Source organism: Lontra canadensis, unplaced genomic scaffold (assembly GCF_010015895.1).
Source record: "Lontra canadensis isolate GAN:19392208 unplaced genomic scaffold, GSC_riverotter_1.0 scaffold6, whole genome shotgun sequence".
NCBI classification, from domain to species: domain Eukaryota; kingdom Metazoa; phylum Chordata; class Mammalia; order Carnivora; family Mustelidae; genus Lontra; species Lontra canadensis.
Window position 1 is genome coordinate 3,018,466 of NW_022631000.1, and position 129,117 is coordinate 3,147,582.

The window sequence follows — 129,117 nt, forward strand, 5'->3', positions numbered from 1 at the left end:
AGCCAACTACTTCTACCTAGTTTCTGAACTGGGAATTAACATGAGAGATGCAATCCAATACATTTCTTAAAGCAGGATTTAATCTTTTACTGAATACTACTAAGTACCTACTCTACCAAGCAATATACAGTTTACATGAATTATTTAAACAACTATTATACTTTTATTATGATGTATTATACTAAACTATTATAGTACTTATAACTTAGTTGCCTAATAGTACCTTTTTTACATATAAGGAAAATTTACTCAAAACTCAACCTTTAAGTGTAGTCTCAGAATTCAAAAGATTTGTCTGACTTTAAAGTCCTGGCTTTCAATGTATAAATTATGCACTCTATAATAAGGCAAGTATGAAGTGCAATGGAAAAACAATGGATGCCTAACCTAAACTCATGGGTGCGATCAGGAAGGGCCTTCAAAAGTGATGTGTAAACTTAGAATTGGTAAGTATGATATGAATAAATTTCAACCTTTGACTGAACTAAGTGGCAAGGTGCTAATACTTGAGCCATTTGCAATACAATGAAGATAAAACAGCATAGTACTTAAGAACAGGGTTTAGAATTGCCTGGCAGGACTGGCACAGAGAGTGAGGAAAACAAGGCTTCTAGGGCACCTTACTGATCTCCCAAGTCCTAGCCCTACTCCCTGGGTTCCAGCTCCACCGTAGGCTCTGATACCTAAATTGCTTAATCGCTTGAAATTTCAGTTTTCCTCCTCTGTGAAAAGGAGATTAGAAATAGTTCTTGACTCATAGAAAACAATAGGGAGTCTGGCACATAAATGCTGAGTAAATATTAACTAGTTACCTAATTTGGACTATGTTCAAAATGTGTGGAATTTTTTTTTTTTTTTTAAGATTTTATTCTACAGAGATAGCAAGAGAAAGAGAGCTTAGGCAGGGGGAGCAGCAGGCAGAGGGAGAAGCAGGCTCTCTGCTGAGCGAGGACCTGATGAGGCGCTGGATCCCAGGAACCCGCGATCATGACCTAAGCTGAAGGCACATGTTTAACTGACTGAGCCACCCAAGCGTCCCTTCTTAAGACTAATTTCTGTTAACACTCAGCTTTTAATATAGGACAAACCCAGAAACTCCAGGCCCCTAGGCAAGGAATTGACCTCATATGGCAAGAGAGTAGTATAAATATAGGGAGAAAAGGAAGATGAGTCTAGAAAGTTAGGCTAAGGCCCAATATAACACTGGAACCTCATTCTGCAAACCTTAGGGATTCACTGAAGTTTCCTAAGGTGGAAATGCCTCTAATCTTAACTGAATGAAGTAACTTCTCTCTTAAAAAAAAAAAAAAAGACTTCATTTATTTGTCAGAGCGAGTGAGCACACAAGCAGGGGAAGTAGAAGGAGAAAGCTGAGCAAGAAGCTGGGCGTGCGATTTGCTTTAAGACTCTAGGATCATGACCTCAGCGACTGAGCCACCCAGTTTAACTTGATGGAACAATTACGACCTACATAAAAAATAGACTTACTATTTGGCTACGTGACTTTAGACAAATTACTCTGGCCTCAATTATCATAGCTAATTAAAAAGGATGATTCTGCATTGGACTGTTGCAGGGATTAAGCAAGAGGACATAAGAGGGCGCACCATAAACGTTGTGTTTTAAGGTTTTTTTTTTTTTTTTTTTTTTTTAAGTTTTATATATGTAAGTACTCTCTACACCCAACATGGGGCTGGCACTCAGGACCCCGAGATCAGCCCTACGCTCTTCTAAGCCAGCCAGGAGCCTTCACAGCCCTCCTTTTTTTTTTTTTTTTTTTAAAGAAAACACAGGAGATCCAGAAAGACCAGAATAAATAAGCCGGCTCGCTTTAGCTGTAGTCACACCCTGGTCTACAGAAACCTTACAAGATTCCTCCAACGTTTGCAGAGTGGTGCCCCCGTATCTCCCCCACTTCTCTGGACCATAAAATCCTAAGTAAGCTCTAGTCCTAACCAGTCCCCCATAAACACGCAGCCCAACACTCCCCTCCCTTCGTTCAAAGTCGACTCGCAGATGATGTCACATTCACTTCCGTTTCCAAAATGGCCTCTTTCCACTTTCCAGGGCCGCTCTACGCTGCTGCCTCGCTGGCTAGCTCCAAAACTCAATGGTTGTTGGGCGGGGCCGTGACGTCCTTGGCGTGGCTGCAGGGGAGGCCGCGGCGGGGAAAATGGCGGACGGGAAGGCGGGAGAGGAGAAGACTGAGAAACCGCAGCGAGCTGGAGCCGCCGGAGGTGAACACAACCCCAGCGTTACGGGCTGCGTGGGATACTCTGAGCCTTTCTTTGAGGTCCCCAGGGTGGGGGGTGTAGGAAGGAGGCGAGAATGGGCGGATCTGGCGCTCACCCGGCCAGGTGCTGGGCCCAGATGAGACCCGGGCACGCCCGGCGCGGCCCTCTGGGATCCGGGCCCACATCGCCTCCTTGCCGGGGGAGAGCCGGCCACTGTCCGTCACCTGCTGGCCCCACCGGAGGCCCTGCTTCCGAGGAGAAGGGATATGGGTACCAGAAAGGGGGACGGAACTCGGGGTGGGACCGGGAGCGAGCAGTGCAGGAGCCGCTACCGCCACACCGGAGACGCACAGCACACAAAACACACGCGCACACACACAGTGGGAGTCACCGAGCAGTGGCTGCAGGAACTGGCCGAAGGCCGAGTTTCCGACGGTGCTGGCTTCTAAGTTACACCTAGGAGTTACTTGGCTTCTCCCTTTTCGCCGAGGAGGTGGACCTCGGCCTTTTATTTTCAAGCTGAATACTGACCCTGTAACGGGATGGGTCGAGATGGAGGAAAAGAATGCCTTTGCCTGCCCCCTTGTTTAAACTGCGGGGTCTAGGGTTAGGGTTTGACTGCCTTTAAAGTGTCTGCTTTTTCTGAGTTAGGCTGTTGCTAGCTAACCTCATGACAGATATTTAGGTGGCTTAATAGGCTAGTGTGACTTTTCCTGTATTTTGTTACGATGCGAACTCAGGTTACAGCTATCTTCATTCTGTATCCTCCACCCCCGTAAATTTGGGCCTTGTGCATGAGGGGAATGAAGCTTCTATCCAGGCCCCCACCCCCCTTTGTCGCAACAAGGCAAGTAACTTAACACGTGCGACGTGATCATAATATCTTTTTAGAACGTTTTAAGTTTTACTCTCTATTCTGACTCCCTCAAATCTTATACCTGAAATTTAGTTTGAGAAAATATCGAAGATTAATAGCATATGAAGGCAGTTATCAGGACGTTACTAACATGACGTTTAATGTGAATTGCCTTGGGAACAAAAACTGAGAAAAACGTAGCGTTCAGTTACTTAATTAAACAGCAATTTAAACCGTATAGTACTATCTCATTAGTGTTGGGTTTTTCCCCCTCAAAAATCATCTGGGGTATTATTGAGTGAAAGGATAAAAAACTAATAGTTTGAGGAAAACCAAAGATCTGTAATCTAAAGAAAGAATCTTAACTGGCTTTCAGACTATCTTTTAACTTTGTAGAATAGCTTTTTAAGTGTCTTGAGGATATTGAAGATGTGTTTAATGTGTTACCAAGATGTACCTTAAGTGTCAGCATAACTGGACTGTGTAATTTATCCATCACCCTTTCAGTTAGGGGTAATTAACTCTAGTATGAGTGTTGATGTTTCTATTGTAGCATGTTTTTGTATGCAGGGTGGTAGTATAAAGTTAACTTGGATGATATAAAAAATTATGGTATCCTTGGTGGTGATTTAAAATAAGTAGTCCCTTCATAACTTTGTCGTAATATGCCTTCAATGTGCCTGCCTTAACAAGAAGATAGTGCTGTTGCATATAAAGCAATTTTGAATGTCAGATAAAAACAGGTAATACTACTGTGGATTTGCTGAATTGCTAGTTTTGTGACAAGTTGGCACTATTTTGAAACACTCTCAAGTTTTTCTCAGGGTCTTACTGAGCTGATTTTTAGCTCCTGTTGAACAGTCCAGTAAGTTGGGAGTGTAACTTTTTGTAAGTAGTTATGAATGAATTTATGTCAGTAAGAGAAGCTATGTACTTGAACTTGTTCTCACCTTAAAGAGGATAATGCTAAAGATAAGCCTTTGGGCAGATTTTTATTTTCTCTTCAGCTACATTTTTGTGGCTCATTGAAACAGAGATCTTAGAAAACTGTCCATATCAAAATCATGACCATCTTGTGCTATTTTAAGCTATCTGAGAAGGACTTTAATGAAAGTGACATTATCCCAGCCATTAGGAGGGTCTTGAGTATGTTCTCATTTAAGCCGAATACAAATGGATCATGAAGGATATATCCTTAGGGACTTAAACGTTCTTATTAGGTACTTTTTTTTAAAGTAAGGTAACTTTGTTCTCCAAGGGCCACCTTTCCTCTCCTGCTACTCAGTGGAAAAGAAAAAAAATGCTAGTACCATGTGTCATTTGATTTCACATTAACTATATACTTTGTTAGCTCAGAGTGAATGCAAACTAGATAAAAATCCCTTTTATTAAAATATTCCTTGATGAAGATCTAGTACAATTATATAATTTTATGCATATTTTGCTATAAATTGTGATTCTCTTATTTAGAAAACTGATCACATATTTACTCATTCTTTAAAATATAAGCCATGTTGCCAAGAATTTTCACATTGCTAATCTATGGTCATCTCAAAATTTTATTTTCCGTGGTCCAAAATACAAAGATCCCATTAAATAAGTTGAAAACAACAGTTCTTGATTAAAAGCTCCAAATGCTAAAGTGTAGTACATGTTGTATTTAAGGAAAAATACTTTGGGGGCACCTGGGTGGCTTAGTAGTTAAGCGTCTGCCTTCGGCCCAGGTCATGATCCCAGGGTTCTGGGATGGAGCCCCACATCAGGCTCCCTGCTTGGTGGGAAGCCTGCTTCTCCCTCTCCCACTCCCCCCCGCTTGTGTTCCCTCTCTTGCTGTCTCTCTCTCTGTCAAATAAATAAAGTCTTAAAAAAAAAATAAAAACACTCTAATGTACCTAGAAATTAAGGCTCATATTTAGTGATTTATTTCAAAGTTCACATTAGTTGAAATAACTTTCTGATGAACTCTATATAGACTTGTAGAATCTGTAATAACAGTCACATTGATGATAACATAGATTTGGGTGTCACACTTTTCCATTTTCATTGCTTACTCCATTTGCTTTATTTCCTAAGTATTTTGTGTATTTTATTACATAATTGTTAGAGGAGGATTACCTAAAGATAAAATAAAAGCTCCAATTCATCTGACACATTGAGCCATTTAAGGCTAAGTAATGAGTACTAATAGTACACCCACCTTCTTCCTTCACTCCTTTTCCCCTCATCTCTTCTCTGAAGTGTGGATATTTTCAAAGCTGGTGTCTATTTACAGTGGCTTAAAAAAAAAAAAAAAAAGGAAAACCCCCAACAAACTTCTTTAGAGTTGAACATAGCCGGTTATTTACTACGTCCAAAAATAATTTGCTGGATCTGGAATCAGTCATGTTTATTTATTTATTATTATTTTTTAAGATTTTATTCTTTTATCAGAGAGAGAGCACACAAGCAGGAGAAGGGGCAGGCAGACTCCCCACTGACAACGAGCCCCATGCAAGATTCAATTCCAGGACCTAGGATCATGATCTGAGCCGCAGGGAGACACTTAACTGACTGAGCCACCCAGGCATCCCTGGAATTAGTCATGTTTAGACATAAGCTGTTAGACATAGTATGTTCCATTTCCAGAACAGACCTGAGATGTGGGTGGTCTTAATAGATTGCCTCTTAAGGTGGCAAGAAAGCAGTGTGAATAAAATTGAATTGCTTCCAGTTGATTACTTAATTAGTGGTAGTTTTCCCAACTCCCCTGTTCATGCTGCCTTTTCTACAGCAGTGTCTATAGAAATTTTCTCTTTAGCATCGTGTGATTGGGCAGATAGTATTGTGTTCCATATATTATCACATACTAACTCAGCCAGTTGTCACTCTTAATGGTATTAATATATAATGAGATTAATGTTCTTCACTTTATTATTTATGCTTTAGTTTTTCTAGATTCTTTGTTCCAGAATTATTTTCTGGGTAAAAGGAGACCTAGAATTAAGAAAAGATAGTTTGTTTTTGTTTTTTTTTTTAAAGAACTGGAAATCTTGACTAATTATGTGTAGCTCTTAGGTCACAGTTCAGAGAACAGAGTATACTGCAGTCAAGACTGAATGTTCTTTATGCTATTTGTTTTGATGTTTTTCAGAGTTTGTGTTTGCACAAAACTTGTTCCTTAGTGTATAGATTGTTTCTTTATGTAAATGCAGTGCATTTTCTATATGTTTTTATGTGTTCCCATATATAGAGACTGCATTTTCAATTTTAGTCACAAAGAAATAGTTATCATTGTTTAGGTTCTACAGTAAAACTCATACTTGATTAAAGCTGTAAATATAATGCAGAATAAAATTTAAAATAATGCTTTCAGTTCTAAACTTGGGCTTTGAAAACACTAACGTTGGCATAAGACAGTCTTTTTTTTTTTTTTTAAGAAATTCTAAATTAACTTTTTTTTAAGATGTTATTTGTTTATTTGAGAGAGAGACCATGGGTGGGGGGTCAGAGGGAGAGGGAGAAGCAGACTCCCCACTGAGCAGGGAGCCCAGTGCCACTAGATCCTAGGACCCTGAGATCATGACCTGAGCTTAAGGCAAACACTTAACCTACTGAGCCTTCCCGGTGCCCCTAGAAATTCTAAATCGATTTCTGTATTTCAGCTATTAAATATTGATCTTACATCCTTCAAGTGCTTTTATAATTGCATATTTAAATAAGTAAATGGCACTTCCAACAACCATTCCAGTGCTGTCTTTGTCTCCTAAGGAAATCCCAAAACATCTAATCCTGCTTAATTCCTCACCTGCATTTTATTACAGCTTTCACCCCCTTCCAAAGGGAATAAAGAGTTCTGTTATCTTTCCTCTAAACAAAATCAGATGTTCTGTTCAAAGTGCTTATTAATCTAGAGACCTCATCGTTCAAGATTATATAGATTGAGAGCTTCCACTTCTGGATTTTTTAATCTGTTACTTGTCCAGCTATTTCTGTTTGATTTGCACTTTTCCCCCCATTCTAGTTGTTTGTCCCGTTAACTGTTGTCAGGGCTGTTGCTTAGAACCTCTTCTCTTTATAAATAAACTGTTTAGTGTAGCCGAAAACATTCTATAGGGTGAATTGGGGAAAGAAAATAAAATTTTTAGTCAACCATATTTGTCTTACCATTCAGTATGTTCTTAAATAGCTTTCTAGTGTAAAAGACCAAAGATACTCAAGATGCTAACTTATTTTGTCACTGATTAATACAAATACAAGCAAAATCACCGAAAGCCATCTTGTATTCCAAATTTACATATGTATATTTGAAATTTTAATGAGTTCATCTTTCTTGAAAAAAAGTAGTGTGTAAACCTAAATATGATTGTTAAAATAGGTGATAATTAAGGTTTCAGAGTAGAATTAAATCACATAAGAGGGAATGACTTGATGTCTTCCTTTAGTTTCCTTTTCAACTCTAAAAATTGTGTGAGAGGTACGTGAGGAGCACATCACTCAAGAAACTTACTCCAGGCTGTATTAACATTGTAGTTCTGGTAATAAGCCATTCATAACTAGGTATTTTGTATAACTAGTAGTAATAATTGAAGAATGTCAGAATTTATTAATCAAATGTATTATTCTGTGATGTGACCAGTTGCTCACAACCTAGTTTGTGTAGAAGAACTTACAGACCTTAATTTCTAAAAAGCAGAATCCCACAAATGATTAATTATATAACTTTTATAATAGTGTTTAGTTGAAGGGTCTTAGATTTTGTGAACTCTGTGTTTATAATTTTAAATTGCTCTGTATTTTATGCTAGTTAATTCATGGGAGCCTCTTCTACTGCCACACAATCTCAGTTCCTGCTGTATACTCTAACAAACAGTGGAAGAGACTGTTGGGTCAGTAGGTGACAACTGCAGAGGTATCTTCCTTATAACGATGATTTTTGAGGTTGCTGCTCCCATCAATCTGCTCAGTAAAAATAGCTCATCTTGGTAAGTTGTTTCGACTTCACCAGGACCTGAAGAAGAAGCAGAAAAACCTGTGAAAACTAAGACTGTTTCTTCCAGTAATGGAGGGGAAAGTTCCAGTCGCAGCGCTGAGAAGCGATCAGCTGAAGAAGAAGCTGCAGACCTCCCAACAAAACCTACAAAGATCTCCAAGTTTGGATTTGCCATAGGTAGTCAGACGACAAAGAAAGCCTCAGCCATATCCATCAAACTTGGATCAAGTGTGAGTTGTTATTTTACCTGTATGATGTTCAAAATGGGACTTAAAAATTTGTTTCAGGAACCTGCTTATAGGGGATTATGGTAAATTGAGTCTAAAAAGGTACATTAGTGCTTGAACTTACATGTAAGTATTTAAGAAGTTACTAGCTCTGCATTCAAGAATGGTGTGGATATATTATAACTCAAGAAAACTTTTAAGAAAAAAGGTTTGGAATAGGAGAAGGAGTAACTATATAAGCAATATATGATTTATAAAGTAAGAGCTTAGAATTTTTCCAAATTGAGCAAAAACTCTGAAAAATATTTTCAGAAAGAATTTATTTTTCTTCTCTTTCAATTCTGGTAATATTAAAAATAATATCTGTAGAAATCAGTACTAGTGAGGTATTACTTAATAACTTCCTATTACTTTGGAGCTACAAATGGACATTGAGCCATGTTGTCCTATGATAAATCAACTTTTGAGTCTTTGTTTTAAATATAAAACTTGAATTAATAATTTTTAACCGTGGAGTATCTGGAAAGTTTTGAAATACTAGATTGAAACATGAAGTTTCTAGATTTGACTATTTCTGACCTACAAAAGTGACAATTTCATATGTTCCAAGCACATAGATCTTTAAGGAAAAAATGCTTAGTGTATTATTGTTAGCTTTAGAAAATAGTTACATTCTTGTATAAGGAGAATAATCCTGAAATTATTAGGATTATTGCTTTTGAATTGTTTATTCATATCTGTTCTGTGAAAATTAATGTTCATTTGCCAGATGCATATAGCTTTATTTGTGTGTTTGATGTTTCACTCAGAGATCTTAAAGATATAATGTGGATCAGGTTTCCGCCAGAGTCAGTGTGTTTGAGTTACACTTCTTATTTTAAAAGAGCTACCATTTCTCAGAACTCCTACTCCCACCCTATGTTGTTTTGCCTTTATTTTCTTCCTTTCTTTAAAAAATTGATTCTGGACAAAAGATATACAGCTTTTAACTTCATTACTTCATGACTTTTCTTCCTATTTGAGTGATTCTTTGTTTAGTTTTTTTTTTTAATGAAGTTGCATAGACCAACTGCATAAATATTTGCAGGATTTTTTTGATAGTCATTAAACATGTATTCTCATATACACCTTCATATGGATGTTTCTTTTGATAACAGGTTTTTCTGTGGTCAGCACACCCCTAAATTAGATGTCCAAATCCCTACTTTTTCTAAATCATTAACATGATTTAGTAATTGCTGATCATTTTAGGTAGGAGGATTTTGTTGATAAAGCCTATTCAGTAAACCATCTAAATCTTTGGAAAACAAAAACCTGTTTTTATCAGGTAAACTTTATTATAAACAGGGTCATCTTGAGGAAGTGAGTTTTAAGATACAAAAAATAGTTGAAACTATTGCTTTTGATTATATGATATGAAAAGGCAGTTGATCAACAGGCACTTACTTGTGTCATCTGTTGAATGTGCATCAAACACCTGACGTATTTAAAAGTAAAGGATATTTCTAGAGTCTCTATGCATAATCTCCAAGTTAACATTTTTATTCCTTCAAAAGCAAACATTTATAAAAAAGCATTTGTGTTCTAGAAGAAAGAGTGCTTCATTTTGTTTCAGTAGATCAGAGAAGATTTCACTGATGAGGTGATGTTTGAGTTAGGGTTAACTGTAGACAGGAGGCAAAGGGCATCTCAGATAAAAAGAATTTTGTGCAAAAGCAGTTTAGATGTGAAGCCATTCAGGAAATTGTAGTTGGAAAGGGTATCCAAATGTAGGGGTAGAAAGCCCCCCCCCAAATAAGACCACAGAACGGAATCAGAAAGGACTTACATAATATAGTTTTGTTTTATTTAAGTTCTAGCAGAGCTATGGGAACAACACAGATTTTCATTTTAGAGATAAACATTCTGGTAGCATTATAGAGTATTAGAGGGAGGAAACACAGAAGGTGGGGAGATGGTATTTCTAACAGTAGTTGAGGCAAGTAATGCTAAGGGGCCTGAAGTGTCAGTAGTTGATGGGAATGCAGAGGGAGATGTAGGTCTTTCAGATAGAGATTTAAGCAACAAGACTTTACAATTGAATGCAAGTTGAAGAAAATGTTTTCTGGCTTGGGTACTTAGAACATTGTGAAACTAAAGTACCCATTGGGGCTCTAAGTGGAGCTATCCAGTAGGCGTGTTGCATCCTATTTGGGGCAGACATAGGATTTGGTAGTTAAAACTATGGGAGTGAATGGAGTTAACTAGCGAAGTACAGAGAAGGAAAGGAAAAATCCCTAAGGATGGAATCTGGGGTGTCTGTCATTTAAGGGGGGGAATCAGGAGGAAACAAAGAGGGAACAAAAGATCAGAGAATTAGAATAGCCTCTAAAAAGCATTGTCAGAGAAGTCAAGGTAGGAGTGTTTAAAAAAGTAGCTGGTGATTAGAGTCAAAAGTGGTGCACTGGTTATTGGTGACCCTATAGAACCAAGGTCACCCAATTCTAGGTGAGAAGCCATGGGGCAATGAGAGGAAACCAGACTGCAGTTGTTTGAAGACAAAATGGATGATGAGAGGATGAAGATAGTGTGGACAACTGAACTCAGAAACTTAGGTTAGATAGAAGAGAACCACGTTTATAGGCTATAGGGCAGAAAGCTAACCAGTAGAGAGATGAGTCTTGGTGTCTTTTATGTTCTCAAGGCACACTGCACTTCATTTTTTATTACTGTGGTAAAATACTACTAATCATTTTCTTTTACCTTTTCCAGGTACCCCTTAGCTAAATGATACTCTATATCCTGACTAGAAAATGTTTTACGGGATGAAAATAAATGGACATATAATTAATAGAGATAAAGCTATACCCATCGATAGCCAGATTTTTAAAAACAAAAAATGGATTTCTTTGAAGTTTTTTCTGAGTTCCTTACTATAGGTTTCTATGAAAACATAAAATCAAGTCTTTTAAAATGTTATTTGTATCATTAAGCATGCCTGTATAAACATTATATGATACTTTTTTTAACATTATGTGATACTTCTTAATGTGTTTTTTCTTCAGAAGCCTAAAGAAACTGTTCCAACACTTGCTCCAAAAACTCTTTCAGTAGCAGCAGCTTTTAATGAAGATGAAGATGTAAGTCAACAACTAGTTTTATTTTACTTTAACCAGTTCTTCAAGGAAGATGTTAGTGGCTGATTATAGGTTGTATTAATGGTACTAGTGAATTTTCTTCGTAATTCTGAATAGTTGTGTGTGTGTGTGTGATGCCTACAAAATCTGCATATTTCTATTGATTTTATTTTGTTGTAGGATTTTTTAAAATACTGCCTTTGGGAGCAGTCAAGTTAAGAATCAAATCAAGGGCTTCTGGGTGGCTCATTTGGTTAAGCGTCTGACTCTTGATCTTGGCTCAGGTCTTGATCTTACATTCATGAGTTTGAGCCCCACACTGGGCATGGAGCCTACTTCAAAAAAGGAAAAAAAAAAAAGAATCAAATAAACAAATGCTTATTATGAACAATAGTAGTACACATATGTGCTAGGAAATATGTAGGGTCCAAAACCAGAAATTTTTTTTTTCTTAAGATTTTATTTATTTATTTGACAGAGAGAGATCACAAGTAGGCAGAGAGGGAGGCAGAGAGGGAAGCAGGCTCCCCGCAGAGCAGAGAGCCTGACTCAGGGCTCGATCCCAGGACCCTGAGATCGTGACCTGAGCCGAAGGCAGAGGCTTTAACCCACTGAGCCACCCAGGCGCCCCCAAAAACAGAAATTTAATGCTGCTGTCTTTAATAATTCTGTAGTTGGAGTCTTCAGTGGTGACATCGTGCATGCATTCAGCTTTGAAAAGGCGGCTGTAACGCTTTCTTCTGGTATCCCCAAGAATAGCTAATAGTGCAGGTGATTCTGCTAGAAGCCTATTCAATAAGCAGGTGTTCCAGAGTGAGCATGAGTTGCTTATCTGCTGTTCCCTTAGGCAGTCCTAGTTTCCTTATGCCTCTCACAGTGTCCCTCTCTTATGCTTATCAATAACATATGTGGAATATAAAGCATCATTTTGACTGATTTTTTGGTTTCTGACTTTAGAAACTAACCCCCACTTAAAATGTGACCCCATTGTATAACAGTTAAGTATTAACAGAGTACATGAGCAATTGCTCCCAAAAGCAGTATGGTTAAGAATTAATACATTCTGAGGAGCATACTGTAGACTGAAGTGATTGGGAAGAATATATAGAGAAGAAATAGGAGTTGGATGCCAAAACATTAGGCAGCGTTGTGACAAACCTAGGACTACTTTTATAAGCTAAGAGTTTTAAGAGCAGTAAAGGCATAGCAGCTGCATTTGACTGGACTGGAGATTTCTGTGGAGAAGTTTGGGCAAGGATGACTGTGGAGTGATTGGAGCCCAAATCAGGTAAAGAATTACTGTGGTTATCAATGTGTTCTTTGGACTTAACTCATTTTACATATTGGAGTGATTTCTGTATGCTAGGCACAGTGAGATTATAAAGATAGATCAGACATGTTCCTCTAGGAATTCAGACTAGTAGGGCATAAAATAGTAGAAAATAAAAATCAAAAGTATCTGAAGACATAAAGCGGTATGGAAATTCGGGGAAGGAAGAGAGTCTGAGTAACTAGATGCAACAGCATGGAAAGACCATGACTACTAGACTGGCAATGGGAAGACGTGGATTCTTTTCCTGTCTTGTCTAATTACTAACAGGTAGAAAACCTGTGAATAAGTGTGAATAAGTCACTTCACCTTCGGGAGCCTTAGTTTTTCAGCTATAAAATGAAGACTCAGTTTAAATCCTGTATTTTTAAGCTACTACTCAGAGTTCTGGGGTTCTTTGGAAATGTCTCAGAGCTCCTGTGGTGTTAGGTGATCCCTAACAAGCATGACTCTAGTCTACTGCCCTCTTTTTCACTCGTAGCTATTCTTTAATCTGTTTGATACTTAAGGACCCAAATAAGTTTTTATTGAGGAAAAGAGTATTTCACCCCCTCAAAAAAAGTTTGAAAAATACAAATTTAATAGTATTTAATGTTTTCTGTCATCTCTAATATTCTTAAGAGACTAGGTAGCTTTTTGGTATGTATAGAATGTATGAGGGAAGGACATTATAGGAAGAAGGGAACAGCATATGCAAAAGAAGAGAGGCTGGAAAAGCTCCTGCATCATAGTACTGGCTTTGAACACCTAACAATTTGGACATCTTTTCCCGTAACTTTATCTTCCATATATTCCTGTGAATCATGTGATGTAGTTATTCCCATTCTGCAAATGGAGAAATTAACAAAATGATGGTGAAGGATATAAACAACTTGTCTCTTAGATAAAAGAATGTGTGCTTGGTTTTTTCCTTTTTCTGCAGAACATAGTTAAGTAACCTTGAATATATATCAGCCTAAAGTATGTTGGACAATGAGGGCATCCTTTTAATTAATTTTGAAATTTAAAAATATATTTTTAGTTGTGGTCTCCTTAGTCTCCTTTAGTTTGGACAATTCTTGGGTCTTTCTGTTTTATGGCATTAACGTTTTTGAAAAGTTCAGGGCAGTTATTTTGTAAAATGTCCCTTAGATGGAATTTGTATAATGTTTCCTCATGATTAGATTCATATTACTTACGTTGGCAGGTGATGCCAAGTTCTTACTGTATCATATCAGGGAGCACATGTCAATATGTCCCATTACTGACAGTGTTAACTTTGATCATTTGGTTAAAGTCATGTCTGGCAGGTTTCTGTACTTCTCAAATTACTATTTTACCTTTTGTTATTAAAATTTATCTTTGGGGATATGCTTAAAGAATACATGCGGGTGGGGTGCCTGGGTGGTTCAGTCCTTAGGCATCTGCCTTCGGCTAGGGTCGTGGTCCTGGGATCCAACCCTACATAGGGCTCCCTGCTCAGCAGAAGACCTGCTTCTCCCTCTTCCATTCCCGCTGTTTGTGTTCCCTCTCTTGCTGTGTGTCTCTCTCTCTGAGGAAAAAAAAAAAGAATATGTGGGTGTTGCCTGGCTGCCTCAGTCCATAGAACCCATGACTCTTGATCTCAGGATTGTGAATTCAAGCTCTGTGTTGGGTGTGGAGCCTACTTAAAATTAAAAAAAAATAAATAAATAAAAAATAAAAATTAAAATTTATGGGGCGCCTGGCTGGCTAAGTTAGTAGAACGTGCGACTCTTGATCTCGGTTTTGTTAAGTTTGAGCTCCAAGTTGGGTATAGAGATTACCTAGAAATAAATCTTTAATTAAAAGAAAGGATACATGGGGCGCCTGGGTGGCTCAGTGGGTTAAAGCCTCTGCCTTCAGCTCAGGTCCTGATCCCGGGGTCCTGGGATCGAGCCCCGCATTGGGCTCTCTGCTCAGCGGGGAGCCTGCTTCCTCCTCTCTCTCTGCCTGCCTCTCTGCCTACTTGTCTCTGTCTGTCAAATAAATAAATAAAATCTAAGGAAAAAAAAAAAAAAGGATACGTGAAAATATATAATTTTTTAAACACTCTCATGAGTGTTAGCATCCGTTGATGATTCCTACCAGACTCTGTTATTATGAATGTTTGCCAAATGATGATTTTTCTCATTGTTTTACCTCTTTCACATTTATTGTCTCTTCCTGTAAGGAAGAGCTTTCCCTTATTTATGTAAGTGTAGTGTAGGTTTGTGGGTTCTTGATTCAATAGGCAGTAATGCCCAAATTGTCTCAGACTTGACCAGGAGAAACTCCTTTAGTCTAGATCTTAAGGATACTCTTTTTAAAAAGAGTATTTAGGGGTTCCTGGCTGGCTCAGTTGGTAGAACATGCATGTAATTCTTGATCTCAGGGTCATGAGTTAAAGCACCATGTCAGTCGTGGTACGTACTTAAAAAGCTCACGAGTAAAATTCATACATAAAAATAGACCTATAATGAATTTAACTTATCATGTATCTTTTTAACATCTTTAGAAGTATGGAAAGAATGACCTTTAAAGATACCTTTTTAGTAAAAGACATTTTTAGAAGGAGCAATACCATAAAGTTGTTAAGAATCTTTGCTTGGAACACCTTTTTTTTTTTTTTTTTTTTTGACAGAGAGACAGGGATAGAGGGAACACAAGTAGGGGGGAGTGTGAGAGGAAGAAGCAGGCTTCCTGCTGATCTGGGAGCCCGATGGTGGGTGGGGGAAGGTGGTGGAAGGTGGCGGTTCCATCTCGGGACCCCGAGATCATGACTTGAGCCACCCTGGTGCCCCAAGAATCTTTGCTTTGGCATCCAGCTGTGTTGCTATTAGCTTTTTTTTTTAAGATTTTTTATTCATTTATTTGAGAGAGAGATCACAAGCAGGCAGAGAGGCAGGCAGAGAGAGAGGGGGAAAGCAGGCTCCCCGATGAGCAGAGAGCCCGATGTGGGGCTCGATCCCAGGACCCTGAGATCATGACCCTAGCCGAAGGCAGAGGCCCAACCCACTGAGCCACCCAGGGGCCCCGTGCTATTTATTAGCTTTTTAACTTTGGACGAATTACGCTTGTTTACCTCTCTTTAATTTTAAAAATGCAAATGATGATAATTATCCTTACCTAGTAGGATTATTAGGGGGTTTTTTGTTTTTCTTTTAAAGATTTATTAGAGAGAGAGTGCAAATGAGCTGGCACATGCACGAGTCAGGGGAGGGGCAGAGGAAGAGAATCCCCAAGCCAACTACAACCCCACCCCCCAGTGTGGAACCCAACTCAGGGCTTGATTCCACCACCCTGAGATCAAGACCCAGACTGAAGCCAAGAGTCAGACGGATGCTCAGTGAGCTGAGCCACCCAGTGCCCTGAGGATTGTTAAGGGTTTAAAAGAGTGCATATTAAAGCACTTAGCACAATGTATACTGCATAGTAAACAAATGGCTTGGGTTCTAGGAGGTCTATTTATGCAAAGTCAGCACACTTGAAGATCTGTGTTTCTTTTTAAAATGTAGTTAAGATAAATACTTTTCTCCTTTTACCAAAATTTATAGTATTGAAAATGCTAGAAGACTTCAATACAAAATTTAGTATTATTAGTAATCAAGTGAATTTAATAAACCTGTAATATATCATCTTTTTTTTTTCCTCCAGAGTGAGCCAGAGGAAATGCCTCCAGAAGCAAAGATGAGGATGAAGAATATTGGAAGGTATATATTTGTTTATAAAAATTGTAAAGAATGATCTTTTAAAATGAACTTTAGGCTTTTCTTGCATATTTGGACAGAACAGTTTTGTTTTGTGAGCTATCAGTGATCTTATTTTCTCTCCTGGAAAGGGAAATTGAATACCTTATGAAAAAATAATAATTCTAAGTATATTTCTTTTCAAATACATATAATCTGTATTTTCTTCAGATATATGTGAGAAATGTTTCTGATCTAAAATTTAAGTTTTTTCAGTATTAAAAAGAAGGCTTTCACTCATTCACCTGTCATATTATTCTCTACATTTAATCTTGATTGTACATGCCCTTTTTTCCTTTGTAATTAAGGTGCCAAATACCAAAATAAGACAAGTGTTTTAATTTTTAATTTTCCCCCATGGTTCTTTTGTCATGGAAATAACATTAATATCAAGTTAACATAATGCCCATTTTCTTGTCTTTGTATACATAAATAGGTAACTTAGAGGCTAGTAAGAAAGTTCGGATTTAAAGCAACCCATAGTTTGTCCCCATTTCTGCCAAATTATAAACTCCTAGAGAACCAAGTCCATATGCAAGCATCCATTTCAGACTTGGGGTCTAGGATTCAAATAGGAACAGTCCCAGTGACTGCCTATGTACTTTCCTTTCATACTGGAACCTGAAGAAAGAAATACATCTGACCATGTAACCCAGTTTAAACACCCAGTTTGTTTGTTTATATATTTGAAAATATATCAAAGAGGTAAAATTGAAACAAATCTATTACATAAATCCACAATGACAATGAACCTTTTTATGTGTTACTAATATGTCTTCATGTTTTTCTTTTTCATTTTTTATAAATGCTGATGGCAAGCCATCAGTTGATTTCATGACCCTTTTAAAGGGTTTCAAGCAGCAGTTTTAAAAACTGTTGTGGTTGCTACCCTTAGCTATATGTCAGAATCACCTTAAGTGTTAAACATGCTGGTCTTCTCAGACCTACTGAATCTGAAATTTTAGGACTGGGTCTTACAGAAAGTATATTTAAAAAAAAAAAATCTGTAGGGGCTTGTGATACTCAGCCTCTGTTCATAATAGGTACTAAACAAATATGTTTTGAATGAATTAAAAACATGACCCGAAAGGCTTATGTAACTTTTAAATAAATTTCCTATCTTTTAACACAGGGATACACCAACATCAGCAGGACCAAATTCCTTCAATAAAGGAAAGCATGGTTTTTCTGATAACCAGAAGCTCTGGGAACGAAATATAAAATCTCATCTTGGAAATGTCCATGACCAAGACAATTAAATGATGTGTTGAAATTGGGGTGTGGGGTGGGTGTAAAGTTAAAAGGAACAGTTTCCTTTTTTAAAGAATGGTATAAGACTATCTTTGGAGCCGCCTTTTTTTTTTCCTTTTTTTTTTTTTTTTTTTTTTTAAGATTGAGTGGTACACTAATAAATGAGAGTTTGAAATTAGAGGTAATTTATGTTTTATATACAGATTTCAAGACATTTGCTAATTTTGTAGTTTCATGTGATTAGTTTCCAAAGGTTACAGATAATAAAAAATCAGAAATGGTACCTTTCTAAGAATTGCATATTTTTTTAGACACAACTATTAGCACATTAAGAGGAACGCAAAAAGTTATCGTCTATTAACCTGCAAGCAATTACTCTTAACTCCCTTATTAACCTAAAGTGTCTGGCTCCCAGGAACAGCCTTATAGAGAGGGAGTATTGTATTGGGAAGAAAATGTTACTGGCCTATGACTGAAAAAAGTATGTTAGATAAAATTAAAATACCGCTTTTTTTTCCCCTATTGGGCATTTGTTTTGTTTCAAGTCATTGTAAACTAGATATTGCATTGCTATCAGTTGGTACAGATGCTTAGCTCTTCAAAAAAATTTTTTTAAATTTTATGTAAATTGTTGAGTATTGGAAATAGCCCACTTCACTTTAATGGGTCTTGTCTACCTTCATTAGTCTTCAAAGACCATTTGCTACCAAAGTAAATCAGTATTTTGAATGTGCTTCTCTTGGTTTTTGTTATTAGCTAGTTCCTGTAAGCATTTCCACCAGATCTTGAGGCAAATCGTAAGGAAGCTGTTTCTTTTAAAATACAAACCACCACCAAAAATTTAAATATACATAATACTTAAATATTTGGCTGTTTTTATTTTTAAAAGGTAGAAACACCAAAAAACAACATTGTATGAAGATGAAAATGAGAAAGATGCACTTTCTATAAATTCGTTTAAGCTTAATTTAAGTTACTAACTTGTGAAAGCAAATTTGATTTGAACTCAATGCAAGAATTCTTATTTTAATACAGTAATATGGTTTATTTGAAGTGTATACATATTAACCAGTGGCCTCTCAAAAGCACATTTTAGGTACCGAAGAAAGAAAGAAAATGCATCTTTAAACATATCTTATGGATTCTTTGACCACATATATGTTGTTAGACCTATGTATTGTAGGAGTTTTTTTTAAATTTTTGTATAAATTATTTTTTAATGTGACAGTTAAACACATCTTTAAAAGCTTAGTCACAGATGAAAGAAACAGTATAATGATTTCTTTGAATACTCCTGCAGTGCTTAATTTGGAGGCAGCTTCAGACTATTTTATTGGTGGTAACTACTTGCTGAGCTCTTTTAATAGGTAATAACTCCAGAGAAGCAGCCTGTATATATATATTCCTAACATTTTGTTCATTTGCATTTAAGTTTAGAGTAAGCCCCAAGTAAAACGATGGAAATGTATATAGAACTATTAGTTCTTACACGATTTAATTATATCAAGATACATGAATTTAACTTGCTTTAATGTAGGCAAACTTTCCACTTTTGTCCATTTTACTGCTTATGTTAAAATAACATCCCTCTCCTACTTATTCTTTTCTTGACTCAAGTGAAATATTAACCTAAGGTCAAGATGGGAGAGAAACGACTGAGATGAATGTCTTTACTAAAATACCAATAAATTTGTCAAACTCAATAGTGTTCTTATTTTCTATTCTATGTAATTGTTGCTGGTTTTTTTTGTTTTTGTTTTTTAATAAAAAAGAAGAGCCAGGTGTTACGATTGTTGCTCTTGCCCAGATTGTTGGCCAAAGTAATGAGAAATTTAAAATTAGTATTATTGGAGTCTACCTAACTTAGCACATAGTTCTATAGCATTATAGTATCTGGGGTTGGAAAAGACTTAATCCAAATCCTCCCTCTCCTTCACTGCCAAAGTGTTTCTGTCCTGTGCTGTAGAACATCCTGCCAAGGCATATCTTTGAAAATCCTTAAGTGTTAGAAGGTATACGTAGTGTCTACCATCCATTGGCTCCATGTCATGTGTTCAAAATGTTTATATGGCTGCTGCCCAGTAGGTCGGGTCCTAGTAAATAAAAAATTGAGCTACATTTTAGAATTAAGACTCATTCCAGTTTCAATAATTACAAATGAAGGCTGTGGGTTTTCAAATGTTTTTCTTGGCTCTTGTAATCAAGGTTAGCTTCACTTAGTGTGGAGGGAAGTTACTTTCCTGGTCATGTGAAGGTACTTCTTTGAATTTTAAACTTCATTCAGACTTAGAAAACATTGTGAAAGTATTACAAGGTATTTCCATGTTCTCCAAATGTTAACATCTTAAGTAACTACAGGACAATTGTCACAATCAGGGAATTAACATTATTATAATACTTTGCTGTATTACTTTGTACTGTTGTCCTGCAGACTTTTTTCACATTTCACCATTTGCTCCATTACTGTCTTTGTAGTCAAAGATCCACTTCATTGTCCCACGTGGTGTAGTTGTTATCTGTCTCTCTTTAGTCCTTTAATCTGGAACACTTCAGTGTTTATCTTTCATGACGTTAGACTTTTTTAAAACGATAAGGCAATTATTGTAAAAGATCCTCAGTTGGGGATTTGCCTGCTATTTCCTCATGATTAAATTCAGTTTATGAATTTTTGGCAAGAATAGCACAGAACTGATGTGTCCTCATTGTAGCAGCAAGTGCATGATTTAATTTGTTATATTGCTAGTAATAGTAATAATGATCACTTGCTTAAGGTGTTGTCTGCCAGATTTCTCCACTATCAAATTACTGTTTTCTTTGTAATTAGTAAGTATCTTGTGGGGAAATTCTTGGGACTGTGTAAGTACCCTGTTTCTCATACTATTGGCCACTAATAGGGCAGGCATTCATGGTTCTTTCCTGAAACAGTTGTTAGTATAGTATTTGCCAAGTGATGGTTTGCTATTCCCAACATCTCTTCTGCTTTTAGTAGTTGAAATTCTGCTATGAGAAAGCCCCCTCTTCATTATTTATTTATTTTACTGATAATAGTCCCGTGTATCCTTATATTATTCTTTAGGTTACAACCCATTATTTATTTTGTAGTTCAGAATGTCCCAGGCTTGCCCATACAAACCCCTTTCAGTTGACCCTCATGTCTTTTTGATCTCTCTGTCCTTTTAACACTTCCTTAATTTCTGGCACCAAAAGATACACTGCACCCATCTTGGATTTTCTCTTTTCCAGCCCTGGAATTAGTGATTTCTCTAAGCATCCATGGTTCCTTCTAGAAACAATGGTGTTTAGAAATCAAAATCAGTACTAGATGTGGTCATTGATACTGAGGTACCGTTGCTTCTAGCCTGCTTAACAGAGCTAGAAAGTGTCTGTAATGTACACATCTATATTTATTTCTAGATCAATATGTATGTGCGTATATGTATGTATATATTATATGTACGTGTATTTCCATTAATTCATATTGCTATTTCCCCTACCAGACCCAACTCCAGAATTCATTCTAATCTTCCTGTATTTGAAACTTATCCAATACCAAGAAATCCACTGTAATATGTTTACTTTTATTTGCCAATTTCTAGAATACACATAAAGTACTTTCATAATTACTAACCATATATTTACCAGTGAAAAAACAGCCTACCAACCTGTGCAGTATTTGTGTATAGTTCCTTTTCTTTAGTCTTAAAGTTCATAATCAAAATACTGTTTTACAAAGTAATGTAGCTTCTTTTCTGTTACCCTTTCGGTATGGTTATGCTACTCATTTGTAATGAAATTAGTTAACTGGTTTTTGTTTGTGTTTCATAATGAATGCTGCCCATTCTGTGCTAATTTTCATGGGGTTTTTTTGTATGTAAAATACTAAAATAGTTCTAGAAGTTGGAACTATACAATAAGTGTGTAGTTTCTTTCTTCCTATCTTTCCTAGCTCTTTCTCTTTCTCCTAGCCTTTCTATCCTGTTTGCACCTATCCCCTATAGGTAATCTATTTCTGGTTTCTGTTTTATCCTTCCTATGTCTCTTTTGAATAAATAGATGAGTGGTTATTTTTTCCCTTTTTTTTTTTCTTACATGATGCATAGCATGGCATGTTATAGTTAACTCTTTTTTACATTTTGGTGGTTTTTTCCTACTTTACAGTGACTATACCAGTTCATGGAGGTTTTACTCCAAAAACATTTTTAACAGCTATGTAGTGTGAATATACTATAGTTTATGCAATTACTCTTCTATGTATGGGCATTTAGGTCATTTCCAGTATTTTGCCATTACAATGCTATAATCGAATAACCTTGTACATGTGTATTTTCATACTGTTGTGAGGTATCTTCCTTCAGGTAAATTCCCAGAAATAGGATTTCTGAATCAAAATATAAGTGTATATGTACTTTTGTTAGATTTTGCCAAATTCTCCTCTGAAAGGGTTGTACCAAGTTTGTTTTCCCACCAGAAAAAGAGTGTGTGCCTCTTTTCACAGCTGTGCCAACAGGATGTTTAGGTCATCCTTTAAAATTTTTGCCAAATCAGATAGGTAAAACATGGTATTTCAGATTAGTTTTGATTTGCATCTCTAGCTATGAATGAGGTAGGGTATCCTCCATATTTAAGGGCCAAGGGCCATCTGAATATCTTTATGAATAGTCTGTTGATGTCCATTCCCATTTTATTATGGGTTTTTGGTCCTTTCTCAAATTTTAAGAATTCCTTATATACTAACTCTTTATCTTTGATGTGTTACAGTTTTCCCAATTAATTGTCTTTTGGCTTTGATTTCAGTGTGTTTTTTGGTTTTGTTTTTGTTTTTGTTTTTTTTTTTTTTTTGCAGTGCAGAAAGCTTTCATTTTTTATGTAGTAAACCCCTTAATTTTTTATTGCCTCTCAATTTTATGTTCATATTTAGAAAGCCTTTCTCTATACTGATATTACAGTTTTTCTTGTGTTTTTGTATTATTTCTTTTTTTTTTTTAATTTAAGTAAGTTGCTACTAATTTGGAGTATATTCTTGTGCATTTGTGAGATCAGGATCTAACTTTAGTTAACTGATATCTTTGTGATAATAAGCCATCATAATCAAGAGAATTTTGCTTTTGTGTCTTCCTGGGGTGTTTTAAGTTTTTTCTCATATACGTTTGACATACTGTAAGCTTAGTCCTCAATACTTTATTGTTATTGAAATGGAGTTTTCTCTGTCATTGTGTGCTGGTTGGTTTAGGATATGAAGGCAATTTCTGTATGTTAATTCTGTCTTGCTCTCTTACTGAATGCTTTTATTGAGTTTTATCATTGTTTCTCTAGGATTTCTCAGGTGTATCATCATACCACCTGCAAATAGAATTGGGTTTACTTCTTTACCAATTTTTGTGCCTCTAATTAGTTTTTCTTGCCTAACTGTATTCCTTAATACTGCTGGTACAGTATTGAATAAGAGAAATAACAGGCACCCTTGCCTTGTTCTTGTTCTCAGTAGAAATGTCTCCAGTGTTTTACCGTTAAATAAGATGCTGGCTTTAGGACTAAACATATTTTAGCATGTTAAAAATATCCATCAGTTCCTATTTTCTGAAGTGCTTTTTATCAGGGATGGTTGTTGAATTTTGTCAAAGGCTTTTTCAGGATTATATCAACAAGGGAAAACTAATACAGACTGTCCCCACCTTACCAATGGTTTGACTTTTTTTTCAGCTTCATGATGGTGCACAGTGATACATGTTTGGGGCACCTGTCTAGTGGCTCAGTCAGAAGAGCATGTGACTCATCACAGGGTCATGAGTCTGAGACCCATGTTGGGTGTAGAGATTAAACTAAAAAATGTGTATATTATATATATTACACACACACACACACACACATTCAATAGAAACATTACTTTGAACTTTGATTTTTTTATCTTTTCCTGGGCTGGCAGTATGTAGCAAGCTCCCTGTCAGCCATTAGTTAAAAAGAGTAAACAATACACTTAAAACTATTCTGTACACATACAACCATTCTGTTTTTTTTTTTTTTTTTAAGATTTTATTTATTTATTTGACAGAGATCACAAGTAGGCAGAGCAGCAGGCAGAGAGAGAGAGGGAGAAGCAGGCTCCCCACTGAGCAGAGAGCCTGATGTGGGGCTCGATCCCAGGACCCGAGGACCATGACCTGAGCCAAAGGCAGAGGCTCAACCCTCTGAGCCACCCAGGCGCCCAACCATTCTGTTTTTTGCTTTCAGTGTAGTATTCAATAAATTACATGAGATATTAGACACTTCATTATACAGTAGATTCTGTGTTAGATGGTTTTGCCCAACTGTGGGCTAATGTAGGTGTTGTGAGCACCTTTAAGTTAGGCCAAGCTAAGCTCTGGTATTTAGTAGGTTAGGTGTATTAAATGCAAGTTTGACTTAACATTATTTCCAACTCTAGTGGATTTATGGGAATGTAACACCATCCCCAGTCAACATAAAGATCAACATAAAGATTACTGTGAGAACTTTGAGGTGTAGCAGAAGTAGCAACTGCTGGGACCATCTCCCACCTTAGGGCATAGGGAGTAAGTGAACAAGGGAAAGATCTAACATTTTAGAGGAGGGACTCAGAGGCCAAATTTCAGATCTTTGAGGAGAAGGTGTGGCTGCTGCTGGGAGGAGCAGCATACCAAGGTGCCCACCATCAACAGTGAAGACAAATTTTGGGAATCCCTGATTCAACTGCATAACAAATACCTGGTAATATGTACCCTTCCGCCCCCACAGGAATCATTGTTGGCTAGCACGAATTGTTGCTTTTTGTTTTTATTTTCATTTTTTTTTACTTCTTTTCATTGTCCTATACTTTTCAAATTTCCTACATTGATCCTACATTACTTGAATCATTGGAGAAAGGGGTGGGAGTAGAGGCATCCCTAAATAAGGTGAATTAGGTTTGCTGTTATTCTAGCATGTCTGAATTAGATATGTGAGAACTTTTCTTTTTAAAAAAAGATTTGTCAGAGCACAAGCTTAGGGGAGTGGCAGGCAGAGGGAGAAGTAGGCTCCCCATTGAGCAAGGAGCCCAACATGGGACTTGATTCCGGGACCCTGGGATCACAACCTGAGCCAAAGGGAGATGCTTAACCCACTGAGCCGCCCAGGTGCCTCTATGTGAGAACTTGCTTAGACCAAAAGCTTTGACCCACATCACAGTAGATGACCATTTAATTATTGTACATGGACACAGAAATAATTCATAGCTGTGTACATTTTTTTATATAGTCCAAGAGTGGTGTTACCTCAAATCTTTTTTTTCCTGAAGGTAAATCTTCTCGGAGTACTTTATCTGCAGTATCCATTGAATTCACATTGCTTAATATTAAAAAAAAAATAAGAACTGTTGTGTACTATGTAAAATACAGAGGATAACCACTATAACTTTACTGCAGGAAAAGTTATCTGAACTATGCGCCTCTCACTGATCGGTATGTCATCCAAATGCACCACAAGTCGCATTTCACTAGGAGCCTAGTACTGTCCTGATTTCATGCTGGTCAAACACCTGGAGTTGGTTTATTTCTGCTTCTTGCTTTCAGAGTTCCATAACTAAATCATAGTTGATAGAAGTTTTGGATAGATCAATAGAACTGTGAATTTAGCCACATAACCATGCCTCAATAAAACAAACTTCCTATATATGTACCTTGACTATAAGAAAAAAGAATCAAAACAAGCAGAACACTTGAAATCCAGTAATGCAAACAAAGTAACATTGAAAGAATAATAAGTACTAATTAGATGTTGAAACATTACCAAATGATTAAAGCAAATCTAACTGAAGACGCTTTTCTTTCTTTTTTTGAGAGGTAGAGGTGGAGAAAGAGGTAGAGAGATAATTAAGCGACACAGGGCTCAATATCATGACCTGGGCCAAAATCAAGAGGCAGACACTTAACTGAGCCAGCCAGGCATCCCTGAAGATGCAATTTTTTTTTTTTTTTAATTTAAAGATGTTATTTTTAAGTAATCTGTAAACCCAGTGTAGGGCTCCAACTTTACAACCCCCCAGGTCAAGAGTTTTATGCTCTACTGATGGAGCCAGCCAGGTGCCCCAGGGAAGATGCATACTCAGAGTGAAAAGGTGTATCTGTGGGGACAGAATGTATGGGAACTCTACTTTTCTACTCAAATTTGCTATGAACCTAAAACTGCTCTTTTGAAAAAGTTTATTAAAAAAAAATCCCAAGGCGTGAGCAGTGGTTTAACTCAGTCACAAAGTGCCTCTCCACCATAAATATAATACTCAATTGGATATAAAACCCCCAGAATATTCTAACACTACTGTAGTGCTCTGTATGTATATTAACTGTGTATAAACATTCATACATATATACATATACATATATATATATCATACATATATAACAAGCAAATTTCTCAGGACAGGATTTCAGTGTAGTTATACTCTCAGAGGATCACTTGGAGGGAAAAAAAGTCACTTTTCCCAGCTTTTAAACATATTTTTTCTCAGGGTGCCTGGGTGACTTAGTCCGTTAAGCGTCTGCCTTTGGCCCAAGTCATCCTGGGGTCCTGGGATTGAGCCCCACATTAGGCTCCCTGCTCAGTGGGGAGTCTGCTTCTCTCTCTCCCTCTGCCCCTGCTTGTGCTCTCTCTGTCAAATAAATATTTAAGAAAGCACTATTAAAAAAAAATTCTCATTCTAGTCCATTTAATACTATGGCAGGCATTGGCTATGTGTTGCCCTAAGGAAGAAAATTAGAATCATCACTTTTACCAGAGACCTTACACTCTCTGATAGGAGTAATTTAAGACAAAGCAGCTGCTGAGCACTTGGTTGGCTCAGTTGGGCAACTGCCTTCATCTCAGGTCAAGATGCCAGAGTCCCAGGATCGAGCCCTACATCAGTCTCCTTGCTCAGTGGGGAGTCTGCTTCTCCCTCTCCCTCCACCCCCACCCTGCTCATTTTCTCCCCTTCTCAAATAAAGAAATAAAATCTTTTCTTTTTCTTTATCTTTTCTACTTTCGTTGTTGTCCCATCGGTTGTTTAGTAACATACTGTTTAGCCTTCATGTGTTTATGTTTTTTCTAGCTTTTCTCTTATAATTGATTTCTAGTTTCATACAGTTGTGGTCAAAAAATTACTTGATACTATTTCAGTCTTAAATTTATTGAGTCTTGTTTTATGGCCAAACATGTGATTTGTTCTGAAGAATATTCCATGTGCACCTGAAAAGAATACTGAAATACTGAAAATGATTGGGAAGAGGATCAACTTGTATAATAGATGAGTTGTGCAATGAAACCAGTGAAAATTGTAAAAACAAATATAAAAGCAACCATTTAAAGTATCTTGACATGGCCAAGCACCAAATGAAAGACATGTGTTCAAGAAAAATCATTTAAGAAAGGCAACCACCACCTCATGAACAGAGACAACAGTGGTCAGAGCCTCAGTATTCTCAGCTCACCTTGCCCCAGGTAGAACCTCTGTTCCACAAGTGGTGGCTGGATGGAAGAGGGGAAACACCACCTCTCAAACACACATAACCAGCCTTAGCTCAGAAACAGACAGCTGGGGGCAGAGTGAGGAATACTGATGTCCTGATCCTCCCAGATAAATAGCCCTCTGACTGGGAGCCAGTGAGAGATCAGAGTGGTGTCTCCACCTCACTGAGAGACGGTTGGGGAAGGAGAGGTTTTGTTTGAAACACCACAGACTTTTACATACAATTAATTTATGACAAGACCCAGAATTCGCACAGACCCCACAAGTGAAGAGCTCAGTCCCATAGGACTACTGCGGCTGCTTCAGATGCCAGCTGCAAGTCTTGGATTTCCCTGAACCACCCACTCTTCTGCCTGGCTGACTACAAATTTGGGGGCTTCTATGGAGCTTCTCCTTTGATAACTTAGAACAAATCACAGAACTCACTTAAAGTGTTATACTTAAAATTACAGTTTTATTATAAAGGATACAACCCAGGAAAAGCCACGTGGAAGAGATCTATAGGGCAAGGTCTGGAAGGCAGGAGCACAAGACCTTCTATCCGTGTGGTTGGGGTGTGACACCCACCTAGTACTGCTATATGTTCAGCAACAAGGAACTCTCCAAGTCTAGGTTTTGTGGAGGCTACATTACGTGAGCATGGTTAATTAATGAATTAGGTGCTGGAGACCCCCTCCCCTCTGGAGATTGTGGGGTGGAGCTAAAATTCTAACTCTCTAATCACATGGTTGGTTTTTCTGGCAATAAGCCTCCATTCTGAAGCTATCTGCCTCACCATGTTAATTTCAGATTTTCACTCTGAGATGGGAAAAAAGGATGCCAACTATCACACCAACTTAACATTGTATCGGAGGTCTTATAGAAAGCAATAAGGCAAGCTAGAATTGGAATAGGAGAAATAAAACTTATTTCCAAATAACATAATTGGGTATGGAGAAAGAAAAAACTAAATTAATAAGGGAATTTAGAAAGGTTGTTGGATAAAAGGTCTTACTTCCTATGTCAGAAAATTTTAAACATTTCACCTTTTAGAATGTTTTGCTCTAGCTTTTTGTGGACAGCTTTTGCCCATTGCATAAAAATGTATCTAAAAGGTTTACACAAACTAAAACATTATTTAGTCATATAGAAGTTATAAACATTATTAGTTATATAGAAGATGACTTACATAAGTGAAGAAATACGTTCATGGAATGAAAATTCAGTTATTGGAAAGATACCAATTCTCTCCAAATGGATCTAGAAGTTTGATGCAATTCCAGTCAAAATCCCAACAGGATTTTATTGTAGAAATTGGTAAATTCATTATAGAATTTATAGTTAAAGAATATGCAAGACAATCTGAAATAAGAACAAAGTGGGAGGGTTTACTCTATCAGATATTAAAATTACTATAAACCTACAGTATTAAGATAGTGTAGTCGCAAGTACTATAAGGATTTAGTATTGTTGCAATTTGGTATTGCAAGGAATTGGTGCAAGCGTACAGAAATAAAGCAAAGAAGCAGAAGAGATTCCAGAAAGAAATCTACGTATGTATGTACCTTTCATTTATAAAATGGCATGGCTGAACAATGGGAAAAAATCAGAGTATTCAGAAAATTGTGTGCACAGTTGGGAAATCTACACCATAAAAAAGCTTATAAACTGGACCGCATTAAAATTAAAGACTTAACATTCATCAACCGATACAATTAACAGAATGAAAAGACAAGCTCTAAAATAGAGGAGATGGCAATTGCAAAGCAGCTTGTTTTCAGAAAGAAGTAGAAAATAGGTAAGATATTCAATTGCCTCATAAAAAGGCTACTAAATGGCCAACAAATAAATGAAAAGGAGTTCAGCTTTACTAGTCATCTGGGAAGTGTAAATTAAAACTACATGGGATACTAAGCACACTCATCTCAGAATGGCTCAAGTAAGTACTAAGCACACAGAGCAGCCACAACTGGTGAGAGTACATTGGTATAACTTCTTTGGGAAATATTTTGGTTTACAAATCCAAGTAACTCAAATTCTACTCTTAAGTTATGTATCCAAAAGAAATGCATGCCCATGTATGTACCAAGAGGATAAAAATCTTTCATTCCTCAGGATAACACCAAACTGAACAGGACTCAAATATCCATCAATGGTGGAAGAGTCAAGTTGTGGTATATACACATACTTTCTTTTTTTTTTTTTTTGCAGAGCACACAGAATAGACACAGTAAGAGTTTAAAATGAACAGAACACACCCAAACAGCAAGATAAGATGAATGGAAAAGGGAAGCAGGAAAATGAAGAACTAATTGGAAATACTAAGATAAGAAATACAATTTTAAAATGAAGAAGAGATAATTGAGTAAGAATAGTTACAGATTAGGTTGAGGAACTCCAAGAAGGTTATCAGGAAGTGAGAAAAAGATGGGGAAAATGAAAGAGGTATTGAGGGTAGAAGTAAAACTTACAGAAATATGAAGTAACCAGAAGGGAAAATATTTAAAGAGATGATATTTGGTTCCAGACTTTGGAAGAGGTCAAAATACATGAAATTAACTCTCCACTTGATAAAATGTAACAAACTCCTTTGAAAGTCATAATACTAAGTTTGTAAGAAAGGAAATGTCCTAGAATCCCCAGATAAGAGGAAACAGAGTTGAACTTGAAGTAGTAGTCTTGTGGTAGACAGGATGGGCAGTCTCAGAGGGGGGCTTGTGATAGCTAGAAGGCAATGCCATCAGCATTTAGGTCTACAGAAATTGGAAAAAGAAATTAAACACAATACTGAGACCCATCAGAGCTCCTGGCTGGCTCAGCTGGTAGAGCACGTGACTCTTGATTTCAGGGTTGTGAGTTCAAGCCCCAAGTTGGGCAGGGAGCCTACTTAAAAAGGAAACAAAACAGAACAATGGGACTACTGAACAGCTACATCTTCAGTGAAAGAACAGTCAGGAAAAAAACTCAGTTCACCAGTCCAGGCAGATACGGGTATTTGTCCATCCCAGCTTGGCCTGTCGGTGGGCAAAAGCCTCCCTTGAAGATTTAGAATAGCCAGCTTGCTCTCAAACTGGCCTGAAGTTCAAATTTACAGGTGCTGGTCCAGGAAACCATAGTCAGAGAATTAATATAAAAATAGTTCCTAACCATGAACACTCTTGGAGCAACCTAGCGGAAGCGAATACAAAAATGATCTGGAAGGACACATCCTTCAACCTATGAGGGTGGCACAGGCTTCCCAAAGATGAGGCCCTATTGGAGGTAAGTTCATACTCCAAAATCCCCTAAGACTCTTGAGGAAAAATTCAGTAAGCAGTCGTATTTAAACTTCAAAATGTCAAGTAATACATTATAAGCATGGTATATTTAAACTGATTAAATAAGTTAGTTAGGGGTGCTTGGGTGGCTCAGTCGTTAAGCATCTGCCTTCAGCTCAGGTCATGATGCCAGGGGCCTGGGATCGAGCCCTGCATCGGGCTCCCTGCTTGGCGGGGAGTCTGCTTCTGCCTCTCCCTCTCCCTGCTGTTCTGCCTGCTTGTGCTCTCTCTGTCAAAAAAATTAGTAAATCTTTTAAAAAAATGTTACTTATGCATCTTTGCTCCATAAGCTTCTACAAACTCTAATTGATCAATATATAGGATCAAGAGGAAGCAAAGGCTTTTATTTACGTATGTTCCAAACATTAGATGTAAAACTGTTTAGGAATTTCCAAGAGATTACAGGTTTGACAAGAAGAATCATGAGCAGGAAATATCATGCATGCACAGAGTTTGCATCAATGCATCAAAAAAGACAAAACACTGAACGTTTGGATTAGTTTTAAAAAGTCCAGCAGTTTAGGCAACCTTGTGAAATTCTGTATATAGCCACTGTTAATAAAACAGATTAAAACCCATGTCAGAGAATTAATTCATTGTTATCAATTCATACCTTTCAGTGACTAACAGCTGTGACTCAATCTGCTTGGCAGCAGGAGTAGTAAGTACATTTAACCAGGGGTCCCCACACAATTAGGGGAGAGTCACCTGACAACAAAGCAATGCATGTTTCTAAGAAAGAACTGTAAATTAAATACAGAAGTTTCCCCCATGGCAACATAAAACTGAATTTTTGCAACCTTAACACTTTTTTCTACACGGACTTATGTAATTCTACACATTTTGTAAAAAGTCACGCCCAACATGGTGCTTGAACTCACTACCTCAAGACCAAGAGTCACATGCTCTACCAACTGAGCCTACCGGTAACCCTGTAACTCTACACATTTAGTAAATCACACTACTTCCAATTTTGTGGGAAAATTTTGTTTATGAGTAAGAAGTTTTAATATGTTTTCACCCAACAGTTATTTTTTAATGTATTCAATTCCCCTTGCCTTTAAAAATGGATTAACTTTACTAACATAACTGATTTATGACAGCAACTGAGTTATGAAGAGAAAAGTGACAAGGTCAACTCCAAAGCTTATGCTTTTAAACAAGATTCAACATCTTTTATTTACAATTTTGGACATACATTAATGGTCTTATACAATTAACTAAATCTAGTAACAATGGTGAAGATGGAACATAAAAGACACAATTCCAAATTTTAGTTAGGTTGAAATACATTTTCACTAACTGAAAGGTATGATAAACAAGCAGCCATTATAAAGTTATAGACTGTATGTCAATTCACTTAAAATTGAAAGTCAGCCACACAGCTATAGGAACAATGGGAAATTTGCAAATGCAAATATTACATATGCAGGTATAATGCATGCATGGCATCACATTTAGTCTTTATCTTTTCAGCCATTTTTTAAAGTAAACTGGAATAAGTATCTTAATAATATATGTACATCAAGGCACATTCTTTTCTTGTGCTTTAGGAATGATTTACATGTGATTTTGCTTAAATCTTCATTTTATACCTTATATTAGCTTCTAATACTTAAAAAGTTTAATTTTAACAATTATAGTTTGAGTGGTAGTTTCCTACAGGAGAGAAATGAGGCATCTCCCCCAGGTTATTTTGAAGGTCAGAAAACTGGATAGCTTCTAGAAGTGGGAATTTAAAAATCAAACACACAAATTAATAATTCTCACGTAACTTTTAAAAATAATTTACTTTCAACAATTTGGTGGACCATAATCAATTAACTTCGTTATATAGTATACTAAAATGAGGGCTGACTTGAAGACTTTTCAATATTCTGAAGTTACTTGACAATTATACAGTATCCACACAGGACCACTGTAGAGGTCCGTATTGCTATCCTATTTCTAAATTGCAGTTTTTCAACAAAATTGAACAATTAAACATGATACAAAAGCTGCAAACATACCAAATCTAGTTTTAAATTGTTCATTCTTCAGCAAAAGAATGAGATTTTTTTTTTCATTCATTGTCCCATGTTATCAAGGAGAAATTTCCCATCAACAGTGTTAATAACAGTGTTCTTTGCTCATGGTCAATTTACTTGCCTTGAAGAGATAGTATACAGTAAGGCTTTAATAGGCATTTCATGCATTTTAATGGCATTTTAAAAAATCAGCTATTTACTTAAGGGTTCCCCATCTAGGTTAAGTATACTGTGCAAACTTGATTACAACTTGTAACTCATTAAGTGCTTTAAAATAGAATACATCCCTGACTTATAAGGGGTTAAAATAAATAGTAAGTCAAGAATCACAGATTTGAAGCATTTTAAAAATGTAATATACTTACGCATCCTACTAAAATGCTTTATATTAGAATTTTTTTAAACCTATAAACAGGGCAAATGAAATCACAGAACCTCTCTATTTTGAGAATAAAAGAGAAGAAGATCTGACTAGTGCAGCCTTTTAAACTCAAAGTATATAATAATGTCAAAATGCAAATGAAACTATACAGTTTTTAATTTAGTCCAGTCCTTTATAAACATTAATTCATAAAAAGTACATCATGATAAACCAATGCCATCAAGTAGATTTGCTTTCAATTTCTTTACAGTATATGGACTTTCAATAGAACCCATTAGCCAGACAAACCGTTCAGAAATGCAAACATCACCAAGCAGCCCAGAGCCTTGACCTATAAACTCTGGGCAGACAGTCACACACTGCAGTGTGAACAGATGTTGTGTGAGTTCAGTACACATGGGATGTCACTTTTGATCTCCACCGCTACAGTCACTCTGCTTCCGAAATGTGCGCCACCTCTACTTCAACAGTTTGAATAGCTTCTGCCACTTCTGAGAGCTTCTGTCCTTGCTGTTGCGCCAACACATAATTAACCACTTGCATGATGCTTTGGTCAGAGAGCGTGGATACTGACGGACACTCTTCTGTCGCCGCAACAGCTTCCAGTGCTTCCATGGTCTCTCCTGTCACCACCACGGTCTCTAGTTCTTGAGGACCACTGCTTTCTTGTTCCTGCATGTCTGCTGTTAAGATACTAACAGCATGCTCCACTTGAGTTCCTTGGTTATGAAACTGAAGGGTATCTTTTTCCAGCATAATTTTGCAAGGCACATAATCTCTGTGGAATTTAGTCATATGTTTACGGAGTGTTCGAGCATCTATGTAGGCTTCACTACATACGGGGCAGACATAGGGCCGTTCACCAGTATGTGTTCTGACGTGGCGTTTTAGAGATCGGGCATCAGCCCAGGCTACTCCACATGTTAAGCATTCAAATGGCTTGACTCCTATTAAAAAAGAGTAAGGGAGACAGAGAGAAGTGTATGTGTGTGTGTGCGCGTAAGGTACAAGTAACAAAACATATTTAAGTTCCCTGATAAATAATGCTTTTAAGTCCAATAGCCCTTTTCTATCTGGATTATGGCAATCTTTACTTAGGACCTAATGGCGTACCTTAGAATGAACAAGATTCTGCAATATAATCTCTCCACAGGTGTTCCCAGAGAAAGAAGTTACTGAGAGACAACTTTGAGTTTCCATGCATAGACTCATTTAACCTTCCCTGCGATCCTGTAATATTAGGATAAGGTAACAGAAGCTTCCAATAGTCTAGTTCAGCATAAAAATGTTCACCTAGGGGCGCCTGGGTGGCTCAGTGGGTTAAAGCCTCTGCCTTCGGCTCAGGTCATGATCCCAGGGTCCTGGGATTGAGCCTCGTGTCGGGCTCTCTGTTCAGCGGGGAGCCTATTTCTGCTCCTCTCTCTCTGCCTGCCTCTCTTCCTACTTGTGATCTCTGTCAAGTAAATAAATAAAATCTTAAAAAAAAAATGTTGACCTAGAATATTAAGCTCACTAAAGAAGGAACCTACCTATGTACACAATAACTAGGCACCCAGGTTTAGGATCACCTCAATCACTTGAATAAGTATCACATAATATGGGATTCAACTCTTATCAAAGGAAGATGAGGTTAACAGGCAAGAAGGTTGGTATAGAGAGACTCACTATTGGATATGCTTTTCAATCTACTTACATATATACATAATATTAAGTACAGTTACCTTCGTGGTTGTTCATGTGTCTCCTATACTCTCTTAACTGAGTGAATTTTCTTCCACATTGTTCACACACCCGTTCTAGGTTCTGCTTTGCTCTTCCTTTTTTCCCATGCGTAGCTTTCTTTACATGCCTTCTGAATAATGCTTTCTCGTAAAATTCTTTGCCACATATATTACACCTATAATGGGGGTAAAACAAACAAACAAACAAACAAACGAATTTTTTTTCCCAAAGCACAAGCATCCAAAAGAATTAATCCAAGTACATATACCATCTCAAGTAAGTTCAGATCCTGCTCAAATTTATTTACCTGTAAGGCTCAGTGACAGAATGAGACTTCACATGAGAATACCAATCTTTCTTCCAACTATAGCACTTATCACAAAACTGGCACTGGAATGGCTTCACACCAAGATGTTTGTTCATGTGCTGACGAAGATCTCTAGCTTCAAAGAAACTTTTTTCACATCTGTAATAATAAAGTTCAACCAATCAAATCACTTTATTCTTTTTAAAACAAATTTCCAAGACTCAGTATACTCATGGGTTTCTAGAACTCTACAAAATATGCCAATTTAAAACACAAGAATTTGTTACTATTCCAATCTTGCAATAAGGCTTCAGGGCTTTAAGTGTTTTTAGCTCTGGAGTACTGGAAACATTTTAATTTTTTATTTTTTTTTAAAGATTTTATTTATTTGACAGACAGAGATCACAAGTAGGCAGAGAGGCAGACAGAGAGAGAGGAGGAAGCAGGCTCCCGGCTGAGCAGAGAGCCCGATGTGGGACTCGATCCCAGGACCCTGAGATCATGACCTGAGCTGAAGGCAGAGGCTTAACCCACTGAGCCACCCAGGTGCCCCCAACATTTTAATTTTTAAAAAATTTTTATTTAAATTCTAGTTAGTTAACATAGAGTGTAATATTAGTTTCAGGTGTACAATATAGTGATTCAACACTTCCATACAACACCCATGCTCTACAGAAGTGCACTCCTTCATCTCCATCACCTGTTTGATCCATTCCCCTACCCACTTCCCCTCTGATAACCATCAGTTTGTTCTCTACAGTTCAGAGTCTGTTTCCTGGTTTGTCTCCCTCTCTCTCTTTTTTCCCTTTGCTGGTTTATTTCTAGCACTAGAAACATTTTAGAAGAACCACGCAAAGCTCTCAAAGGCTATTAGACATTGATTTTCTTTCTCCACCTAAAATCTCTGCTTTTACCCTCTCCCTTTCTCTGTTCATGTGTTAGGAGTAGGCCACAGTGTTTACCACAGATAGGATGAAGCAACTGCCTCAGGCCTAAGTCAATCAGAGCACCATTCCCTTGGCTGTATTTACAGATTAGGGATAATCAAATGACTTAACCAGATCTGATGGGCATGGATCTCAGCACCTATACATAGGAATTACCAGAAAAACGGCTTGGTGATTTAGGAGTTGAGAGGATAGGAGGCTGAAACCATTGCCACCGCCTTGTCCAGAGAGCCTTGGAGACATCAAGTGCGGATAAGCGTGAATCTCATTTACCTTAAACCATTTTGACTCCTAGACTTTACCTTTCTTTCAAGCCAGTTTACATTGGGATTTCATTCACTTGCAACTAAAAATCTACTGATAATAAAATCTTTGCTTTATAATAAGACTGATCAAAGTGACATCAGCAAATATCCAGAATCAGCAGCCCCACAAGCCCACTATTCCACAAAAGCAGTAGACAAAACTGGCCTAAACTATGAGAATCAATTTTACTGGAACTCTGGAAACTGACTAAAACTGTAAAGCAACCAGGCAAACATATAATAGTAAAATAAATCGTTAGATGTTGGTAAGAGGGCTTTGTAGGGAAGGAGAAGTCTGCTGAAAACATTTAAGAGCAAATGTATTTGCCTCTGCCGCACAGGGAAAGTCTGGTTGGTTCAAACACTATACAAACCAAGGGCTCGGGAGCAAAGGCTGGGGAATGAAATGGTGGTGCATTAGGGGCTTCGAAAAACTCTTACATACTCCCAGAAACTGAGAAGTCCACGTACTTGCCCAGGGCAACACATATTTAGAGAAAACCTGAGAAGGCCCTAGGCTCTCATCTCTGGCTGACTCTGCACAAACAGGAAGAGAAGGCCAAGACAGAGTCGTTAACAGCCTGGCTGAATGGGAAGGCATTCTGGAGTAAGACAGTGGTAATGTCTAACTGCACAATGTACTAAAGGTACTAAAGGTCAGTGAACTGTACACTTTAAAATGATGAATTGTATGTTAAGTGAGTTTTATCTCGATTATAAAAGAGATTTCAGGAGACTTTGGAAAATAAAAAGAGGGAGAAAAGAGAATCTGAGAGGTATAACTGACAAAATTATAAGACATTTAAAATGTGTATCATAATGGTTTATGTATCCATTGTGAAAGGATTCCTCCTATTTAATTAATTCACGTTATCTATTACATCAGATATATACATATGTGTGTGTGTGTAAGTTCTACTCCTTTGGCAAATCTCAATTATAGAATAGTGTTATCAACTAGAGTGACCTCAAATATTTTTTTTTGGGAACTTTCAAATAAATCTACTAAGAACACAAGGAAATTGATCAGTTTACCTATTAAATACTTACTGAGTACAATGATAACCTCGAACTTCAGGCTTTGGCTGGTGTTTCTTTAGGTGCTTGCTGAGTCCAGAGCCCCTGTGAAAAGACTTTCCACAAACTGAGCAGAGGTACTTGGACTCACCTATAAAAAATAAAAAACACAACATAAATCAAACAATCAAGTGTTCTTCCAATAAAACAATTTACATCCTACTTTGGAAGTTATTTTATCAAGGGGACACAAAAGCTATTACATTTGGCAGTCATCTACTCAGAAGAACAACAAACAAGGTCAAAATCTCTATTTCCTCTCAACTACAGTACTAGCAAGGTTACTACTACACAAAGAATGTCATGCGCTTGCATAATCATCTGGACTATAGTAATATAGAGTTGAATGCAAGTTCTAGAGCCACTATACCCTTCAACAGCCATTTCCACATAACTACTTTAAGCACTGGAAAATAATTATGTATGGACTAAAAATTCTAATAAAATTATAAGCCTTACACCATGTTGACAGTCGCATCTGCCTATTACTTTACTTTTTTAAAAAGTTTATTTATTTGAGAGAGAATTAGAGAGAGAGAGAGAGAGAGAGGGAGAAGCAGAGGGAGAAGCAGACTCCCCACTGAGCAGGGAGCCCGAAGCAGGACTTGATCCCAGGACCCTGAGGATCATGACCAGAGCCAAAGGCAGATGCTTGAGCTACCCAGGTGCCCCATCAACTTTTTAAAAGCATGACCATTTCTTTAAGTGCCTGGATCTAAATTATGCACAAAATTTTAAAAAAGATTTTATTTATTTACTTGACAGAAAGAGAGAGAGATCACAAATAGAGAGGTAGATGGGGGTTGGGGGGAAGCAGGCTCCCCGCTAAGCAGAGAGCTGTATGCGGGGCTTGATCCTAGAACCCCGAGATCATGACCTGAGCTGAAGGCAGAGGCTTAACCCAGAGCCACCAGGCGCCCCTAAATTATGCATAATTTAATACTCAGTATACTTTTTTCTATACTGAGGAAAACAATGAATATTTTTATACCAGTGAGACAGCTCTAAAACTAGATTTAAGAAAACCTTTAGCCTTACTTTAATTAATAAAAAACTGCATACATAGAGCCATTAGTATACTGATATAATTTCTAAAATAATTACAGCATAATCAATGTAATAGTAACTTAAGAGTATATAATGTGTAACTGTCAATTATTTGTCAATACAAATTTCTTATTACCTGTGTGAATACTCATATGTTCTTGAAGACTCCGTTTGGTAACAAATGACTTAACACACAGTTCACATTGGAACTGCTTTTGTGATTGATGGAGACTCTGGTGTAATTTTAGACCATGCTTATAGATGAAAGTCTTTCCACAGACCTGAGACAGCACAGGTGTTTAAACCGGTAAAACAGAAAAGAGAAGTCAGGGCTGTTTCTGAAGAATGAGGACAGAGAAAGTGTATGCCATTTTAAAGAAAAAAACTTATGAACAAAATGACAAACTGAAAGTTGAAACAAATGTCAAGGATATTAGCAGACTGATCATCTTCTGACTCAGTACTTAACAAATATTGCTACTTTTCTTACATCCAGGTGATCCCTGGAGGAGCTCAAAGCAGTACAAAAGACCCTCACACTATCCTTGTGTCACTAGTAAACAGTATACCTTATCTATTAAAAGAGACATGAGAACTTAATCAAGAAAATATACTAATTTCTTGCTATACCAACTAGAACAGTGCTTCTCAAACTCTGTGATGAAGAACGAGGTTTTTTTTTTTTTCCTTTCTTCAATCCATTTTTTGTTAAATATGATAAAAATGTCACAATAATGTCAATTGCTATGATAATTTCTAGATGTCTACTCTCAATTTCTGTACTTATCTTCCATGGACCACACATTTTGAGTAGTTCTACACGAAAAGACCAGAAGCCCAGTTAATACTTACTTTCAAGTCTATGAATAACATGATGCTTAGGACATGGCTTCTAAAGAAATGAGGGGGCGGGGGAGTGTGACAGTGAGTGACAATATACATAAAACACAGCTGACTATGTGTTGATAACTACTAAAGCTGGATAAAGGGTACATGAGGGTCTATTCTATTCTCTTATAATAAAAAGCTAAAAAAAAGAGAGAGAGAGGATCATTAAAAATTTCACTGGGGAAAAAATGGATCATGCTTATATACAAGGCTATAGGGCCTACTAGAAATTTTTCACTGTTCCAAATAGCCCTAAACTGGCTAATCACAGGATTCTTTACTTAGAAGTTTTATTTTGGCATTTAATAGTCTCAGTCCTCAGCTCTAAAAAGCACACAGCTTAGGCAGGACTTTTGCTAAGGAGATTTGTTTAAACCATGGGTTCCTTTCCAATCCAGACTGGTCCTGTTGAAGGTTAAAGGGATGAATGGGATGATGAATTGGTTATTCTCACCCAGTACATCTCCTGAATCCTAGTGAGTTGCATGTATATCCTAGTAGATTAATTTCAAATTACAACAAATTAAATAGCAAATGAAAGAACACAATTGGGAAACACCCTTAAATCCAGGCAACTGAAAAAGTCCTAGAATTCTCTGTGACATTTTGCAGGAATAAGGATGACTCCAAAATAAGTATTATCATCGGTTAAGTGCAAATCTTCTTTATATAATAAATTAAACTTCATGGCCTTACCTGGCATGCATGTGGCTTTACACCTGTATGCTTTAACATGTGTATTCGAAGAGAATATAATTTAGGTAACGTCCTTCCACATATGGAACATATAAATTCTCGTTTGGTTCTCCCCTTCTCAGACGATGTTCCCGATGTCTCATTAGACATAGAATTGGAAGAGGATGAAGTGGGTGCATCTTTTCTGGTATGTCGAATAAGATGTGCTCGCAAGGAAGCACTGTACTGAAACTGTTTTTTACACAACTACAAAAAAAGTAAATTCCATCTAAATGTAATTCTGTAACAAATGTTAAACTTGACTATTTCAATTTCCATTTTGTTAAAATTATACAAATCAATAAACACATACCCTATATAAAAAACAATATGCTAAGTATCAGATACAAAGATGAAAGGGGTCAAGGTCTAGCCCCTACTCTGGAGAGGTTTATAATCTAACCACAGAGGGAGTCAAGGAAGCAATAAAGAAAGGCATCAACGAGGAGACCAGGTCTGTCTAGAAGGAATGGTAGGACAGAGAGAGAGAGAGTACTTAGTACTCATTTGAGTACTAAGTATTCATATGCAGGAAAACTAGGGGTTAGAGAAAGGAGAAAGATAAAACTGTAATGACCCTTAAAATTCTTCTTGGTCTATTACTTTTCTGCCACTTTTTTTTTTTTTTTTACTCTCTTATGATGCTTATTTTGGTAACTGTAAGTAACATGAATAATGGATGAGGACTCTCTCCCTTCACCCCTCCACTCTCTACACCTATGCAGATGCTTCTTGTTATCTTAATTTTTTTGACCAGTTTTCGTGTTCACATTTTTTCAATGATGTAGTTATTATTACAGCCAGGTCATATAGTACCCTATGATTCTCTTTCCTTTTTATTCTGTTTTGCTTATTTCTCTTTATATTTTCTGCTAATTTATCATCAAACCCTTCCCTCAGTTAATCTACTAAGAGCAGACTGAAAGACATCACCCTAAGAAAGAGATTTCTGTCAAGGCATTTTGTCCTGTTTCAACCTGGACTGGTTGTTTCCTATGCTTGGACTCTGTAGAATTGGACCCCATGTTTCCCGGTTTCCCAGGTCTTGCTCATTTTAATGGAACACCTCTGCCAATAAGCTTCTTGACAAAGGGAGTTTGGGAGGTAAAACTTTTGATACCTTGCATGTCTAAAAATGTTCTTATTCTACCATCACAAATAACTGATAATCTGGCTATTGATTTTAAGGCGGAAATCACTTCCCTTTAGAATTTTAAAGACATTATGCCTTTGTCTTGTAGTTTCCATTGTTGCTGCTGAAAAGCCTGAAGTCATTCTGACCTTTATCCTTTCTATGGGTCTTTTTCTGTATCGTTATTTATAAGATTTTTTTCTTCATCTCTTGATTTGAAGATTTTGTAATTTATCTTGACATACATTTACTTCCATCCATGGTTGTGGGAATTCAACATGCCCTTTTTCAAAAGGAAACTTAAGTTCTGATATTTTTCATTAATGCACCAATGATTTCCTTCTCCCCATCTTCTGTTCTTATTTGGATATTAGACATCCTATACCAATTGTCTAAATTTCTTTACTCTCATTTTCTAGCTTGTTTTTTGCATCATTTTCTGAGACATTTAGTCTATTTTCCAATTTTTCTGAGACTTTTCTATTTGTGGATCCCCCAAAGTTGCTCTTTTTTCTTGAAATATTTTTCTTTAAATATTTTTTTTAAAGATTTTGTTTATTTATTTGACAGAGATCACAAGTAGGCAGAGAGGCAGGCAGAAACAGAGGAGGAAGCAGCCTCCCTGCTGAGCAGAGAGCCTGATGCGGGGCTCGATCCCAGAACTCTGGGATCATGACCTGAGCTGAAGGCAGAGGCTTTAACCCACTGAGCCACCCAGGCACCCCTTTCTTGAAATATTTATTATAAGTCTGATGATGCCTGACATCTACTCACACTTCAAAATGTTAAAAAACTGACTGGAATTTCTGTGTAAGTTGGGTGGGTGCGGGGGAAGCTGTCAACCACAGGCTTTACTCAGCACTACCCTCCAGGTCCTTTGTTACTGGGCTTCAGATTTCTCATCTCTGAGAAACCTGTTTTTGGGTTAGGAATCTGGCTGCTAATATTCTGGGACTTTGGTAGGTTAAGAGAACTTGAAAAATTTCAACATTCATTAAGTTTGTTTTGGGTATAGTGCATACACCCTCAGAGCAGTCATGGTTTTCTCTCTTCCAGAAAGTAGAAGACTGATCTTTGGCTGAGGGAGCAATGGTGATTTAACTGCTTCTTAAAAACTTTCTAACAACCAGACTCACTTCTACTTTCAAAGTAGCTAGTAACACTAATTCCTGAGGCATTTGGTACTTCTATAATACAATTTGGACAGATTCTTAGCTTTCCCCACTGAAAGCCTGGGAATGAGACCTTTCAAATCTGCTATATCAATTATTCCATTTATCAGGGGCCAGCATGTAGTTGTTAAGGTTTTCTCTTCTGTTCTCTTTACCCTTCTATAAGCTTATATTTTTAAATATTTAAAGTTTATTTTTTAAGTAGTCTCTACCCTTAACGTGGGGCTCGAACCCATGACCCTCTGAGATCAAGAGTCACATGCTCTACTGAGACTGAGCTTATAATTTTTTATAATGATAATCTCAGTCCTGTCTTACTAGGGTAGTATCAGGAAGAAGCAAAGATACATCACTATTTTTTGTGGTTTTTTTTCTCACGGTGGGGGGGGGAAATCAAAGAAATGACATACAAATCAGAAGATGACTCTTACATAGCAATATAAAGGGGACAGTGTTCTGAGTGTCTCTCAGTGTTTACTGAGAGAATACAAGTAGTAGAATAACAATGAATCAGTGAACTGCATTTTGTTTATCATGAAGTTAGAGCCATCTTCAATTAGCTTTCCAGTTACTTACCGGACATTTGTAATCTCTAGCTCTTTCATGTTTCAGTGTGTGCATTATAAGGGCATATCGTCTCTGAAAAACCATTCCACATTCCCCACATTTATGGGATGCTGCTTCTTCAGTATTCTCTTTAGTATCCCTTTTTGGCTGTTTCATCTTTTTCCCTCTTTGAACTAATTTCTGGGCTACCTAATTAAGAGACAGAAAACACCATCTAAGTAAATATACTCATTTTTTTAAAGAAGACTTTATTTATTTACTTGAGAGAGAGAGCACACACACACACATGCAAGCAAGAGACAGGACGAGCAGGGGAGAGGGGCAGAGGGAGAAGCAGAGTCCCTGTGAGCAGGAAGCCTGACACAGGACTCAATCCCAGGATGCCGGGTGCCATGACCTGAGCCGAAGGCAGACGCTTAACCAACTGGCCACCCAGGCATCCCAATTCATTTTAATTTTTTAAGTCATGAATCATGTTATAATATTTCAAATTAATACTATCTTATTAACATTGGTATTTATTTGGTATTAATATTGGTATTGCTTTCCTACACCTACTGCCCTTCCTTCCAAAATAATTCTCATGACAGGTATTAAATTTATGAACAGAATGCATTTGACTTAAAGCTAAAACCACAAAGGTCACCTCTTCATTATACCTGCTGAACTGCTGACTTCGGAATAGCCTTCCGTTTTTGCAGCTTTTTCTCCATTCCTTTGTGTAGTCGGATATACCCCCCTTCATTAACAGAACGCTGCCGAAGCCTGCTTTTGTAAGTTTCATCATCAGGGCCCAGGTCTGTCTTTGTTGTCAGTGTGATTAGATTTTCCTGCTCTTTTAAAGACTGGCCAAGGTTCTGCATTGGTTCTGGAATGTCTTCAGCATAGATACCTTCAGTTGACATGTCATTTCCCATACCATTGTTTTCTGGAGAGCTATTGATTACATTCTCTTTTGAAAGTTTGGGATGAATATTAGAAAGTGTGCTATCTTTTCTGCTGTTTAAAGCTTCTTGTTCTGTGTCATCAATTTTTGTTGCTAAATCCACAGACTCCATTTCAGGATGGGAACCAGTTACACAGCCTGCCGGTGACAGAGTGGCTTGAGCCTCTGAAGAAACCTGGCGTTCAGGGTGTTGTCCTGGCTCTCCATTCTGCTCAGCTTCAGGCAATTCTCCATTCACCAACAGTACAATTTCACAATCCCCAAGTTCAGTAGATAATGTTGTGGTTCCCTCGCTGCTAGCCACAGGAGGTGCAGTATTTCCATTCTGTTCTGGTAAGTCCTGGGTAGATGCAACCGTTTGGACCTCACCCTTCTTATACACTGTTAGTTGCTTCTCTTCCATTAGTTTATGAACACTTTCACAGATTTCTAAAACTTCCGACATGAAAAGATGGCGTGCCAAGATGGCTACATCAGCCATGCTACAGAAGTCAAAACTTAGCACAGAAGTATAGGCAAATTCCAATAAAGGAAGGAAGCTTGCCTTACAAAAACCTACATGGAACAAAAAAAAAAAGGAGGGGGGTACAAAAAAGTTAAATAACTACTAAAACACTTTAGAAAAACAATTAATACATGATTATGACAATATAAAATAAAATACAAAGGCAAAAAGGCAAATATGACCATTTATTCTGCAATTAAACACTCTGGACTTGTTTTGTGTTCTGGTTGTTTAATAAGCCTTGACTAACTCACTTCTATGAGCCGAGTCTCTCAATACCTAAAATAGAAAATAATATCAGACTTACTACCTCAAAGAGTTGTTGTAAGGCAGTCATTTTCAAACTGTACTCCTTAGAACCCCGGGGGTTCCTCAAATTCCCCTCAAGAAACAGCTGCTGGAGAATGGAGGGTAAAAAAAGAGAGGGAGGCAGGTGAGTAGGCAGGGTTCAACCAACCTGTCCCCTAACCTCACTTCTGTAAGTATAACTGTATATTTTAATAATAGAAGTCCATATAAAAATATGATCGTGAACAAAGGGCTGTACTACTGAAAATTTAAGAACAAGATCTAACATAGGGGTCCGCACAATTCTCCTGTAAAGAATCAGATTAATAATTACTGCAGGCCATAAGGTGTCTATTTTAACTACTTAACTCTGCCACTGTAGCTGAAAAGAGTGGCCAAAGATATTACACACACATAAATGAGCATGGCTGTATTCCAATACAACTTTATTTACAAAAAGGGAGAGAAGGGAGCCTTTCCCCTTTGGGCTACAGTTTGCCTATTCCTGGTCTAAGGAAGGAAATAATTACCACACACAGGAGTTATGACATTCTTATTTTATGTGAGAAAATAAAAGCAGTTTATTTCTAAGTTCTCAATACTTCACTTTCAAAAGCTATTAATATTCATGATTCAAAAATTGGAAGATAAAATAGTGGTAAGTCCAACTCCATCTCCACAATCAGTATGATTAAGAATCTGTACAGCTTTCAGAGCTTCTTTATACAGTTAAGCAAATAATCTTATTCCCCCTTCTTACAGTTGGTAGCATATTACATACACTGTCCTATGCCTTGCTTTTCTGGTATCACAGAATATCTTAGAGTATCTTTGGTATCTTAGACATCTTTTACCAAAATAAAGAAGGAAACTTTTTAAAAACTCACATTTGCTCTATTTTTCAGTTTTGACTCAAGGTACATAAAATGTAGTCCATAAATGATGGACAAAGAAGGGAAGCCTTAAACTGTGAGGTATATTAATAGTCCCACTGCAAATTGAAGGCACTACACATGGACATCATCATTACGGCTAATTCAGTCATCCTAGGTAAGTTGGTAATTAAATAGGCTGAAGCCATGTTACTTTTGCTACAAATTATAAGACCAAGTTAAATAAGCTTGAGGTAAGTGTTTCTTTCAAAAAACAAACAAAAACCACAAACAGAATAACGTATTTTAGACTTCTACTTAGCACCTTTTTAATTTCTTTAAGTTTGAAGTCATAAGAAAAAATTTCCCACAAAAGAATTAACACTGTTCCAAGTAACACTTCAAATATCTAAAACAATTTTTTCAAAGACACAATCATGTTCACTGTACAACATAAAAACCCACAAAAGTATTAAAAAATCATTCATAATTCTGCTGAGAGAAATGGCAGATAATTTCAGTATTTTTTTGCTCCAGCCTTTTCATATACACATATATAGATTGCGTAAAACATTTTAATCAAAGTCGACAACTTTGCAAAAAAAAAAGAGAAAGTTCCAGAGATCCATTACACAACAAAGTGAACAGAGTTAATACCTGAAAGTCATTAAGAGGATAAACTTTATAATGTGTGTTTACCAAAATTAAAAACTAAAAAAAGAAAAAAATGGACAAAACAGTTGGTTATAGATAGTGTTAGAGAACATCATCAAAAAGATGTGATCTCCAGGGACGCCTGGGTGGCTCAGTTGGTTAAGCAGCTGCCTTCAGCTCAGGTCATGATCCCAGCGTCCTGGGATTGAGTCCCGCATCAGGCTCCTTGCTCGGCAGGGAGCCTACTTCTCCCTCTGCCTCTGCCTGCCATTCTGTCTGCCTGTGCTCGCTCTCTCTCCCTCTCTCTCTGATAAAATCTTAAAAAAAAATAAAACCTTTAAAAAAAAAAAAAAAAAGATGTGATCTCCAGCTGACCTGTGACCTGGACTCTAAGGCAAAGGCTCCTCACCCCCTCCCTGTCCTTGGAATGGGGGTGCCATTTGCCTTTCCTGCTCCCTGAGGCTGCTCTAAGGACATAACCATGAGACAGTGATGTGATACTGAAAACATCTATACTAATGTGATGCGACCCAGTTAAGGCATCTTTCTAATCTTTTAAGTTTGGTTTTGGGGAGGTTCAGAGATAAACTCATCTTGCTGCCACTTATATATGAGGCTTGTCTTGTTGTCACCCAAGACAAGCCTCATATATAAGTGCCCTTTGCTTATTAAAACTGCCACCTACCAGCTTGGAATGGTCTGCCTGTTTCTTTGGTACAGAGGCCAATTTCAGATTATACAAGGGAAGCTAATGGGAACCAAAAGAAAGAAAAATTATGACAGGGATGGACTTCCACATCCAGCAATATGGCCAACAAAGGTACCCTAATTTGACCTACTTACTTTAAAAAAAAGTGAGAGAGAGAGAAATATTTAAAGTATTTTAAATATACTTGGTACCCCAGCACTGAGTGAAGGATGTAAGAAATCCTTCCTGATTAGTCATGACCACAAACCAAGCTTAATTTGGTGGGATTTTTTGTTGAATATATAGCAGTTTCATAGTCAAAAAAATCCTCAGGCTCAGAATTTAAAGCAATCCCAGACTGGTAATGCCCTCAGCATTTTAAGAATCCAAAGTTTTCTCTGTGGAAAACACCTTCAACCCAGAACTCAAAACATTTCCCACAAAGTTTTAAAGAATATGAATTCATTGTGCACAGATTAAAAAAAAAAAAAAACCATAAGCAAGGCACCATGAACAAGAGCTAGTGGAAACAAACAGCATGAATCAAATCTGCAAATATTTTAAGTACTGCTATAATCAAATATTATAGCAGTGGCATATCACCAGTAAAGAGCAAAAGGTCATAAAAAGTAGCGCCCTAAGAGAGACATCTGAAAAAGAAGTACATGGAAAAGAGGCATGCCTGGCTGGCTCAGTCAGTAGAGCATATGTCTCTTCATCTCAGGTTTGTGAGTTCAAAGCCCCATGTTGGGTACAGAACTCACTTAAATAAAAATAAAAATTTAAAAAAAGAATGGAGAAGAGACTGGAATAAAAACTCAATAAATGAATTTAACAGCAAATGAAACACAGCTAAATAATGGGTCAATTAAAATTTTCCCGGATAATCTACACAGAGATAAATACAGAAGAGAAATTAAAGGTCACAGAATATAAAGTAAGAAATGTCTATCTAATTGGAATTCCAAAAGGTAGAAGAGAGAAAATGAGGCAGAAACAAGTTTTGAAGGCATACTGGCTGAGACTTATTCTCAACTGATTAAGTATAATCTCAATTTCTGGGTTCATGAAGTTCAACCATTTTTATGCAGGACAGTTGAAAGTCAAAGATCCTCATGCTAGATTAAGAACAAAATCCAGAAATAAGATGTTTAAAGAGAAATGTAAAACATAAAGATACAAAAAGGTTGAAGATAAAAGATGGAAGACATGCTAGGGAAATAGTAATGAAAATACTGTTCACGTATCTAAAAAATATTTACTAAAGCAGTCAAAATAGAAAAAAAAAATGTTTATAACAGCAGCCAACATTAGATTGTAGAGGTAAAAATCACCAACAAAGATAAAGAGGATCACTACCTAATAATAAAAGGGTATTTTATCCTAAATCAGTAACTCGAAATTTATATGCAACTTATATGCAAACAAACATGGCCTCAAGATACACAAAACAGGGGGCGCCTGGGTGGCTCAGTGGGTTAAAGCCTCTGCCTTAGGCTCAGGTTATGATCCCAGGGTCCTGGGATCAAGCCCCGCATACGCATACGGCTCTCTTCTCTGCAGGGAGCCTACTTCCCCTCCTCTCTCTGCCTGTCTCTCTGCCTACTTGTGATCTCTCTCTGTCAAATAAATAAAATCTTTAAAAGAAAAAAAAAGATACACAAAACAGAAACTGAAGAAACTCAGTAATATGCAAATGAATCACATTAATTAATATTCTAAAACACCTCTGTCAATAACTGATAGATCAAGCACACAAAATAATCAGTAAAGAATTAACAAGCCACAATAAATGGAATGTTGGTTCCAAATGAAAAGACTCACATTCTATTCAAGTAAAATGAAGCTTATAAAAATAGACCACATGTAGGGTTAAAAGCAACAAATCTGTAGTGTTAAAGGGAAACTTATAGACTCGATGCTTAAAACAGAAAGTCAGGAAGGCTGGGAGCTAATGGGTGAAAAGCATTATACTTAACAGTCAAAAAAAAGAGTAACGGGGCCCCTGTCTGGCTTAGTCAGCAGAGCATGTAACTCTTGATCTTATGGTTCTAAGTGTGAGCCCCATGCTGGGTGTACAGTTTACTTTAAAAAATAAAGACAGTAACACTCAAATACAGTAAAAGGCAGATTAATGAAGGGAAATCAGTTAAAAAAAAAAAAAGCTGTTCCTTTATTTTTTTAAACAATTTTTTGTTTTTTTAAGGATTTTATTTACTTATTTTAGGAGAAGCAGCACATGCAAGCAGAGAGGGACAAGCAAACTCTGAATTGAGCATGGAGCCCAACGTGGGGCTTGCTCTCATGTCCTTAAGATCATGACCTGAGCCAAAATCAAGAGGCCACTGCTTAACTTGACTGAGCCACCCAGGTGACCCAACAGCTGTTCTTTGAATGGTGTGTCAAGAAGAATTAGTCAAAACTTGGTAAGAGGTAAAAAAAGATTACCAGGTATTAAGAGCAGTGTTGAAGATGCACCACTGATTTAATGCTATTGACTAGACTATTTTACAACTCTGTAAAAAATAACTTACAGAAAAATGATAAAAATGCAAATGAGGGGATGGCTCAATAGGTTGATGTTCAGCTTTTGGTTCTGGTCAGGTCATTATCTCAGGGTTGTGAGACTGAGTCCTGCATTAGGCTCCAAGCTTAGCAGGGAGTCTGGTTGAGATTCTCCATCTCCCTCTGTCCTCCCTCCCCCAACTTATTCGCATGCTCGCTCTCTCTCAAAATAAATAAATCTTAAAGAAAGAAAGAAAGCTTGAATAACTCTCTAACCATTAAATATGCCAGATAAGTAGTTAAAAATCTTCCCTCCAACTCCAGTATAAGCCCAGGCAATTTTAGCCACCATTCTACCAAACATTCAAGAAAAAATAATGCTAATCCACAGTATATTTTAGTGTATCTAAAAATTGGAGGGAGCATACATTTTATAAGACTAGACCAACTCAGAGTGCCGGGGTGGCTCAGTCGTTGGGCATGTGCCTTCAGCTCCGGTCATGATCCCAGGGTCCTGGGATCGAGTTTCACATTGCATGGAAGGAAGTCTGCTTCTCCCTCTGACCCTCCCTGCTTTTATGCTCTCTTGTTCACTCTCTCTCAAATAAAATTATTAAAATCTTAAAAAAGAAAAAAAAGACTAGAGCAACTCAGATATCAAAACATGAAATTGTGAAAAAGAAAAATTACTTGTAAATATACGTGCAAATGTTCTAGACAACATTAGCAAACCAAACAGCAATTTATACAAAAGCTGGTAATAATATGACTAAACTGGATTTATTTCAAGAACAAAAAAACTGGCTTAACAGAAAATCCATGTAATTTCCTACATTAACAGAAGGGTAAGAATACAGGCAGTTTCAATAAATACAGAAAAAATACGTGTAAGTCAATACTGCTGGAGGAGGTCATCAAAAAGATTTGACTTCCAGCTGACCCTCAAGCTAGATGGACCCAGACAAGTGGAGGACTCCACCACTCCCCTGTTTCTGAAAGGTGTGTTTCACTTGCCTTCTCTGTTCCCAGAAGTTGCCCCCAAAATACATCTTTGAAATAGAAACTTAGTATTGAGGCCCTCTGGACTGGGTACCTGACTGAACCCACTTAAGGCCTCCTGAGTACCTGACTGAACACTGTTAAGGCCTCTATATAAACTTCTAAGATTCTGGCACAGAGATCTACTCATCCTGCAGCTGCCCCAAACAATCCTCATTAGTACTGGCTCCCTGTGCAGATTATACCTGGGAAGCTCCTCAGAGAATTACAAACCAGCACCCATTTTAGAGGGAATATCCTTAATGTTAAAACAGTAAAGGGTTATCTATTTAAAACATTTACCATGTCATATACTTCGTGGTAAAAAAGCACCTTCTTTAGAAATGGGAATGAGATAAGTAAACCCCCTATCATTTCTATTCAACTGGTTTTTTGAGGTCCTAGACAGCACTTTAAAGCAAGAAAAAAGTTTTCAAAATACAAAACCTGGAAAGGTAGAAACAAAACCAACACTATTGGCAGATAATTTATTTCATTATATGGAAAATTCCAAAGAATCTATAGGTAAATGACTGAATGACTAAGAGAATGTAGCAGTATTACTATATACAAAATATACACCCAAAATAAATCTGAAATTATATAATTTTAAGAAAAAAATATAATAGTTTCAAAACATATAAAGTATCTTGGAGTAATCCTACAAAAGGTGTTTCAGATTGTTAGGGATAACTCTAAAACTTTATTAATTCAATGTAATAAATGTGGGAGACTCCCCTTGCTATTATAAAGGTAAGGTAATTAAGACAAGTGAAAACAGTGTATGGAAAGACAACCAATAGACTAGAAGAAAGCCTAGAATCAGCATTGTGGGACTGTTTTGTTAAGAGAATCTGAATGGTGAACTGACAAAGAGGATGGGGTCTTCACTAGAGGGCTCTGAGAGAAGCGATGATTAAAATGGGAAAAAAATGAAATCAAACACCTATTTCACACCAACAAAAATAAACTGCAAACAGATTAAAACTTAAATATGAAAGAAAAACTATGAAAATTTAAAAAGAAAATCTATGAACATGTCTTTATGACAGTACAGAAAAATTTTTTACAAGCATAAACAAATAAAGGAAAACACAAATTAATTCAACTACATTAATTGAGTAATTTAAAAAGATGTACATTTTATCTTTTTATACTGTACATGTTTTATATTCCTTACCTAATATTAAAACAAAATAAAAACCATCTACTTTGCCTATTGAATTACATTATATTTGCTGCACAATATATAAAAATAAGCATATAGGATGAAAAATAAATGAGGTATTTCATTGGAATTTTAGGATGCTGTATTGCAGTTAATTGGGGCAAACACTTTATTCTCTAAGCTGCTGAGAAACTGAAAAGAACACTCACATACCTCTCTTCCTGCTTAAAATGCATAAAAGACGGAGAAGAAATCCCAAAGCTAACTTATATCAAAAGACTACATCTGTGATGAATTTTATTATTCAGATAGCCCAGTATAAGACATATTTTCTCCTAAGTCATCGAACCCAGAAAAAAGAAAATATCGCTCATCTAAAATGTAATGCAATCCTATGCTCCATGAAAATCTTTGCTCACCATTGTATCCCCAGAGCCTAGGCTGGTTCCTCACACATAGCAGATGCTTAATAAGTATTTTTTTTAATAATTAAACATAGTTACAGCAAAGAAAAAATACACGTTATTTGTCCTCCCAGAATAAGTGATTTTTAAAAGCATGAGGTAGGAGTGCCTGGGTGGCTCTGTGGATAGAGCATGCAACCCTTGATCTTGGGGTCATGAGTTTTAACTCCACATTGGGTGTGAAGTCTACTTTAAATAAAATATAATATATATATATATATATTTTATATATATATATGGTAGAAAAGGACCAGTGGTTAACTAAGTTAAGTATTTATACACCTGGATTAAGTCACTTTTTTGTTTCAGAAAAGGAAAATAATATTTTACACCGTGATATCAGTAATTCAGTAATCAGGAGTTACAGTAAGTTAATATTATGAAAAAAATGTATAAATAAGGTTACCTATTTTAATTCTTCCTAAATTTTCATTTGTTGACTCCTAAGCCAATATATAAGTTCTAGTGGGCCAAAAGAAAGTCAAATTATTCATTTACAATAACAATAAAAGCAAAGAAAAAAGCCACACCTAGAATTTTGATTAATGTATATTAACAGTTTTATTATTCAAACTAATGAATTCTAATAATCTTTAAAAATGAGAAACAACAGACCTTCAAAGGTGCTCTATTATTACATGTTCCACAACTAAGATACAGGAAGTATCTTTGACTTTTTAACAGTCAATTTTTAAATAACATATACACTTAGTGTAATGTAACACTGATGCAGTTATGGATTTCTCTCAAACTGTTTTTAGCTATGTTAATCTCAAAAATTTTTCTACTGCTACATTTGTCTCACCAAAGAGGTAGTGACAGAAAATGACAGGCTTTTCTATAATCCTACCTTGGAAACTTTGCTAAAAGGAAAGACTTTTTCAATTCAGCTTAGTGTACTACTACAGGTGGGCTTTTCCCACTGCAGCATAAATCCTGAGTTTCTAAGACAGACAGACACACACACACACACACACACACACACACCCCTTCTTCCAGTAGGTACTTACACACACATACACACCCCTTCTTCCAGTAGGTACTTACACACACACACACACACACACACACACACACACATCTTCTTCCAGTAGGTACTTATAAACAAAAGCAAGAGTATTAGAAAATTCTTACCAGAAAGATCCACCACTGCCTCATGACTGGAAACAGCTCCTTTCTCAATAAAAAGATCTCGAAAATATTCACTATTAGCTGACAAAACAGATTTATGAGCTTTGTACTCTTCTCCCTCAATTAACAAAGTAACATCACAGAACTGGTTGGAGAGTCTCTGTTCGTTGAGCTGTTTTAAGACAGCCTGACAATGTTTTGGAGAAGAACGTTTCACCACTCCTTTGGTGTCAACCTATCAAAATAAGTTTAAGACCAAGAGTTGTATTATATATCATTTGTATTTCTACCTTTAACAGAATTTAAAACATGACATGTTATTCACTTTTAAAGACACCATTAATTAATATGAAGAAAACAGTGAGATGTTACTATTTATATATTTAAACAAAAATTAAATATTTATTCTCTATATATTCAAGTATCTATATATTTTAAAAAACATTTATTATCTATATATTTAAATAGGTCATTCTCACTATTTTCTGCTGTGTTCATTCTACTTGACCCAGTGGAAACCTGCATCTCACTTCTTGCTGCCTCTTCTTACCAGTCAGAAACTTCATGATGTATAAAGTAATTGCAGGTAAAAAATAAAGGCCTAGCCAGTTTAATTTTACCTTGTTTCACGACCTAGAGACTGCTTCCAGAAATGTATTCTGTCTACCTGTACCAATATACCATTTAAAAAGATAGGAAGAATGATTAACAACAAACCAAGGAACTTCTGAAGAGAAGAAACAACAGGAATATTTATGATTAATGAAAAAGCAGTATTAGCATACTTTTAGTGTATGTAACAAGAGAGTGCATTACCTGAAACATTAAGTGCATTACTTAAATTTCCAACCTCAGTGCCAATAGTCAAGCCATTTCAGTACTTTAAGAAAAAAATTTACCAAGACTATAAATATTAATATATTAGTTACAGATGTTAAAGGTAGATGGAAATTTCCACTTACAAATACAAGTTCATGTTTTGATACTGGCTTCTTTTTTGCAGGCTTGGAGGCTGTAGTTGGAGGTGAAGTAAAATTGCTCAGATCATCTTCTGATTCATTACTTTCTTCTCCAGATTCAAGATCTAGTCCCAATTCTTCCAACATTTCTGAAGTATCTGATATTGGACGGGAGCGATCTAGTTTCTCCTGGCATTTGCTACACTGTTTAATGTAATCTTTCACTTGCTTTAATATGCCTATAATAAATATAAAAATAAAAAGTCAAATTTAATGCTGTTGTCATTTGAAAATTGAAATTATTTATTGTTGGTTAATTTATGTGTATTGATATATGTTTGAGTGCATACGTCCAGACACACACATGTCCCATAAAGTATGTAAAAATTAATTTTTTTAGGACATAAAGTACATTTTTTTCATAGATGGAAGGTTATAAATGATGGTTTGTATCCATGCTTATTTTTGTTTATTCCTAGTTATTCACTTCCCCACCATATAAGATGATTACATAACAGTGCCCCTTTCCATGTGCAACTCATTCATGCTAAAGGAACTACATGAAAATGCCAATATAACCTTCATGAACAGTAATATAATGTGGTTACCTCTCCAACCTACTATCAGGCCTGACCATGCAATATGCTTTGGTCAATGGAATATGAATAAATATAATGTGTGCCACATCTCAGAAGCTTTAAAAGGCACGGTTTCCCTCCAGGGCTCTGATCTTTGTCCCCTCTCTCAAATGACGGCATGTTCCAGATAAATGCCGTCCTTTAGAGCCCGAATTGACAGAGCCTGAAAAAGACAGGCGGAGTCAACTGCAACCTGAACTACAACCACAACTTGCAATGAAAGTATAAAATCAATCTCATTTTTGAAAGCTATGAGATTTTAGGGCTGTATGAAAAAACAGCATAAACAATCTAACAAAAGTTAGATTGTACACAAACCACTCACAAAACCCTATTCTGAATTTCAACTTCTAGCTCAGCATGTTGGGGTAGGGGTAAGGAGCAGTGAGGAACACCACTTGTAAAATAAGACCAATTAATTTCCATCCTACAAATGAGAAAATGAAGCTCTAGGAGGTTAAGAAACTTGTCCAAAGTCAATTGCTAAACTAAATTGCACAACTGGGCCTCCAAAATCCCTATGATTTTCAGTGTATTATGCTAACTTACACAGGAAGACAACTGTCCATCACTATGACAGAAAATTCTCTTCCCCACAATCCCCAAGTAAAACGTAAATGAAAGGCTCATTAATAAGCTAAAATGATATAGACAGTGAATTCCTAAAAAGAATTTCAAGATGTCAAATTATAACATGGTTCCTTGTACTTTCAACCTTCAGATAATATTCAAGCAATATTTCTCAAATTGTATTATGTCCCAGGGCACCTGGATGGCTCAGATGGTTAAGTGGCTGCCTTGGGTCAGGTCATGATCTCAGAGTCCTGGAATTGAGCCCCATATCAGGCTCCCTACTTGGCAGGAGTCTGCTTCTCCCTCTCGCTCTCCCTGCTTATGACAGCTTAATCTCTCTGTCAAATAAATAAATAAAATCTTAAAAAAAAAATGTCCTATACTTACTTAAAAATATACACTGGACTAATAAATTCAGAAAATTATACTCTCATTTAACATGCATATAATAGGTATTATTATATTCAAACCTCTGAGAGTTCTATAGTGAAGAAATATAATAAGAATTTGCCAAATTTATTCATTTAAAGACCCCCTTAAAAAAAAATAAAGACCCCCTTCCCCCCACCCCAAAACATAACTTAGGAAATAATGGGTTAGGGTTAAATAAAACTTCCATAAAAAGTGAATTTGCATGTGCACGTTTAGAGGACAACATATATTCTAACGTCTGAAAATGCTTAAGTCAATAAAAAGTCTATACCAGTATGAGGTATGTAGGAGCAGTTTAAAGAAAGTGATGAAAAGGCTGGAGGGATATATATATATTTTACATACAATTGAGAGTAAATGGAGGGGCGCCTGGGTGGCTCAGTGGGTTAAAGCCTCTGCCTTCGTCTCAGGTCATGACCCCAGGGTCCGAGGATTGAGCCCCGCATGGGGCTCTCTGCTCAGCAAGGAGCCTGCTTCCCCCTCTCTCTCTGCCGTCTGTTCTGCCTACTTATGATCTCTCTGTCAAATAAATAAATAAAATATTTTTAAAAAAGAATAGAAGACATGTAAGAGAATATATCTATTTTTTAAGATTTTATTTATTTGTGAGAGAGAGAAAGAGAGACCGCATGCACCCACGTACAGGCCATGGGGCTGAGGGGGAGGAAAAGGGACAAGCAGACTCAGCATTGAGCAAGAAGCCTGATGTAGGACTCGATCCCAAAACCCTGAGCTTGTGACATGAGCCAAAATCAAGAGTTGGAAACTTAACTGACTGAGCCACCTAAGCTTCCTGAGAATATGTATTTCGAAGTAAAAAACAAAAAACGTGGAAATTTCCATGTTCACAATAAACAAAGAAGAAGGCATTGTTTCCCCTAATTAATTTTGGCTATATTTCCAAACATTTTATGATTCTACACAGTTCAATATATTCTGCATACAGCATAAGTCTGATTACACTATAAACTGGTTAAGTTCAAATGGTATTGGAGAAAATACAAATGAAGCATTTGAAAAGGATGAAAATAATAAAAACTGCAGGAAAAAATTATTAATGTATGATAGTCTAACAATTGTCTCGAAAGGGACTGGGTATGTTTCAAATCCTTTCATCTGAGTGTTAATGTTTTGATGGGATCATCTTAAATTTAGCTTTATAGATTCAGAAACCTGACCTCTTTAGTTAATCCAGAATTGATTAAGCTGAAAGACTGATTCTGGTTAACCACTAAAAGGCATCAATGTATAAATGTAGTTAATTTACTACATTACTGCAAAGCGTTGAAACTACTTATGCAACAAAATCTGAATCCACTAACTAGCTCTGTGACCATGGCCAAGTTGCTAAACCTCTCTATGCCTTTGTGTTATCAGCTATAAAACTGGATAACAATAAGGTGCTGCTGTGATTGTTAATATTTATAAAACTCTTTGAACAATATATGACACATAGTTACTACATAAGTATTTGTTAAATACAGTAATAATCACTCATCAACTTCTACGGTACTAAAAAACAAAACAAAAAACAAAACAAAAACCAAAAACCCACATAAAACACCAAGTTACCATTAAAAGATTCTTCACTGAGCACAGAATAAAAAAAAAAAAACCACCAAAAAAATAAAGATGAAAGACCTTAGTGGGTAGTTGTCTAATAAAACAACTTGAGAAACAGTTTCTTTAGAGCAGGTTTCTCAACCTTCGTGGTGTTGACATTTTGGGCCAAGATCATTCTTGTTGGGAGTCGGGAGGGGTGCAAAGGTCTTTGCTGTCCATTCTTACTCTAGAAAGTTTAGGAGCATTCCTGACCTCTCCTCAACTACATGTCAACAGCAACACCTCAACCACCACCACCTTCACCCCCAGTTATGACAACCAAAATTGTCTGCAGACACAGCCAGACGTCCCCTGAGAGGCAAAATCGTCCCTGGGGTGGGAACCAATGCTTTAGAGATCTATTTGCCAAACTGAACAATCTGCTCCTGTCAGCTGTTCAAGAACCTCCTTCCCTGTCAGTTTTGGATACAATGACCACCCCCAGTTCGGGGGCTCCCACTTCTAGCTCCATAGATTTTAGTTCTTCCTTCTTTGTTTTCCTCAAAGAGGTTACAATGGCTAGTTATACCTAATATTTACAAAGACCCAGTTTTTGGTGGGTTTTCTAGAGATTACATCCTCCTCTTCTAGACCAAATAACAGTGGAATCCATTTATCCCATAGTATAAACAAAAATAATGCTTTTGGAAGCATTTCACTGTAAATTCCCCACCCATCAGCATCTGACTGAGGCAAGGGAGAGAATCATTTATTTTGAAACTGCACCACATAATTCAATACAGGATAAAATAAGAGGATGTGTGTGTGGCGGGGGGGGGGGGACGCAAGAATATTTATTAACATTTTACATCCCAAAATGTGCTATATGTAAATGTCAGGCACTCTCCTTCTCTTTCTCTCAAGTTTTTCAACTATGCTCAAAGGAGGGAAATTGCTACAAACCTGCCTGAGCACTAGAATATAACTTATGATGGCAGCATTCCAAAAAAGCAAAATATATAATGAATCTCAGTAAACTGTCCTTGATACAACTTCTGGTGGAATGACTCTGGAATAGTTCTTTTTTTGGCACCTACACTGATCAAATCTAAAGCTTTCAGATAAACAGATACAACTATGGCTCTGGAATATGTATATTTTGAGTAGAAACAAGTAAACAACCCAAGTGTTCATGTATTAAATATCAAAATGAAGAGCTATTAAAAAAAAAACGTTTTAAAATGAAAATCTAATAATGGGAGGCAAACTTCTCTGATGCTTATTATGAATTCTTATTATTTTTTCAAGTAAATTATGCCCAATGGGTGGTCTGAACTCATGATCCTGAGATCAAGAGTCACATGTTCTATGGACTGAACCAGGTAGGTCCTCCAAATTTTTATTTTAAAGGAAGAAGTACTAAAATAATAAGTAATGAGATCATCAAATAACAAAAACTCATTAATGTTAAAATAGCATTTTATGAAAAATCACTATTTTCCCAAACAAAACAAAATTAGTAAGAAAAGGGGTACTACTTTACATTTTTGAAAATCTTCTTAATGTGTGGCTCAACAGAAGACAGATCATCATATATGCTTCTGCATTCAATTTAATACCATATATCATATGTCACGGAGCTTCTGGAAAACTCCACTGTATACCTGGGAGACAATGAGTAAAAAAGGCAAATAATGCCTTAGAATTATCATTAAAATAATTGACTTTGTGGATCTTCTGAAAGGATCTCAGGGCCTCCCTTGCCAGGGGTTTAGTACCATAATTACTGTACTTCAAGAATAGCTATCTAGTTGCTTAAGGACTTTTAATTTTACAAATGTATACAAATAACAAATGTATCTCTTTCATTTTTCAATTAAACGTAAACATGGTCTCAGTTGTCTAAAACACTGCACACCAAAAAACAAACCCCCGCCGCCCCATCAAATTTCATTCACTATCATACAAAGATAATAAATTCAGGGAAGGGTATTTTTTTTTTTAAGATTTTATTTATTTAAGAAAGAGAGAGTGGGTGATAGAGAACAAGCACGGGGAGCTGCAGAAGAAGAGGGAGAAGCAGGGAGCCAGATGCTGGACTCCATCCTAGGACCCCAAGATCATGACCTGAGCGAAAGGCAGACGCTTAATCGACTGAGCCACCCAGGGGTCCTGGGAAGGAAAATTATTAACACTAAACCCTTACAGCACCATATTAGCAGTGGTTAAGAGTGTGAAATTACAAAGGTAACTGCGGGACCTCTGACATATAATCTCCTGGTACTTTTAGCTTTCTCACCTGTAAAATAGAGCTATAAATGTTTCCACCTTACAAGGTTTTATCAAGATTAAATGAGTGAAAAAAAAACTAAGAGCTCAGAGCTACACCTGATGTAAAAATCTGATCAAGCTTACTTTTAGCTGTAATTGTCATTTTTAATGTGTCATAAAGTATTTAAAATTTTTTTTTTCAAGTGATTTCTACAATCCAGGGTGGGGCTCGATTTTACCACCCGGAGATTAAGAATCAGATGCTTCTTGGACTGAACTAGTCAGGCACCCAAAGATGTCATAAAGTATCAAACCTGAAACATTTGCTCAAGAAAACCAGGTCTGACCAAACCAGCCCTAACAAAATGCAATTGCTCCGCATTCACCCCTCAAAATTTTTTCCCTTTAGAGGAATCTCATTCAAATATTAGTTTAAAATAGAAAATAAATTACGGGAAAACACTTAAGAAGACAAGAGCTGGACCGTTTTTGAAAACACGAAAGAACTCTAAGGAACAAAAGAAGGACTACCCCTTAGTTTGTCAATAGGCTTGATGACAAAGTTCATTAACAGAAAACAACTTCAGAAAGTATTGAGTAGTCTAGTTTCTTTACTCACAGATAAGTAACCAAGACTCCTAACTTCTCCAGAGCCATAAGGAGAGTGAGAGGCTGAATCCTTCCAGACATAACGGCTTATCAGGGCCTGCAAAACTTTCACTGATTCCAACTGAACAGTGTCCACGTAAATGAATGTAAATCAACTTTGTGGACAGTGAGAGAGGTAAAGACCCTTGTCCTCCTTCCCTTGCCTGGTTCCCAAGGAGTCAAGATAACTTGAGAACAGTTATTTCCTGACTATTACAAACACAGTAACCGTATCTTTTCTGGGTATACATAGTGCCTCAGAGTTTCCAAAGAGCTTTTCACGGTATCAGAGGGAAGGACATGAAAACATTCAGAATGAAGGGTATCTGTTATTCTTTACATAGAATCCTTGCCTCATAATCGAAGTTGGAGATGGCTGTTCCCAGACAGTCCCTTCAGATCACCTCTGCGCACAACTGCCTTACTGCTTATTTACGCCACAGTAGCACAATTTGAGGAATACGCGCAGGCAGGTCCAGAGAACCTCAAAACCGCAGGCCAAAACCCAGCGGAAACGGCTGGAGCAAACAGCCCTGGCTTCGTCCCTCCCCCAGACCATCAGCACAACAGGGTTTTAGCAGACGCGACTGCCGCTCCGCACCGCCATCGACCCCGCCTTCCAGAAGCGTCCCGAGAGGGCGGGAGCCACCGCCTCCTGCGCAGCAAGGAGGCGGGCTCGCCGCCGCCCGCGCCGCCCGGCCCCTCCCGGAGGCTGGCCCGGCCCCCGGGGAAGCCCCCTTCGCCCCACCCCGGGCCAGGGCCCGCCCCCAGCTTCCCAGGCCTCCTTCCTGTGGGAAGTGCGGCTCTTTTCGCGTCCCCCACCCTCTCGGCTCCGCCTGGCAGCCGCTCCGCCGGCGAGCGCAGGTTGGCCCGACGAGGGGCGTCTGGGACCCCCAAACTCGCTCGTGCACGAACAGGCCCGCCTCTGCCAGCGGGCCTTGCCTGGGCAACAAGCCGCCGCCCGCCCCCTCGCCACGGGCGAGGTCCTACCTCGCCACCAGTAAGTCTTGGACAAGTCGTGCCAGGTCTGATGCCGGGTGTGGTGAGTGCCGCCGGGGCCCAGGTGCGCCGCCTCGATGAGCCCCCGGCGCCTCTCCGGCTGCAGCACCACCTCCAGCTCCGCGAAGGTCTTGCGGTGCCGCTGCCGCCGCTGGTAGTACAAAGTCCCACCGCGCACCACATAGCAGGCAGCTGCCTTGCGGATTTTACGCTTGACATTGCCCTCGGTGCCCGGCGCATACGGCTCACGCTCGTTTGTCAGGTAGCGAAGAATGGCCCGGTAGCTTTCCTCGCTTGACATCGCTGACGGCGGCTCCCTGAGGGCGCCTGTCAGTGGTGGGGGAGGAAGACAGCGCACTAGCTCCGAGCGGATGCAACAGCGGCGGTGGCACTGTAGGGAGGAACGGCTGTATCAGTGGTGAGTGCTCTTCGACGGCGCCCGCAGCGCGAAGGGAGAACGGACGAATTGGTAACCAGGGGGAACTGCACTTCTCCAGCGCGCGGGATCCGCTGGCGACTGACAAAATGGCTGCTGCACCACCGGAAGTGACGTGATCAAGGGCATTGGGTGAGGGGACTGAGTCCTGATTGGAGCGCACTGGCTTTCTGGCTTGAAGAAGCCGACCGAGTGACGTGAGGACTGCGGGCGGACATTTTGGAAGCGGGTAGGCCCTTCCTGGGAGACCAAAGTCGCTTCGAGCAGACATCTTAAGTCCTGGCAGTTTCCCCTTTTTTTTTCCCCCTCTTTCCCATGCTCTGAGCACGTGTAGGAGTTGGTGGGCTGTTGTTATCTTGTCCGAGGTACGCCGAGATGTAGAAGAGTCTGTTTTTGCCCCGCCTACCTTCTGAGATCCCCCGACAACAGGAAAGCATCAGATTTTGAGGTTTTTAGTAAAATGTAAGCCTATGGACGCCAAGACCAAAGACAGCCCATTCACATGTAAAGGAATTATCAGTTAACGTTCAAAATCCAAGTCCCTTAATGATAGTACTTAACGTAATTTCTAAATTTAAACTGTTGGCTCCAAATCACGCATGGAATAGTCGGGATTTTTCTGGAATAATCGTACATAGGGGCAGTTTTCTATATATTAAGGTAACGATGTTGGCAACGAGTGGGGAGGCGTAGCTAGCACTCTTGCGGCCTAATTCGCACATATTTTTACATAAATTTAGGGGGAAATTCTCAGTTTTACACCCAGTACTTAGTGAATGCACAAAAGGCTGAGGCGACTTGAACTCCATTTTCCAGTGTGCATTGAGTCCTGTTTCACACTTTTAGCGGGTAGCCCAGAGGGATGGCTGCTGTCACCCCTCCATGTCTTTAATCTGCAGCTCAGACAAGACCACAGGTCTATGACATCCTGCTTGACAAGGGGTTAGGTACTGACAGTGCTTTATTGGCGCTTGAGAACTCCTGGCCAACCCCTCCTCCTCAGGCTGGAGTCGGCAGTCCTTGGGTGAGGCTCTTTTGTGGGGAGAGGTTAGGGGCAGACAACAGGTGAATGCACTGGGCTCAAAATACAGGATTGCACCCAGTCTCTGTAGTACTTGTGGGTGGGGGTTGCAGGAATTAGCAGATGGCTTAGATACTTGAGGAGCATCCTTGAACATCCTTGAATGGCTGTAGATAAGTAAGCTCTGAGTCACAGAACGACCAGATACGGAATTTATTTAGGGTCACTCAATCCATAGACAGTTCTAGAAGGAAGAATTAGAAGGTGGAGATGCGCCCCTACCCTCCCTGGGGTGGGGCATCCAAAGCAGATATTCAAATCAATGCTTCAAGAACTGTGTGCTGGGTCAGCACCATCACTCTTCAGCTGTGAAATGGACCCCCTTTAAATTTAAAACATATTTTAAATAAAAATTTAACAAACTGTGTAAGTGAATACAAAAAACTTAAATCCCCTTACACCCAATTCAGTTTTTGCCAAACAAAACCAAAACTGTAAAAGCATTGTGAAGCCCACCATACTTGGATTCGCCTCTGTACCTTTGCGCCAATACGAAGAAAAAGATCTTACAGGTGGTCTAATTGGTCTAAAAGCTAAACTTACCATCCAACAGTTATTCAGTGTTTATTTCTAGCTCCTGCTGGGCAGCAGGCTCCCCAGTAATCAAGGTAATTAGAATTGGCAGTTTCATTGTATTAAGATGTAAAGCAGTTCTTTAAAAGAACTTTGTGTCCAAACTTTAGAACTCTGTAACTTTAAATTCAAGTTGGGTATTTTGACTGGTTAAGCTTTCCTTGTTAATAGGTAAATAATGATTTATTTTTCCCTGTAATTTCATAAACACTACCACAATAAAAATGATCTTCTCCCCAAGCAAAAGCTTAAGTTTCTAAACCAGAGCCAGTCTATCTTGCATATTTTTTTAGGATTGATTTTACACATATTTTTAGTATTCAAATCCCCCCAAAGGACTATTTATTCCCAACACCTAGTACAATGCTTGAATTTAACATCACCTCCACAGAACAATCATTAGTTCCATCACCTTGGATAGAATGTAGGTGTGTGTGGAGAGGGTGGGATGTGATTTTTACCTTTACCTAAGTATTCTATGTATAAAACCATGTTTCTCAAATGAGGATGAGGCTTATTCACTGTTTACAGTCTTAACTTGGCAGCATGGAACGCAAGATAATCTACCTTATACGAAGTGGAAGCCTTGTCTTTTTTTTTTTAAGACTATTATCTGAGAGACACAGAGTACATGCAAACAGCAAACAAGGAGAGGCAGAAGCAGGCTCCCTGCTAAGTAGGGAGCCCAACGCAGGGCTCAATCCCTTGAACTGCAGGCATCCCAGAGCAAGCCTACTTTTTCTTTTTAAAGATTTGTCAGAGCACAAGCAGAGGGAGAAGTAGACTCCCTGCTGAGCAAGGAGACCAATGTGGGACTCCATCCCAGAACCCTGGGATCACAACGAACCGAAGGCAGACACTGAACCAACTGAGCCACCCAGGCATCCCAGTGCAGGCCTATTTTTTTTTTTTTTTCAAGATTTTATTTTACAGAGATCACAAGTAGGCAGAAAGGCAGAGAGAGAGGAAGGGAAGCAGGCTCTCTGTTGAGCAGAGACGCAGAGAGCCTGATGCGGGGCTCAATCCCAGGATCATGACTGGGTGAAGGCAGAGGTTTTAACCCATTGAGCCACCAGGGCACCCCTGCAGGGCTATTCTTAACTCTAATTATTACTCTTCCTTATCACAATTTACACACAAGTATTTCTTAAACATCAGGTTACCATTTTTCTTTTTGCAATTTTAACCATGGTTCTAATTCCCAGCTCAACAAACTATCTTGGAAAGTTGTTAAGGTTATTCTACTCATATGCTAATGAAATTGTACTCTTCATTTAAGCTTATTTTCTGGAAGCAAGAGATTAATAGTACAGTTGAAGTTTTAACCACTTCTAACTCAGCTATCAACTAATGGTAAGAGATGAAATACCAGTGAGCAAAAGGCAAGCCCAATACAAAGATGTGTCTACCATGGAAAAGGGTACTCAATAAGAAAATAATTAAAAAGATTAGTTCGGCTATTAAATGTAGGCCCAATACATTCCCTTTTCAGAGTAAAAATAACCACAATATAGTTATAGTCAGATGTTTATTTAAAAATCTGATCCACCAACTCAGCGTTTTCCACCAACTCGGGGTGCAGAAACCTTCACAGGCTTCACAATCTTTTGCTTAGGTGCTGCCTTCGTGGGAGCCTGTAAAAAGATAACGTTATGTGGCATTATTCCATGCAACTTTTTTTTTTTTTAATATTTTACTTATTTATTTGACAGGAAGGGAGAGAGATCACAAGCAGGCAGGGGCTGGGGGAAGCAGGCTCCCTGCTGAGCAGAAAGCCCGATGGGGTGCTCAATTCCAGGACCCTGGGATCATGACCTGAGCCTAAGGCACAGCCTCACCCACTGAGCCACCCAGGCACCCTCCATGCAACTTTTTAAAATCACCTTGCTCATGTCCAGATTCTCTATGTATTCTAGATTTTCCTTATTATATATTTAACTACATTCCCAATATTCTTAAGAGTCACCCTCCTCCTTCAAGCAGTGAGTCTCAATTATATGGTTTCGCTTACTTGTGGAGCATAAGGAATAACACAGAAGACATGGGGAGACAGAGAGAACTGAGGTGGGGGAAACTGGAGGGGGAGATGAACCATGAGACACTGTGGACTCTGAGAAACAAACTGAGGGTTTTGGAGGGGAGGGAGGTGGGGGGTCGGGTGAGCCTGGTGGTTGGGTATTATGGAGGGCACATATTGCATGGAGCACTGGGTGTGAACAATGAATTCTAGAACACTGAATTAAAAAAAAAAGTCACCCTCCTCCTGAGAAGTTAAAAGTCCACTTCTATGTATGTAAATGAAGAAAAAAAAAAAAAGATATCACAGACTGGAGGGATTAAGTGAGGAGATATGTGTGTGGGATCCTGAACTGTGTCCTCAGAACAGAAAAAGGACATTCTTAGTCACCTGAGACCAATGGCTGTGAAAATTTTACTATGGTTATTTAAACTGGTAACACTGAGAAAAGCTGGGCCAACCCTGTACTGTTACTGAAAACTTTAAAAACAAAAGCCACCTTTATTTTCCCCTTCCCCAATTTTTGTCTGGAAAAGGACCTCTGAAATCTCCCACCCAGAAACCAGTTATGGGGGCGCCTGGGTGGCTCAGTGGGTTAAAGCCTCTGCCTTTGGCTCAGGTCATGATCCCAGGGTCCTGGGATCGAGCCCCACATCTGGCTCTCTGTTCCACGGGGAGCCTGCTTCCTCCTCTCTCTGCCTGCCTCTCTGCCTACTTGTGATCTCTGTCAAATAAATAAATAAAAATATTTAAAAAAGAAAAAAGAAACCGGTTATAAACATCATTTTCATTGAAGCTTTGTGCTGAATTCCTTAAAAACTTGAAGCTTTTATTAATCAATATTTGAATTAAAAATCAATTTTCTTGTTACTTATTTATTTTTTAAAGTAATCTCTATACCCAACATAGGGCTTGAGTTCACAATCCCAAGGTCAAGGGTCACAGGCTACATGTGAGCTAGCCAGGACCCCTCCTGTTACTTTAAATAAGAAATCCAAGACAATCTCACAATTACCTTAGCAGCAGCCATTGCTGTCTTTTTAGATGCTTGCTTAGCCTTTTTTGCTTCCTTGGCAGCCCTGTGGAGTTAAAAATAACTTAAGGTAATGTGTTTTACTCCTTCAGAGTACAGTTTATTAACAAGGGGCTAGAGTGTTTTGGGTAAGAATTATCATATTCCTTCCCCATCTGCAATTATTTGTAGGATAAATCCAAACAATTTGTCAATAAATGTCATTAACCACCAAGTCAGCTTAACAGAGATTAGCAATGGTGCAGTAGCTTTAATTGCATAAAAAATTTCAACAAGTCATTAAGTATATACTATATTATAAACTTCTGCATTATTAAACTTTTAATATTTATGACTGGCAATTTCTATATAGATGCAAGTATCAAAACACAAAATAACATAAATTAGATTCCTATGTCTATAAATCTGAACATAACCTATAATCCATCCCAAAAGCTGAAATCCTCATAATGAAGGCTTCCTCACCTGATGGCCTGTTCTCGTTGCGCCTTCCTAACTTCAGGTTTCTGATTCCTCTTGGCCATTATATCAGCTAGAGATGCACCAGTGATGGCCCTCTGGAATTTGACTGCACGGCGGGTTCTTTTTTTTTGAATTTCTTCCTACAAAACAAAAAAATGGAGTGTACTTATGAACCTTGCTTCATGAACATGGGGGAAACAAAATCTTAAGATTTTTATTTATCTGTCTTAGTAAGCTTGGGCTACTACAACAAAATACCAGACTGAGCACCTGATAAACAACTTTTTTTTTTTTTTTTTAAGGTAAGAACACTATTCCCATTCCTGAGGGCAGAGCATCCTAAAGGTCTCACCTCTTAGTATCATCACTCTGGGAGTGAGATTTCACCATATGAATTTAAAGGGTATACATTCAGAGCATAGCAATATTCAACAAAAATAATTCATGCAATCATTTGAAAAGAAATATATAAAATACTACAACAGGCAGATAAACTTTCTAATTATAATTAGTTAAATAATCTCTCACAAATCCTGGCCATTTTTTACTACTTTAAAAAGACAAAAGTAAAACTCTTGATGAAGTTTACTGGATGGTACTTCAAAAGTTTTTTTTTTACTTCAAGATTTATTTATTTAGGAAAAAGAGGGGGGAAGCATGTGTGTGTGAGTGAAAAGGGGCAGAAGAGGAGGGATAAAGAATCCGAAGCAGAGTCTGCACTTGGAGCCCAGTCGGGCTCAATTCCACAACCATGAGACCATGACCTGAGCAGGAAGCAGGAGTCAAGAAGATTTACCGACTGAGCCACCCAGGTGAGCCACTTCAAAAGTGATTTCAGTGAGACTGTTTAAGGTAAACAATTTACTTCTGGAAAAAAAAGAAACTATCAAACCTCAACTCACCTATTTTATTTTTACCTGAAGTACTGTCACTGGAAGAAAGTCAACTGGAAAATGACTTAATATAAGAAACCTACCAAGTATTATGGAATGTCCAGGAATCAAGACAGTGAAATTCCAACTTTTGCTAATAAAATATACGTAACATTAACCATCTTAAAGCATTTGTAGGTGTGTAACTCAGCAGCATTAAGTACATTCACAATGTTGTGTGTAACTACCACCACTGTCCATTTCTGTAACTTCATCATTCCGAACTCTACATCCATTAAACAGCCCTCCACCATTCCTCCCTTCCTCTGCCCAGCCTCTGGTAACCTCTACTTTGTCTTTTTATGAATTTGCCACTAGGGGTACCCCATAAAGGTGGAATCGTATGTTATTTGTTCTTCTGTATCTGGCTTATTTCATTTAGCATAATATCTTAAAGGTTAATCCATACTGGCTAGTTACCAGCTTTTTAAGATGAATAATACTCCATCATATGTATGTAACATTTTGTTATCCATTCACCCACTTATGGGCCATTTCCATCTTTTGGCTATTGTGATTAACAGCGCTATGAACATTGGCATAGAAATGATCTGTATTAAGTTCCTGCTTAACAGTTTTCTTGGGTATATTTCTAGAAGTGGGGTTGCTGGATACAGTTCCATTTAATTTTGAGAAACTGAAATTATCTGCACAGTGCTTGTACCATCTCACATTCAGCAATGCACAAAGGTTCTATTTTTCCCACATCCTCAGCAACACTGGTAACACCCCACCCCCTTTACTGGATAAGGACTGTCCTAATGGATGTGTCAAATCTACTTTTAAGTTAGAAATGTTTTCTTCCTCTGAACTCCCACAAGATCTGTGCTGTCTTTCACCCAGGAGGTGTTCACTAAAATATCCCAAGCCTCCTGAATACTAACCCTACTGCCATGGCGTTTTTTTTCCTCAAAATTCTCCAACAAGCTAAAGAGCACTTCAAAATACATTCAGTCTTGAGAACAAACTAATATGCTACAAGATTCCACTGATACCCATTAGGACTAATCCTACAAACATATTCAAAACCAAGGTGCCATACTATTTAATTTCTACCCATTGGAACCCCTTAATTACCTCCACAGTGCCTTATAACTCAAGTGTGCATAATGTCATTTATCGGACTCTGGCAAGGGGATGCTTTCAAATTTCAATTCAACATTCCTGTGAGCCTGTGATGTATAAGGAGATTTTGTAATCACTCATGCTTTACAGCGTTAAGGGCGCTTTCCCAGACTGTCTCATTTACTACAATTTCACAGAGCAGCAACTGATGCTTAAACTTCAGAGCCCCCAAGATCGAACTGCACTGTACTTACCGATTGTCCCTTTTTGTGCTTTCTTCTGTAGAGGACAGTCCAGTTTATCTGTCGAGGATTCCTCTTGGAAAGGAATGCGGATTCGCATTTTGCGTTAAGAAACTGGAAAACCTGTAGAAAGTTCAAAGTCACCTACTCAACTAAGGAACGCGGGAAGCTGAGCTTGGAACTCTCAATACTCTAGTTCTGTCTCATTTGTCCCACAGAGACCAACAGGCCTGGGTCACACAACTTGGGGTGCCACCGCGAAGGCTCTGGGGTTTGTCCTGTCTTACATAGAAAGCGGGAAACCGAAGCTCACACCGCAGGAGAGGGCGGGGTATCAAATTCCAGGAGGCATCTAGCTCCGGTCCCTACCGGCATTAAGAGGACGTGGTCCCCCTAAAATAGCCACATACTTCGGCTGCCCATTTCCCGGACATCTGAGTTACCCAAACTCCTCATTTCCGACCTCACATTAGATCAAACCTCAAGAATGGTGTTTACTTAGAAGCTTCTGATGCTAACAACCACTGCCCACACGGTCCCGGAAACAAGCCTTTCAGGGACCGAGAAAGACGCGGTAAATGAACACGCTCAGACCGAATTAGACCGGTCTCTCCTCTTAAGAGCACAAGCTGCGTTTGAGCGACGTGGCCTTTCACCTTCCCGTCGGTCCTGGCGTAGCGCCTGCCATGTCCGGGGTAAATCTTGTACCCACTGAAACTGCACAGCTCGACCCTATAACAAAAAGCGAAAGCCCATTAGGGAGGGTGTCTACGGCAAGGAGAAGCCAAGTCCAGAACGCGGGAGAGAAGCTATGCCCGAGGATGGAAGCGGATTGGGGTCCCAAGCTCTTGCTCACTTCATAGCTGCGGCAGCCACGAAGAAGGAAAGATGGTGAAGAGAAAGAGAGGATCATGGGAAGAAGCCTTATAAGGCAGTAGGGCAATCTCCTCCCCCAAGTCCCTTCGCTAACCCCCGCGCTCAGTGATGACGTCTATCACCGCAGCCTTTTTCCTCTGGAAGCCGAGCGGGTTCTCGGAGCAAGAGGAGGTTTGACGGTCGCTTAGGCTGGTGGTTGTTTTGTGAGTCATTCTCTCTCCCGTGGCCAAGTGTCCTAGAGCCATCGTCCTGCTGCATGGAATGTGAACTCCATAGTGTAGTGATCTACAGACAATACCCACAGGTAAAACTTAAAGTCACATTTTGCCTTCCATGTTTGCCCATTTCCACAACCAACACAATTAAATTTTATTGTTTCACTTTTGGAAAATAGTAATGACATCTGAACTGTCTCCCACGCCTTGCTAATCGAATTGTACATGACGGCGCCTTGCATTAATTATGATTAACATTCATTGAGTTCTCTTTCTGTGCCAGGAATTATGCCAAATAATTTACATTAGTTTATTCAGGTTACAAAACCCCTATTAACCGCTGAAGCACTGCAAAATGACAGCTGCCTGTCTGGGAAAAGCTAGATTTCAACTTCTGCATACTGCAGTCCAGGGACTGGTGGTTGGTTGCACAGAGAAGGGAAAAGCTTTTGTCTGGAGACCTGGAAAAGGGAGCTCTGGCCAAGCCCACTTCTATTGCTCAAGCAATAGAAGCCAATGCTTCTATTGCTTGAGCCCTTAAGTGACGCTAGAAACTAGCGTGTTGGGAAGTGGCAAGAGACAATTCTTGAATTGTGTGTTGGGAGTATTTGACTAGGAAACCAAATATAAGGATTGATTGATGCTGCCTACATAAGCTGCTTACTCTAAAAAGGTAGTTAAAAAGGTTTGAAAAGTCCAATAACGTGGCCGACTGATATTAAGAAAGCTGTAGAGTTATGTTGGACCAGTCTCAACAAGTTAATGGACACCTGGCTGGTTCAGTCAGTGGAGCGTGAGACTCCTGATCTTGGGATTGTGAGTTTGAACTCCACCTTGGGTGAAAAATAAAATTTAAAAAATGAATTAATAGAGATCAGCATGGGATTGAAAAGAAAAGAGGAGGAATTTGACAGTCTGACCAGCTCTGACCAGCTTTTCAGAATACCTAGTATACTTAGAAGACATTCTCCAAATAGACTGTAGGCAGATGGATGCCTCAGGCTTCCATGGCTTGATGAACTTAATCACCTGACATTCATACAGTTCTCTTGGTTTTAAATCACTGCTGATTAATGTTTCATCACTATAGAAAAAGAAAGAGAGAGAGAGAGAAGAAAACCACCTGGCTTCTACAAGCTCAAAGCCCAGTTGGATATGAATAGAGGATGGAGTCCAGATGTACAAGCAGGAATTGGTCCACAGAACCCCATTATTTATAGTACCTTGCCAAGCATTTTAGGCAGATTTTATTTTACTGGTCTTCAAAATTCAGTTTGGTCTGAGTAGCTCTTTGGAGGAAAAGCAGAAAACTAGATCTTAGGGATTTTAGTTCGTTCTTTTACTCTTTCTTGGAGGGCATTCTTGGGTTGGCAACTCAGGGTTCTTTGTAACACATTGTGTTTTTCACACCCTAAATTGTGCTCAAATACTCTTAGAATAGGAAGAGGGTATACAAAAGCCCCTAAAAGTATTTTATATAGTATCATAAGACAGCTTCCACCATCCATAAATTTTTGGTTACTTTATCCTTACATTCTCTTTTATTATTTTATTTTCTTTTTTTAAAAGATTTTATTTATTTATTTGACAGAGAGATCACAAGTAGGCAGAGAAGCAGGCAGAGAGAGAGGGGGACACAGGCTCCCCACTGAGCAGAGAACCCAGTGTGGGGCTCTATCCTGGTGCAGGGCTCGATCCCAGGACCCCAAGATCATGACCTGAGCCAAAGACAGAGGCTTAACCCACTGAGCCATCCAGGAGCCCCTTCTTTTATTTTTTTATTTGGAGCCTAATGTAGGCCTTGAACTTAAAACCCTGAGATCAAGACCTGAGCTGAGACCAAGAGTTGGGCACTTAAGCAGTTGAGCCACTCAGGCACCCCACCTTACATTCTCTTTTATAGGTAAAAGGCTCAGCTGTCCTTTCTTCTCATTTATTTCCTTATGGAGCAATACTGAACTAAAGTTGGCCTTCTTCTCAGCCTCTTATAGTTCCTGAGAAAAGATCATTCTTCTGTTCATTGCTTCTTCACCTCTTACATATACTTACTTGCTGTATTAGTTTTCTGTGGTCACTATAACAAATTAACCACAAACTTGGTAATTTAAAAGTTCAGAAATACATTCTTTTGGTTCTGCAGGCCAGAAGTCTAACATGAATAACATTGGGCTGAAATCAACATATCCTTGCTCCAGACTCTGGAAGCTTAGGGACAGAACATATTCCTTGCTCTTATGTTTCCACTCAGATAAACTGTCTTGAATTCCTATCCCAGAGAAACGATGAGATCATAAATGCTTGTTGTTTTAAACCATTATGTTTAGGAGTTGACATAGCAATGGATAGTTAATAGAGGAGATAAGGAAATTGTGAAGATGGGAACTTAGTGAATAATGATATCCTTTGTCTAAAGGACAGATAAAAGAAAGGAGCATGTTTGTGGGGTAAAGGGTCAATTTTGCAAAGTCAGAGCTCAAGATACCTATAGTACATTAAGGTGGAGCTGTGTTTTAGGAAGTTAAACAAATTCAAAGGAGTGTTTGTAATATATATTTTAAGAGTAATGGACATACAGGTGATAGAATGTGTGGTGATATCACCTAGATTTACAGGCTGCCTTCTTTGGAAGCATTTCCTGAGACTGTGTTTAGGATGTAAGATGTTTATTAGGGATCAAGTCCTGTGAAAGGAGAGGGGAGAGAGCAATGTGTGGCAGAAGTTAAATAAATTACTGGCCCAACCAAACTTCAGTCAACCCCAGCGGGAGCTCTGGAACAATTATTGCCTGTCTGAGTATTCCATGTTTGACGAAATAATCAACCCTGTTTATACTTCCACATTGTCACCAGATGTGTGTTGCCCCAGAGAGATCATGACCCAAGTAAGGTGTTCTTAGTAGCTGAGCCAGATCCTACTGACAGGTAGGGATGCCAGTGACAATGATCAATGTCCACTGTTTGACAGCAAGCCCTTGCTCGTAGAGGGATCTGGACATTGCATCTCTGTGTCTACCACCCCCAGAAAGAGTGACTAGAGTGAATCAGCAAAAAAGAATCCAGAAATACAATATTTGAGGGATAGGGGAATGAAGGGAGAATCTTCTGAAGAAGGCTGAACAGATGAGGTTAAAGGAGATAGAGTCCATGACAGTCACTTCAGAGAAGCCTATGGAAGTTTCACCAGTGCTAAAAGCCTCATAAAGTTCCAGTAAGACAGTAACAGGAATGTAAACATGAATGCCTTTGTAATGACTCAGCCCGATTTTTGGTGTTTCCCCCCATAGCATTCTCTTCATAGGTGTGGGAGGGATATACCTTTTTAGAATCTGGAGCAATACTGAACCAAAGTAGAATCTACCGCCATAGTTCCTGGAAGGCTGGTCATTCCGAAGAGTCTTAGGCATTGACTTCAGGGAAGGCTCTGAAATGAATGCCTAGTAACTAGATTAGAAAATGAGTAGGTTTAAAAACCATATGGCATTAAAAACTATGAAGCTTTCTTTAAAATTATGAAGCATTAATGGGGTGCATAGCTGGTTCAGTTGGTAGAACAGACAACTCTTGATCTTGGGATCATGGATTTGAGCCCTACGTTGGGTATAGAGATTACTTAAGAAATAAAATTATGAAGCATTATTAAAATTAAAAATTATGAAGTACACTTTAAAATCTAAATCTAATCAAGTCTTCATATATCTAGCTACCAATTCTATGATATATAGGGGACAGGAACATGTGAAACAATTCCACAGGGATGCAGTTGGCATCTGCAGGATGACTTAAAGTCTTCAACAATATGTGAATTGAAAGGAAAAAGAGAGATTAGAGCCTATGGACAGGACTACCTGCACAAATAATTTTCAGGACCCAGGGAAAATGAAAGTGGGACCCCCTTTTTCAAATAGAAGGATACAGATATAAAATATTAAGCTATTTCCTTTCTTTAGTAATCTATCTCTTGATGTTTTATGCTGTTTTCTCATTTGCTATTTAATGTCATGCTCCCTCAGGCAAGGACATTCTCTAGGGTCGTGTAGCCCCTCACAGGTGCCCAGGGACCTGCCTTGTGACTTGATGCATGTACTGGAACACACGAGGCCCAGCCAGCTCTTTGGTTGCCCTTACTGTGAGGTCTGGACCAACATGTTATGCGCCGCAACCCAGGGCTGGGGTGGTGAGGGAGGCGCTGTCAAGCTGGCCATCTCCTTACACTGTATTCCTGGCCTAACTCACAGTGAACGGGCAATCCCCTGGGATGTGTTGTGTACCTGGGTCCTGGATGGGGGTGGGCATCAAGCTGCTTGCTGAATGAAGGCCATTAGGCTTGCTTTGGTGAGTGTGGTGCTGGGAGTCAGCGTGAAAGTGAGGAAGCAGCAGGAAGTGGACCTGCCTGTGAGCTGAGGCTCCAAACCCCAGGCACATGCCCTATTATTCCCATTGTACTTCACTTACAGAACACAAATTCAAAGATAGAATTATCACTATCCAAGACAGCAAATGCAGGGCATTAAACCCCAAGTGTGGGATGCTCTTGAGCATCAGGTCCCGTTCAGTTGCGTTGGTTGCACAACTTGAAGGTGGTTCTACCTACGGATTAAAACAAATTTTATTTTATTTATTTTTTATTTATTGTTTTTAAAATTTTTATTCATTTATTTGAGAGAGAGAAAGAGAGAGTATAAGAGGGGATAGGGTCGAAAGGAGAAGCAGACTCCCTGCTGAGCAGGGAGCCTGATGTGGGGATCAATCCCTGGACTCTGGGGTTATGACCTGAGCTGAAGGCAGCTGCCCAATGGACTGAGCCACTCAGGCGTCCTGAGAAATTTTTAAGAAGTATTTTATTTATTCAGTCATGAGAGAGAGATGGGGGGGCAAAGGGAGGGCAGGCTCCCTGCTCCATCCCAGGATTCTGGGATCATGACCTGAGCTGAAGGCAGACACTTAACCAACTGAGCCACCCAGGTGCCCAGATTAAAAGAAATTTAAGAACTTCTCCAACCAATTGCAATGTATGGGTCTTATTTGAGGCCTGATTTGAACAAACATGCTGGACAGACCATGGGGGTAATGTGAATATTGATTTGGATTTTTGATGATAGTAAAATGTACTGTTAGTTCTTTAGGTATTCTAATTTTACTGTGATCATGTTCAATTTTAAAAAGTGTTCTTATATTTTCAGATACATACTATATATTTACAGATGAAACAGCATGACGTTTGAGATTTGTCTTAAAATGAGAGAGCAGGGGTGCCTGGGTGGCTTGGTGGGTTAAGCCTCTGCCTTTGGCTCGGGTCATGATCTCAGGGTTCTGGGATCAAGCCCTGCATCACATCGCATAGAGCTCTCTGCTCAGTGGTGAGCCTGCTTCCCCCTCTCTCTTTGCCTGCCTCTCTGCCTACTTGTGATCTCTGTCAAATAAATAAAATCTTAAAAAGAAAAAATGAGAGAGTAGCCACTGGGTAAGGGCATGGATGAAAAAAATGACCAAGACTGGATAAGAGTTGAAGCTGGTATTGGGTAGCAGAGTTCTTAAAATAGTTTCTACATTGTTATGTACTCTTTTATTATTTATTATTATTTTTTATTTCTTATTTATTTTTTAAGATTTTATTTATTTACCAGAGAGAGCACACAAGCAGGGGAACTTCAGGCAGAGGGAGAAGCAGGCTCCCCACTGAGCAGGGAGCCCAAGATCTTGACCGGAGCTGAGGGCAGCCCAGCCCCTTAACAACTGAACCACCCAAGCCCCTGACTCTTTTAAATACTTTTCTGTAATAAAAAGTTTCAAGGAATTATAATGTGCTTTGGGATAGAAAGATTTAAGTCTCACAGTTCAATCCTGGAAAATAGGAAGGGTAAGTACCATTTGTATTATCCTGTAATTAAAAATTTTTTTTAAATTAAAAATACTTTAGGGGAACCTGCTGGCTCAGTTTGGAAGAGCCCTTGACTTTTCTGATCTCAGGGTCATGACCTTGAGCCCCACATTGGGTATAGAGATTATGTAAATAAATAAAACTTTAAAAATATAGGGGTACCTGGTTGGCTCAGTCATGTAAGTGTCTGTCTTCAGCTCGAGTCATGATCCCAGGGTCCTGGGATCGAGCTCCACAATGGGTTCTCTGCTCAGTAGGGAGTCTGCTTCTCCTTCTCCCTACAGCTCTGCCTGCTTGTGCTCTCACTTTCTCTCTGTCAAGTAAATAAATACAATCTTAAAAACAAAACAAAACTTTAAAGATAAGGGGTGTCTGGGTGGTTCAGTCAGTTAAGCATCTGACTCTTGGCTTCCACTTAGGTCATGATCTCAGAGTCATGGGATTAAGCCCATAGTTGGGCTCCAAACTCAGTGGGAAGTCGCCTGAGATTCTCTCCCTCTCTGTCTGCTCCTCCCCCCACAGTGTACCCTCTCTCTCAAAAGATAAATCTTTAAAAAAAAAACTTAAATACTTTATACAAGAACAGCAGCTGTATTCATAATAAATACAGGAAAACATAGGAAACAATGTAGTGTCCCATCAGTAAGTAAACACATAAGCAAACTATAATATATATTTATACAATGGACTACTACACAGAAATAAAATGGAATGAACTTTTGATTTACACATCAACATATGTGTACCAAAAACATTATGCTTAGTAGAAGTAGCCTTACCAAAAAAAAAAAAAATTCTTACTGTATGATTTTATATATATTGAGTTCTACACTGTGTAAACTAAATTTTTATGGGAAAAAAAATCACAACAGTGGTTGCTTCTGGGTGAGAAGAGAAGGATTGAGTGGGAAATATACAAGCGAACTTTCTGTGTAATGTTCTATATTTGTATAGGTTTTGGGTTAACTACACAGTTTGTCAAAACTCAGAGAGTGTTTAGCAGTGTCTAAGTGGCTCAGTTGGTCTCAGGTCATGATATCAGGGTGATGGGATCAAGCCCTCCTGCCCCTCTCCCCCTACCACCACCCGCATCAGTGCCCCACTCAGCGCCAGAGTCTGCTTGTCCCTCTCCCTCTGCTCTTCTCCCCTACTCAAATAAATAAATAAAATCTTAAAAAAAACAACAACACAACACCTCAGGAAATATTCATTAAGTTTTGAGCATTTCATTGTATATAGCTGTTACTTTAAAAGAAAGGAAACTAGGTACATATTGAGTACTAAACACTGGCTTAAGTAAATAGGGGGGAGTGTACTGAAATGTCAAAAAACAAACTGGGTGAAGAGATACATAAATGGATAGATGTGTTGTAAAACAAACATGATAAAATGTTGATAAAAGAATCAAAGTAGTGAGTTTATGAGTGCTCACTATAGAATTCTTTCAAGTTTTCTATATATTGGAAATTTTTCATAATAAGATGTTGGAAAATAATTAAAGGGAGCCATCTTCAGGAAGAAACTGGTATTACCAATTGGCTCAAAAATGCAAGAGTAGTGTTTGTATAGTTCAGTATGTATGTAGTAACTGATTAGTATTTCCATATATTCTGTTTTTTAAAAAGATTTTATTTATTTGATAGAGAGAGAGACAGCGAAAGAGGGAACACAAGCAGGGGGAGTGAGAGAGAGAGAGAAGCAGGCCTCCCGCTGATCAGGGAGCAGGATATGGGGCTCAATGAGGGACTCAATTCCAGGACATTGGGATCATGACCTGAGCCCATGGCAGATGCTTAACAACTGAGCCACTCAGGCACCACTAATTCTTTTGGTTCTTATTCATGTACTCAAGCTATTTTCTTTGGCTGGAAATCTTTCCTCTCTTTCACTGGCTAACTTCCTACTCAGATTTTAGTTCATCTAAAACAGAGGTCTGCAAATAGTAAATATTTTAGGCTTTGTGGTCTAATAGGCAAGATTGAGGACATTATGTAGGTATATAATGAGAAAAAAATGTTCACAGTATTTTCTTTGATGAAATTTAAATATCACAGTATTGAGTATGAGTTTTTATAAAACAGGTCTACTAAAGAGAAAAATGAAATTCTTTTTGGGAGAGGTGGAAGATGGACATTTCTCTCTCTTTTTAAAAGATTTTATTTATTTATTTGAGAGAGAGAAAGAGAGCGTGTGTATGAGTGGGAGGAGGGGCAAAGGGAGAGAGAGAAGCTGACTCTCCGCCCAGCAAGGAGCCCAATGTGGGACTCAATCCCAGGACCTGGAGATCATGACCTGAGGTGAAGGTAGCCAAGTGACTAAGCCACCCAGGCGCCCCTAGACGTTTCTCTGAATTAGGGCCCAAAGTTTTTCCCTACCACCAAAATCAATTACTAGTGATTGCTTGCTTATCCTGACCTGTAATGAGGTTTTACATAAGTCATCTTTGAAAAATATGTTTTCACCCAGATAAATACTGCTAAATATTGATATCAATCCATATGATAATTGAGCGTGTCAATCTTCCAGAAGGCAGTTATAGAATTAGATTATTCTTTGGAAATTTTCCTTTTAGCATGATTAATAATTATTTCCAATTGAAAGTTAAATGAAAGCTCAGTTGCACAGTTAAATGGGTCTTGAAATATGGAAATTTCCTTTGTATTTGCTTGGAGGTCTTTCAGTACTGCTAAAAATGTAGCTTGAGCTTGAAAGTATAACCATTGCAAATTTGTATGAGAATGGAGATCTTGCTTTTTGTTTTAACTTATAAAACTTGTTTTAACATGTTATTTTTTGTCAAAATGACTTTACTATAGAATAGGTTTTGCATCTAACTGCTGTGTTGTCTTACAATTTTAGGTTGAGCTCATTAAGAAGCATCATTAAATGATCAACATTTGCAAATTAGCAAAATGAATTTTTTTTTAAGATTTTATTTATTTGACAGAGAGAGAGAGTGTACAAGCCGGGGGAGCAGCAGAGGCAGAGGGAGAAGCAGACTCTCCACTGAGCAGGGAGCCCAATGAAGGACTTGATCCCAGGAACCCAGGATCATGACCTAAGCTGATGGCAGGCACTTAACTGAAGGAGACACCCAGGTGCCCGAAAAATGAATTTTAAAGCCTTTCTCTCAGTGTTTCATAATAGTGGGTGGCAGGGTGGGGGGTGGTGGTTCTTTTCATTTAGAACAATTTCAGTCTTCACCCTAAGCTTAAAAAAAAAATCCTATAGGGGTGCCTGGGTGGCTCATTCCGTTGAGCATCCCACTCTTGATTTTAGCTCAGCTCATGATCTCAGGGTTGTGGCATTGAGCCCTCCACTGGGCTCTGTGCTTAGCAGGGATTCTGCTTGAGATTCTCCCCCTTTCTGTCTGGGCCTCTCCCCCAGCTTGTACTCACGTGCTCTCTCTCAAATGAGTAAATAAATAAATCTTTTTCTTTAAGATTTTATTTATTTATTTGACAGAGAGATGGAGAGAGAGCACAAGTAGGCAGAGCTGCAGGCAGAGGGAGAGGGAGAAGCAGGTCCTCGCTGAGCAGGGAGCCAGATGTGGGGCTCTGTCCCAGGACCCTGAGACCATGACCTGAGCCGAAGGCAGAGGCTTAACCAACTGAGCCACCCAGGCACCCCTAAATAAATAAATCTTAAAAAAAATTCACAATAAAAAGTTACCAAATGCTGTGTGGTAGGGCAAGTCAGATATTCAGTTGCTAATTCTGACAAGAATTCATAGACTGACAGCAAGTGAAGTCCATGAGAACAAATGTAGTTTACTATTAGCACTACTGGTTCAATAACACATGGTAAATTCAAATGTTTTCCACAAAGTACCTGTTGACTGATAGTACAATGATGTTGCAACCATAGTATATAACACCATACCTTTTCACAGGTGTTTTACTAAGTCTGTTAAGCTGATCCTTTTCCTACTTACTTAAGTTAAAACATATCATAGCTGATATCACTTCAGGTATAATCAGTTAGTGTTTTCTCAACTTCTTTATGAATATTCTCACCTGTTTCATGCAGCCTATTCATAGAGGCTATTCATCAGTCATTTCAAACGTTGACTTTCTGAACAACAGGCACAAATAAGCTGTATCGGTAACACCTGTCCATTTATTAAGAGCCATGGAAAATATTCAAAATAATTTTCCTTCACTAAATAATTTAAATTGACTATCAGTGCTGCTCACAGAGCTTTAACACCTAAAGCAGCTGTTCTTACCTAAAGGCTAATGGTCTTAAACCAGTTTATTTTTTCTGGATACATTTTATAAAAAAATTTATTTATTTGACAGAGAGAGATCACAAGTAGGCAGAGAGGCTGGCAGAGAGAGAGAGAGAGGGAAGCAGGCTCCTGGTGAACAGAGAGCCTGATGTGGGACTTGATCCCAGGACCCTGAGATCATGACCTGAGCGGAAGGCAGAGGCTTCACCCACTGAGCCACCCAGGCACCCTCTGGATACATTGCTTAAGCGACTACAGTCAAACATCATTTAATTAACAGACCAAAAGTAATGACTTTCCTTGCTTGGCTAAAAAATGAGCCACTTGAAAACTTAACTTTGGTAGCAGCTTCCTTTCTTCTTTTTTTCTTTGAAGAAATTTTACTATGATGAGATATCTGTTAAATTTTTCTAACTTTTCTGATTGATTGCTGTGATTTGGGACTATTGTGATGGCTGGTTAGTATGGTAAGGTAGACATATATTGTATTTAAGCACAGATAATGGTTATGGCATAATAAACATAATGCTCTGCAATCTAATTTGATAAAATAATCACATTTCACTGTATCTTGAAGATGGAATATCTTAAGTCTACTTTTTTTTAAAATTTTGCTTGACAGGTATATGTTAGTAATAAAAAAATGTCACAGTGTGGTGATATGCATGCATTTGAAATGGTGTCAAGTAAAAATATATTTTGGTGATTTGTAGTATGTAGCAGCAGTCTGAAGTGATAAGAATGACACATATGGTGTCAATTATGAATACTCTGTTCTGTAAATGCAGCCATAGACAGTAGGTAAATAAGTACGGCTGTATTCCAAAAATATTTTATTTATGGGCACTGAAATTTGAATTGCATATAATTTTATGTGTCATAAAATGTTACTATTCTTTTGTTTTTTCCCAGCCACATAAAATGTAAAAGCTGTAATCAGCTGTAGACTGTACAAAAGCAGGAGGTAGAGTAGATTCAGCTTATCGGGCATAGTTTCCCAACTGCCTGTGGAGAATAGCTACATAAAGTAGCCTTTTGAGTTTATTTTACTTGAAGGGATGAAAAGGAGTTTGTGATTTTCTTCATAACATTCTCTGTTCTCTAGTTTTCTTTCCTCCTTTTTTTTTTTTTTAATTTTGAGTAAGCTCCATGCCCAGTGGAATTTGAACTCACAACCCTGACATTAAGAGTCACATGCTCTACTGACTGAGCCAGCCAGGCACCCATTGGGAGTTTGTATTTTAATTTAAAGAGATTGTTATTCACATTCCTTCTGTATTATAGACTTTGTATTGTGGTTAAGTATGAAAATCCTAGTGATTCCAAAATTTTAAAAGTACAATTTCAGAAGAGAAAAAGCTGACACATATATTTGCATTCCTCAGCATATCAGTATGCTTTATATATTTATGCTTGATATTATCCTTTCAATTGGAAAGGAAGAAAAAGTAAAAAAAACATTAAAGGGTATGAGATGGCCAAAATTAAATCACAGAGAAATTTTCAAAGCATTTTTTTTTAAAGATTTTTTATTTATTTATTTGACAGAGATCACAAGTAGGCAGAGGGGCAGGCAGAGAGAGAGGAGGAAGCAGGCTCCCCGCTGAGCAGAGAGCCCGATGCGGGGCTCAATCCCAGGACCCGGAATCATGACCTGAGCCGAAGGCAGCGGCTTAACCCACTGAGCCAACCAGGCGCCCCTCAAAGCATTTTTTAAAAAGATTTTATTTATTTATTTGACAAAGAGGGAGATCACAAATAGGCAGAGAGGCAAGCAGAGAGAGGGGAAAGCAGGCTCCCTGCTGAGCAGAGAACCTGATTGTGGGGCTCGATCCCAGGACCCTGAGATCATGACCTGAGCTGAAGGCAGAGACTTAACCCACTGAACCACTCAGTTGCCCCTCAAAGCATATTTTTTGAAAACAAAAAAAATTTTTGTTTTCAAAAAATATGAGAAGCAAGGATCTAGATATATTCCCACCAATAAGAGATTGAAAAGAAATACACCAGCCTGTTAACAGTGACTTCTCTCAGTGGGAGGATTATGGAAACTTTATTTTTTGCTTGCCTGTTTTCTAACATTTTTACAATAACATATTTTTAAGAATAAACAGATACATGCTACATTATTTCAAAATAGAAAGTGTATTTTGAAGGGCAAAGAGGACATCTCGAGATATTTAGACTCCTTTGGATATTATTTTTTTAGATTAAATTAGGTTTGAAAACTTTGTTACATTCTGTGCACAAGCAACTGTGTAGCAAAGCTATTCTAATCATTACGGTAGATGGATCACTTATACCAGCTACACTGTTATATGCCATCTATCAGAGGCACATAATTCACCTAAACTCCGAATTTTCTTTCTCTTCAGAGAAGTCTATTCCAAATGGACAAATTGTTCATATCTCTAAATGATGTCAACAGAGCCCCAAATGAGGTGGACCATCCTATATAATTACAGAATAAAAACTTCAGTATTGAGGAGCCTGGGTGACTCAGTCAGCTAAGCATCCAACTCCTGATCTCAGCTCAGGTCTTGATCTCAGTGTTGTGAATTCAAGCCCCATGTTGGGCTCTATGCCTCCCCACCTCACCAAAAAGGTTTCAGTATTTAAAAGCTACTTGGAAGTTGATTATTCCTCTTCCCCTCCCCTCACCCACTCACCCCTGTATTACAGGTTCTCCAGAGAAAGAGAGCTAATAGTATGTACACACATATATATAGGAAGAGATTTATTGTAAGGAATTGGCTCACGTGATTATGGAACCTGCCAAGTTCAAAACTAGCAGGGTGGGCTTTTGGAAACCCAGCAAGGAGTTAATGTTGCAGCTAAATCCACAGGCTGTCTGCCACAGAATTCCATGCTATTTGGCAGAGGTCGGTCTTTTGTTCTCTTCATATTTTCAGATGTTGGGATGAGGCCACCCGACATATGGAGGGCATTCTGCTTTACTCAGAGTCTACCAATTTAAATGTAAATCTTACCCAAATAATGCCCTCATAGAAACATCCAAAATAATGTTTGATCACATATCTGGGTACTGTGGCCTAGCCAACTTGACATAAAATTAACTCATACCCTCTCATTTAAAAAAAAAAAAAAAATGAATCAAAGGGCACCTGGGTGGCTCAGTTGGTTGGGGGACCAACTCTTGATTTTAGCTCAGGTCATGATCTCGGGGTTGTGGGACTGAACCCTGCATGGAGCTCCCTGTCGGGTTCCAGGTTCCACACTCAGTGGGGAGTCTGCTTGAGATTCTCTTTCTCCCTCTCCTTCTGCCCCCCACCCACTCTTGTGCTCACTCTCTCTCAAATTAATTAATTAAAAAAAAAGTGAATCAAGTTGGGGGTGGGGAATAAAACTACCACTCATAAATGAACTTGTTGAGATTTAAGCAGTTTTCCAAGTACGAAGGAAAGAGAATTTCTTATTTATACATTCACTTAATTTTCAACTGGGAATATGATGAGTCACTTTTATAGGTTTAATTCCTTTTGGAAACACTTCAAAGACATGATGAATAAAATAAAAATGTCAAGGATGCCTTTATTACTCTTTTAAACAAAAGACATTTTTTACCCAGTTAACTAGGAAAAGGCACCTGAAAAATATCTCACAGAGGCTTTATTCTGGAAATTTATTTATACTTCCACTTTTTCTTTTCCACAGGTATTAGCTGATGTATTACACCAGGAAAAAATAAAAATTTTAGAATCTCATCTTGAGTTGGCTAGGTCCTTTATATTCATTATTTTGGCCCTTGCATTTATTTAGAATTAATTTATCTATTTATTTTTATTTTTTTTTAATAAAGATTTTATTTATTTATTTGACAGAGAAAGAGAGATATATATCGCAAGTAGGCAGAGAGGTAGGCAGAGAGAGGTGGGGGTCAGGGAATCAGGCTCCCTTGCTGAGCAGAGAGCCCGATGTGGGGCTCGATCCCAGGACCCTGAGATCATGACCCGAGCCGAAGGCAGAGGCTTAACCCACTGAGCCACCCAGATGCCCCTAATTTATCTATTTATTGATAATTGATACTTGAAGACTGTTCTGTCCATCAAAGAAATCTTACTGCTTTAGAGAATGGTAAGCTAGCAGTTTATATCCAGTGGGCATGGTGGAGAAAGTCATTCACTGGTTCCCCATCCCGTTTTGTTTCCTCTATCTGGAAGAGCTTCCTATTTGTTCACCCCTAGTCTCTGGACAGAGCCCAAATGGAACCTTGTTGTAGTAATAAGAGCAACCAGCTTCTCTGTCCAAATATTATTGTAGAATTTTGTTATTGAAATTCTTTAACTTCAGTTCTAACCTTCTTTTTTGATTTCCAGACCACTTCAATAATCTGAAGAAATTGCAGTCTTTCTTCCAGACAGGTGGACAGACAAAACTTATGAAACTATTAGTGTATAACTTTTTGCACTGTTCGGGTTTTGTTATCATGTGTGTGTAATGCCTATTAAATAATAATAAATAATAATGAGGAGAGTTAGTGCTCATTTAGGATTTCTAGATAACCCATGGATAAATATATCATAGTGGCAGTCTTTCCTTTCATGTCATAGGTCACAGATAAGGGAGTAGGACCATAAGAATCTACCAATGAATACTAACCAAAGAAGAAATGCACCTAAACCTTCATATAAAGATTTTTTTATTGTAAAAATTAGCACATTTCAAAAATCTTTACAGTGTCAAAATTCTTTATATTGAGACAGAAACTAAAAGGACCCCATGAAAGAAAACTTTTTTTTTTTTTGCTCCTTTTCCTGCTTATATTCTTGCTAGGATCTGAAATCCTGCCCTACACATGACGTAAATTACCAATAATTGTATGTCCTCCTTGTAAATGTCAAGGAGTTAATGATTTTTTTGGCATCTTCCAGCACAGTAGGTAACATCTAAGCAGTGACAAGTCGAGGTCATCTTGAATATTTTCCAAGACCACTGACTCCAGACACCTTGACACCTACATCCCTGGCTCCAGGGTGTAAGTGATTTATGGAGGACACCTGAGTATTTGCCCTTGTTTTGACCAGGTCCTAGATGCCTGACAGGACATGTATACCTCACCACCATCCTCAGTAAAAACCCAGACCTCAAGCAAAGACGAAATGCATTTCCCTTTTCCTTTCTGAGTCTCCCAGATGCTCCATCTGTATCTGCTCTCTCTATATCTTCAGTGAACTCTGCTCTCACTTCCTCTCAGCTCAATTTGATTTCTTTCCTGCATGAAGCCAAGGATCCTTTTGGCTGGTCCTGTGGGATCCCCTCTGGGTCCTTAGACCTGGCCAGTCTGCATCATTAAGAGCTTTGCCATTTTAAAACTTCAAAGTTATTATTACATTTACTTTTTAAAAATATAAGCTTTCATCCTAATTAGAAAACCTCCTGTGTTTTATCAAGATACATTGCACTATCCATAAATGTTGTTTTAGTTTCCCATCTCTTTGTGTTATCTAAACTTGTATATAATGCTCTTCTGAAACTGCTGTTAAAGGTTACCATCCACTATTAGAACAGTCTCCTTCCTGCCACTGTTCTACTCTTCAGTTCCTCCTCGTTATATGAGCCGTTTAACCTTTTTAAACACAAGTTGCATTCTGTCAACCCCTCATTCAAAAACACCAAGTAAAAAGTAGTGGAATGAACGGTGAGAGGTAGGATGAGGCCAGATTGATTATGCTAGGGCTCAAAAGTTGAATTACAAGAGAAAAGTATTTGAGGAAAAGATTAACATGATAAAAGGTGTTTTACTTAGCTCTCGCCTGTAGCCCTGGGCAGATGCTTTAGAGCTGCAGGATATAAATCAGGGCAATCTGCTATTGCAGAGATCAGGTATACCTTGCTGATAGAAAGGAAAATTATTATGGAGCCTAGGCCTGACATACCGCCCCCCCCCCCCGTCCCCGCCCACCAAATGCTACTTTGTTGAGAGGTTCATAGTGTTGGTTAGTAGAATCCTATTTGATTTGAACTTGCAAAGTTCAATATATATACACAAGATGAGACAGTTTAGTGACAGTGTAGCAATTTGATTTTAGATGTACATGCTGTATCTTAAGCACAAGAGTTTCTGAAGTGTGATTTTAAAGGGTTGCTGGTTCACTTAGGATGTGGGACTGTGCCCAGGAACATCTGGCCACTCTTTTATGGATCCACAACTATGCTTAGTTGATTCCATAAAGGGAATACTTCCCTCTGGATTCTAGGTCAGATTAACCAGACAAAATTCTGGTTCCGCTATTGCTATAAACGTGCAGGAACCTGTGCTCCTTCCGTGCCCTCTGAGCTTCCAGGATCTCCCAGGTCATTATCCTTTTTCCCTCCCTGAGCTAGAGACTCCCCTCAGTCCTTTCCAGGTATTCCAGCAAACAAAGTTGGAGGCGGTATTCAAACTTGCTTTGTTCTTACACCTATGATATAAGATTGTGTTTCCTAAATAAGGGGTCTCTTGGTTAGATGAGAAAGATTCCTAGTCTTAAATTACCTCTTCAGAACTAGGAAATTTGTCTTGAGAATAAAACAGTGGGAAATCGAGTGAAAAAAAGTTAAGTTGGGTGCTAGTCAGAGACAGACAAATACCAGATGATTTCACTCATATGTGGAATTTAAGAAACAAAACAGATGGACATTGGGGAAGGGAAAAAAGAGGGAGGCAAATCGTAAGAGATTCTTAACTACAGAAAACAAACAAATTTGATGGAGGGGAGATGGGCAAGGGAATGTGTTAAATAGGTGATGGGTAGTAAGGTGGGCACTTGTGATGAACCCTGGGTGTTATATGTAAGTGATGAATCACTAAATTCTACACCTGAAACTCAGTTTTTTAAAAACACATTTATTTATTTTTTTAGAGTGACAGCAGGAGGGAGGAGCAGAGGGAAAGAGAATCTCTAGCAGACTTCCCACTGAGCATGGAGGCCAATGCAGGGTTGGATCCCAAGTCCCTACAATCCCAAGATCATGACCTGAACCAAAATCAAGAGTCCCTCAACTGACTGAGTCGGCCAGGCATCCCTATACCTGAAACTCATTTTACCATATGTGTTAACTAATTGAAATTTAAATAAACACTTGAAATTAAAAAAAAAAAAAAAAAAGCGTTAAGGGCCGGGCGGGGGGGCGGTGGTGTAGTCACAGAGATCAGAGGAGAACCCAGAAAGGAGGGAAAGTTCACAGGATCAAGAGCCTAGAAATCTAAAAGTGTTAGTTAGTGGATTTTACCAAACACAAATTGTCAGAGATTTGGTACATTGCTGTTTCAGAAAGAGGGGAGTTCAGAAAAAAGGTTGCAAGAGGGAATGGAGGCATGTGTAACAGAGATTGGAACTTCTCTTTGTACATTCTGTCCTGCTATGAGGTTAGTCTCTCATTTCCTATGAGAGCACCTTCATTACCACCTGACTCCACCTTGCAGCCTATGCTAATGTCTTGTCATCTACTTCTGAACTGTTTATAGTCTACCCATCTACTAAGCCCTAGCTCAGTTTCATGTCCTCCTTCAAGTCTTCTTTGAAGATTATTTCCATTTCTTTCTCCATTCGCTAAGATTTTGTGTTAATAGTTAAAATCATACTAATTAGCCGGTAATAGTTAAAGCAAAAGTGTGAGGCCACTCCCCTCGAGTCAGGCAGTGTAACTCTTGAGTTTGGAGACTAAAATTCTAAAATTCTTTCGTATATTCTTTGCAAAAATTCCAGGTTCATACTTATTAGATATACCATCAGGTCTAAAGTTCTGTTAAATATTCAAGAACCACTTAAAAATACTGCACAAAACCTTCTATCCGGGAATGCGTTAAATTTTCGAGTGAAATATATCCATCTTGACTATTCCAACAAGATTGCCCAAGTCATTCCTATAGCAGAGTAGAAAACTTTGAATTGATTCAGAATTGTCAAAAGGGGCAGCCGCCATAGAGGCTTGTAGCAGAGAGCGCTGAAATTCGATCTGCATTAAATAGCGACATTATAATAATCTCAAAGGTAAAAGTGTTAAATTTCACAAACATCTAGAAAAGGGAGCAAAAAGATCACCTAACAATAGTTGGCTTATCTGTCAGATCAGTGTTCCTAAACACACTGCGGTTCAGATTCTAAACCTGAGTTTTACATCATTAGACGCCGGCAGCCAATTGGGCCGTCTGGTTGCCGTGCATCCTGGGAGCTGTAGTTTCCGGCTCCCTCCTCCTGACTCCAAACTCCACCGAGCAGCTGGAGGACGGTTGCTTGGTATTATTAGCAAGCGGGAAGTATGGCGGTGGCGCGCGTCGACCCGGCTTTGCCTCCTGGAGAAGGTAAGGCGACACCCCCACCCGTGAATCCCAAAGTTTACACCATGGAACTAAAATAGTTACCTGGTCGAGAGAAGAAGCCTGGGTTTGGGGGTGCAGTTCTGTACCAGTTCTTTAGATGCGGGGCTATGGGCGTCGCGAAGCCGCGCTGCCCTCTGGGAGTTGTAGTTCCGGGGTGCTGCCTAGCTCTGCGGCTTTGAGGAGAGGGCCGAGCTGCGGACTACATCCCCAGGGTCCTTCGCGCGGCCGGGTGCCTTAGCTCCCGCGCTTCTGAGGCTTCCCGGATGGTGGGTTTCGGACTGCGGTGACCTCTTTTGGATTTTTACTTTGAATTCTGGATGCCAAGTGAAAATTCCCGGATTTCCATATGTCGCTTTACGCGTCTCCCTTATTCTATGTGTTCCTATCCCATTCAGGAAACCCTCTTTCAAACATAGCTCTTAGACCGACGTTAAACCCTTTTTTGGAAGTGTTCCTTGGCAGTGATAAAATTCACGGTGACCAAGAGCCCACAGATATCCACACTTTGTTCTGCAGACCAGGGCCTGGGATCGGGTTTGGTCGCTACCCAGCGGAGCGTGAGGTGTGGGTGCTTCTGTGGCCGGGAGTCGCCGGGCAGGAGCCGAGCTCCTTTGTTTTGGTTACAGCTCCGAGGCTCCGCAGCAGCCTTCTGGATCCGGGGCCGGGCTCAGGCTTAAGGCCTCTCTTCACAGTTTAGACCAGCGGGTCATTATCTGGGGGCCGTGACTTCTTGGTGGGGGTGAGGAGCATCGATGGTTCTAAGAGGTCTGTCGACCCCGTGGAATTGTGTGCAAAGACTACATTTTCCTTGGACAGTACACAGCTTTCACCAAATTCTCAGGGACTCCCCATGACCATCCCCAAATGCTGGAATCCATTAGACAATGAAAACACGTTGAAACCTTTCAGGAGAGCAGTCTCGCATAATTATTTCCCACAGTAATCTTAATCTGGGTATAAACATGAAATTGGCAGTTTCTGTGGCCCCACCCCTTTTTGATATCGGCTTCTCTTAAACTCCACCTCCTCAGCCCACCAAGAGAAACTGACTGACAATAATAGCAGTAAACCTTTTTTTTTTTTTTTAAAGGTTTTATTTATTTGACAGAGAGATCACAAGTAGGCAGAGAGGCAGGCAGAGAGAGAGAGAGAGAGAGAGAGAGGAGGAGGCAGGCTCCCTGTTGAGCAGAGAGACCAACGGGGAGTGGGGACCTCCATCCGACCCAAACTGAAGGCAGAGGTTTTAACCCACTGAGCCACCCAGGCGCCCCGATTCAGTAAACATTTACAGAACACTTTTTATATGAGCCAGACGATGTTCTGAGTGTTTTTTTTTTTTTTTTACATGATCTCATTCTTTCTGTAGAACAACATTATAAGGCAGATATTATTATTACCCGCATCTTGTAGAGTGGAAAAGTGAGCCCCAAAGCGAACAATAACTTGCCCAAGATACCACAGTGCTTCATCGGGGAGCCAGGATTTGAACGTCTGTGAAACTAAATTACTTAATTGATTGCTGTATGCCAGGAGCGGGGCTAAGTTTTTATTCATGTGGTTTCTGTTTTCATCCCCACCTCAATTTAATTAATTAGGTGTATTGTTTCTATTTTGTAGATAAATTAACTTAACTATACATTGATTTTAAAAATAGTTTAGGCACTTTAGGATATACTAGTAGTTAGATTGTAAGCAGGTTGATCTCTATCAAAAGATTAGTTCCATTTAAAAAAGACAAACGTTACTTAGCCACAAAATATGGAATAGTTCTTATTTATTTGCTTATTTGTTTGTTTATTGAGAGAGAGAGTAGACACCTGTGCTGGCTATGGGGGGGAGTTTGGGGGAAGGGGCAGAGAGAAAGAGAGAGAATCTTAATGGTGGAGCTGACTGGGGGTTCCATCCCACCACCCTTAATTTATGATCTGAGCCAAAATCAAGATTTGGTGCTTTGACGGACTGAACCCTCAGGCCCCAATAGTTAATATTTAAATGCGAAGAATTCCAGAGTATTATTATATCATAAAAACTTGAACAGAATATCACAAATTTCTGGGTATAATTTGATATTTCTGAGGGAAAGTGAACATTTTCAATCTGTGGTCATTTAGAATGCCTTAGTTTTTAAATCTTGATATTTATTATGCTCTAGTGTTTTCTAACTCTAAATATAGAGATTTTTATGAATATAATTCTATTCCTATGCTCAGCTATTGTGTGTTTTTTTTTTTTTTAAGATTTTATTTATTTATTTGACAGAGCTTACAAGTAGGCAGAGAGGCAGGCAGAGAGTGAGGGGGGAAATAGGCTCCCTGCTGAGCAGAGAGCCTGATGTGGGGCTCGATCCCAGGACCCTGGGATCATGACCTGAGCCGAAGGCAGAGGCTTTAACCCACTGAGCCATCCAGGCGCCCCAGCTATTGTGTTTTCTAACAATTTCTCTTCTATTTTCAAGGATCAGTGGTCAACTGGTCAGGACAGGGGCTACAGAAATTAAGTCCCAACTTACATTGTGAAGCTGATATTCATACTTTGATTCTGGATAAAAATCAGATTATTAAATTGGAAAATCTTGAGAAATGCCGACGATTAATACAGGTAGGTATTGCCATCTGAGGAAATAGTTACACGTGTTTATTATTCTACAAAACAACAAAATAACCTAACAAAAAGTAACTCTGCAGTCCTAGAAAGCAGTAAATGTTACCGTAAATTTTTACATGACAGTTTTCCTTGAAGATGAACACATATGTGCCACATTTAAAATAGACTAGGAAAAGAAGTGTTAGAAAAACAAAACATTTTGTGTTGGCAAAACATTGTGTTGTTAGATAACCTTTTACATCATGGTGGAGGTGAAGAGTTCATTCATTCATTCTGTCAGCAAATGGCTATGGGTCTCCTCCCATATATCGGACCCTACTCAAGTAGTTGCTCTGTTAAAAATGTTTTGAACAGTTGGAGAGGGTCTGATTGCTCAGCTTTATGTGTATTTTCCATTGCTTAGGAACAACTTAGAACACCAACAATAACAAATAGTTACACTATAGAGTATTTAGACAAAATATGTGAGAAGTTCAATATGAGTTTGTATATTTGGAAATGTTTGTTCATATAAACAAATCTTTTAAAAAAGTGAAAGTAATATGCATATTTTATTTCTAAGATAATGGTATGTTTTCGTTCAACAGTTGTCAGTGGCTAATAATCGTCTGGTGCGAATGATGGGTGTGGCCAAACTGACCCAACTCAGGGTGTTAAATTTGCCTCATAATAGCATTGGCTACGTGGAAGGGCTGAAGGACCTAGTACATTTGGAATGGCTGAATTTGGCAGGAAATAATCTGAAGGTGAATTGTTTCTTTTTTTCGTAGTTGCATTTTCTTTTTTTAATTTATAAAAAATATTCACTGTAAAAAAAATATTCGCTGTAAAAAAAATTCAAACAGTATAGAAATAAATAGAATAAGAAGTGAAAGTATCTACTCCCACTTCCCAGGGATAATTTTAGTTAACATAAACTGAAAAAAAATTATTTTGAAGCAAATATGCAGCATAATATTCTTTTATGAACAAAGAATCTATATTATACTTAGAAAAGTTGTCAAATAGTAAAATGAAATGTAGGGGTACTATAGCATGCTGAGTTAAGCTCTAAGTAAATGTTTAATGGTATAGTAGAGAACATACTGTCTTAATAGTCAAGAGATCTGGATTCTAACCCTGTTTCCATCACTTAGTAACTCCATATTTTTGTGTAATAAATATCTCCATGTCTTATCTTTTGATATGTTAGATAAGGGGACTCAGTTAAATGATATTAAGAGCTCGCTTGTTAATTTATGCTAGGTGCTGTTCTAGGCACCTTAACTATACTAACTCATTCAGTGTCATGGCAGGTTTGAAGTAGATACAGTCGTTATGACTATTAATGTAAATGCAAAATGAAATACAGAGAAGTAGAGTAACTTTCTTAAGGTCATATAGCCAGGAAGTTGCAGAGCCAGCATTTGAATCCGTGTAGTTTGACTTCCCTCTTAACTTGTAAACTCTGTACTACTAGCTGTCATGGGTTATCACTAAGGTTTTTTTAAGCTATAAATATCTGGGATGATATGATCCTCTCCTCTCAGAGGGATAATGAAGGTAGAAGCTTGGTATATAACAACTTACCAAAATCTGTTATTACCATTTCTTTTTCCTTTTGCTAAACTCTGCTCATATCCTTCCAATAATAAGCAGAGGAGACAGGAGATTCAGCTATGAGGAACTAGGGAAGAATTTCATTTTTTGATTTTGTGTTCATGAACTAGTGTGATGCTTTTCTTGTGATAGGCCATGGAACAAATGAGTAGCTGCACAGCTCTACAACACCTTGATTTATCAGACAATAACATACCCCAGATAGGTGATCTATCTAAATTGGTATCACTGAAGGTAAGTGTATCATTTCTGACATTTTCATATCATTTCTGACATTTTATCCTAATATACCAAAAGAAAGTGATCTGATTGGCCTAAAATCGGCCTACTCTGTATGAAGGACAGGTTGTATACATTATGATAAAATTTCTATTAGAGCACTAGAAATTAAGTATGCAATCCTTTATTTTTAGTTTCTATAATTTATTTATTTATTTTTATAATTGATTTATTTTAACTAAAACTGGTCATTGTAGTTAAGGTTAATTCTTATTTGTCATCCTATGAACATAAAGAAATCCCCTTTATGCCTAATCAGCCAATACTAATAGCTTTAGCTATGTAATATGTAACATTTTGGTAAGATTGAGAGTAATCATTTGAGTCTGAATTTGAGTCTTTTTTTTTGACACTTGAGAATCCTGTTTTTTGAGTAATAGGTATTACTACATTATCAAAAGTAACTTTGATTTAAAAAGTAAACCTGTAGCATATAGTACTTTTTATGGAGAGGAATTTATCATGCAGTCAAAATGAGTAACAGTTGCAATTACAGTTTCAAAAACATACAAGCTTTTTTCATATTTTTGGACCATTGGATATTATTAGCATCAGATAAACTCATTAAACCTTAGAAGCAGTATTATTAGAGCAACTTTGCCCACATTTTTAGCATAAATCATTTTTAGCAACAATTACTCTAAACAATTTGGTGTGTACAGATAGAGAAAATTCAGATGAACTAAGGATTTTTTTTTTTTTCTGGAATGATTATTTTATCAGAATCCTGAGTTTCAAAGCCTTCAGTTATTCTTCATTGTTGCTGACTTAATTTGAGTTAGCTTCATCTGCAAGTAGCATATTGTTCCTTCCTTAAGTTTTTAGTTTTCAAGAGAATGCAGTTATAAATTACAAGTTGTGGGTTACCTCTTTATCTTGGAAAATTTGCTTTATATCTGTTTTTTTTTTTTTTTAAGCTTTTATTTATTTATTTGACAGAAAGAAAGAGAGCACAAATAGGGGAAGCAGCAGGCAGAGGGAGAGGGGAGAAGCCGGCTTCCTGCTGAGTAGGGAACCTGATATGGGGCTTGATCCCAGGACCCTGGAATCATGACCTGAGCCGAAGGCAGATGCTTAATTGACTGAGCCACCTGGCGCCCCATATGTGATTGTTCTAATGAATGTTTTCTTTCACTTTCCTTACCCTTTATTTTGATTGATTACTTTTTTTTTAAGAGAGAGAGCCTGTGAGGAAGAGGGGGAGAGGGAGAGGGAGAGAGAGACTCTTAAGCAGGCTCCACACCCAGCGCAGAGCCCGTCGTGGGGCTTGATCTCACGACCCTAAGTTCATGACCTGAGCCGAAATCAAGAGTCAGACAGTTTACCATTTGAGCTATCCAAGTGCCCCTTGATTTTTTTTTTTTTAAAGATTTTATTTTTAAGTAATCTCCACCCAACATGGGGCTAGAATTCACAACCCTGAAATCAAGAGTCACATGTTGTACTGACCGAGCCAGCCAAGCACCCCTATTTTGACTTTTTTTTTTTTTTTTAAATTAAGTAATTTATTTGACAGACACAGTGAGAGAGGGAACATAAGCTGGGGGAGTGGGAGAGAGAGAAGCAGGCTTCTGCTGAGCAGGGAGCCGATGCGGGACTTGATCCAGGACCCTGGGATCAGGTCCTGAGCCAAAGGCAGACGCCTGACGACTGAGCCACCCAGGCGACCCTATTTTGACTTTTTTAAAAAAGATTTTATTTATTTGTTAGAGGGAGAGAGAACACAAACAGGAGGAACAGCAGAGGGAGAGGGAGAAGCAGGCTCCCTGCTGAGCAGAGAGTCCAGTGTGGGACGCAATCCCAGGACCCTGGGATCATGACCTGAGCCCAAGCCAGACACTTAACCAACTGAGCCACCCAGGCAACTGCTATTTTAATGTTTTAAAAGGAAATGAACAATATGTTGGAAATTGCTCAAGTTTTAATAATTTAAATCTCAAAAAATGCTTGTTACCACACCAAGCATGTGTTCTTGGACAAATCTTTAAACTTTCTTGAGCTTAGAATGTGGACATGAATTGGATGATCTGATCCAACATGAGTTGGATCAGAATACCACCTAGGACCCTTGTAGCATTAATAGTCTTTGCTGTAAGTGAAGAAAAGTATAATAAAATAGGTTTCTTTATTTTTATCTGCACCATTTGGTTATGTCAAAGTAGATAAATAGTAATCTTTTCATTTGTAATTCATCCTGTTTTTACTTTCAAGACCCTGCTTTTACATGGAAACATCATCACCTCTCTTAGAATGGCACCTGCTTATCTACCCAGAAGTCTTGCTATACTTTCCTTGGCAGAAAATGAAATTCGGGACTTAAATGAGGTAAAATTTGAGGGTATTCTGTGGGATCCAGGAAGCTGCAAAGTACGGAAGAAACTCAGGAGAAAGTTGTGAGCTCACTTGTAAACTCAGCATCTTGGAAGACAGTGCCAAAAAGATGAAACACTTGACTCAAGATGATTGTTATTTTTTCTTTCTACTTTTTCCTAATGTCAGTGGGTCATTAAGGCTCAATTTCCTTTGTAGTGCTGCAACTGTTAATCCATTTGGAACTGATTTGTGGTAGAGTTATATCTACATTAAAAGGATCAGAAAGGGATACTGTGCACCTTTCTCTGGCTGCTATTATGTTTTCAAAATAGGATTTTTTCTGTTAGGAAACAGTGCTGGTACTTTGTAAGGTATTTTGTGCTGCAACGACAGATGGCCATGTTGATGGAATTTTTGGAAGTCGGTGGATAATGTTAAGAGTGTTATGTGTTGCCTTTCAGAACAAGAGGGAAATTGTTACATTCTCAAACTGCCAAAGATGTGTACTCAAAGCAAGCCCTGTGCTTAATACTAAATAGTCCATTTCATTCAACAAAGATATCCTTTATTCCAGATCTCTTTCTTGGCATCCTTAACTGAATTGGAACAGTTATCCATCATGAACAATCCTTGTGTGATGGCAACACCATCCATTCCAGGATTTGACTATCGGCCATACATTGTCAGCTGGTGCTTAAACCTCAGAGTCCTAGATGGTTACGTGATTTCTCAGAAGGAAAGGTGAATATGACCTCTTTAATGTCACATTTATGATGGAAAAGAAAAGACCATTTCTAGCTTACTACAGATTACTAAACTATTTCTTAAAATGTGCATTTAGAGGGGCGCCTGGGTGGCTCAGTGGGTTAAAGCCTCTGCCTTCGGCTCAGGTCATGATCCCAGGGTCCTGGGATCGAGCCCTGCATCGGGCTCTCTGCTCAGCAGGAAGCCTGCTTCCTCCTCTCTCTCTGCCTGCCTCTCTGCCTACTTGTGATCTCTCTCTGTCTGTCAAATAAATAAATAAATAAAATCTTTTAAAAAAATGTGCACTTTGAAATTAAGATCATTAGTGCAATCATATAGCAAACTATATGCTTGTCATTTAGGATTTTCTGTCCTTTCTAAGAAAGGAAAAGAAATATCAGTTTGAGAGGTTCGGGCCAGTGAGTTTAACCTAATGCCCAACATACAACAATTTGATTTCTGAGAGTTATTTTGTTTATCGGTTGTTTGTGGGGTTTAGAGCATTTTCTATAGAAATTATATTATACTCGAGTGGAGGGGGGTGGGAGGGGTGGGGTGGCAGGGTGATGGACATTGGGGAGGGTATGTGCTATGGTAAGTGTTGTGAATTGTGTAAGACTGATGAATCACAGACCTGTACCCCTGAAACAAATAACATATTGTATGTTAATTTAAAAAATTATATTATGGATGCTGTCTAGGGTCTTAGATCAATCCCACAAAAGCTTCTAATCCATCTTATATATAAGGGCAGTATTAGTAATACGACTCGGGGTGCCTCAGTTTCTTAGCTGGTTAAGCATCTGACTCTTGGTTTTTGGATCAGGTCATGATCTCAGGGTTGTGGGTTCAGGCCCCGTGTTGGGTTCTGCACAAGTGTGGAGTCTGTTTGAGATTCTCTCCCTCTCCTTCTGCTTCCCTCTCTCTCTGTCTGCTTCTCTGCTTACTTGTGATCTCTGTCTGTCAAATAAATAAATAAATAATCTGGAAAAAAAAAAATAAAACAACTCTGGAAGTATTCTAAGGGAGAGCTCTTGTTATTAAAATTCACTGCCGGAGCAGTGTTCAGAACATTTTCCTGGTCAACCTTGGAAATTCCTGAAGGATAGAAAGGAATTTCCAGTTTTTTGTTTCTACCCTGTTATTAGCAGGGAACATCCAGATTAAACATTTTCTTCATTATGACTAAGCCAGCCAGGCACCATGAAAAGTATCCTGGGTGCTTTGATGACTTTAGGTAGCCAGATTTTGAGTATGTGTGTCACTGGAAAGATAATTTGAGCAGTCACTCACCCCGTTGGTGCTATGGCTGAGTGCTATCTCAGATAGAGGCATACCTATGGAAGGACCACACCCTTGTGTAGCACCTCAGTATTTGGAGTTCTTTCTGAATTTGTTTCCATCTCTGACTATTTCTAGGACTTAGGCCCAAGCTACACCTCTGTTGTTTAGTTGGAGATGAGAATTTAGGGAGCAGAACTTGGAAGATGTTTCTTTTTTGAAAGGATTTAAAAATACATACAGAAATGGAGAGAGTACCATAATGAACACCTAAATACCCACCATGCCACTTCAACAATTACCAACTTAGCCAGTCTTGTTTCATGGATCCCCACATTTTTGGTTGGCTTTATTTATTTATTTATATATTTATTTATTTATATGCATTTTTTAGATTTATTTATTTGAGAGAGAGTGCAAGAGAGAACACGAGTAGAGGGGAGAGGCAGAGTGAGAGGGAGAAGGACACCTGCTGAGCAAGGAACCCGACATGGGGCTCAGTCCTCCATCCGAGGACACTGAGATCATGACTTGAGCCAAAGGCAGTTGCTTAACTAGCTGAGCCACCCAGGTGGCCCTGTTGGAGTATTTTTAAAGCAAATACCAGTTATCATTTCATCTAATAGTCCTTTTTTTTTTTTTAAGATTTTATTTATTTATTTGACAGGAATCACAAGTAGGCAGAGAGGCAGAAAGAGATGTGGGAGGCCATGGTTAAGGCTTGAGACGAGAACCAAACTAGGCCCTGACTTGTGCCTCCTTTAAAGGCTGAATAGCCGAACAAAAGGCTTAGGTCGATGAAGTTGAGTAGCACTGGGAAAGGGTCTGTGCTATGTGTTGTGCGCTCACCTATGTGACAGCCCACACGTTCGCTAGTCAGATAGAAATGATTTGGTCGGGGTCATGAATTCTTGGCTGGTCCTTGCTGTCCTTGCACAGGCTATAGACTACACCATTGTAAGACTCAGCTATGCTTACATAAACTATTTCTTGAGTGGCCTTGAAGTCAGTACATCTGGCGCTAGAAGGTCTGCTATTGATGTCTAGGAAATAGATAATGAGAAAGCTTGAAGGATTTTCTGTGCATGTTACAAACTCTTTAGTAATCAGCTAAAAATAGATACTTTCTTATGATTGTTTCTGTTAGCTATATAATGCCTTGCTGCCTTGAATAAAATTGGCACTATTAGACACCCTCCTTGGTGCTCCTCCTGCCACCATCTCTTTGTCTCTTAATTTCTTTTCACCATCCTCTTACCCTCACGTTCCTGATCGATGTGTCACGCCGGCTGCGACAAAGAGAGAGAGGGGAAGCAAGCTTCCTCCTGAGCAGAAAGTCCTACTCGGGGCTCGATCCCAGGACCCTGAGATCGTGACCTGAGCCGAAGGCTGAGACTTATCCCTCTGAGCCACCTAGGTGCCCTATATACTTTTTTTTTTTTTTTTTAATGAGAAAGCAGATTATCTTGTTCTAGTTTTTAAAACTCAAACCTTTAAAAAAGATATTATTTATTTTAGTGAGAGATAGTGAGTGTGGGCAGGAGTGGGAGAGAGTCTCAAACCTTAGAGCCCAAAGTAGGGCTTGATCTGATGAACCTGAGATCATGACCTGCCCCAAAATCAAGTCAGATGCTTGACTGATTGAGCCACTCAGGTGCCCCAAGAACAGATTGTTTTAAATTTTCTCTCCTAATAGTTGTTACTTATGTTACGTTATGTAAATTTTTCCTTCAATTTCAAGAGAAGAATCATATTCCAGTGGTTTGAAATTAATATGTTAGAGCTGAATGAATTTTAATTTTTTCTTTGAATTATCAATGATGTTTTAATGGGCAAGGAGATTGTTTTATCCTAGGAGAATATTTTATGGATTAATAAACTTGTGTAATGTTATGTTTATTGATGAATGATAAGCAAAAGAAACAGATGTTACAGTAGTTGATGCTCTGCAGATTGTGATTTTCCTCACACACTTAAAACTGAATATTCAAGTCAGAACTTTGTTCCTCTCCTTATTTTCGCTTTTCTTTCCTTCCCAACTACAAACGATCTATAACTTGGAAATTTTGCTTGCTGGCTAACATTAAAGTTGGTGATTATCCTTTACTCGCATGGATCTTTTTTGGGAACATTGTTCAACAAGCCATTTGCTTGGTAGAAGAACTTACAGAAATTTAGAGCAGATATCCACATTCTGAGTGATTTTTTTTTTTTTTTTTTTTTTTAAGAGAGCATCAAAGCCAGTGAGTGCAGGTAGAGGGAGGTGTACAGGGAGAGGGAGAGAGCAGGCTCTATGCCCAGTGCATAGCCTGACTCAGGGCTTGATCCCATGACCCTGAGCTGAAATCAAGAGTTGGATGCTTAGCTGAGCCACCCAGGTGCCCTGATCTTTATTTAATACATAGACTCATTCGTGGAAGAAATACTTTGAATTACTTTTATTAGGTAGAATAAAATTTTTATCTTTAGACTAAGATTAGGATTCTATGAGTTCAGTTAATCAGTTAGGCATACCTCATATCTCATTGTTAGAAAACAGCTTTTCCTTTCTTGTGATGATGGCAAATCACAGAAAACTAATCTCATTTTATTTTATTTGCACCATGACTCTTTTGCATGATTTAACCAGTTATCAAAGGCCAGTTTCATTTCAGTCTATAATAGAACTTGGGTGGCTTGACAGTTTTGGACTGTATAGTTTGTATGATGTGGATACCTTAATATCAAGGTCCAAGTAAGTGGTTGTGGATTGAAAGTGATTTCGAAACTATTTAATGCCAAGTTAATGCTATAACAATAAACCATACCAAAATGATCCAACCTCAACTTTAGGTTGAGGGGTAGATTTAAGAATGGTGAAAGTGAATGGGTGCCTGGGTGGCTCAGTGGGTTAAGCCTCTGCCTTCAGCTCAGGTCATGATCTCAGGGTCCTGGGCTGGAGCCCCGCATCAGGCTCTCTGCTTAGCAGGGAGCCTGCTTCCTCACCTCCTGCCTCCTGCTCTGCTGACTTGTGATCTCTCTCTCTCTCTGTCAAATAAATAAATAAAATCCTTAAAAAAATTAAAAAAAAGTGGTGAAATTGAAGCAATGGTATGTTAATTAAAAAAATTAAAATAAATATGTAAAAGTAAACAGCAGTATAATGACCTCCCATGAGTCCATCATCCACCTTCAACAGTTGACAGCTCACAGCCAACCTTGTCGTCTATACCTTTATCCATTCCCTGTTCTCCTATATTATTTTCAAGCAAATCTCAAAGTACATGTAATTTCAACTGTGAATATTTCAGCATATATCTCTAAAAGATGAAGGCTCTGGGGGCACCTGGGTGGCTCAGATGGTTAAGCTTCTGCTTTCGGCTCAAGTCATGATACCAGGGTCCTGGGATTGAGTCCCGCATTGGGCTCCCTGCTCAGCTCTCCCTGAGCTCTCCCCCTGCATGTGCGCTCTCTCTCTCTCCCTCTGCTTCTGCTGCTTCTCCCTCTCCCTCTGCTGCTCCCCCTGCATGTGCTCTCTCTCTCTCTCTCTCTGTTAAATAAATAAATAAAATACTGGGGTGCCTGGGTGGCTTAGTGGGTTAGAGCCTCTGCCTTTGGCACAGGTCGTGATCCCAGGGTCCTGGGATTGAGCCCTGCATCGGGCTCTCTGCTGGGCAGGGATCCTGCTTCCCCACTAAAAACAACAACAACAACAACAAAAAACCAAACCAAACCAAATAAATAAATAAATAAATAAATAAATAAATAAAGGATAAAGGCTCTTAATGAAATAACTACAATACTATTATCACATCTCAAAAATTTCACAATTCCTTAGTAACATCTGGTATTATTAGTTCAGTGCTTATGTTTCTAAAAGTCCTCATAAATGCAGTTTTTAAATGGTTTTTTGGAAACAGGATCCAAATAAGGCTCCCCATTGGATTTGGTTGATGTATCTTTTAAATTTCTTGCTTTTTTAGTGACTTAAAACTTTGATTTGTTACTGAATGCTCCATGGGTTGGCCATGCGTATTCGGTGGTTCTCATGTGCTTGTGGTAAGATCACACAGAGCTTGGCTGGGTGTCCAAGATGATGCTTTTACATCTCTGTTAATTTATAGGTTTCTTCTCTTTCATTTTCTTTGCTTTCTTTTCTCTTTTTTGGTTGTTGTTGAAAAAAATGAGATTATATGTCCTGTAGAGTTTCCCACTGTACCTATTTTGCTGACTAAATCCCTGTGTCCCTTCTTATATTTCCTGTAAATTGGTAGGAGGATGTGGAGGTTTCATCAGATTTAGGCTTTTTAGTGGAGAGGACCACTTTTGGGTTCTGTCAAGACACACACGCACACACACACACACAGATACACAGTGTTTGGTTGTCCTTCATGTTATTAGTAGCTATTAATGATCAATGGCTAAAACTATTAATTCATTCACTGAGAGCTTCAAAATGGTGAGATTTTATTTTTTAAATTTTTAAGTTTTTTAACTTAATTTTATTTTTTCAGTGTTCCAAGAGAAATGGTGAGATTTTAATCCATTCATTTTATTAGCTGGAATACCTCTATGGAGTAACTATTTGGTCCTTCCTGGTATGGATTGTATAGGAAAGATAGAATTATTGATATTGAATTCTTATTCTTTATTGAACCAGTTTTTAAAAGTAATGAGTTGATGGTTCACTGGCATCCTCTAGCTGAGACCAATTAGCTTTTTTTTTTTTTTAACTGTCATTATGAATTAATGGATTTAAATGTAATTGATATATTTACGTACTTTAGTTTGATGGTGAATAGAGGGAATACTCATTGCTTCTTTGAAAATAATTTTAAAGATATTTGGAGCTGTGAGTGCAACTCTGTGGAAGTGCCCCTAAGCGAGAACAGAGATTCAAAACATTACAAGAGTAAAGGGAGTGAACCAGAAGGAAAGATTAAGAAAAGAAAAAAAACAAAAAAACTTAACTGAATTTTATTTATGAAAATCATCGAGTGATGCTGTAAGTTAAGAAGGAAGATCATTGTTGCTTCAAAATGTATCTGTGCTGCTGTCATATCATCTATTGTTTGTTCCCCACTTCCAGTTTGAAAGCTGAATGGCTCTACAGTCAAGGCAAGGGGAGAGCATATCGTCCAGGCCAGCATATCCAGCTTGTGCAGTATCTGGCTACTGTCTGTCCTCTAACTTCCACACTGGGTCTTCAAACTGCAGAGGATGCCAAACTAGAGAAGATTCTGAGCAAACAGAGGTAAGCCCCTTTATTTGTAGCACCTGATAATTCACAAGTGGAAATATCTCTCAGTCTTTCCTGCATGGTTAGTAGGACTGGGGCAAGAGCTGTGACCCACATTTCTGGGCACTCAGGCTCCTTGTCACTGCAGCAGTCCTGCAGGGGAACTAAACCGTGCAGTGCCGTCCAGCCTGCTCTACAGCAGGTGCGTTGTTAGTCATTTCCTGAGTGGGGAGAGCCGAGCAGTGTGGAGACTGGGGTTTTTTAAAAATATATTTGTCCTTTAACGTAGGTGTTTCATATGGGTTCTTTAATACTAACATTAAGAAGTGAAGCTAGAAGCATGTACTAGTCACTTCTTTATCAGAGAGCCTGCCTTTGAGTGTTTGTGCATGTGTGTGACTATGAGGCTGTCTATGTGATTGTGATTTAACCTTTCTATCCAATACTTTCAAACTTCACTTTGTAATTTGGTGGTGATAAAAGATACCTACTTTGAAAACTTAAATCTCGACCTCTTTGACAGGATTATGTAAGAAGCAGGAAAACTTTCTTTTTGTGGTTTGTGTTAAGTCACATCAGATGTTACTAATTTTTAGGTTTCACCAGAGACAATTGATGAACCAAAGCCAAAGTGAAGAGCTAGCCTCTCTTGCTCCTGTTGAAACAAAAGCACCCCTTGTACCTGAGCATTCAAGCCCTGTTCAAGATGGCCAGATAGTCCAGGAAAGCGGTATGAAATTGATCGATCTATGGTCCTTTTTCTCCAAGTTGTTCCATCTGTTCAGTACCATAAAATGGAAATAAATACATATTTTCATAATTTTTTGTTTGTTGACTTAAGTGAACATTTAGGTCTTATATTATATGTATGTATATATACATACACACATGTAAAATTACTATATTTTAAAGTATTAATTTTTATTATTTTTGTCACAATAATAATTTTTTTTTGAGATTAAAAAAAATTAACATATAATGTATTATTAGCCCCAGGGGTACAGGTCTGGGAATCGCCAGGTTTACATACTTCATAGCACATACCTTCCCCAATGTCCATAACTCTACCACTCTCTCCCTACCCCCCTCCTGCCGGCAACCCTCAGTTTGTTTTGTGAGATTAAGAGTCTCTTATGGTTTGTCTCCCTCCTGATCCCATCTTGTTTCATTTATTCTTTTCCTACCTCCCAATCTCCCCACATTGCCTCTTCCTCATATCAGGGAGATCATATGATAATTGTCTTTCTCTGATTGACTTATTTCACTAAGCATAATACCCTGTAGTTCCATTCGCATCATCACAAATGGCAAGATTTCATTTCTTTTGATGGCTGCATAGTATTCCATTGTATATATATTACCACATCTTCTTTATCCATTCATCTGTTGATGGACATCTAGGTTCTTTCCATAGTTTGGCTATTGTGGACATCGCTGCTATAAACATTCGGGTGCACATGCCCCTTTGGATCACTACATTTGTATCTTTAGCGTAAATACCCAGTAGTGCAATTGCTGGGTCCTAGGGTAGCTCTATTTTCAACTTTTTGAGGAACCACCATGCTGTTTTCCAGAGTCGTTGCACCAGCTTGCATTCCCACCAAGAGTATAGGAGGGTTCCCCTTTCTCTGCATCCTTGCCAGCATCTGTCATTTCCTGACTTGTTAATTTAGCCATTCTAACTGGTGTGAGGTAGTATCTTATTATGGTTTTGATTTGTATTTCCCTGATGCCGAGTGATGTGGAGCACTTTTTCATGTGTCTGTTGGCCATCTGGATGTCTTCTTTGCAGAAATGTCTGTTCATGTCCTCTGCTCATTTCTTGATTGGATTATTTGTTCTTTGGGTGTTGAGTTTGATAAGCTCTTTATAGATTTTGGATACTAGCCCTTTATCTGATATGTCGTTTGCAAATATCTTCTCCCATTCTGTGAGTTGTCTTTTGGTTTTGTTAACTGTTTCCTTTGCTGTGCAAAAGCTTCTGATCTTGACAAAGTCCCAATAGTTCATTTTTGCCCTTGCTTCCCTTGCCTTTGGCGATATTCCTAGAAAGAAGTTACTGCGGCTGAGGTCGAAGAGGCTGCTGCCTGTGTTCTCCTCAAGGATTTTGATGGATTCCTTTCTCACGTTGAGGTCCTTCATCCATTTTGAGTCTATTTTCGTGTGTGGTGTAAGGAAATGGTCAAGTTTCATTTTTCTGCTTGTGGCTGTCCAATTTTTCCAACATCATTTGTTGAAGAGACTGTCTTTTTTCCATTGGACATTCTTTCCTGCTTTGTCGAAGATTAGTTGACCATAGAGATGAGGGTCTATTTCTGGGCTCTCTATTCTTTTTTTTTTTTTTTAATTTTATTTTTTATAAACATATAATATATTTTTTAACCCGGGGTACAGGTCTGTGAATCGCCAGGTTTACACACTTCACAGCACTCACCATGGCACATACCCTCCCCAATGTCCATAACTCCACCCCCCCCTCCCAAACCTCCTCCCCCCAGCAACCCTCAGTTTGTTTTGTGAGATTACGAGTCACTTATGGTTTATCTCCCTCCCAATCCCATCTTGCTTCATTTACTCTTCTCCTACCCCCTTACCCCCCATGTTGTATCTCCTCTCCCTCATATCAGGGAGATCATATGATAGTTGTCTTTCTCCGATTGACTTATTTCTCTAAGCATGATACCCTCTAGTTCCATCCACGTCGTCGCAAATGGCAAGATTTCATTTCTTTTGATGGCTGCATAGTATTCCGTTGTGTATATATACCACATCTTCTTTATCCATTCATCTGTTGATGGACATCTAGGTTCTTTCCATAGTTTGGCTATTGTAGACATTGCTGCTATAAACATTGGGGTGCACGTGCCCCTTCGGATCACTACTTTTGTATCTTTAGGGTAAATAGCCAGCAGTGCAATTGCTGGGTCATAGGGTAGCTCTATTTTCAACATTTTGAGGAACCATTATGCTGTTTTCCAGAGTTGTTGCACCAGCTTGCATTCCCACCAACAGTGTAGGAGGGTTCCCCTTTCTCTGCATCCTTGCCAGCATCTGTCATTTCCTGACTTGTTAATTTTAGCCATTCTGACTGGTGTGAGGTGGTATCTCATTGTGGTTTTGATTTGTATTTCCCTGATGCCGAGTGATATGGAGCACTTTTTCATGTGTCTGTTGGCCATCTGGATGTCTTCTTTGCAGAAATGTCTGTTCATGTCCTCTGCCCATTTCTTGATTGGATTATTTGTTCTTTGGGTGTTGAGTTGGCTAAGTTCTTTATAGATTCTGGACACTAGCCCTTTATCTGATATGTCGTTTGCAAATATCTTCTCCCATTCTGTGAGTTGTCTTTTGGTTTTGTTAACTGTTTCCTTTGCTGTGCAAAAGCTTTTGATCTTGATAAAATCCCAATAGTTCATTTTTGCCCTTGCTTCCCTTGCCTTTGGCGATGTTCCTAGGAAGATGTTGCTGTGGCTGAGGTCGAAGAGGTTGCTGCTTGTGTTCTCCTCAAGGATTTTGATGGATTCCTTTCTCACATTGAGGTCCTTCATCCCTTTTGAGTCTATTTTCGTGTGTGGTATAAGGATATGATCCAATTTCATTTTTCTGCATGTGGCTATCCAATTTTCCCAACACCATTTATTGAAGAGGCTGTCCTTTTTCCATTGGACATTCTTTCCTGCTTTGTCGAAGATTAGTTGACCATAGAGTTGAGGGTCTATTTCTGGGCTCTCTATTCTGTTCCATTGATCTATGTGTCTGTTTTTGTGCCAGTACCATGCTGTCTTGATGATGACAGCGTTGTAATAGAGCTTGAAGTCCGGAATTGTGATGCCACCAACTTTGGCTTTCTTTTTCAATATTCCTTTGGCTATTCGAGGTCTTTTCTGGTTCCATATAAATTTTAGAATTATTTGTTCCATTTCTTTGAAAAAAATGGATGGTACTTTGATAGGAATTGCATTAAATGTGTAGATTGCTTTAGGTAGCATAGACATTTTCACAATATTTATTCTTCCAATCCAGGAGCATGGAACATTTTTCCATTTCTTTGTGTCTTCCTCAATTTCTTTCATTAGTACTTTATAGTTTTCTGTGTATAGATTCTTAGTTTCTTTGGTTAGGTTTATTCCTAGGTATCTTACAGTTTTGGGTGCAATTGTCAATGGGATTGACTCCTTAATTTCTCTTTCTTCTGTCTTGTTGTTGGTGTAGAGAAACACGACTGATTTCTGTGCATTGATTTTATATCCTGACACTTTACTGAATTCCTGTACCAATTCTAGCAGTTTTGGAATGGAGTCTTTTGGGTTTTCCACATATAGTATCATATCCTCTGCAAAGAGTGATAGTTTGACTTCTTCTTTGCCGATTTGGATGCCTTTAATTTCCTTTTGTTGTCTGATTGCTGAGGCTAGGACTTCTAGTACTATGTTGAATAGCGGTGGTGATAACGGACATCCCTGCCGCGTTCCTGACCTTAGAGGAAAAGCTTTCAGTTTTTCTCCATTGAGAATGATATTTGCGATGGGTTTTTCATAGATGGCTTTGATAATATTGAGGTATGTGCCCTCTATCCCTACACTTTGAAGAGTTTTGATCAGGAAGGGATGCTGTACTTTGTCAAATGCTTTTTCAGCATCTATGGAGAGTATCATATGGTTCCTGTTCTTTCTTTTATTAATGTGTTGTATCACATTGATTGATTTGCGGATGTTGAACCAACCTTGCAGCCCTGGAATAAATCCCACTTGGTCGTGGTGAATAATCCTTTTAATGTACTGTTGAATCCTATTGGCTAGTATTTTGGTGAGAATTTTTGCATCTGTGTTCATCAAGGATATTGGTCTGTAGTTCTCTTTTTTGATGGGATCCTTGCCTGGTTTTGGGATCAAGGTGATGCCTCATAAAATGAGTTTGGAAGTTTTCCTTCCATTTCTATTTTTTGGAACAGTTTCAGGAGAATAGGAATTAGTTCTTCTTTAAACGTTTGGTAGAATTCCCCCGGGAAGCCGTCTGGCCCTGGGCTTTTGTTTGTTTGGAGATTTTGGATGACTGTTTCAATCTCCTTCCTGGTTATGGGTCTGTTCAGGCTTTCTATTTCTTCCTGGTTCAGTTGTGGTAGTTTATATGTCTCTAGGAATGCATCCATTTCTTCCAGATTGTCAAATTTGTTGGCGTAGAGTTGCTCATAATATGTTCTTATAATTGTCTGTATTTCTTTGGTGTTCGTGTGATCTCTCCTCTTTCATTCATGATTTTATTTATTTGGGTCCTTCCTCTTTTCTTTTTGATAAGTCTGGCCAGGGGTTTATCAATCTTATTAATTCTTTCAAAGAACCAGCTCCTAGTTTCGTTGATTTGTTCTATTGTTTTTTTGGTTTCTATTTCATTGATTTCTGCTCTGATCTTTATGATTTCTCTTCTCCTGCTGGGTTTAGGGTTTCTTTCTTGTTCTTTCTCCAGCTCCTTTAGGTGTAGGGTTAGGTTGTGTACCTGAGACCTTCTTGTTTCTTGAGAAAGGCTTGTACCGCTATATATTTTCCTCTCAGGACTGCCTTTTTTGTGTCCCACAGATTTTGAACCGTTGTATTTTCATTATCATTTGTTTCCATGACTTTTTTCAATTCTTCTTTAATTTCCTAGTTGACCCATTCATTCTTTAGAAGGATGCTGTTTAGTCTCCATGTATTTGGGTTCTTTCCAAATTTCCTCTTGTGATTGAGTTCTAGCTTCAGAGCATTGTGGTCTGAAAATATGCAGGGAATGATCCCAATCTTTTGATACCGGTTGAGACCTGATTTAGGACCGAGGATGTGATCTATTCTGGAGAATGTTCCATGGGCACTAGAGAAGAATGTGTATTCTGTTGCTTTGGGATGAAATGTTCTGAATATATCTGTGATATCCATCTGGTCCAGTGTGTCATTTAAGGCCTTTATTTCCTTGTTGATCTTTTGCTTGGATGATCTGTCCATTTCAGTGAGGGGAGTGTTAAAGTCCCCTACTATTATTGTATGATTATTGATGTGTTTCTTTGATTTTGTTATTAATTGGTTTATATAGTTGGCTGCTCCCACGTTAGCGGCATAGATATTTACAATTGTTAGATCTTCTTGTTGGACAGATCCTTTGAGTATGATATAGTGTCCTTCCTCATCTCTTATTATAGTCTTTGGCTTAAAATCTAATTGATCTGATATAAGGATTTCCACTCCTGCTTTCTTCTGATGTCCATTAGCATGGTAAATTCTTTTCCACCCCCTCACTTTAAATCTGAAGGTGTCTTCGGGTTTAAAATGAGTTTCTTGTAGGCAACATATGGATGGGTTTTGTTTTTTTATCCATTCTGATACCCTGTGTCTTTTGATTGGGGCATTTAGCCCATTAACATTCAAGGTAACTATTGAGGGATATGAATTTAGTGTCGTTGTATTGCCTGTAAGGTGACTGTTATTGTATATTGTTTCTGTTCCTTTCTGATCTACTACTTTTAGGCTCTCTCTTTGCTTAGAGGACCCCTTTCAATATTTCCTGTAGAGCTGGCTTGGTGTTTGCAAATTCTTTCAGTTTTTGTTTGTCCTGGAAGCTTTTAATCTCTCCTTTATTTTCAATGATAGCCTAGCTGGATATAGTACTCTTGGCTGCATGTTTTTCTCGTTTAGTACTCTGAATATATCATGCCAGCTCTTTCTGGCCTGCCAGGTCTCTGTGGATAAGTCTGCTGCCAATCTATTTTTACCATTGTATGTTACAGACTTCTTTTCCCGGGCTGCTTTCAGGATTTTCTCTTTGTCACTAAGACCTGTAAATATTACTGTTAGGTGACGGGGTGTGGACCTATTCTTATTGATTTTGAGGGGGATTCTCTGAACCTCCTGGATTTTGATGCTTGTTCCCTTTGCCATATTGGGGAAATTCTCTCCAATAATTCTCTCCAATATACCTTCTGCTCCCCTCTCTCTTTCTTCTTTTTCTGGAATCCCAATTATTCTAATGTTGTTTCGTCTTATGGTGTCACTTATCTCTCGAATTCTGCCCTCGTGGTCCAGTAGCTGTTTGTCCCTCTTTTGCTCAGCTTCTTTATTCTCTGTCATTTGGTCTTCTATATCGCTAATTCTTTCTTCTGCCTCATTTATCCTAGCAGTGAGAGCCTCCATTTTTGATTGCACCTCATTAATAGCTTTTTTTATTTCAACTTGATTAGATTTTAGTTCTTTTATTTCTCCAGAAAGGGCTTTTATATCTCCCGAGAGGGTTTCTCTAATATCTTCCATGCCTTTTTCGAGCCCAGCTAGAACCTTGAGAATCGTCATTCTGAACTCTAGATCTGACATATTACCAATGTCTGTATTGATTAGGTCCCTAGCCTTTGGTACTGCCTCTTGTTCTTTTTCTTGTGGTGTATTTTTCCGCCTTGTCATTTTGTCCAGATTAGAGTATATGAAGGAGCAAGTAAAATACTAAAAGGGTGGCAACAACCCCAGGAAAATATGCTTTAGCCAAATCAGAAGAGATCCCAAATCGTGAGGGGGGGAGGGGAAGGGGATAAAAAGAGGTTCAGAAAGAAAAAAAAAAAAAAAAGAAAAAAGGAACAAATAAAAAAAGAAAACCAATAATGAAAAAATATAAGAAGGAAAAAAATATATATATTAGATAAACTAGTTAAAAAACGTTAAAAAAGAAAAGGGTAAAAGTTAAAAAAATTTAGCATTAGAAGAGAGAAAAAATTGAAAAAGAAAAAAAAATTAAATTAACTGCAAGGCTAAAGAACCATGGGGAGAAAGCCATGAGTTCCGTGCTTTGCTTTCTCCTCCTCTGGAATTCCGCTGCTCTCCTTGGTATTGAAACTGCACTCCTTGGTAGGTGAACTTGGTCCTGGCTGGGTTTCTTGTTGATCTTCTGGGGGAGGGGCCTGTTGTAGTGATTCTCAAGTGTCTTTGCCCCCGTCGGAGTTGCACCGCCCTTACCAGGGGCCGGGCTGAGTAATCCGCTCAGGTTTGCTTTCGGGAGCTTTTGTTCCCTGAGTGCTTTTCGTAGAGTTCGGAGGACGGGAATGAAGATGGCGGCCTCCCGGTCTCCGGCCTGGAGAAGCCGAGAGCCCAGGGCCCCACTCCTCTGTGCGCCCTCAGAGAACAGCGCCCAATTACTCCTGTCACCCTGGCCTCCAGCCGCGCTCCGAGCTGACCGAGTTCAAGGTAACCCCAAGCTGAGAATCACTCCTCGGCTCTGTCTCTGTAGCCGGATTCCCCGTTCTAATACCTGCAAGCTCTGCGACACTCAGCCACCCCCGATCCTTCTGTGACCCTGCGGGACCTGAGGCCATGCTGACCCCGCGTGGGCTTCACCCCGTTTAAGCCTCTGGAGTGATGTCCCTCAGCGGAACAGACTTTTAAAAGTCCTGATTTTGTGCTCCGTTGCTCCGCCGCTTGCCGGGAGCCGGCCCCTCCCCCCGCGGTCTATCTTCCCGTCGCTTTGGATTCACTTCTCCGCCAGTTCTACCTTTCAGAAAGTGGTTGATTTTCTGTTTCTAGAATTTCTGTTCTTCTTCTCTTCGATCTCCCGTTGGATTTGTAGGTGTTTGCAATCTTTAGATAAGCTATCTAGCTGATCTCCCGCTACCTGAAGTAGTCTCAGCCTGCTATTTCTCCGCCATCTTGACTCCTCCCCCTGGGCTTTCTATTCTGTTCCATTGACCAATGTGTCTGTTTTTGTGCCAGTACCATAGTGTCTTGAGGACTCCTTTGTAATAGAGCTTGGAGTCTGGAATTGTGATGCCCCCAACTTTGGCTTTCTTTTTCAATATTCCTCTAGTTATTTGAGGTCTTTTCTGGTCCCATACAAATTTTAGGGTAATTTGTTCCATTTCTTGGAAAAAAAATCAATGGAATTTTGATAGGGATTGCATTAAATGTGTAGATTGCTTTAGGTAGCCTAGACATTTTCACAATATTTGTTCTTCCAATCCATGAGCATGGAATATTTTTCCATTTCTTTGTGTCTTCCTCAGTTTCTTTCATGAGTACTTTATAGTTTTCTGAGTACAGATTCTTTGCCTCTTCGGTTAAATTTATTCTTACGTATATTATGGTTTTGGGTGCACTTGTCAATGGGATTGACTCCTTAATTTCTTTTTCTTCTTTTTGTTGGCGTAAAGAAATGCAACTGGGTTCTGTGCATTGATTTTATATCCTGACACTTTACTGAATTCCTGTACCAGTTCTAGCAGTTTTGGAGTGGAGTCTTTTGGGTTTTCCACATATAGTATCATATCCTCTGCAAAGAGTGATAGTTTGACTTCTTCTTTGCCAATTTGGATGCCTTTAATTTCTTTTTGTTGTCTGATTGCTGAGGCTAGGACTTCTAGTACTATGTTGAATAGCAGTGGTGATAATGGACATCCCTGCTGTGTTCCTGACCTTAGCGGAAAAGCTCTCAGTTTTTCTCCATTGAGAATGATACTCATGGTGGGTTTTTCATAGATGGCTTTGATGATATTGAGGTATGTATCCTCTATCCCTACGCTTGAAGAGTTTTGATCAGGAAAGGATGCTGTACTTTGTCAAATGCTTTTTCAAGAAAATCACACTGGGAAGATGAGGTAAAGGAAAGAAAATAGGGAGGAGCATCCAGGAGCCGCCAGTACTGCCTCAGGACGGAGGGCCACACCTCAGGGGCTCACCCACGCTCACCCACAGCCCAGGGCCAAAGCATTCCGTAGGCCTGACCTGCCCCCAACACCCAATAATAATTATTTTTTTAAGTTTTTTATTTTAATTCTAATATAGTTAATATGCAGAGTTATATTAGTTTCAGATGTACAATATAATGATTAAACAATTCCATACATTGCTCAATGTCCATCTTGATAAGTGCCCTTAATTCCATCATCTATTTCACCCACCCTCCATCTACCTCTCCTCTGGTAACCGTCAGTTTGTTTTCTGTGGTTGAGTCTGTTTCTTGGTTTGTCTCTTTCTCTTTTTTTCTTTGCTCATCTGTTTTTTTTTTATTAAATTCCACCTATGAGTGGTATATGGTATTTGTCTTTCTCTGACTAACTTATTTCACTTAGCAGTGTACTCTCTAGATCCATCCGTGTTGTTGCAGATGGCAAAATTTCATTCCTTATGATGGTTGAATGTTAATCCATTGTGTGTGTGTGTGTGTGTGTGTGTGTGTATAAATATCTCACATCTTCTTTATCAACATTTATCTATTGATGGACACTTGGGCTGCTTCCATAATTTGGCAATTGTAAATAATGCTGAAGTAAACAGAGGGGTGCATGTATCCTTTTGAATTAGTGTTTTTGTGTTTTTTGGGTAAATATCTAGTAGTGTGATTACTGGATCATAGGGTAGTTCTGTTTTTAACTTATTGAGAAACCTCCATCATATTTTCCACAGTGGCTGCACCAGTTTGCATCCCTGCCAACGGTGCACAATGGTTCCTTTTTCGCCGCATCCTTGCCTTCAGTTGTTGTTTCTTGTGTTTCTGATTTTAGCCATTCTGACAGGTGTGAGGTGATATCTCACTGTAGTTTGGATTTGCATTTCCCTAATGGTGGGTGATGTTGAGCATCTTTCCATGCGTCTGTTGGCCATCTGTGTTGTCTTCTTTGGAGAAATGTCTGTTCATGTCTTCTGATTTTTGATCGGCTTATTTGTTTTTTGGGTGTTGAGTTATATCAATTCTTTAAATGTTTTGGATACTAACCCTTTATTAGATATGTCATTTGCGAATATCTTTTCCTATGCCTTTCCATTTTGTTGATTGTTTCCTTCACTGTGCTTTATTTCTAATGTTTAAAAAATATTCAGAGAGTTGCTGCCTTTTGTATTGACTTGATACTTTGATATTCTAATGATTATTGCAAGAATTCATTTTCTTAAAAGTCTTTGGTTTGGGGGTGCCTGGGTGGCTCAGTGGGTTAAGCCTCTGCCTTTGGCTCAGGTCTTGGTCTTAGGGTCCTGTGATCGAGCCCCGCATCGGGCCCTCTGCTCAGAAGGGAGCCTGCTTCCCCCCTCTCTCTGCCTGCCTCTCTGCCTACTTGTGATCTCGCTCTCTCTGTCAAATAAATAAGTAAAGATCTTTTAAAAAGAAAAAAAAAAGAATTGATATAATTAAAAACAAAAGTCTTTTGTTTGATGTTTTAGGCATATTGGAGGAAATCACCAAAGCATTTTATCATATTGTACTATATTTCAGGGGTTAGATTTCATTACAAAGATACAACTAAAAATCTTTTTAAATATTTAGTGGTTTCAATGATACTTTGTTGATTCTTCTAGAACCTGTCATCCAAGTCAATTCTTGGGTTGGGATTAACAGTAACGATGATCAATTATATGCTGTTAAGAATAACTTTCCAGTCTCTGTACACACTACAAGATATTCTCGAAATGACCTGCACTTGGAAGACATACAGACAGATGAGGACAAGTTAAACTGTAGTCTTCTCTCTTCAGAGTCCACTTTTATGCCAGTTGCTTCAGGACTTTCTCCAGTATCACCTACAGTTGAGCTGAGGCTACAAGGCATTAACTTGGGCCTAGAAGATGATGGTATTGCAGATGAATCTGTGAAAGGGCTGGAAAACCAGGACTTTAATAAGGAAGAGGAAAAGGCGTTTTGGACTACAAATGAGAATTCTGTTCAAATGAAGGAAAGTGTCATCACTGCAGAGGTAAATGAGAAAGATGCGCTCTTATCTTGTCTGGAGCCAACAGTAATTAGTGCTGTCTTGAAGGATGACGCCCGTGGTCTTACATCTTTTCCTGAGTCAGTTGGACACAGTGTCTTCCATACACAGCCAGGCAGTGGAGAAACTGTAGCTTCAGAGAAACTTCCCTGTGGGGTTTTAACCCAGACGTCTGTTGCTTTGGGACAAGATAAAGTTGCCCTTCAGAAATTAAATGAAGCAGCCACGAAACTTCAGGCCTATTGGCGGGGCTTTTATGCCAGGAACTACAACCCCCAAGCTAAAGATGTGCGTCATGAAATTCGGCTGCGCAGAATGCAGGAACACATTGTTTGCTTAACTGATGAAATAAGGAGGTAAGTCAAAAGTTCTTCTTTAGGTGCTATAGTGTTGATTTGGGAGTGTCAGAGTCTTAGAGTTGATTCAGAACACTGAGCCATTGCTGTTGTGGTCAGGACACTTCATACCCTGTTGCCACTCTTGGTTTCCTTGTCTCCTATAACAGACTGAAAGCATCTTGAGGACAGGAAGTGCCGTATGTATCTCCATTGCTAGCATGGCTGTTGGTACATTGATGCAGTGCAGCAATAAATGTTGAACAATGGTTTGTCTTATAGGTATTTATAAACCTAAACATAGAAAGGTACAGAAGATGAGGAAAAATGGAATAAGCATAGGAATGAGAAGATGAGAAAGTCTACATGGAACCCAGTAGATGATACAGAATTAAAGAAAGGAGTGGGGACTTAAAGGGGACTAAAAGTTTGGGACAATGGTAGGAATTATTCCTCACTTCTGTGACTGACATTACTGACTGCCAACCAGGAAAATTAGGAGTTCATATATTTATTTTGAGTATTAGTTTTGCAACAAGCAATATTGATTAATATTATCAAGTGGAAGGGGAGGAAGCAGTAAAAGAGACTGGGAAGGGGCAGCCAGTGTTATAGGAAGACAGAGTGTGTGTCACACTTTGATAGGGAAATGTTTTAGGAGAGAAGAGAGGTGCCATAGGGAGAACAGAGGATTATATGTTTAATTTAGAAGCTGGAGGTTATTGGTGACTGTACTGGGGGACCCTGGGACTATTCTCAGGTTTGATGATTTGCTAAATGGACTCACAAAACTCGGGGAAGCCATTCTGTTAATGACTATGGTGTGTTCAAATGAAAGGATACAGATTAAAGTCAGCAAAGAAAAAAGGTGCATAGGACAGAGTCTAGGAGAGCAGGTATAAGCTTCTTGTCTTCTTCTAGTGGAGTTGTATAGATAGGACTGAGTCTCTTGGCATTGATGTGTGACAACACATACGAAATATTGCCAACCAGGGAAACTCATTGAAGCCCTGACTACAGGGTTTTTATTGGGTGTCAGTCTTGTAGGCATTGAGTGCCTGTGTGACTAATCTTAACTACTTACACCTTAGCTCCTACCCAAGGTCAGACTGATACCATGTCTCTATCAGGACTGTAGGTGAACAAAACAGGTATTCATTCACCTGAAAGCACACTGTTAGCCTAACTATCTGGTTTGGACCCAAACCCCACGTTTATACAGATACTCTTATCAAGCAGGATATTCCAAGGACTTGGACATTATCTCCCCACCAGTCCTTTCTTTGGAATGTGTGGGGTTAGAACACCCCAAGTCTGCTGAGTTAATCCTTTCTTGCCTAGTGAATTTCCTAAGAGCGGCTTCAGTATGTAGTGGAATCAGGCAGTTTGGAATGGGTTGAATTGTGAATGAGAGGTAAAGAGTGAGTGTAGCCAGTTCCTTTATGGGGGATCCCATTTGAGGTATGTTGCTGGAATAGAATCTGGAGTTAAGGAAAATTTTTCTTTAAAGATGGGAGATATATAGCATGTTTATGTGTTGATAGAATGATTCAAAAAAGAGGGAAAATCTGATAGTGCAGTGGAAAGAAAGGAGAAATGTAAGGTTGAAGTTCTTGAGAAGGTGAAAGAAGGGATCCAGTGCACAAGGAGAGGGAGTGGCCTGAGGTAGGAGCAGGAGCAGAAGCAGGTAAGATGGTAGGTTTGATGGGGTGGGAGGGAAGCAGAAGTTCTTTTTTTTTAAGATAGCGCTTTTTAAAAATTTAATTTCTTTTCAGTGTAACAGAATTCATTGTGCACCACACCCAGTGCTCCATGCAATATGTGCCCTCCATAATACCCACCACCAGGTTCACCCAACCTCCCACCCTCCACCCCTTCTTAACCTTCAGGTTGTTTTTTCAGAGTCCATAGTCTCTCATGGTTCATCTCCCCCTCCAATTTCCCTCAACTCCCTTCTCCTCTCCATCTCCCCATGTCCTCAATGTTATTTCTTATGCTCCACAAATAAGTGAAACCATATGATAATTGACTCTCTCTGCTTGACTTATTTCACTCAGCATAATCTCTTCCAGTCCTGTCCATGTTGATACAAAAGTTGGGTATTCATCCTTTTTGATGGAGGCATAATACTCCATAGTGTATATGGACCACGTCTTCCTTATCCATTTGTCCGTTGAAGGGCATCTTTGTTCTTTCCACAGTTTGGCGACCGTGGCCATTGCTGCTATGAACATTGGGGTACAGATGGCCCTTCTTTTCACTACATCTGTATCTTTGGGGTAAATACCCAGTAATGGGAAGCAGAAGTTCTGTTTTATGAATGCTTCTCTTTTTTCAGTGATACAGAAGACATGGTCAGCATTTGAAAATAAGAAGGTTGAGGGTGTAGAAGATTTAAGAAAAGAGATGTGAAGTGTGAGGTATTCATCTTAAAAGTGAACTTAAAAGGAAAATGGAGGATTATTACTGTGAGGAAGAACTTAAAATGCAAAACAATAGGTCAGGCTGTATGAGTTTCATTAGCAATTTTCAGGTGTTCTATTCTGATTTGGGCATGGTTAATTTTGTTCTGCCAGGAATGGTTTTTTCCCATGTGAATATGGTAGGGGAGAGAGGGAAGGGCAAAGGAGCCGAAGATATTTGGGAGGGAATCATTATAATAGTGGATCTTGGAATTTAAAGAAGGTAAAAGGAGACACAGGAGGAGGCGGGGATCATTAGTTTGGAGGTCTGGATGAAGGTTGGATGTCTAGATTGTTGCATGGGGGGGCGGTGCAAGAGCCAGTGAACTGGGAAGATGGGGTTAGTGGTTTGTGTGGGTGCTTGAAATCATTTTTGAAAATGGTGCAGTCAAAAATGATTGGGTCTAGGGCATCTGGGTAGCTCAGTGGATTAAATCCTCTGCTTTCGGCTCAGGTCATGATCCCAGGGTCCTGGGATCGAGCCCCACATCTGGCTCTCTGCTCAGCATCCCTGCTTCCCTCCTCTCTCTGTCTGCCTGCCTCTCTGTCTGCTTGTGAGCTCTCTCTTTCAAATAAATAAATAAAATCTTTAAAAAAAAGAAAAAATTTTAAATAAAAAAAAATGATTGGGTCTAGAGAGAGACTTTGAGGATGAATGATGTAGGGTGGATTACTGTTAGAGAGGGCATCCATGTGAATACTGAGATCTCCAGAAATGATGATAGGTATGATGTGGAAAGAGACTGGTGCTGAGATTTCAGTGATTGCAGGCAGATTCTGGGAGGCTAGTACTTGAAAAAGAGTGGAGAACTTTAGCCGGATGGCAGGAGTTCTTCAAGGAGGAAGGCAAAAGAACAGTTGTTGACAGTAGAAGCAATCTTCTGACCCTGATGTTTGAATGAAAAAAATAGCTTCCACTTTTTTTTTTCCCCCCAGTAGGCTCCATGCTCAACATGGGGCTTGAACTCACTACCCTGAGATCAAGAGTCACATGCTTTACCAACTGAGCTAGCCAGGTGTCCCAGAATAGCTTCCACTTGAGAGGGCTACAGTGTCATCAGCAGTAGGTCTGATTTGGTCAAAGAAGATTTCACAATAGAGGTTGAGACAATAAGGGAGTTTGCCAGTTATAAATCTGAGGTCCCAGATGGCATAGGAGAAGAGCTTGGGGGTCTGGAGAAACTTGGGAATTGAGTTAGAAGTAGAACAAAATGGTGGTGACATTGTGGACGATAACAGAGAACTAAGGGAGCCTTGGGTTGGTGACAGGCCTACGTATGGAGAGGGCAGCAGTGAGCCCAGATGAATATTTAATGAATAAGGGGAAGTGATGGATGGGGAGATCCTTTGATGATAGCAAGGAATATGTCAGGGACCTGGGCAAATGGGGACTGAAGTTTGATGGGATTAGTCCTATTAGTCTCTTAGAAGATGGCTTGTCAAGCTGTGATCCTAATCCTCTGATGTTTTGTAGCCTTTGAGCAGCTGCTCTTTTCTGTGGCTCTTATGCCTTTGGTGTTTTTGGCTGGGAAATAAAGGCCCGATAAAGAGCCATTTAATATTTTATTTTATTTTTCATCATTAGCAATACCTTGTAGAATCAACATAATCTGAATTTCAGTTACATCCATTTAGCTTCTACATTGAGTCATAGTTTAAAGTTTGAGCTTAGATATTCTAAAAGTGGAAAGGGCAGTTATTAGATTATTAATACAGTACATGTGTCTATTAGTTGTAACAATAGGCGCAAGTCAAAGCACCTTCCTTGTGTCAATAATGGATTTTGAATTATTGTAGATTAAGAAAAGAAAGAGATGAAGAACGTATTAAAAAATTTGTACAAGAAGAGGCTGTCAGATTCCTTTGGAACCAGGTAAACCCATTCCTGCTGATTTACCTAATGTGTGAACCAAGAAAAATTCTAGATTTTTTGAGATAATCATAGAGTAGTCAGGCATATTGAGAAGTTTCTCAAGGTTAAGGATGTAATATGTGTTCTTTGCCACTAACTCTGAATTAGGACAGTGAATTTTGTTACATTTTATTTAAAGAAAAATATTGTCATAATTTTGACCAGAAAGATAAAGAACTGTAAAGATGAAGGAAAGTGACTAAATTGAGGGATGTTATAACTTACCAAGAGGTAGAAAATACTCAATTAAAAGTTTTCTCTAGCCATCTATCTTGTTTTACCTCTTGGGAATATTTGAATGAAAAGTGACTAAGATAGTATATGATGGCTCTGATATGCATGTCCTAAAATGTGCACATGACTTCTTGAGAGTTTAAATCCTCTAATAGCATACTTCAGGGACAGTTCAATCAGTTTTACTTTTATTTTATCTCATCAAACATTTCTTTGATAATTTCTTAGAAATACTTTTATAAAAGAACTTGCTATAATAGGATTTTATCCATAAGATTAAGAAATAGTTATTGATTTCTAAGGTTTTATAATTACTAATATTAGGGGAGTAGTTAAATTATAGAATAAAAATACCATGGAACATTATGGAACAATTAAAAAGAATAAGGTAGCAGTATGGACTGATGTAAAAAGTTCTCCAGAATAACATTGTTCAGTGAAAAACAGCAAGTTGCAGAACTTAAAGTTCTGCTTGATATTAAAAACTGTGTATATTTGAAAACATAGTAAAAGGTCTAGAAGGACATTTATCAAACTGCTGTCAGTGATTTTCTGGGAGGGTGGTCAAAGAGAAACTAAAAGATTCTATATATTGCTTTCTTCTTGCAGATTTAATTGTAAAATTTTGATATTTTTGATTGTACGTTAAAAATGTAAAGGTTATATTATCAAGAACTCAGGGTACTTTTGGATATCTTAGAGTTGTATATGCTATATCGTTAGATAATATTTAAAAATTCTATCCTAGGGGCGCCTGGGTGGCTCAGTGGGTTAAAGCTGCTGCCTTCAGCTCGGGTCATGATCCCAGGGTCCTGGGATCTAGCCCCGCGTCGGGCTCTCTGCTCGGCAGGGAGCCTGCTTCCCTTCCTCTCTCTCTCTGCCTGCCTCTCTGCCTACTTGTGATCTCTGTCTGTCAAATAAATAAATAAAATCTTAAAAAAAAAAATTCTATCCTAAATGGATATCTACATTAGAGAATCTACTTATCCTGGGCTCTAATGTGTCTTATTCAATAGACTTCAGTTTCTATTGAGTACATTATTGACCCCTTAGTCACGGCTATTATGCTTCTGTTTGTTTTTCTAGTAGTAACAAGAGAATAGCTTTGGCTCATCCTGACTCTCCTGGTGAGGACCTTTTGTTACCAAGAACATGTACCACTTGCACCAGCCTGGTTTAGGCTGGGATTGCTGTGGAAGGGATAAGGGGAGTCAGGCCGTTTCTAACTCCAGTTCTGCCATCTGCCATTTACCAACTTCATGAGTGTTGGGGGAAAAAGCTCAAAGAACATTGTAAAACAGGCATGATTTTTGTTTTATAATAAAATTATATCCTTTGGTTTACAGGTAAGGTCTCTACAAGCTTGGCAACAGATGGTGGATCAGCGTCTAAGTTCCTGGCATACTGATGTTCCTCCTGTATCAAGTAATCTAGTGCCTTCTATTCATCCATTATTCACCCAAAGTCAGGAGCCCTCTTCTGATCAAAATTCTCATTGGTTCATTGCTCCTGATGAGGCTCCTCAAGAGAAATCTTTACCAGAATTTCCAGACTCTGGTTTTCATTCTTCCCTAACAGACCAAGTTCACTGTTTGCAGGATTCTCTGGATTTTGAGAAAAGTTCCACAGAAGGCAGTGAAAGTTCCATAATAGGGAATTCCATTGACACAGTCAAATATGGCAAAGAGTCAGATACAGGGGATGTCATTGATGAACACAGTGAATGGAATAAGGAAAGCTTAAACAATGAGCAGGATAATAGTCTACTTGAGCAGTATTTAACTTCAGTTCAACAGCTAGAAGATGCTGATGAGAGGACAAATTTTGATGAAGGGACAGGAGATAGTAAGCTTGACATACCTTCTTCCCCTGAAAAGTTAGATGCCTTGTCTGATGGTGCTTCTGTAGATGATACTCATGGCCTATCTCCTACTTTGCAAGATGAAATCAGCCAGGCACCAGAAAATTGTAAATTAAATGCTGAAGTTCAAGGGCAACAGTCAGACTGCGATTCTAAATTTCAGGTATTGCATGTTGGTATTACAGTGTAGCATGTGTGGTTGCTTGGGAGGAGAAAGTTTCTTAAGAATTTCAGTTGTCTTTTTTTTTTTTTTTTGTGAAGGGGAATATCACCCCACTTTTCTTACTATTTATATAGAATTTGTATTCTTATCTCATGTTTTCTATATTTCAGAGACTGGGCTGAATCTTCATTTTGATTTTATTAGCTATTAGCTGTAATCCGTCAAACAATATTTATGTTGAAAGCTATATGCACTTTATTTCCTAATAACTGAATTGCATCAACAGTGTTCTTGTTTTTTAATGTACTCATTTCCTTTCTAAAATAAACTAGAATATCTTTCAAGAAAATAGAACAGTTTACCTTAAAGATATAAATAAGAGAAGTTAGATTTTTCTGTATGTGAGGAAATTAATTATGCAGTAAGGAATGCAACTTGTTAAAGTGAGTGTAGATGACAAATATAAGGACTGTGAACTATAGAAATTTTTCCAGCCTCCTTGGAATAAGAACATATATTTTTAAGCCTTTTGTCCTCCCTTATGAGTCAAGAAAACCCTTCTTATGAGCAAATAGGGAGAAAAGGTAAGATTATAGGATTTTTCAGAGGAAATGAATATAATTATCTCATGGAAAACTTTAATGCCATCTGTCAGTTTTAACATATGAAGTAAAGTGTTCCATTTGGAATTAAAATCAAGCTTACTTAAAGAGGCATGACTAGAATATCTCTTAGATGTGGAGAAAGCAGATGCTAGGCTCCATTTGCTTGGAATAATGTCACAGCAGACATTATCTTTTCATTCAGTGCTTTTTTACCCTACAGATAAGATGTGCCAACTTCCTTGCCAGAAATTAACGTATGTTCATCTTCTCTGACCCTGCATTATATTTGCTTATGTATTTCAGCAGAAGGTCCATGGCCATTTACTTCATATTTTGACCTCTGCTTCACAATGAAGAACATTTAAAATAATATTAATGGTAGAATATGACTTTTTAAAAGGACTGTTTTCTATCCAAATCTCTGGAAAAGTGCCACATTTGGAAGGCAATTTAGTGGTGGTTAAAAAAAAAATAAACCTCACTTATTTCTTGTTAAGAATATATATCTGTAACTTCAGGAAGAAATGATAATATTGTGTTGAATGTTATTGATGGATGCATTTGCAAATCAAGGAAGCTTAATAAATTAATCTTTGAGAATGTTGTAGTATCATTGAACAACATATATCTGATTTCCCCTAATCTTTGGACATACAACTATTTAAAACTATGGCAATACTTAAGTGTTCTAAATTTAGGTGCTAAATATCTATTCATTTTTCTGTTACAGTCACTAGATCCCTTTCTTCAAAGTTATATAAAATAAAAACTTACAATCCTTTAAGAATAAAGTTGGGGATCACATGTTATACTTTCTTGATAGCTAGAAACATTTCTCCGGTATGGGTAAGATGTATTTTTTTTGGTTTGTAAATATGTAGCACTCAGGTTGAGAAGACTTAGATTTCATTCTCAGAAATTCAGAGTCTCTTGAAAAGGAAATATTTTCTGTCTCTTATAAATGAAACAGCCGTCTTACATTCAAAATTTTCCGTACTGAAGCATGTGTAACGTTGAATGCACATTAAATAAAAATAGAATTTTTTACTTTTTGAATAATGCTAATTATCTTTTATGAATGATTTTGAATTTCTTCTTAAATATACCCTATTTTTCTATTTTACAGTTAAGTGCCTCATTTGCTGCCCATAGTTAGAAAAAACAACTTGCACTGCACTAAATACCAAAGTGCTGATTTATGGTACATTAATTTCTCATAAAAGTCCCTAAAATTTTGTGGTTCAGTATTACCTAAGTAGGTTTCTGCTGATATCTTCTCCCTCTTTTTCTAAGAAACGGCACAATACAACTAAATTCATTTGAATATTAGTGTTTGTCAGCAAGATTTCCTTTTTTAACTTTGTTTTTCTAGCCAATAAATAATATTAGTATGCTTTTATTTTAAAATTGACAGTTTATGGTAATGGTTAATATTCTGCTCTTCATTAGATTTAACTTTACTAGTGTTTTGAAGTGGAAGAATATTCAGTTGCTCCCTACTGAACTGTATGGATTATTTTGAATGTAGATAGAATGAAAATAATGTAAATTAGAATGCAGGAAGATTGTGGCATAGACAATATATTTTAATAAGTTTATAGTATAATTTAAAATAACTTATGTAATTAAGTAAGATATTTGGTGTTATGTCATGGGCTATTCATTGGTCTGGCTAAAGAAAGAATGAATCTAGTAAAGTTTGGGAAGTTGAGCTTTAACATGGTCTTTGTGTTTTTTCTTATAGGAGAGGATTAGTTTAGCTGTGTTATTTTAGTTTGTATCAGGTTTCTTGATATATAGAAAAATCAATATATCAATGAGATATTCCTCCAGAAGCACAGCATCTTACCATGTGAAATTGGAAGGAATCTTAGCAATTATCTATTCTAATCTCTTTGTTTTAAGAATGAAAAGGTAAAGAGAATTAACTGACTTGCTGATGTTATAGCTAGTTAGTAGTAATAAACTGTGAAAACTTAAAAAGTTATTGTATTCCAAAATTTATTATTACACACTATTAATTATACATTTAGTGAGTCAGTAGGAAAATCTTTGCGTATTTTTCATTCTCTTTGAAAGATAAAAAAACTGACAGAGCTAGAATCCTACCACTTGAATGAAAATTGCTTGTAGATAATGACTAAGTTGTTCAGAAGTCTGAGTAAATTTTCTCTAAGAAATGTGATATCATTAAAATCATTTTTTGAAGATTTATTTATTTATTTGAGAGACAGAGTGATAATGAGAGAGAGAGAGCATGAGAGGGGAGAGGTCAGCAGGAGAAGCAGGCTCCCTGCTCAGCAGGGAGCCTGATGTAGGACTCTGTCTATCCTGGGACTCCAGGATCACGACCTGAGCCGAAAGCAGTCGCTTAACCAACTGAGCCACCTAGGCGCCCGTTAAAATGGTTTTTTAAAGAGGACTTCTAGAGATTAAAAATTTAAAAGAATAATTGCATCTGGAATCCATTTATTTCATAACAAGAAGTACAACAGGTTGCTAGTTTTTTCTAGTGAAATCCTGAGTTTGTTTATATTTCTTCTTCAGTTTTACAGAACAACAGATGACAGAGTTTTAACTCTCTTGTTGTACAGAAATGTCCAATCATCACGGTTGATATAAACACAATATAGTTTGGTTCTATAAGCTTAATTATGAAAGGCCTCATAATATGCATGTTTTAGGAAAATATTTAGCCACACACTGGTTTGCATATATGCAGATAACTTTATTCTTGAATAATGTGGGTGCCATTCTTGAGTGTGGACTTTTATTTTTGTTTTGGGTTATTTTAGATATGTAAACTCTGTAATAGTATTTTCCTGTTATCTACTTAATGCAAGTCTAGTTCCACTTTTTGTAAGTATTTTCAGATATAACATGAGCTTAAGATATTATATTATCTCCTTGTTACTTTTTTTGGTGCAGATTCTTAGAATTGGATTTATAACAATATAAACTATAAAATTTTTTTTTTCTGGAGTGAAGATGGCATATAGAGTGAAGATGGCATATGAGTCTGATCAGTTTCCCATTCATAAAACAAAAGACTTCATTTTTAATGTATATTTTTATTTTGCCATGTATCTTATTAATGACATTTATTATATTGTAATGTTTTAATTTTTAAATATATGATCCCTTTATTCATAAAGTAAAACAGAAAGGGTCTGTAAGGAACACTTAAATATTTTTAGTGATATTGCTTACACTGATCAAACCTACAGTGCCATATTAAAATTAAAAGTCAAATAAACAAAACAGTTCTCATAACCTTAGAGTGAAACAGATAATTGTCTTTTTAAAATGAGGTGCTTTTTATTTGTGAATGAGTGGAAATCATATTACATTTTAATTCCTAAATTGATTTTAGTAGATAGCAGGAATCTCTGTGTAGTGGCTTTGTTCATTTTCTAATTCAATTTCTTTGAGTATTTTTAATAATTTTAATATTAACAAAAAGAGTTTAAAAGTAAATTTATTTTTGGGCTATTTTTAGATTTCTCTTTAATTTTGTTTTAGAAATAGATGATTTAAAGTGGTTATGGTCTGTTTTATGAAGGCTAAATATTTTGTATTATATTTAATTTGTATTTAATTTGTATTTGAGTCTAATTCTAAATAAAAAGTTTGTACGTTTGTTTGAGGGATTAGTCTGTTTATTTTAGTGGTTAGTAGTAATGGTTGTTACTCATTGTGTTTGCAATTAGTGGGTAATTAAAATTCAGAACAAATTGCAGGTAGAATTCTAAGGAAGTTCCAGAGTATTATTATATAAATTTACAATAGAATAGTCCTAGCCTTATGATAATAGATATGAAATGAAAGAAATGGTAATTTAGTAGTTTTATCTGGTATAGTTTTTATTACTTCCAGGTGATGGGTAGAGAAGAGCAGATATCCCTCACAGAGCACAGATGACACTGTCAGGTACTGTTGAAACTGGGTGCTGAAAGTTATGGAGTGAATGAGTAAATAGAGCACAAGCCTTCTCATTTGACCCATTTGGGACCTATCGTTTGTTGGTGTTATGGACAAAATTGTATCCCCCGCTAAAATTTATAAGTTGAAGCCCTCCCAATGTGACTGTGTTTGGAGATAAGTACTTCAAGGAGGTAATTAGGGTTAAGAAAGATCAAAAAGAAGGGGTCTTAATCCGATAGGACTGGTATACCCTAGTAAGAAGAGGAAGAGATACAAGATATTCTTTGTGCATGCCTAGAGGAAATGCCACTTGAGGACAGAGTGAGAAGGCAGCCATCTGCAAGCCAGGAAGAGAGAGCTCAACAAACCTGCTGAGATCCAGATCTTGGACTTCCAGTCCCTAAAGATAGGAGAAAATAAATTTGTATTGTTTAAGCGCTTAATCAATGGTATTTTGTTATGGCAGCCTGAGCAGACTACTACAGCTGGTTAATCAAAATATTGATTAGGGCAGGGAATCCCAAATTATTTATATACCTTAAAAAATATTTATTGAGGGGCGCCTGGGTGGCTCAGTGGGTTAAAGCCTCTGCCTTCAGCTCAGGTCATGATCCCAGGTCCTGGGATCGAGCCCCGCATCAGGCTCTCTGCTTGGCGGGAAGCCTGCTTCCTCCTCTCTCTTTGCCTGCCTCTCTGCCTACTTGTGATCTTTGCCTGTCAAACAAACAAATAAATAAATAAAATCTTTAAAAAAATATTTATTGAGATATAAATGGCATACAGTTAACTTCATGTATTTAAAGTGGACAATTTGAGGGGTGTCAGGCTGACAGAGTATGTGACTCTTGACCTCAGGGTTGTGAGTTCAAGCCCCACATTGGGCATGAAGCCTACTTAAAAAAATAAAGTGGACAATTTGATAAATTTTGACTCATATACATGCCCATAAAACAATCACAGTAATCAAGATAATGAACATATTCACCACCCTTGAAAGATTCTTCATTTCCTTCATTAACCCCTCTTATTTTGTATGGTTTCTTTTACTCAGCATAATTATTTGGGATTCATCTGATATTTCATTCCTTTTTCTTGCCTAGTGGTATTCCATTATATATATTTGCTGCAATTTTTTTTCAAATTTAAAAAATTTTTTTAGCTTTATTGACATACTATGTAAGTTTAAGGTATATAGTATGATTCTTTGATATATGTATATATTATAAAATGTTTGCCACAATAACATTATTTAACATATCCATCACCTTATCTAGTTTTATAATTGTATGTGTTCAGAACTTTTAAAATCTACTCTCTTAGCAACTTTCAAATTTTATGGATCAGGTCTTATGTCTGAGTCTAATCCATTTCAAGTTAATTTTTGTGAGTGGTATAATTTGGAGATCCAGTTTCATCCTTCAGCACATGAATATTAAGTTTTCCTAGTACCATTTATTGAAGATAATTTCCTTTCCCTATTGGGTATTCTTTGCTCTCTTGTCAAATATTAGTTGACTATATATGCATGGGTTTATTTCTGAACTCTTGACTCTGTTCTCTTGGTCTATGTGTTTGTTTTTATGCCAGTATCATACTGTTTTGGTTACTGTAGCTTTATAATATAGTTTTGAAATCAGGAAATATGCCTCCCACTTTGTTGTTATTTTTCAGCTTTGGTTATTTGGGTCTACTGTGGTTCTATATGAATCTTAGAAATGTTTTTTCTATTTCTGTAAAAAAAATGCCATCAGGATCTTGATAGGGATTGCATTGAATTTATAGATGGCTCTGGGTAGTACAGAGCTTTTAAATATTAATTCTTCCAATCCACGAACACAAGATTCCTTTCCATTTGTGTCTTCAATTTCTTTCATCAATGACTTAGTTTTCGATGTAAAGTTCTTTTACCTCCTTGGTTAAATTATTCTTAAATATTTTACTTTCTTTTTTAAAAATGATTTTATTTATTCATTTAACAGAGAGAGAGAGAGAGAGAGACAGCAAGAGAGGGAACACAAGCAGGAGGAGTGGGAGAGGGAGAAGCAGGCTTCCTGCAGAGCAGGGAGCCCTCGATTCCGGGACCCTGGAGTCATGACCTGAGCCAAAATCAAGAGTCAGACACTCAACAAATTGAACCACCCAGTTGCCTCATCTTTTCTTGTATTTAAAAAAAAATTCTTGGAATTAAATACTGCCTTATTTTTTTTAGTTCCAAGACCGGCTATATCCCCACTCTTATTTTTTCCAGGTGCTCCACTAGATCTGCTCTACACATTTAAGAAGATTTCCCCAAATAGTTTCACAAGTCTGATCATCTATCAGTTATTACTCCCTCCCTGCCATACCTCTTCTGCTCCTTTATTCAGCTCCTTATAGATCCTTCTGCTCTGATCCTCCTTTTTAAAAAAATTTTTAAATTAAATTTTTATTTATTTAATTGATAAAGATCTTGTTTATTTATTTGACAGAGAAAGAGACAGCGAGAGAGGGAATAAAAGCAGAGGGAATGGGAGAGGAGAAGCAGGCTTCCTGCAGAGTGGGGAGCCCAACTCGGGGCTCAATCCCAAAACCCTGGGATCATGACGTGAGCCGAAGGCAGACGCCTAAAAACTGAGCCACCCAGGTGCCCCTAAATTAAAAAAAATTTTAAAGATTTTATTTATTATTTGAGAGAGTGAGGGAGCACAGGTAGAGGGGGAGGAGCAGAGTGAGAGGGAGAAGCAGACTCCCCACTGAGCAGGGAGCCCAACGCAGGGCTCAATCCCAGTACCCTGGGATCACGACCCCAGCCAAAGGCAGATGCTCAATTGACTGAACCACCCAGCTGCCCTTACGTTGAATTTTTAAAATTTGAAAATAGTTGACAGAATTCTGAGAACTGTTTGCTGCATCCCAAAAGTTTTGGTATTTTTTCTTTATTTTCATTTGTCTCAAAATATTTTTTATATCCCTTTAATTTCTTATTCATTGGATGTTCAGAAATGTGTTTAATTTCCATGTATTTGTGAATTTTCCAGTTTCCCCTCATTACTGTTTTCTAATTTCATTTTATTGTGGTTGGAAAAGATAATTGATATAATTTCTACCTTCTTTAATTTGTTGAGACTTGTTTTGTGACCTAATATGATCTATCCTAGAAAATGTTCCAGGTGCCCTTGAGAAGAATGTGTTCTGCTGCTGTTGGATGGAATGTTCTGTATGTGTCTGTTAGATCCATTTGGTCTGTAGCGTTGTTCAAATCTGCTGTTCCCTTATTGATTCTCTGTCTGGATACTTGATCAATCGTTGAGAATGGAATATTAAAGTCTCCAAATATTATTGCTCTATTTCTCTTTTTAGTTCTGGTAGTATTTGCTTTATATATTTATATAGTATATCTGATATTTATCTAAA

At 38.3% G+C, this 129,117-nt stretch overlaps 4 protein-coding genes across 5 annotated transcripts; 2 read left to right on the forward strand and 2 right to left on the reverse strand.

The window, feature by feature from the left end:
- Nucleotides 1-2,109: 2,109 nt before the first annotated feature.
- On the forward strand, nt 2,110-19,411 carry PCNP (PEST proteolytic signal containing nuclear protein). Of its 2 annotated transcripts, XM_032852078.1 has the most exons (6): nt 2,131-2,237; nt 7,874-8,051; nt 8,127-8,289; nt 11,331-11,405; nt 16,366-16,421; nt 17,590-19,411. In XM_032852078.1, exons 2-6 carry the CDS (start codon nt 7,996-7,998, stop codon nt 17,714-17,716), a joined length of 477 nt encoding a protein of 158 aa, XP_032707969.1. In that variant the 5' UTR covers nt 2,131-2,237; nt 7,874-7,995; the 3' UTR covers nt 17,717-19,411. The 2 variants fall into 2 exon arrangements, with proteins under 2 accessions (XP_032707968.1, XP_032707969.1); XM_032852077.1 differs by lacking the exon at nt 7,874-8,051 and having other exon boundaries at nt 2,110-2,237; nt 8,075-8,289.
- A 12,233-nt stretch (nt 19,412-31,644) lies between these two features.
- Nucleotides 31,645-61,681, reverse strand: ZBTB11 (zinc finger and BTB domain containing 11). The gene is made up of 11 exons (XM_032852079.1): nt 61,118-61,681; nt 54,027-54,262; nt 53,068-53,299; nt 43,465-44,306; nt 42,815-42,994; nt 39,896-40,141; nt 38,448-38,592; nt 37,238-37,355; nt 34,936-35,094; nt 34,628-34,803; nt 31,645-33,853 (listed from the first exon to the last, which is right to left on the reverse strand). Exons 1-11 carry the CDS (start codon nt 61,425-61,427, stop codon nt 33,336-33,338), a joined length of 3,162 nt encoding a protein of 1,053 aa, XP_032707970.1. The 5' UTR covers nt 61,428-61,681; the 3' UTR covers nt 31,645-33,335.
- A 3,048-nt stretch (nt 61,682-64,729) lies between these two features.
- On the reverse strand, nt 64,730-69,928 carry RPL24 (ribosomal protein L24). Its single transcript, XM_032852081.1, has 6 exons — nt 69,824-69,928; nt 69,624-69,699; nt 68,980-69,090; nt 66,732-66,868; nt 66,249-66,312; nt 64,730-64,850 (listed from the first exon to the last, which is right to left on the reverse strand). Exons 1-6 carry the CDS (start codon nt 69,826-69,828, stop codon nt 64,770-64,772), a joined length of 474 nt encoding a protein of 157 aa, XP_032707972.1. The 5' UTR covers nt 69,829-69,928; the 3' UTR covers nt 64,730-64,769.
- A 17,939-nt stretch (nt 69,929-87,867) lies between these two features.
- CEP97 (centrosomal protein 97) lies at nt 87,868-123,161 on the forward strand. The gene is made up of 11 exons (XM_032852080.1): nt 87,868-88,471; nt 90,945-91,087; nt 91,681-91,839; nt 92,825-92,926; nt 95,183-95,296; nt 95,859-96,025; nt 102,378-102,542; nt 103,124-103,257; nt 113,819-114,584; nt 118,823-118,898; nt 120,518-123,161. The coding sequence occupies exons 1-11, from the start codon at nt 88,429-88,431 to the stop codon at nt 121,220-121,222; spliced, it is 2,574 nt and encodes an 857-aa protein (XP_032707971.1). The 5' UTR covers nt 87,868-88,428; the 3' UTR covers nt 121,223-123,161.
- The last annotated feature ends 5,956 nt before the right edge of the window (nt 123,162-129,117 follow it).

What these genes read in the sequence shown, in the direction of transcription:
- ZBTB11 (XM_032852079.1), bottom strand. Translation starts at nt 61,427, where the DNA reads ATGTCAAGCGAGGAAAGCTACCGGGCCATTCTTCGCTACCTGACAAAC. An exon ending in GGCAGTGGTGGATCTTTCTG is followed by an intron (nt 44,307 to 53,067) that starts GTAAGAATTTTC and finishes TGTTCCATGTAG; the next exon opens with GTTTTTGTAAGGCAAGCTTC. An exon ending in ACATATGAGTATTCACACAG is followed by an intron (nt 37,356 to 38,447) that starts GTAATAAGAAAT and finishes TATTTTTTATAG; the next exon opens with GTGAGTCCAAGTACCTCTGC.
- RPL24 (XM_032852081.1), bottom strand. An exon ending in ACGCCAGGACCGACGGGAAG is followed by an intron (nt 69,091 to 69,623) that starts GTGAAAGGCCAC and finishes AACTTTCTACAG; the next exon opens with GTTTTCCAGTTTCTTAACGC. An exon ending in AGCACAAAAAGGGACAATCG is followed by an intron (nt 66,869 to 68,979) that starts GTAAGTACAGTG and finishes TTTGTTTTGTAG; the next exon opens with GAAGAAATTCAAAAAAAAAG.
- CEP97 (XM_032852080.1), top strand. Translation starts at nt 88,429, where the DNA reads ATGGCGGTGGCGCGCGTCGACCCGGCTTTGCCTCCTGGAGAAG. An exon ending in CTAAATTGGTATCACTGAAG is followed by an intron (nt 92,927 to 95,182) that starts GTAAGTGTATCA and finishes TTTACTTTCAAG; the next exon opens with ACCCTGCTTTTACATGGAAA. An exon ending in TCAGATTCCTTTGGAACCAG is followed by an intron (nt 118,899 to 120,517) that starts GTAAACCCATTC and finishes TTTGGTTTACAG; the next exon opens with GTAAGGTCTCTACAAGCTTG.
- PCNP (XM_032852077.1), top strand. Translation starts at nt 2,111, where the DNA reads ATGGTTGTTGGGCGGGGCCGTGACGTCCTTGGCGTGGCTGCAGGGGAG. An exon ending in GCGAGCTGGAGCCGCCGGAG is followed by an intron (nt 2,238 to 8,074) that starts GTGAACACAACC and finishes CGACTTCACCAG; the next exon opens with GACCTGAAGAAGAAGCAGAA. An exon ending in CCATCAAACTTGGATCAAGT is followed by an intron (nt 8,290 to 11,330) that starts GTGAGTTGTTAT and finishes TTTTTTCTTCAG; the next exon opens with AAGCCTAAAGAAACTGTTCC.